A 102851-nucleotide genomic window follows, 5' to 3' on the forward strand; every position below is an offset into this window, starting at 1 on the left:
GCAACTGAGGCCCGCAACAGCCTTACGCAGATCTGTAGAGGCAGATGCAGGAAATTTTGTTCTGTCAGTGGCTTTTTCTAAAGACAGATTGCCCTAATGGCCAGTGTGCTGCTGCTTATAAACAAGAACACACCCGAGGGATGCAGCAGATTGACGAAATGGGTGTCAGAGCAGCTGTCAAGGAGAGACCAGTGTGTGTTAGTGCTGCTGTGACGGTCACGAGGGCAAGCGGGCTGCGAAGAGTTCACACACCATCAGATCAAAGCAACCCTTTCAGCCTGAGCTAACTGTGCCAGGAGGGCAGCTGTAGAATCCCAAGGGCTGTAAATGCATCAGCAGACTTCTGAAACTGTTAATTGTAGCTGTGTTTCCTAAAAGCTGCATGGCTGGGAAAAGATCACCCAGGAGGGAGATGGATGTTTCAGTGAGACTCAGACACCGCCTTCCACCCTCAGGAGCCCGTAGCTGCCATCCAGGGCTGAGCTGAGGGCCGAGCTGAGGGCCGCGCTGCCCAGCCGTGCCCTGGAGGAGCCCGTAGCTGCCATCCAGGGCTGAGCTGAGGGCCGAGCTGCCCAGCCGTGCCAGGGCTGAGCTGAGGGCCGCGCTGCCCAGCCGTGCCGCACACAGCCGGGGCCGTGCCGCCTGTCAGGCCGCGTTTGCTGCGCCGCTGCCGCGCTGTCAGCCTCGCTGGCGTCCCGCCGCTGCCAGGCCCTTCCTCTGCAAACGTGATGCCACAGCCCATCTCGTATCTTGGCCCGGTGATCTAGAGTAGGGGATAATGCTCGTGAGCAGCCAGGGCCCGCAAACACTGCCACGCTTTCGTTGTTGTTCTGTCTGTCGGTTCTCTGTCTCCATCACCCCTTGTCACGCACGTACAGAGCAGGTGAAGCAGGAGGTGCTTTTATTCCCTGCTGTGTTGTATAATTGTGATTGTCAGACAGTGGGGAAGGCTCGGCCATGAATTCAGCGTGACACGTGTTCTCCTAAGGCAGGGCAAGGGACGGATGTGGGGCCTCCTGACGAACGGCCTGCTCGGGGTCAGCTGCGCCATTTGCCTTAGTTGTGAAGCAGGTTGACCCCATTTATGTTTCCTGGGTGTGTGGAGGTTGTGACACTATCTAATATATATAACACAGCATGTAAATGTGTTATATATCATTATACAAGATTTTCCAGTATCATCTTGACTGTCTGCTAACAGGTTTATCTTTTTAAAAGCTTTCTAACGTAACAATCACATGAAAAGTGCACGTAAGTGCATTACAAATCCACTCATAAGCACTACTGACCCCCAATAATTAAGAGATTATACCACCAACTATCATAAACTGAGTTTCTAAAAGGCAGAACAAATAGTTTTCAGTGCAGGATCAGCCATTATTCTAAAAACAAGTAAAGCAGATAAATTCAAGTCGGAGTACAAAAGAACCGCATCATTTGTGCTGGAAGGAAACACCTTTTGAAAACCCTGCTGTTAGGCACCTAGGGACTGACAGTATTTCATCCGTGGCAGAAGCAGTTTGTGGTGTCTGTGCTGGATTTGCTCCTGTCTGCCCTGACCCGGTGGGTGACCCCACGGTGCTGCGGAATGTGGATTCCCCCTGCACAGGCTGCTCACGGCTAGAAACATGGGGAAAAGCAGACAGAAGTGGTTAACAGTCAAATGCCCTGGTTGTTTCTCTGGTTGGTGGATCCCACAGAGCCCAGTGATGCTGGGGGGAGGCTCCCTGCTCGCTCAGATCTAGGTCAGGGCTTGGCAGCAGCTCACTGCCCCGAGGCAATGCCTGAGATGCTCAACCCACCCCTGTCCAGCCCAGCCCAAGCACTCCAGGGTGCTGGAAACCTGGGAAGGGGGGTGGGCTGGGAACAGCCTTTCAGATTCCAGGCCTATGAATATTTATGAAGTGCTTTTATGCTCATTAATACTTCTCCTGCATCCATATGTTCACAAGGTTTACCAACATAAGTGGGTGATGTTGGGTAATTTTCCTTCAGTTGGTATATTTGAATATTTTAAAGGGGGAAAATATCGAGAGTTTTCCAAATCAGTCTGGTCAGGAACAAGATGTATCATAAACCTATTCACGGGGGTATCTTGCAAGAAAAGCATTTTCACTGGGTAGAGAATTGAACTAGAGAAACTGCACCAGTGGTCTTCAGCCACTCATCTGGCTCACACGGTCAGACACTGGCAAAAGATAATGGCTTAAAAAATGAGGTGCACTTCTTCCAGGCTGTGGCTGTGTAAGTATGCAAAGAGCCTTGGGGACCAGCCCAGGCTCCCCAACGTCGTTCAGCTGGGGGGAAATGGGGACTGAAGCCGCCAGCTCAGGTTCATTGTAATTCCTGGCAAGTTAGCCTAAGCAGAACATCTCCAGGGTGGAAAGGAGTGTTCTAGTCCCTGATTTCCCGATGCCTTTGGCTGTTTCAGCCAGCCAGCCGCGCAGGCTGCCGGCTGAGGCGTCAGGCACACCATGAGGCAAGCTCTGGTGACGCCTCACACTGCCTGGCTGCTCCAGCCCATACGGGTTCACATTTGCAGCCAATTTAAACTTGCACCCGTGCCTCAGCTGATCAGCAACTGTGCTTAACGCACACAGAGTGAGGCATCGTGAGGTACTCCCTTAGTGAGCTGAAGGGCTGCCTGTGTGTTTGCTGCCTTTGCTTTCTCCCCTGAACACTTCCCATCTTTTCCCCAGCAGCTGTAAGCGAGGCCTGTGCTGTGCTCAGGGGCTGCCTGCCCGGCCAGATGGCCACTGGTGCTGCGGGGCAGATGGCCATCAGCCTTAGCACAGCGCCAGCCTCTGCCCCTGCCGGCACATCCACAGGCAAGAGCGAGCCGGGGGGGTTGCAGCTCAGCCTGCTGTGTGCAGGCAAACTCACAGCAAATCCCGTAGTGCCATTATAAATAGCAAACACAGATCCGTGGATGGATGGATGGACAGACCGACAGACCGGCAGACAGATAGATGATACTCTCCGTTGGTAAGAGGCTGTGCCTGGGAACAAAGGCTGAGGAAGGCAATCATTCCTTTCCATGTGAAATGTTACCTGTAAGCTTTGTTGCAATTCTGAACAGCTCAGTGTCGGTGAAGCTGCAGTTTTTCCCAGTCAGTGAACACTCATGTGCACACACATTAGAGCTCCATCCATTACCAGTTCTGAAAAGCTTCTGTGGCCCCATTTATACAGCTTTCTGACAAACAAAACCAAACAGCAAAGCTGTGTGTCAGATCCTGCATGGTGAGAGACTGATGAACTGTGCTGCTTTTAGAAGCAGCATCAGCCCCGCAGCCAGTGCCCCAGACAGCGCTGCAGTGACATTGGCAGCGGCAGCAGGGGTGAGCAGCGAGCGGGGCCTTCACCCAAACACGTTGTGACACCGGCCCCCACCCGGCCCTGCGCCCAGGGACACGAGGCAGCCTCCTCACAGCTCCTTGGCTCCTGGTCTGGGTTAAGTTCTGGGTCTTTTTAGGAATTGCTTGTTGAAGTGCTTGAGGCTTTCCTTTGCCCGTGTGAGCAGTGGGCAGAGCTCGCTGCTGAAGGTCAGGCTTTGGAGAGAGAAGCCCGGCCAGTGTTAATCCTTGTGTTTGTTTTGTTCTGTAGGTACCTGCGCTGCTTCCAAAACTCCAGGTTAGAAAGCTGTGGAGAAAATCCCGTCACACCGAAACTCTGAAACCTCTCCAGGTACTTGTGCGTCCACCGTCTGCATGAGACCGGGCAGTGCAAACAGCAAAGGGAGAGTGCCAGCGTGTAAGGAGGGCAATTGTGCACAAGTGTTATATCCCTGCTGAAGATGGCGCTTTAAGTCAAAGGTTATGGGTCTTGATATGAGCATATGATGCTGTTGTAAGAGAAATGCTACCAAATCCCACTCTGCCAGCTGCAAATGCCAGCACTGGCATTACACTGACAGGCTACACAGAATCCTAAGGGTTGGAAGGGACCTTGAAAGATCATCTAGCCTTTCATGCTTAAAGCACGTGTCCATTTTGAGTCTAAATACCATTGGCAAGCATTTAATGTACTTGGAAGAGCCGCAGACAGCAGCTGGGGCAACTGCCTGCAGGCCGGGGCTGAGCCGTGCAGGGCGCTGCGATGGGTCCGAGTCGCCCCGGGCATGCTGTGGCCCTGGCTCCGGAATTTCAGCTCCATTTTCCCCTTAGTTAGTCTTTCTTAATAACATCATGGGTTTTTAAACGAAAAAGCTAAGTCTACAGGACAGGTACATGTGTAAATAAGGGACTGTGCTCATGTATATGTTATTATCTATATGTAAAAAGATCTGTACATAGGAAAGGAAAACGGCTCAAAGAATGTTTTCAAAACTGGTTCTTTGGTATAAATGCACAGACAGGAAATTGACATCAATGTGTTCCTTAATTTCAGCAGAAGGGTTCTGGCTCAGTTCTCAGTCCCTTTGTGTTTGATCCCGCTGGGGTTTCGTGCGATGAGTTTGTGCAGCGGGTCTGTGTCCGCGGCACGGAGCAACCCTGGAGATCAGCGGCAGCCCTCCTCCGGGGGTGGGCTGTGCCAGCCTCCCCTGGTGTCCCTCACCACTGGGGCACATGCCCTTCGAAAAACAGCCTCAGAGCCACAGGACCGGCTGGGGGGCTCTACCCTCAGCCGGGGCTTCTCCGTCCCCTAGTCCCTCTGTGCAGGGGTTTGCAGCCCGAGGGACCCTGGCTGTGCTGTGAGGGACCCTGTGGGTTTGCAGCCCGAGGGACCCTGGCTGTGCTGTGAGGGACCCTGTGGGCTTGCAGCCCGAGGGACTCTGGCTGTGCTGTGAGGGACCCTGTGGGCTTGCAGCCCGAGGGACTCTGGCTGTGCTGTGAGGGACCCTGTGGGCTTGCAGCCCGAGGGACTCTGGCTGTGCTGTGAGGGACCCTGTGGGCTTGCAGCCCGAGGGACTCTGGCTGTGCTGAGCTCCTCGGGCCAGCAGCCGTGAGCCAGGGCTGCCAACTGCTGCAGCTTCTCAGCAGCTCTCACAAATTCCCAGATGCCCTTCAGAGTGAGACGGGCCCCGATGACCCGCAGGTGTCTGTGTGCATCACTGACAGACCACAGGCCGTGGGCAGCGTGCGGGTGCGTGGCTCGGAGCCGTGGGCAGCGGTGGCTGGGGCTCAGAGCCGAAACCCGCTGGGGCCAGCGCTGGCCTCGCACCGCACCGTCACCGCTCGCAGGGCTGCGGCCGTGTCTGCAGTGCTCTGCTCCAGTACTCCCTGTCGCCTTCAGCGTACCCTCGAGTGCCTTACACAGCGTGTGAAGAAGTGCTGACCCTGAGGAGAAGCAGCCCCCGGGCCTCGCTCGGGCAGCGGGCACCCGCTGCCGCATGGATCTAGCTCAGACTCAGGAAATCGTGCTGTGAATAGTGTATTAACCCTGTACTCACACCCTGTACATTTTATACAAAGCAACCGTTGTAAACTTATGCAAAACAAAGCACCAGAGAAGCGTTCTCCCCGTGGCCTGTGCCCTGACTCGTGTCCCCGACGTGCTCCTGCCCCCGCAGCCTCGGTCCCAGCGCCCGGTGCCGTGCTGAAGCAGGCACTGACGGGCCTCAGAGGCTGGGCACCACTCACAGAATTTTACACATATTTTTGTATCGTGATTCATATGATATATATCGAGAGACTTTCTATTCATTTGTAAAATACATAAATTATTGTGAACTTTTAATAAAAAGGTCTGTTTTAAACCTTCAAACGGAGACGTTTTCTGGGCTCCTTTCCCCAGCTGCAAGCACTTACACTAACTTGGCTTATGTTTTGTTTATCATGCAGTGATTTTTTAAACACTTTTCTTGGAATCACAGAACGGTTTGTGTGGGAGACACAGTAATGATCAGCTGGTTCCACCCCCCTGCCACGGGCAGGGACACCTTCCAGCAGCCCAGGCTGCTCCCAGCCCCATCCAACCTGCCCTTGGACACTGCCAGGGATGGGGCAGCCACAGCCTCTCCGGGCAGCCCTGTGGCGGCGGAGCAGGGGCCGGCACTTGAAGCGCCCGGCGAAGCCCGGAGGTGGGCCGGTCGCTGTGCCCTCCCGCCCGGGAGCCCGCGGCCGTGCGGGGGCCGTGTCACGAGTGGGTGGTCACGGCCGGGCGGGGCGGGGGCTGGTCCCTGCGCGGCTCTTAACGCGCTCCGCTCCGCTCCCCGGGGACAGCGCTGTGGGAGCGCTCCGGCACCCGCACCCGCTCCGGCAGCGGGGTCCCCGGGCACATGTCGGGGCGGCGGGAGGAGCCGCTGCCCGCCTGCTTCGCGGGGCTGGGGGCGGGCAGCCCGCGGCCGCGGCAGAAGCGCGGGGGCATGTTCTGCAGCGTGGAGGACGCTTTCGACAACAAGACGCTGGATTTCCCCTCGCTCGGCGGCCCCAGCCCCGGGACCCCCGCCGGCGGCCACTGCCGCGACCCCGGCCCCGGCCCCTCCGCCGCGCAGGGAGAGCTGCCCGACGGCTGCCCGCAGGTAAGAGGCAGCCGTGCCGGGGCCTGGGCGGGCAGGGAGGCAGCCGGCAGCGGGGGAAGCCGCGGGGAGCGCGGAGTTGCCGTGGCCGAACCCCCGCCGGCTCCCGCTGTCTCGTCCCGTCCCAGCCCCGCGCCTGGGGAGGGGACCGGTGGCCAGGAAAAAGCCGGCGGACGGGCTGCTCGCAGGAGACGAGTTCGAGGGGGCGGCGAGCGGCCACTTTTCCTTCGGAGGACACGGCTTTCCCCGCCGCCCACCGTGCCCGACGCGGCCGCGGCACCGAGCGCGGCGGCTCCGCTCGTCTCCCCGCCGGGACGGCTTTGTGTGCGGCGCCGGCAGCGCGGCCCCGGCACGGCGGCGGGCGGCGGGACCCGGGGCGGCGGCGGGGGCGCGCACGCACGCGGGGACGCGCGCTCGCGGGCACGGAGACACGCGCGCACACACACGCAGCCACACGCAGCCACACACAGGCAGAGCCACGCACGGCCGCGCACAGCCACGCACAGCCGCGCACACACACAGAGCCACACGCAGCCACACACGCACAGGCAGAGCCACGCACGGCCGCGCACAGCCACGCACAGCCGCGCACACACACACAGCCACACGCAGCCACACGCGCACAGGCAGAGCCACGCACAGCCACGCACAGCCGCGCACACACACACAGCCACACGCAGCCACACGCGCACAGGCAGAGCCACGCACACACACGCACAGGCAGAGCGCGAAGATGTCGCACCCGGGCAAGAAGAGCGTTCCCCGCGTCACGGTGAGGGGCCGCGCGGGGCGGGCGGGACCCCGCGGGCTGCGGGGCCGGTGCGTCCCGCGCGGCCGGTGGAGCGGGGCCGGCCCCGGGGCGCGCTGCCGGGTGCTCTCGGCTGCGGGGGCTCGGCGGCCCCGGCGCTAACGGAGCGGCCGTCGCTGCCGGGCGGGGGCCGGGGGGTGCAGCCCCTCCCCGCGGGCTCCGCCGCTGCCTTTGTTGGCCGCGGCCCGGGCTGAGCCCGGCGGCCCCGGCGCTTTGTCTGGGGCGCAGCCGGGGTCCCGCTGACAAAGGCTGCCGGGGGACAAAGGCAGGCGCGACCCTCACCGCGGCCGCGGGGCCGCCCCGACGCCTCCCTAACTTTCCTTTGGGCGCTGGGGCCGAAAACGTGCTTCGGCAACGGTTTCTTGGCGGGACGCGCTTGGGAGAGGGCAGGGGAAGCACCTGCCAGCCTTGTTGCCTGCCCGGCATCAGCCGGCCCCGGCCGCCGCCCCGCTGTGGCTGCCCGGCTCCGCGGCGGGACGGGGGCCCCAGCGCCGCGGCTGCCCCTCTCCGCCGAGGGACGGGCCGACCGAGATCTCCGGACAGGCAGGCTCTGCTTCCCCCTGGTTTTGCTGCCTCACGGCTGAGTTCCCTTGAAAACATCCCGGGGGCTGCGGGAGCGGAGCTGGAGCGGGGTGGGATGGGATGGATGGGGATGGGGATGAGGGTGGGGACGGGGAGGGGATGAGGATGAGCCCGGGGAGGGGATGAGGATGAGCCCCACAAGGGGAGGGGCCGTCCGGCTGTCCCGTGGGGCAGCCCGCACTGAGGCTTCTTTTGATTGAGTTTTATGAGACACGGGAAGACAACAAAGATGCAATAAAAGCCTCGACAGATTCTTTTCCTTTAAACGGCAATTTAATAGGATTTTCTTGTTGTGAGTTGGGTTTTTTTAATATACCGGTGATGCTCTTAAAAGCGAGACCCCAAACTGTTTTGCAGGCTGTTGGGCAGCAGCACGTGAGGCTGTTGTGAGCCATCTCCACGGACTCTTGCTGCCTTGGGTTGTGTTTTTGTGGAGCCGCTGCTCTTTGTGTTGCCCGTTTTAGCCTCAGTAATAATTTTTCTAGCAACACAAGAGAGCAGGAAAGGAATCCTCTGAAACCGGGCTGCAGTCCCACATTGCATATGTGCTTTCTAATTCATCTGGTTAAAGACTCTGCAAATCTGACAGCTGTGCCACTGTCTTGCTTTGAAGCGAGGAAAGCCCTGGAGGCATTATCTGCCCCACAAGACTGTGAAAACGAAGGAATGTCGGTAAATTACTGGGTTAATGAGATGCACATAGAAGCTTCTGTAAGCAGGGCTGATGGAGGAGACAGGTACAGGGCTGAGCTGCAGGATTTTGACTTGCAACCCTTGGGTAACTGCTGAAATCTGGGGCCAGTCTCTGAGCTTGGCCCTGAGGAGCCCCTGTGGGGGGCTGCCCCTGGGGGGGCCGGTGGGAAGCGGCCCATGCTCCTCCGCTCACAGCTCTGAAATGGGGGTCAGTGTACCCGTTGCTGTGGGGCCCGGAGGTGCTGCCCACACCCCCCAGGAGGTGGCAGCGGCTCCCAAGGAGATCAGCCTTCCTCTCACATGAGAGTTTCCAGTGGCTTCCTATGCAAGGTGTGTTTGGGCTTTGGTGTAGAATGCTTTGGATAGTCACTAAACGTGTGTGACTGAAGGGCAAATGTTAAATCCACACAAACCTGAGTGCTCAGAATGAGTGAGCAGCGTCTCGATAAAGCAGCCTCTCAAAGAAGGGTGTTTTTTCTCCTTCAGAGTGACCAGCTTCTCATCAAAGGAGGAAAAATTGTCAACGATGATCAGTCGTTTTATGCAGACATTTATGTGGAAGACGGTTTAATAAAGTAAGTTCAAAGTCCATCCCTGGTAACAGCTTCCAAGCGTGATACAGCGCCGTGGAATTTGAACGAGCTGCTTTCCTGATGTTTTTGTCATGGAAACTTGTTCCCCCCGTGAAAAACAAGGACAGCTTTTTAGAACAGTGTCAGGAACAAACTGTGTCAGTGGACTTCTGTGGCTGGAAAGATGTGTCAAGTGCTGAGAGCCCGTGCTCTGCTGTGAGCTGTGCAGGGCACGAGGGGCAGCCGCGCGCTCTGAGCCCTGCCGCTCTGCTCGGCGGGTCCCGGTGTGCCGGGGCTGGGGTGGGACGGGCGCTGCAGGGCCACAGGCTCCCCAGCAGTGCCCGTGTGTGCAACCAGCAGCCTTTGTTCTTGCCAGCGGGCAGGAGATCTTGGTATCCCTTTCAGACAGATCGGAGAGAAGCTGGTTGTGCCTGGTGACGTGAGGACGATCGATGCCTATGGCCAGATGGTGCTGCCGGGGGGGATCGACGTCCACACCAGGCTGCAGATGCCCGTCATGGGAATGACCTCTGCCGACGGCTTCTACCAAGGCACGAGAGCAGCCCTGGCAGGAGGGACCACCATGATCAGTAAGACACAGCAGCACTCCAACACACTGCTAAGTAGAAGATGGTTTAGCAAAACCCATTGGGCCTTTTAGCATTGCAGAGGTTGTTCACCCTCATAGCAGAGGATGGTAATGTTTGAAATCCAAGCAACACAAAGCTTGTGAAAATGCATTATGGACCTTTCAGAGCTTCCTTCTGTTGCTACACACATACATATGTGTATAGCTGCTCCTGCTCACCTCACAAGAGAATAAAACAGAAGAAAACTTTAAACTCCTCTCGGTACACTTTTGACAGCTTTGCATTTTGGTTTGGTGAGAGTGTTTCATCTCTCTCAGCCTGGGTTCCGTTCTGGGGTCAATGTAAAATAATGGCGACTTCTGTTTTGTTCTTATCCTGGTCCCCAGGCCCACTGTAATGTGTGGCTGAAGGACCAGTCTGAACAAATGCTGTCAGGAAATAGGAACAGATACAGGGAGGGGCAGTACCTGCATTCCTGTGCCACTTGATCGAGGTGAACCTGCCTGGGCAAGAGACTGGACTAGGTGGTCTCTAGAGATCCCTTCCATCCGTCACCACGCTGGGGTTCAGCGATGGGCTGTGGGGCACTGCCCATGGACTGTGACTTGCCTGGCTTTGGTCACCATCCTCACGCTGCCCTGGGCAGGCTGTGCAAAACAACAGGGGCAGTAGTAGCTCTAACTTGGGAGTTGTTCTGTTCCTTCCCTTTATGTGGGAAATTGTTGTCCTCTGTCTGTCGTCAGCGCCACAAAAATGGGTCAGCATTAAAATGTCTCCTTTCCACAGCAGCAAAGCGTTGCACAGGAGTGTCGGTGGCTGCCACCCCCCGGGTGTGTCTGCAGCCCGTTCCCTGGCACGTGCTAACGCTGTGCAGTGTCTCCCCAGTTGACCACGTGTGCCCCGAGGCCGGGAGCAGCCTCCTGGCTGCCTACGAGCAGTGGCGGGCGCGAGCTGACAGCCAGGCCTGCTGCGACTACTCCCTGCACGTCGACGTCCCGCGCTGGCACGACAGCCTGGGCGAGGAGCTGGAGGCCCTGGTGAAGGACAAGGGTAAGGGCAGAAGGAGGGGTGCTCTGGCAATAGCCCACAGAACCCCCCGCATACCATAGTTATTGCAGCGAAGGCACGGTGAGGGTCAGCTGTGATGGTTGCTGCTGCTGAGCCACGCTCCTCTGACCCAGGGATGGATGGGACATAGGGAGGGGACACTGCTCCTCCCCATCGAGGTGCGAGTGACCCGTCCCTCACTGCCTGGGAGAAGCTTGTGGACAGAGGCCTTGGCACCAGATTTGTGCCGTACATCTTGTTCATATGCGCTCAGCTGCGGGCAGGGACCGGCCCAGCCGTGCAAATCGACTGTGGAAGCTACAGGAGTGGTGCTGGACATCTGACTCAGGCTGCATGGTGTGCTTAAGTGAACCCAAAGCCCGTGTTCCGAGGCTTTCCCTGGGGATTGCCTCCCTGCCTCCATTGCTGCGCAGCTGGAGCAGCTGCTGGAGGGGGCTTGCTGCCAGGAGGCCATCAGCAGGAACGCAGGCCTTTCATCACTGCTTGTTCCTGTGTTTGGAACCAGTTTTGCTTTCAGATATGCTAATGTAGAGCTAAATGACTTCAGTGTAATTTGCAGTGTTGGGAGCAAGGGCTTAATTGGTCCATTACCATAGAAATGTGCAGTCAATTCCCTGTGACAATGCAGAGTGGCTGCAGCTATGCCAGGCTTGGATGGGCATTTTTCACATGGCATGAAATACAGTTTATTTGTAGTTTGATCATTGTGTGGGATCAGTTGTTGCCTCTCTGGGTATGAACTATAGTAGCAGTTCTCTGGCTTTGACTCAGTGCTTTCATGAATCATTCCTGGTGTTAGAAGTGATGGAAATGGGGGTTGGGTGCAGTGCTGTGCAAAGCACCGCTCCTCTGTCCCTCCAGCTGAACAGCACTGCACTAACACTGCCCTGGTGATAGGGAGCCTCATCTGTGGCTGCAACTTAGCACCAATGCTCCAAAAGACCATCATCAGAAAGAAGTTGGGGATAAACTAAACGCCTCTGGAAGAAAAGGCAACCTGGGAGCAGCGTGTGTGGTCTGTGTGGTGGGAGCGAGTTACAGAGAGCACTTGAAACCAGGAGTAGAGCTCAGGGTTCTGGGGTTTGGTTCAGGGGCACCCAAAGGCAGAGGGTGTTGTTCTTCACAGCTCCCAAGCCTGGAGGTTTCGTTCCTGTGGGGACAGTTCCCGTTTCAGCCCTTGGCCTTGCTCTGTTGCCAGACTCCAGCTGCTCAGCCTGTACCCACTCGCTGAGTTCTGGGCTGGGACTATAACCACCCTTTCCTTTCCTCAAGGTGTGAACTCCTTCCTGGTTTTCATGGCGTACAAGGACAGGCTGCAGTGCACCGATGCCCAGGTAACGCAGCCCGTGCCCGGGGAGAGCGCGGCCCAGCTCTGAGCAGCCGCTGGCGTCTCCCTGAGGCCGGGCAACACGCGTCTCTCGGCAGATGTATGAGATATTCTGCGCCATCCGAGACCTGGGGGCCATCGCCCAGGTGCACGCGGAGAACGGAGACATCATCGATGAGGTACTGGCTCTGGGGTCTTTCCCGTTCGAGCTGGCCCGGGGCGAAGTGCTGCCCTGACCGCGGGGCTGGGGGAAGGGGGAGCAGTGCCGCAGGGTCGGCCAGGCTGGCTCCAGGGGAGAGGGGGGGAGTGCTGGGACAGGGGCTGCTGTGGGCTAAACAACAGGTACCCTGCAGGCAGCAGCATCCCCCCAGCTCCTCACATGCTCTTGAGTTTCCTCACAGAGGTTTACAGGGACTGCTCAGTGGTTCCCAAAAGTACGCTCTGGGGCTGTTCCAAGGATGACTGACTGCCTTCAGTGATGCTTTATCACATCATCCCTCTTGTTTAGAGGTCCTGAGTGCCTGAGAAAATAAGGAGGTTTGCACCTTTTGAAATCATGTGCGTTACAGTTGGCCGAATGGATCTCCACAGATGGCACTCAGGAGCTTCCCTGGTGCTGCAGACTTGGCCCCTGTTCAGTATGCTTCCTTTTTGCCCTTAGAAAAGAAAACCTTGGGTACTCCCCGCAGGCAGCTGGCACGAGGTAGGGCTGGACTTGCAGTTACTTTTAGCCTAGGGTCACACAAGTACTCAGTCTGGTGTGGGAGGAGAGTTTACAATGAAAGCAGGATCCCAGTCCTTCAAATGGGCTTATTGGAACAAACAAGATAAAGGCTAATTCCCACTTCCCTGGGATTTTATCTGAGAAACCTCTTCTTCAGCTGGCTGTGAAACATAATGTCATCCCAGCACTTCCATACCTCCTGAAGCGTTTGCAAGCTGCCAGCATCGTGATGCTCAGGCCCTGGGGACAAGCGCAGAGGATATCTGCAGCAGGAGTAAAGTGCAGGGAGACATAAACATTCTCTAAGAGCAGGATGCTTTAAAGCCAGCGACATGGCGTCGATAGTGTTGAGTAATGCCCTCGTATCTGATGGCAGCTAAGTGGGAGCATTGCAGAACGTCACAGGGAGCAGTGGGGTGAGGTGTGTGCTGGGCAGCTGCCTTCAAGCTCAGCCTGGACAACGTGGGTGCGAGCCAGAGTTCGCTGCAGTGCCTGTCACGGGGGTCCCAGCTAACGGGGGCCCTGCGGGGCAGTGGGTGCTGTGGGGCTGTGGCAGAGGGGCCAAGCGCTCGCTCCTTCGGGAGCTGCTGCCGCGGGAGCAGGGGCAGCGCTCGGGCCAGCCGGGCTGCGGGGCACGCTGCAGTGCCAGGGCCGGGCAGTCCCCCGTGCTGCCTCCCCCAGAGCACGAGGTGGGTGTGCTGGGGAGCAGCCCTGGTGCTCTGTGGTGTCACAGGCACCGATGGCATCGCCCCGTCATGCTCGTGCGTTTCCATCCCCCTGCAGCTACTCCTGGGGAGGATTCTGTGTCCCACCGTGCTCCAGATGGGCTGATCCCGTCACTCACTGCTCTTCCCTTCTCTTTGTCCACCCAGGAGCAAAAGAGGCTGCTGGAGCTGGGGATTACGGGGCCGGAAGGGCACGTCCTGAGCCGCCCCGAGGAGGTAAGAGCGGGGAGCCCTGGCAGAGCTGAGCGGGGGCACAGCCGCCATGGGCAGCCCCTGAGCAGCCTGTGCCGTGCCCGCAGGTGGAGGCCGAGGCCGTGTACCGCGCCATCACCATCGCCAAGCAGGCCAACTGCCCCCTGTACGTCACCAAGGTGATGAGCAGAGGCGCAGCCGATGTCTTGGCGCAGGCGAAGAGGAAAGGTAAAGCCCCGTTTCACATTTGCACGCTCTAAGCACGGGTAATGGTGTCCAGGAACAGCATTCCAGCTGCCAGAGTCAAGAGCTTGTTACCACACAAGTTCTCCCCCGTTGTAAGGGTGTGAAAACGTGGTGGTGGCCTTTCTTCAGTGTGACAGAGCCAACTGCCTGAGCTGGAGAGGTCTGAGGAGTTGTACGTGAGACTTTGACACCTGAACCTCGGTAGACACAGCTGGGAAAAAAGGGAAAGAATTCACTTGTGATTGCGTGTTGTGAAGTAAATGAGAACTGGATCCAAATTCAAACTGGGGAGAGGGTGGGAAGAGCTGGAAGCAATTCTGCAGGACGCAGGGCAGAGGGCCAGGAGCAGGCAGTCCCACAGCCACCTCTGCCCCCAGCCAGGAGACCGCTGAGGCTCTGCTTTGCTTTAGAGCAAGGTGTGGTGGTTTGTACATACGAATGTGTGTTTGATCTAAGGACAAAATAGATGGGTCTTGGCAGCAGTTCCCAGTTGTAGGAGATAATCAGGGGGTTTGACGTGAGTTTCAGAAGCCGAGATCCTGAGCACATGGAAGTGACATGATGTGGTGTCGTTGCCTGCAGTATTTGCCCTGCTGTGTGCCAAGAGGCTGCAGGAGCTGTGGAGCAGTGGCACGGGCTGACTAATGCATTGCTCCACAGGCACCGTGGTGTATGGGGAGCCCATCACTGCCAGCCTGGGCACCGACGGCTCGCACTACTGGAGCAAAAACTGGGCCAAAGCTGCAGCCTTTGTCACGTCCCCCCCCATCAGCCCAGACCCCACCACGCCAGAGCATCTCTCCTCGCTCCTGTCCTGGTGAGTTGTGCCCTGGCACGACTGCCCAGGCACAAGGGTGCTGGGGAGGGGCTGAGGGAATGGGGGTGTTCAGCCTGGAGAAGCAGAGGCTGAGGGCAGACAGGAGCTCTCTCTGACAGGGGGCTGCAGGGGGCTGGGAGTCAGTCTCTCCTTTCAAGCACTGAATTACAGGACAAAAGAAAATGGGCTCAAGTTGCCCCAGGGCAGGTTTAGATTGGAGCTGAGCCAGGCTGCCCAGGGAGCTGGGGCAGTGCCCAGCCCTGGAGGGATCCCAAAGCTGTGGAGCTGAGGTGCTGAGGGCTGTGGGTCAGTGCTGGGCTGGGCAGGGTGAGGGCAGGGCTGGGACTGCAGCAGCTTCAGGGGCTTTAACAACCAAAACGATTCTATGATTCAGTGAAGAGCAGCCTTCCTTGGAGAACTGTTTCCTATAGTAATCTGAGGTTCCAAAGGAAGGTACCAAGATTAAAATGTTAGCTTGAATAGTAAAAGTAGTGGCCAGTTTAGGAGACACCATAAGCAGTGCTTCTGAGGCTGCTGGCTACACCACTTCAGTGATCCCAGTGCCTGATTCCTGTTTAGAGGAGCGAGATGATTCTGTGTACCTGTAAAAATGCCTTTTACCTTGACCTCCAAAGCTGAACAGGCTCTACAGGCTGCTGGTGCAGCCAACCTGCACCGGGGCAGCCCAGGGGCCGGCAGCAGCCCCCCGGGCAAGGTGCTGAGGGGGCTGCGGGAGCTTTCCTGACCCCCTGTGCCGTCCTTTGCCCAGCGGGGACCTGCAGGTCACCGGCAGCGCCCACTGCACCTTCAGCACCGCGCAGAAGGCCGTGGGCAAGGACAACTTCACCCTCATCCCCGAGGGGACCAACGGCATCGAGGAGCGCCTGTCCATAATCTGGGAGAAGTGTGTGGTAGGTGCTGGGGTGGCAGAGTCCCTGCAGAGCTGGGGGTGCCGCTGCAGGCAGGGCTTGAGCAAGGCAGTGGCAGCATCCTCGTTAATGCAAATGAACCAGGAGGTGTGGCGAAGTCTAGACTGCTGCTTCAGAGATCCCTAATGAGAGATGACACTTGAATGCCCTCAAAGTGTCTTCAAAGGCTCAGGCACAAGCATCACCTGCCCCACTCTCATACAAGTCTGAAGCCTCCATCCTAGGTAGGCTTTGTGCAAAGATAAACAGAGCTTAGCTTAACAAGTAAAGATGATAAATAGCACTATTTAGACTCCCTCCCAGTCTTTCTTCATTGAAATATCCTTGGCCAGCTTTAGCAAACGTGAGATGCCTGCAGGGGGAGTTGGAGCCCACCAGTGAAGGGCTTTTCAGAGACCTTAAACTTCAGAGTCTGAGGAAAATAGACCCCATCTACTGCATTATTTAGCCCCCAGGGATGAGGCTCAGCCCCCACTTCTCCCTTTGCACCGGGCCTGTAGCCCTGTCAGTGTGGATCCTCACGCTGCAGGCTCAGCCAGGGGGAGCTGGAGCCTCCTTCAGGCCGGGGCTGGGGCTGGGGCTGGGCTCCTGTCCCCATCATGGCCCTTCAGCCCTTCTCCTTCCCAGGTGCCCGGGAAGATGGACGAGAACGACTTTGTAGCAGTGACCAGTACCAACGCTGCCAAGATCTTCAACTGCTACCCCAGGAAGGGGCGCGTGGCCGTGGGCGCCGACGCAGACCTCGTCGTGTGGAACCCCAAGGCCACCAAAATCATCTCAGCAAAAACCCACAATTCGGTAAAATGTGTCAAAATTCCTTTTATTGAGGTTGAGAGTGAGGAGAGAGCGGTGAAGCAGTGTGGTTGCTCAGGTAAGGATCAGAGCTTTCAGCGAGGGAGGAGCTGTTCATGCAGGACCTTGTGGGTGCTGTGCAGGGAGGGATTGACCGTGAGGGAGCAGCAGCCACCGAGACAGTCTGTTGGGATCAGTGTATTTGCTGCAGGCTGGACAAACGTACACGCTGAAGTCTCAAGTATTAAACCATGAATGTAGCTGAGCACATCAGCGCCCTTCCCAGAGAGCCAGAGCCTCTGTTCCCAGGCGGGCTCCCGGGCGCTGCCTGTCCGTGGGATCATGTTCCCTGGAGAGATCCAGCTGCATCTTCATGGCGTTTGAGCCATTTTTGGTCTGGAAAATTAACTTTTGCTAAACTTTGGGTAGTTTGTTAGTGACGGTCACGGGAGTGTTCGCAGGAAGCAGCACCACTCTGCATTTCCCACAAGACAGACCTGACCTTCCATTACTATCTTGGCAAGAACTTGTCCCCGAACAGAGAACTGCAGCAGTGCTCCTCTGGGGCTTGGAGAGAATTGGTTGTTCCAGGTAGTAAAAGTCTATTTGGCTCCAGGAGTGCCGTGTGTCTTCTGGGCAAGGTGGGAGGTTTGTGAGGACTCGGTTTCTTTGTTCCAGTTTGCTTTGTTTCACTCAGTTAGGAGAACCTTATTGTTTGAAATAGGAAAGGTTAGTGAAGTACAGCTGATTGTACAAGGGGAGCAGTGCAGTGCATGCAGCTGTGGGCAGGGGGCAGAGCTGGCTGGACTCACCTTCCCAGATCTTAACCGTAGTGCGTGTCTTGGTTTGTTCTTTGCAGAACGTGGAGTACAACATCTTTGAAGGCACAGAGTGCCACGGGGTTCCTACCATGGTCATAAGTCAGGGAAAAGTTGTTCTTGAAGATGGAAACCTGTGTGTCACCGAGGGGTCGGGTCGCTTCATCCCAAGAAAGACGTTCCCCGATTTCATTTATAAGAGGATAAAGGCAAGGAACAGGGTAAGGCGTCCCCCAGCGCCCGTGACGGGGCTGAGCAGGGACACAAGGAGCCATTACGCACGTGCTGGGCCGGGTCCTTGCCCGCGCGGTGCCCCAGCGCTGCGCTTGCTCCCCGCAGCTGGCCGAGGTGCACGGCGTGCCCCGCGGGCTGTACGACGGGCCGGTGCACGACGGCGTGGGCAGCGCCAGGGCCGTGGCGCCCGCGCCCGCCTCCCGGATCCCGCCCGGCACCGCCAAGGCTCAGGGACCCCCCGTGCGCAACCTGCACCGCTCCGGCTTCAGCCTCTCAGGTAGGGCCGGGGGGGGTCTGCGGGGGCACCTCCGAGGTCTGGGCTTGTGTATGTGCAGCAGGGCAAACCTGAGCAACAGCAGCTTCGTTCCTGCTCAGTGACAAGCAATTGTTCCTGCCACAGCAGCCTAGGGACTGAAGGCAGCACAGGAAGCTCTAGAATGTGTCTGCACCACTGTGACTGCGCTGCCAGGCGCGGATAACAGAGCCTGGCACGGGCTGCCAGGCGGCTGCAAGCAGTGGGGCTCCTTCCCCCCGGAACTGGGGGTTAGAGGTGGTTGGGTTTGTAGAGACTGGCCAAAGAGCTCCATTTTTAGGAACCAACGAGATCATTTCTTGAGTTTTCCTGTGTAAGCAGACGGAGGCTCAGTATCACTCAGCTCAGCATCCTGCAGAAATCTGCCTGGCAGCTTTAGGGACCTTGGAAAGCCAATACTCTGCCACAGAATGACTTCCATCACGTTGTTTTCATAGCTGGGTGGAATCAGATGGATCACATATTGCTTAGTAAATGTACAAGGTCTCACGTTTTATTACCTAGAAACTGCTCATTCACAGGAAAGCCACTTACCCTGTTTTCCAGAGACACACGTAAAAACTAAAGCCATTCCAAACTGCACCCCCACACCACCGTGTCCAGCGGGACAGCCCGTGTAGGCTCTGCACGTGAGAGCAGCGGGGCTGCCACGTCTGTCTCTCCCCAGGGTCTCAGGCAGACGACCACATTGCCCGGCGCACGGCGCAGAAGATCATGGCCCCGCCGGGCGGGCGCTCCAACATCACCTCGCTGTCCTGAGCGCTGTGCCGGCGTCCAGCAGCCGCCCCACACCCTCTTCCTGTAGGTAGGAACTAGAGTAGCTCGCAGAGGTAGCGCTCCCGCCCCACTCCTCCCGGCCCGCGTCCGTTCCCGGGACAGCCCCGGCCTCGTGCATGCACCCGGCGCTCAGCCGCGCGCTGCCGCTGCCCGGGGCCAAGGCGGGGCTGCGTTCGCTGCTGGGGCTCCTTCATACTCGCCTCGACGGCCCTTTCTAGCCCAAGGACTTGTAACCGATACACAGCTCCCTGAGCCGCATCCTGCCTGTCAGCAGCACCCAGCAGGTCCCTGCACGCCCCGCGCAGCCGTGGCCATGCCTGGGGCTGGTGCCACCGTGGCTGTGCCCGGGGGCAGAGCATCCGTCCCTGCTGTGCCTGTGGCCTGGTGGGGCTGCCCTGGGCCGTGCAGGGCCGGGCTGGCTGCCCCCACCCCCGGGACACAGGCAGCGTGCCCGTGGGCTGCAGCCTCGCTGCTAAGGCTTGGTTTTGAAGGACTATTTATACATTTTTTCAAGAGCCAAGTGCGTGTCTTACAACCAGTAACAGCTCGTTTGAAGGCCAGGTGCACATGACACTCTTTTATAAAGGTTACTCTAGCCCCTTTACTCTGTTTAAAGGTATGTACAGTGACTGTGAACCTCTGTGCCACAAAGCTATGCATGTACCTCTAAGGGAATGGCTCGCCATTCTGCTGCTGTTCCTCGCTCTGAATAAAGCCTGTTGGAAGTCAGTAAAAGATAGAAGAGGCTGAACCATCTGATGTTTATGTTTTCCTCCTGAGGGTCTGTAAAATCCACTTATGGGCTGTATCTTCCTGCAACAGCAAGGGGCCATTGTCAGCTGCGGGGGTACCCACCCGCTCCAGCCCAGCCGCCTGCCCAGGGGCCCCAGCAGCTGTGGGGCCACTCACAGCCCCCCAGCTGCCAGGAAAGATGAACAGCCGTGGGCAGGGCTGGGGTTTCCTGCTGGGTCAGCAGCACTGTGGTGCCTGTGAGACCCAGATGTGATGTGAGATGCTGTGGCCTGGCTGCGAGATGCAGATTTCCCTGGGGCGGTGTTGTGCGCTGGTTTCCAGCTCTGTCTGAAACAGGGAACAAGGGAACAAAAGGGTTGTGGGAACATGAGGAAGCTTCTGCTCTATGGGTGGGAGCTGAAACCACACTGCTGACAGCGGCCCAGGCCCAGCCACGACGGGCTGGAGGCTGCTGTGGGGCTTTGCGCCTGTCAGCTTTCTCACCTCCCGCAATTTAAGGGCTGTGAGCAGGGAAATGCCCTCACTATTACCTTCACCTCCTCTCCTCCACAAGGGGTGAGAAACCCAGCTCCTTGTGCACTCCGTGTGCTGCTGGCCCTTGGGGACAGCCGGGGCTGCGAGGGGCCTCCCCAGCAGCATCACGCCGGGGCTGGGGTTGGGGCATGGCACTGCCAAGGGCTCTGCACAGAGAGACAACTGAAGGCCCAGCTATTGATTTGTCTTGTTCCTTCACTACCTTTGAAGTCAGGAAGTGCCTTTGTAGATGCTTTCCACGCTGAGATAAAGTAAGACAGCACATAGCACCAAGAAATGCAATAAATCATGCCAAGTACTGATGAGGGATGAAAGAGAAAAACCAGAGACCTCCTCAAGTTGCCCTGGGCCTTTTTAATCGAGATTAAGGTACAGGATCCAGGACTGTGCAGAGAAACACTAAAATACTAATCCTAAATGAACTACTGAAGCCAGCTGTGGGTGCTGTGCAGAGGGACTGTGTGTGGGTGCCACTCACACACCTCCCAGGGACCAGCCCGTCAGAAGCGGCTCCGAACCGCGCAGCACAGCTCACCCGGGTAGGGACCACCCTGGCCATGCCCAGGTGCTCCTCATGCTCACCGAGCCCCCAAACTCACCACTGTGCAGAGAAAGTCCTCCTGGAGACCCGTGGGCACCCCTGCCTGGCAGCCGAGGCGGGAGCTGCGTGGTGTGGGGCACGCGGCCGCAGCTTGCTCAGGAGGAATGACAAGAACTTGGCAGTGTTAAAAATACACATTTATTACTCCACATACATAGTGGCTTCTGGCAGGACCTGCAAAAACCCAAACTGGTCATAACTTAAATATTCTGTGACATGGTAAAAGTTTCATGCACTAAAATTACAGAAATGTATTAACATAAAATACAAAGATTTACATTTATTTCCACTGAAAGAGCCTTCAAAAATACCCCGCCAAGGCACCAGGATTTCTGCACTCTCCAGTGTCGAGTTTACATCGTTGGCCTTTTGGCTAGTGTTTTGTTACTCTTACTCTCTTTTTGGCAAGGCATACAGGACTGGCAACAGCAGAACCATCGGGACCTGACCCGGCATCCGTGTCCTGCGCAAAGTTCCCAGCGAAGTCTGTGGAGTTCAATGGAAACGCTCAAAAATATGCAGATTGGCAAAACTTCGTAACACAACGGAGAGAATAAAAGTCATACGGCAGGGAATTTAAGGAGAATAATTTATAGGCGACGTAGACTCTTCACAGCAAGTAACAGCACGCCCCGTATAAATCTGTCATACAAAAAATACAGGTATCTCCCTATTTACACACGGAAAGGTGCCGTGTCCTGGCTGTGGTGGAGGCGCCACCCAGAGCTGCTGACGGCTTCTGGCCAGCTCTGCCTGACGGGGTCTGGAACCAGAGCACCTCACGCCGTCACGGCGAGCTCTGCTGAGGCCCGGGGCTGCGCCGGGCTGCAGCGAGCACAGGCAGCGCTGGCAGAGGAGCGGGACGGCGTCCCACGCCAGGCGCGTCCCACCGCAGCTGGCCCCGGCACAGGGCACCGCGGCTCGGCCCTCTGCGGGGGCAGGGGCAGGCAGGGCTGGCCGGCGCCCAGGGCTGGGGCAGGAGACCCCCCAGGACAGCTGGCGGGACGGCACCCACGGCTGCAGCTGGCACCCACGGCGGCCCCCTGCCCCGGGGCAGCCCCAGGGCAGCCGGGCTGTGCCGGCAGCCACAGCCCAGTGCCAGGGACGTCAATGACTGACACAGAGGTTTTGGGGTGAGAAACATCCATCCTGGAAGTGAGCCAGCTCCTCTCTGCACACACTGACCTCGACCTCGTTTGTCACTTGTCCTAAAGGAAGTGATGGACACCTCTGATGAGACACGTCCTCCCAGCTGCAGCCCCCGTCACGCCGTCGTTAACGCCGCTCCTAACGAGGTGCCGGTGCCAGGCCCCGCGGCTGAGCCTCGTCCCTCAGCAGGCACGGCCAGGGCTGCTCACCCACCAGGCTCTGCCCTCAAAACAAATGCAGCTGCTGCCAGAGCTCTGGCTCCCCTCCCCTGCCAGTCCTGACTGCATACCTCAACACTTTTACCCTCCGACAGAACCGCGGTTCTGCACCGTTTCAGCCACATCCCATTTCCACATAAAACTGTGGAATAAACGTGTCATTTTTCATATCAAACTGTTCTGGACCAGCAACACCTTTCCCATTACCAATGGAAATGAAAAATGCAACCAAGATTGTCCTGGAAGAGCCTGTCTCTGTTAAAAACTCCATCTACCTGCTTTTGTGCTGCAAATACACCGTAAGGATGGCACCAGTGACCTCCTGCTGCGTGGCAGCAGCCTGACGCTGGGAGCCTCGCTGTGCGTGGTCCTAACGACACCCGTGTGCCGCAACAGCCGGACGCTGCAGCAGGACACCAGGCTCACTTCTAGCAACAGCAACCACAAGCCACTCTACAGCAGGTTAAGCTACTAATACAGTGAAGGCTTGTGAAACAAGAAGAAAGGCGACATCCAAGGAACAAATGAAGGTCTTGCCCCCTTATTAAGAAGTTAAAACAGGTATTGGTAAATTATATACAGTACTTCTACTCTACACTGAAAATAAACTGAAGGGTGAAATAAGATACTGCCCTCTTCCATGAACGAGCAGCACTGAAAGGCCACCCACTTTGCCTCCAATGAAACCTGAACCCGTGATAAACTGCATCGCCCAAACCCGCGCAGACAAGCCAACGCTCGGGTCCGTGGCACAGCTCCTCAGCACCCGCAGCGGCCACGCGAGCCAAGCAAAGGTTCTGACATAGCTTCTGCATCTCCACCGCGTGTTCAATCACTACCCAGCCTCAGATGAATTCATGGAGTGCACAAAAAACATTTATTTGCCACAAGTCAGGAAAGAAACTCTGACAGGTGACGAGAGAACAAGGATGTGCCTGGGGTGTCCTTACGCTGCAGGGCCCAGACAGCCCGAGGCTCTAGAGGCTGCTGCCCCCAGGGCTGTGCCGGTGCACAGGAGACGGCTGGTCCCCACCGCAGCCTTCGCCAGCAGAGAACACCAAAGCCCAGCCCAGCCTGCCTGCTCAGCCTCCCCCTCACCTCGAGCCTTCCCTTGCCCTACCCACGGACGTAACCTCTGGTTTGTCATCGTATCAAAAACGTGTGCAGGTCAGCAATCTGACATTAAAAGGAAAGGGTAAAGACGTCGCTGTCCCTCCTCTGACAAGTTGCATAGCAAGTGCCTGTACGCAGGGCAGGCGCCGGCGCGCCGAGCTGGCCGCCCGCACGCCCCGAGCGCGGTGCGGCAGGAACTCTCTTTGCTACAGCTTTGCAGGAGCAGTGTGGGTGCTGCCCGGCCATGCCGGTGCCGGTGCCGGTGTGGAGGAGCGCCCGCGGTGCCCGGCGCAGCCTGAGCGGTTGCTGTGCCGTGCCGTGCCGCAGCCTAGCCGCTGCCCGCCGAGGAGCACACTGGGCTGCACATGGACAGCTTGGACGGCTCGGACTCCGCCTCCGCCTCCTCGGTGGTCTCGGGCGGGGACGTGGACTCGCCTGTCTGCTCTTGGCCCCTCTTTAGCCTGTGTGGAGCAGAGGGAGCGGCGTTACTCCACAGCCACAGCCAGCAGCCCCGGGCTGCCCACACGCCGCTCCAGAGGGGCCTGCGGCAGACCCACGGCGAGCAGAGGAGTCTTTCCAGAGCACACACAGCGTACACCAAGGCCATGACAGGGACCAACGTACCAGCAAAGCACACTGAGATGCTCTCAAACATCCAGCCGTGACCTGCAAGGCCTCAGCTTTCAGGAAGGCTGCCCACCCAGACCTGTGCCACAAGCACCCCGTGCCACAGCCAGGGTAGCAGGCTCCCTGCCGCCCCCCATCTCCTCCATGGAGGTCACCTCCTGCTTCAGGTACAAATCAAACATCCCAGAGCACATTCCTGGCCTTTGTTTTCCAAAACATCACCCCCTAAAAGCAGGATGGGTCAGAAGATGCGAGGGGGAACTGAATCAGTGTCACATACTTATGTGAAATCTCAGAAGCCTCTCTGCAGCATATTTTATTTAATGGCAGTGCTTAATAATCCCTGATCTGATCTTCCCTCTTTGGTCAGGACTGCCTTTGATACAGAGGCAGCACCTGAGCTCCTTGGCTGACGTCAGTCACCCAGAGCTAAGCCGGCAGCAAGGCGCTCACAGCTGCCAGGCACTGCCATGCTGATCCCTCAGGGAACACAGAAAAAGGAGCATCTTTTCCCTTAAACAAAATACCCCACACACTCACTTCTCTCTGTTAAAGATGACAAAGTCTTGCTGGATAGCTTCAAGGCATTCTTGGAGATAGTCATTTTCCTGTTGAAGAAAAACAGCACATGCACAAGCAGCCCCACTTGCATCTCATTGGTGCCTCCAGCATGGCAGCACCTCCAGCCCTGTGCCTGAGCCTCCCCAGACCTCAGCCCAGCTGCTGACAGGAACAGCACAGCAGGTTTCCCACACAGCCCCAGCACAGCTCAGCTCACCTGCGGCGTGGGGCTCTCCATACAACACAGCACACCGTCCTCCAGACACACACCATATGTCTACCTGAGTGCTCTGCTCCTGGGAGCTTGGAGGGATTTGTAAATCTCTTATTCGACTGCTGTGCCCAGACCTCTGTTTCTCATTCCATTTTCCAAAGTACAGATTATTGTGAAGATTGTTGGTAAAACTTAGGTAAGTGGAACATTTGGCTGTCAGGAAGACTCCATCAGTTGAATGTTTGCATCAAAACAGATCTGCAGTTACTGTACTGTCACAGTAGCTGCTGCTATACACCCCTCAAATTGAGCAGCTCAGCCTTTTTCCTCGGATGCCCGTTACCCCAGAAAGCACTTACAGACTGTGAGCTGTCTTTGCTGTTGTCCCTCGACTTGTTCTTTGCCAGCCTCTTCTTCTTCTTGTGCAAAGGCCTCGACTCCAGAATCATCTCCTCCAGCTCGAAGGTGGGGTCGCAGTGCAGGCGGCCCTTCTGCCGGACACACAGCACGACAGCGGCACGTTAGCACAGCAAAGACTCTTGCAGCAAATACACCCAGAAACTCCTTGTCTGCCAGAAAACCTCCGCTGAGGCTCCCGTAACAACGGGCCGGGACACAGATGGGGCTACTCACATTGGGGACAAAGCCCGGCTCCAGGCGCTTGTGGCAGACGTCGCTCCAGGCCACGCCGGACAGGTAGGTGGAGGCCTGGACGTCGGCCAGGCAGCAGAAGCGGTGCTCGGGGTTCACTGTCAGCAGCTGCAGGGCAAAGCACCCGTCAGAGCAGAGGCAGGGCACCAGCAGCACCCTGCCTCTGGGGCCACTCAGGTGGTTCAGCCACACAGCAGCCTTTCTGTCAGCGGAAACACGTAACCTACTGCAGGGAAAACAATGGCAGAAGCTTTCTGGAGGTTGTGAAGCCAGACAGAAAAAATTCCAGTGCTGTGAGCTCTTGGATCAGTGTGGGTTTGCTCCTGTGCATGCAGGAGCCTTCTGCACAGCCCTCGGGCACTGCCACCCCAGCACACACCTCTCCATGTCTGGACAGTGCCTTGCTCTTCTGTAAAGATGTCTATTTCCCCAGAGGCTCCTCATCTCAATTCCAACCTCCATACCTCCCATGTGCACACCACTTCCATGACACCAGGGCCTGTGACTCTGTTTATCACACACACAGATTGCTAAGCACAGAGAAACCCAGTTCAGCCAGACTGCCTGATCTGCTGAGAACCCAGCACAGCACTCAGCACTGTCTGCCACGCTGCTCACTCAGCTGACCCGAGTGCCACAGCCCCCAGGGCTGCTGGAGGTCTGACATGCAGGTGTGTCTAACACAGGGTCTGGGTAGGGCTTCCAGAAAATTCAGTGCCTAGTCTCACCCTGTGAAAACCCCCACCAAAGCTCAGCTGATGCCACCTTCGCATCCCCAGAGATGGGGTGTCCCTCACCCATGTCCCTCCCCCCTATCCCACATCCATGTCTCAAGCCCAGGATGCTTGGGGTAGGTGAGCTATGCCCACCCTCACCCCTCCCCAGGCCTCCTGCCAGGGGTCCCACCTCTGGACCAGCACTTCCCATTTTCCTAGAGCACTTAGAGTCTGAGCCCTGACCTGCAGCTGCCCCAGCTTTGTTTTGGGCATCCACCGAGAGCATCAGGTCACCCACTGAAGGGATACTTACGGCAGGACCTCCACAAAATGCCCACCTAGGACTGTCTCCTTTAAAAAGAATGTGACAAAATTCTAGGCACACTAATTATAGTGGTTACAGCCTTTGTGCAGAAAATAGTTGGCACTGGGTGTTGTTCCAATGCCAGAGGTGACCAGGAGAGAAGCAGGTGAGGGTGGGCTCATGGCCCAGCACTGGGACACCTGTGAAGGGCATGGGGAGAGAGCCCCCCTTAACCAGTCCCTGCTGCCTGGGGAACCCTTCAGGCACTTTTTCATAAAACTATTTTCTAAAAAGCAAAAGGGGGAATTCCCAAAACAACTCAGAAAAAGAGACATCAGCAACTAACAAGATCTGAGTGAAAACACCTGCAACTACTAAGGTCTTTGGAGAATACACCTGCAGCTAATAAGGTGTTGGTGAAAAACAACTCCTTTTAAGGCAAACCATATGGACCAACTACCTCAGGCTCAAACAGCAAACACCCCAAAACGACCACTAGAGACCAGCAGAGACCACCAAAAGACGGCCCCGACCGCTCACGGAGCACGTGCAGAGGGGTGGGGGTGTGTAAACAATTACCGGTAACTAACAGGAACATGCACGTGTTTTCCGAGGAACAGGATGACTATGTACCTCAGCACCAGAGAGCTGTCTTCGTGTGATACAGCAGACACACTGCTGAGCAAATACACCCGTGTGTCCGCAGTGCTGCAGCTCTGAATAGAATGGCTGCTGTCTCAGCTCCAAGAGAGTCCCGGAGAGTTCCCCCGGCTGGGGCGGGGTGGCCCTGCAGCGTGGGCTCCCCCAGCCTCGTCGGTGACCAGCAGCCCTGTGGCCAGCAGCTCAGTGTCCAGCAGCCCTGTCAGTAGCCAGTAGCCCTGTGGCCAGCAGCCCTGTGGCCAGCAGCCCGGTCGGTGACCAGCAGCCCTGTGGCCAGCAGCTCAGTGTCCAGCATCCCTGTCAGTAGCCAGCAGCCCTGTGGCCAGCAGCCCTGTGACCAGCAGCCCTGTGACCAGCAGCCCGGTCGGTGACCAGCAGCCCTGTGGCCAGCAGCCCTGTGACCAGCAGCCCGGTCGGTGACCAGCAGCCCTGTGACCAGCAGCCCTGTGACCAGCAGCCCGGTCGGTGGCCAGCAGCCCTGTGGCCAGCAGCCCAGTCGGTAGCCAGCAGCCCTGTGGCCAGCAGCCCTGTGGCCAGCAGCCCGGTCGGTGGCCAGCAGCCCTGTGACCAGCAGCCCGGTCGGTGACCAGCAGCCCTGTGGCCAGCAGCCCTGTGACCAGCAGCCCGGTCGGTGACCAGCAGCCCTGTGACCAGCAGCCCTGTGGCCAGCAGCCCGGTCGGTGGCCAGCAGCCCTGTGGCCAGCAGCCCAGTCGGTAGCCAGCAGCCCTGTGGCCAGCAGCCCTGTGACCAGCAGCCCAGTCGGTGGCCAGCAGCCCTGTGACCAGCAGCCCGGTTGGTGACCAGCAGCCCAGTCGGTAGCCAGCAGCCCTGTGGCCAGCAGCCCAGTCGGTGACCAGCAGCCCTGTGACCAGCAGCCCAGTCGGTGACCAGCAGCCCTGTGGCCAGCAGCCCAGCAGATGGCAACGCGATCCCGCTGCACGCACAGCCACGGCCTCTCTGGGAACACCTAATCCTGTCAATTGTCCTGTGCCGTGTCTGTGCTAGAGCACACGCAGCAGCTACTTGTCTGAGTTCTCAGGCAAGCAGAAGCTGAAGCACAGCCGGGAGCCCACATCAGCCCCTGTCACACCCAGCACATGGCAAGCGGCGCCCTGTCTCACAGACACAGGAACCCCTGACAGGTCTCAGCCAAACACGCCGAGTTAGACCTGTTGGCCTGGCAGAACGGGCCAGGAGGAGCAGCCAAAGCACGGGGGGAGCAGACACTCCATCTCACACTGCCCTTCTGGGTTACCAGCACCACAGAGGGGATGCTGGAAGGGCACAGCTCCAGTCCGGATGGGAACTGGAGTGTCACACCAAAATCAGCCTTCTGCCTTCCCTTGCTATCAAATGCAATGAATCGTACGTATTGCAAGGACAACAAACTGCTGAGGCTGCAGCTCCAGGGCTGTGTCAGTGCTGGGCCCCTCACTCACTGCCACAGGGACACTGAGGGGCTGCAGCTCCAGGGCTGTGTCAGTGCTGGGCCCCTCACTCCCTGCCACAGGGACACTGAGGGGCTGCAGCGTGGCCAGAGCCGGGCACAGAGCTGGGGAAGGGGCTGGAGCACAAGGGGCTGGGGAGGGGCTGGGGGAATGGGGGTGTTGAGGCTGGAGGAGGCTGAGGGGAGACAGCAGCACTCTCTGACACTCCCTGACAGGAGGCTGTGGCCAGCAGGGTCGGTTTCTGTTCCCAAGTCACAAGCAACAGGAGGAAACAGCCTCAAGTTGTGCTGGGGAAGGTTTAAACTGAATATCAGGAAAAAGACCTTCCCTGATTGCTGTCCCTGTGCCAGGCTGCCCAGGGCTGTGGGGCAGTCCCCTCCCCTGGAGGGATCCCAGAACCACGTAGCTGTGGGGCTGAGGGCCATGGGTTAGTGGTGGCCGTGGCAGTGCTGGGGGAATGGTGGGACTCAATGAGCTTAAAGGGCTTTTCCAGCCAAAACCTTTCTGTGGTTCTGCGGTTTGAGAAACAAAACACAGGATGAATCCGTGCTTAAGCCTGAACAAAGTCATCAAAACTGGTCCTGTTTCAATTTTATGTATGAACACGCAGAACACTGTGCAGCCAGTCCCACGCCCTGCAGCCCAGCACAAACCAGGCTGCAGCACTGCTCACCTTCCTCAACAGAGCCACCATCTCTTTCGACCATGCAGACGAGTACTGGACGCTCACAGTACTGAAGAGCTGAACTAAGGACTCCACGGGGTTGTTGGAGTGGATGTCATACGGTCTCTGGGGGAAAAAGTCAGCAAGATGAGAAGCAATTCCCTCTCCTCCCAGCAGTCAACCAGAAAGCAGGTTCTTAGGCCTCACTCAGGCCGGCCGGGAGCCCTACCCAGCCCCGCAGCAGCTCGTAGGCCATGACTCCCAGTGACCACCAATCCACCTCGAAGGAGTAGCCCGTCCCACCGTTCAGGAAGGAATGGAAAATCTCCGGCGCTGAACAGAGAGAGCAAGATGCAACAGGTCATGTGTTGAGTTCAGGTTCTTTTTCAGTATGTCATCATAACCTTATGGTTATTCTTACACCCTGCTGCCCGAGGAGAGGCTTTGCAGCACAGAGTGAGCAGGCAGCGTGCAGGGACTGCTCGAAATGGAAAATACAGATGGGACAGATGCTATTCCTTACCCATGTATGGCTTTGTTCCAGCTAATGCAGTTGCTCTTTCACCATCTCTAATTATTGTTGCAATATTAAAATCTGTTAGATGTGCGTGACCTTAAATAAAGACACATTTTAAGAAGGAATTAATCTCGGCACAGAACAGCGGCAATGCAGAGTCACAATACATTTGTTTCACAAGCCCCTGCCCTCTGAGAGCATCACAGGGGTGCAGGCAGGTCAGAGTCAGATCCCACCAAAGGGCCACAACAGGCCCTGAGGATTTCCCCTGCTCTCCGGCCACCCAGGTGATTAAGTGGTAGCTCGTTTTGGGTCTTGACTTTAAATCACACTCAAAGCAAACTAATAACCTACACCGGCCCCAGCACTCAGTCAAACTGCTCCAGACAGAACCTACAGTCAGGGAAGATGACAAGAGGGAAATGCTATACGAAGATATTGGCTTGGTCACATTGATTAAATCCCTAGAACTGGTTTTGATGAAAGCCATTGAACCATGACTACCCCAAAGTCTCAGAGCTAAGACTGAGCTGCCACTCTGTGCAGACCACAGCAAACTTGGACATGCCAGTTGAATGAAATCAAAACAATGCTTCCCAAACCCCAAGGCTGTGTGAAGAAATCATTAAGGTATTACAAAAAGCCCTGTAACACCTTCTCCCTGTTTCTAACTTCTCTGTCATCAGGACTGAGTTAAAACCCAGATAAGCAGGCACACAGTGTTAGTACAGTAAGGAGTCTGTCCCTCGAATGGAGGAGGTGGGCAAAGCGGGGCAGAGAGATCCTACCTTGCTCATCGAGGAGGATGTTATCTGGTTTTACGTCTCTGGGAAAAGAAGCAACGTTACAGTGAGATGAAATCTCAGTCAGATAAAGGATGCAACTCAACAACAAAAAACCCTTGGAATTTTTATCTATCAGAAATTAGGAACAAATAAAGCAAAAAATCCCCTAACATGAGACAAGCCCCTTTATGATGGACTAGAAATATGCTTTTCCTGGGCAGCAGGGAAAAGAAGTGGGAGCATCTGACTTGTTCAAGCAGCAGCTCCAAGGAAAGTTAATAGCACCGTATCAAACTTGTTTCCGCGAAGGCCTCGATCACTTTGAACCCTGCCCTGGAAGGTGCCTTCAGCCCCCAGTAAAGTGTCAGGCTTCCCCCAAGTGACGGGGGAGCAGGACCAGCACTGCCCACGTGGTTTAGCGCCACCCTTCCTGACCCAGTGAGCAAAGGCAGCCCCAGCAGCCCGCAGCACGCTGCAGCAGCAGCCCCGCCAGCTGCCGACAGGAGGATGAGCCTGCTTACCTGTGGATGATGTGCTGACTTCGCAGGTAGTCCAGAGCCAGTGCCATCTCACAGATGTACAGTTTGACTGTTTCTTCTGTAAACTGAACATTTTGCTGCAGGTGGTAGCGCAAGTCGCCACCGAGAAGCAAGTCCACCACCATGAACATGTCCTCCTCGTCCTGGAAGGAGTACCTGCAGGGCCACAGCCAGGTGAGTGGGCAGGCTGACCCTCGCAGGACCCACACTGCTGAGCCAAGTTTGCTCCCTCTCCTCATCACACAGGTCCTGTGGATCCTACAAACAGTCCCAGTGCGTGTATATGCTGGCTCTGCTGTCTGCACCTTCCTCATTAAACAAGTGGAACTCAGGACGCTGCCTTGCGTTTCACCCTACTGCTACACAAAGACACACTACCTTTGAAGGGGTAAGGATCCCATTAACTTCACAGTCCTCTGCTCACCTGCCACTGTCACTGTCACCTCCTGAGTGCTGCCATGTAATCCCAGCAGCAGGCAGAGCTGCAGGCAGAGCTGTAGGCAGGGCTGCAGGCAGGGCTCTGCTAGCCAGACACTCCAGAGAAACTTCACATCTCCAATTGTGAGCAATCTGATAAACCTACCCAAAATATCTCTGCCTATCCTGAAAATGGAAACCTCAACTGCTAATTTAACCATAAAGCCTATAAAGAGATATTTATATTTACTGTAGAGTAAAACGCCTCTCTGAATCTGCGGTGGATCCCACGGGAGACTGGCAGCAGCCAGGATACACCACCAAACAACATTCCATTGTTATATTTGGCAACGGTATTTCTGAGGCAAGAGTATGGGGGATTGTATAATACTTATGAATCACACCCTCCTGCTCCCATCTTCAACATGCGTTCATCTAAAAGGATGAGCTGAAGGGGAAACCTCTGCTACAGGGGCCAGGTTTGCTCAGGAATTTCAGTACTTGTCGGGAAAAAACATTTGCAATTGCTAAAATGCTGAAAAAGGAATACTAACTTATTTGACTATTCTGGAGTAACAGATGAACAAAAAGGATGTAAAGTGTTACCAACTTTCCCCAACTCCCTGAATTTTTGCTACTCTTCCTGCTGTGCACCCTGCACTGCTGGGGAGCGGGGGCTGCCCCAGCCAGGCCTGCCCAGCCCACCGAGATGTGCAGCTCCTGGGAAAGCCTGCTGCCCTGCCCTCTCCTGCATCTGTACAGCCAGGGAGCTGCTCACCAGGCACTGCTTCTTGCCTTAAACCCACGTTTCAATGGCATGATAAGCCCTGCAGCCTCTGCAGGCGATTACCGCGCGCTGTCTGCTGCAGAAGCTTTTTTAACGTATCATTTTTGCTAACTCATTATTTTCCAAGCACGGCCTTTATTTTACATTTACTAGTTTCCCTTGTGGTTGTGGCTGCAGAGGTTTGCAGGCCACCTCCAGCAGCCTGGAGCTGGCAGCAGTGCCTGCCCACCGCAGCGCTGCCGCTGCCTCTACAAACTCCTGCAGGAATGTGCCAGGGCAGGGCAAGATGCTCGGGGAATAAATCCCAGGCAACATTTAGAGCAACTCAGGTCACACACACAGTAAGAGAAGGGACCACTCTTCCCCTCAGTCTGTCATTCTCTACTGAATGGCTTTTCAAGGGTTTTCCATCCTCTCTCACAAACATGGTCAGCACAGCCCTAAACCCCCGCTGACACCTCTCACCTGGGCACGGACCTGCTGAACACACCAGCCACGGCCCAGAGCAGGGCTGCCTTTTAACCTATTACCTGATCTCTGCAAGACCGAGCCCTTCAGAGAGACCAAACACTTCCTGTGTAAAACACTGTATATTTTATATCATTTCTGTATTAATAAGTTATAATCTTCTCCAAAATGCTGGTTTGACTGTTCAAGCTGTTATCTGCTACAAAAATTGTCCCCACACAGCATCTGATTCACCACAGACTGTGACAGCCCTCAGTACCTCCATGCAGATGAGATGGGCCACTCCTTTCACAGCAATCCCTGTGAGCACTGCACGCCCCGAGACACTTTAGTCCAACTGCACACCAACGCACCAGGGTACAAAAATATGCTGTGGGTAAATTGGCAGGGGGTCCCTTAGGAGGGGCCTGACAGTGGTATTTGCAATAAAGCTGTGAAAAACACCCAACAAACATGCACGGGTGTTTGACAGAAGAAGAGAAGCTCAGCTATTCTCAAATGCTTGGTGCTGTAACATCTGTGTGTCTTCCATGGCACGTCTCCTGAATGCCTTTTGCACTACCACAGGCTTCCACGGAAGCAGCGCAGTGGGATCTTCCCACGATGTCTGTGACCCGGGGAGGACAGGGAGAAGGTGGCTTTGTGAGCACCAGAGGGGAAGTGGCCCCAGGAGGCAGAGGGAAAGGAGCTGCTCACCAGAGATTCACCAGGAACACGTGCTCGATCTCCTGCAGGATTTCCAGCTCCCTGAACACATTGCGGACCTCATCTCTTTCGATGCACTGCTGTTTGTTCATGTACTTCATGGCATACATCTTCTCAGTGTCTCTCTTCTGCACAATACACACCTAAAGTACCACAGAAGGGGAAGGAAAAAAGAGATTTAGTAAAACCTTCTGTATCCTCATCTGCTGCTCTGCCACTCAGCACTTCTATCTGGCTATCAAACACTCCTCATCCCTGGTCTGTGCCTCGGGATCTGCAGAGGCATTCTGTCATCCCTGCTCCGAGCACCATGCCCACACTGCCCTGTCTCGGGCTGTCTGCAACCCCATGGCCACAGGGCAGCTTCCCCCAGGAGGTGCTGGCTCAGGGAGCACCATGCCCACACTGCCCTGTCCTGGGCTGTCTGCAACCCCATGGCCACAGGGCAGCTTCCCCCAGGAGGTGCTGGCTCAGGGAGCACCGTGCCCACGCTGCCCTGTCCTGGGCTGTCTGCAACCCCATGGCCACAGGGCAGCTTCCCCCAGGAGGTGCTGGCTCAGGGAGCACCATGCCCACACTGCCCTGTCCTGGGCTGTCTGCAACCCCATGGCCACAGGGCAGCTTCCCCCAGGAGGTGCTGGCTCAGGGAGCACCGTGCCCACGCTGCCCTGTCCTGGGCTGTCTGCAACCCCATGGCCACAGGGCAGCTTCCCCCAGGAGGTGCTGGCTCAGGGAGCACCATGCCCACACTGCCCTGTCCTGGGCTGTCTGCAACCCCATGGCCACAGGGCAGCTTCCCCCAGGAGGTGCTGGCTCAGGGAGCACCGTGCCCACGCTGCCCTGTCCTGGGCTGTCTGCAACCCCATGGCCACAGGGCAGCTTCCCCCAGGAGGTGCTGGCTCAGGGAGCACTGTGAGGGCTGTGGCACAGACCTCTGTGCTTGCTGACTCCAAATGAAGGCTGGCTTTGGGCAACTGTGGGGCTTCCCTCCCAGCCCCCACTCCCTCCTGCTCACAGCCCTTGGCTGCCATCCTCCAGCAGACTGGGTTTAATCTACTGCATAAGTAGCTGTGCTGGGAAAGGTCACAATAATCCCCTCTGTTTTAGCAGAAAGCAATTAAAATGTAAATTTGTTAACAACAACAAACAACAAATTGCCTTTGGTGTGCCTCCCTTGGTTCTGATCCTAATGACTCCTTAATTACCAAGGTAACTATTTTTGAAAGAGCTAATTAGTTATCAAGGTAACTATTTTTAAACGAGCCAGTGAAATTTCTACATCTGGTGTAATTACATCTGTCCTCTTTCAATTATCAGACATGCTCACGGTTACAATGCGCTGGATATGTTTCCTTTGAAAAAGAAATGGCTCGTCACTTTGGTGACAGAGCCTTCATGTGGAGCGAGGGAGGCCGACCCAGGGGGACAGCTCCTCAGGGAGCAGGTCACGTTTACACAGCACGGGAGTGAGGAAAAGGAGTTTCTGTGGGCACAGACAGATGCAAGACCCGAACTCTCCCACAGTTCTGAAATACTGCCATTAATAGCCATCTGCAAGTGCTAATAGCCCACAGTATCATACCATCGAGGACACGTGGAAGCAAAGGGTGACAGTATAATAGGGGGTTATCGTTAGCTGATAGAAGACACAATTAGCCATGCACACTGAAACCGTGGGGACCGCCTGGAAATCGTCAGTACAATCACGGCAAGAACAGAAAATCCCATGCTGAAGTGACTCCAGGCACTGCTCAGGCCTCCTGCTGCAGGAATCCTGCCCGGCTCCGCCGCAGCCTGCACTGCCCGCGGTCTGGCCCGTGCCTGGCCCAGAGCACAGGCCCTGCCCCAGACAGGGCTGGCAGGGCTGACTGCAGCCAGGAGGCCATGGGCTCAGACATCCCCCGTGCCCCTGGGGCCAGCCCCCTGTGCACACCAGCAGCCCCGATGCCGCACACGCTGCTCGCCCACCGGAGCTGCGTGGCCATGGGGAGCACGGGCGGCTGCAGCCCCGTGCCCTGGGGTGTGGGGTGCTACAGCTCCCTGCAGGGTACGGAGCCAACCCGCAGGGTCAGCCCCTGCCCACAGCAAACCTCCTCACCATCACAACGAACGGGCGGCTGCAGCACAAAGCACCCGCAGGGCCCAGCCCCTGCCCACAGCAGGCTAAACCGGTCGCACATTTCATAAAGCAGGCAAAAAGAGCTTTGTATTTTGTAAATTCTTTAAGCAGAAAACACCAAACAATGTCCCTTTAAAACACGGTCACTGCTATGTAACTTCTCCCAAGACAAACCCGTGAAAAACAGCAACCCGTCCTGATGTCAGCTCCTTTCACAGTTTGGCAAGAAGCTCATTAATTGCTAAATTGTTTTGGTTTTAGGCTGTGACTTGTAATATCTTAACAGGCATTGCATTTTATATTTATGTTCACTTGATTCTTGTTTCTCTGCAGGGAAAATGGAAACCCAGCGTAACAAATGAGCAAACGATGACAACTTCGTGTGCTCTGTAATCATCAGAAACAGTTTTCTGAGACGGAACAGCATCACCTACATACAAACCAGTGCCAGCCCCAAGCGCTCTGGCCATTTTTGTTCTCTCCCTTGTGGAAAAGGGCACCAACACAGGCCTCGATGGAAATGTCCCTCTTCCAGCCAAGCCTCGCAGGCAGCCAGGGCAGGAGCGGGGAGCAGCGGGCGGCGGGTGGCCTGGGCTCCCACTGCAGTGCTGCCCACCGGCCCATGGCCAGCCAGGACAGAGAGCCCTTCTCTGGGCCTCCAGATACTGCTGTGGATTGAACACAAGTCAAACCAACATCAGGGCTGGTGTCGGTGCTGCCACTGCTGGACTTGGCCCCTCAGGCCCCCTGCCACCATCAGGAACCTTTCCCAAAACACTGCTGGCTACAGAAATGCGTCCCCCATCCCTCCCCAGACACCACTGCCCCAACATGCATCTTTTCTTTCTTCTGCTTCCCATTTGTGCCTCTGTTCCTGGAGAAGGAATAAACATCTACTGCATAACAAGTCAGAGCACATCGTAAAATTAATCCACTTCCAAGCAGATCTACAACACGAGGCGAGGCAAGAAAGCAGAAAGAGGAGGCTACTTTGTCCTCATCCTGCATAATGTGGTCCCTTGTGCACAAAGGAAATTTTCAGTGGTTAAATACAGCCATTAGAAAAAATTGCATGTAATGCTGCCAGATTTGCGAAGCAGAAGGCAGGCATCAGCTGGTACTATATTGCTCAAGACATGGCACATAAAAGATTTAATAGAGTCCCAGATAGCCCGAACACTCAACTGCTGCCAAATGGTTTGTATACAGCTGCCTTTGCTTTAATGCATTAACGGCAGAAAGGGCTTGGAGCTTCATCTGCGAGGCAGGACATGAGAGGGGCAGCTAACAGCTCCCAGGAGGCCTCACTTTATGGGGCCCCAGACCACGACAACGCCTGTACTGTCACCAAAGCTGGCAGCTTCTCACCTGAACCCGGGAAAATCTCAGTCTCCCTTCAACAGCCCCACGTATCTCATTAATTTAGAGAGGACTAACGAGGGCCACTGACACAGGCGATATTAAAAAGGTAAAAACAGGCAGAGAAAACTGACTCTTGGATTTTAAATACTCACCTTTCTTTTAAGGTGCCATTAAATGCCACAGCGCATGAACAGGAGTGTTCAGAGCTGCCTCTCTGCTTCGTGCACAACGGTTGCTTTTAGCAGCAAGAGCAGTCCAGGAGCTTGCCTGACTTTGCTCCACTTCCATCAGCACCCAGATGCTCTTCCAGGGCAGAGCCCCTGCCTGCCAATCCCAGAGCACATCCCTGCCCCCATCTGCTGCAAAGGCATCCCTGCAGCTTCCCACTGCAAAACATTTCTCACTGTGCTGAGCTGACGGTGCATCCGGCCGTTTGCACTGTCCTGAGAACTGCTGAGAGGTGTGAGAACAGCTGGAGAGTGCGGGGATGGGAAGCTGAGAGGAGCCCCCTCGGCCACGCTGCGTCCCTCTGCTGCGGCAGCGCTGCGGCCTGCAGAGCCCTGTGCAACACGGCACTGCACCCAGAGCTCACCCCATTGCCTCGTAGCACCTGAAAATCTAAGAGGAGGACAAAGGGACCAGCTTTAACTTGAGAGGAACAAGCACACGGCAGCCTGAGGAGCAGGAGCAGCTGAGTTCAGGCCGGCTCCGAACCGCTGCCCCCGAGTCAGCCTGGGGGGCTGTTTGCAGCTTCCAACTTACCCAGCGCAAACATTAAGAATTTCAAATATCAGACCACAATTTAAGGTTTATAAACCAAAGCAAACAAACAAACAAAATCACACTGGGACTAAATAAGCAGAACATATCTGATGGACTTAGAATCTGGAGCAGTTCATCTTCTGCCCCACCCACAGGACTGTCAGTGGCAGGGATGAACCTCGCCCCTTGCAGGAGGCACATGCCTTGTTTAGTCCCTCACACAAACCCGACTTTAGGATCAAGCCTCGGGATAAACCTTATTCTGTGGGATCAAAGCACTCTCTGCCACACCAGGGACTACACACCAAACGCAGAAACAGTCCTTAACCTGCCAGGAATTGTTTGGCTTCTCAATCCCCTGAGCTGTTGCTCACTAGTTACTCCTGTGATATAACCTGGCATGGAAACCCACGACCACAGCATAGCTTCCCCCAGGAGGGGAATTCAGGTGTTTTCTTGTGTCATGGGGCCTCATATATTGTGTCTTATCTGGAAATGTTTTTTGTCCTTGTCAATTTAGGAGACTTCCTCCAATCATCTACGTTTTTGCTGCTCTGTACATTTTTCAGTCCAACTTGCTCTCTCTTAGGCAGGCTTTGCCTTTTCTCCTTTAGAAATCCAATAACTTTTTGCCTGCTGATTCTGAAGGAATCCAATGGGTTGAAATCCCCACTCAGACGAAAGGTCATTTAATCATTTAATAGCATGTCCTGACTTATCTCAAGCTAATTATGAAAGGGCAGCACGATTTGCTTGGTCTCAAACAAAAGCAAGTAGTTTGCATTCTGAGCAGGCTCTGCAGAGCTGATAAATACTTGAGATTGCTTGATCTCAGCTGCATGGAGATTATTTTTTCCTTCTGCAAATGCAGATGTCATCTTAAAGCAAAGCCCCTGCCTGTGATCCCATCCTCTGTGACATCAGATGCCAACACCCACAGCTGGGTTCAAGAAACCTTCCTTTTGCTTCCAAACCATGAGCAGTAACTTTACTTCTTGAATCCCTCAGTGGCTTCTGCCTTTGAAAGAGGAGCCGACATAACAGACACGTTGCTGACTTGGGCCAAAAGCCCTCAGGAAGTTTCAGCACACAAAGCTGGATTTCGCTTAGTTTGCTTTTAGAGTCAAGGCTTATATTAGCAAGCATTGCTCACCAACATCAAACACTTTAATCCTATACAATAGTGAGTTGCAGCTGAACACTGCTCTAGCTTATCAACATGCTTACTTGGAGCTGCCTGCTGGCTTCCTTTGGGAATTTACTTCTGGACTCCCAATGTGGAAAACCTAAACATTCCAGTTAGATACTTCAATGGTTAAAAAAGTTTCCCCATTTCCCTTTCTCCAGAGGTGAAAAGCACTGAAGATGTAAGTGGTCATTCTGGAAAAGCCTGTGACTCTGGGATGATGCATCAACCCCTCCAGCAGACCTGATTTCATCCCAGCAGTGCTCTCCAACCATTAATCACCCAGAGCAGCAGTTTTCAGCTCTCAAAAACAAGGCAGCCCCGATGAGGTCAGGAGGAATTATCATGAGCAAAAGCACAACCAGAATCTGGCCCTGAGCTTTTGCCCAGCAAAGGAAATACCAGTCACCTTTGACACCAGTGACTAGAAGTGGCCTGTGCCAAAACCATCCCCTGCCTTCCCCTGGGGACATTTCCTTGATCAAAAAATGCCTTTGACTCCTGTAATTACTGTGCTGGGTCCCTTGTGACAGCCCAAGGAAAACAGCACCTCCTGCAAAGCTACAAAAACACCTGAGGTATGGGTAGTACCAGGTGTGAACCGCTGACAATGTCCACCAAAACTCACCTCAAACTTACCAAATCAGATTTATCTAATCACTAGCATTCTCAAAAAGGCAACGGTCATGTCGACTCTGAGCTGGCGGCTAACACCACTGCCAGGCTCTGCAGAAGTTCTCCTCTCCCAGAAATGAGAGAACAGGAAGGACAGACAGAGAGACAGCTGTGCTCTCACAGCTGGAAGTGCAGCAGGAAGCTCTGGGCCACGGGCAGCATGAATCATGAACAGAAAGTAAATTTACCTGACATGCTGGACAGTAAAATCAGCTGATCTAAGGGGAAAGGGTTGGGGCTGAGGCCAATGACAGGATCAGCTCTCCAACAAGAACAGGCCCAGAAGAGGCACCTAGCATCTCAACGAGATGCTTGGCTCAGTGAGCGCAAGAGGCTGGAAATGCTAAAGGCAGCTGGCACTGCAGGAGCCTGTGCAGCCCCTCACCATCCCTTCAGGGCTGGTCCTGGTGGAGGTTGATCCAGTCAAGACAAAGTTTCAGACCTGTCCCTAGAAGAGCTCCTCTGATGACACCACTGGCCCCGTGGGCAATGGGTCTGGAGCAATTCAGAAGGACCTCTCAGCACCCCGCTGTATGCCCGCAGCCCCACAGCCCTGCAGCCGAGACGCCCTGGGGAGGCAAAGTCCTTGGAGCAGCACTGCAGCTGCACACAGCTTACCCGTGACGCTCACCCCACGCTCAGCAGGGACATGTTACTATAATGCTGTCTGATCCTGAATAAAAACATTCTTTGAAACAATCAAAAACCTTCATTGCTTGATTATGCAGCTTATTTAACCAGAATTTTGTTCTGGGAACAGTTTTGACAGCAGTGCCTCTGGCAGAGCTTTTCCCAACTATTATCCCAGCACACAAAGACCTGTTTAAGAGAATGGGACATCTGCAGCCCTGGTCTCAGTGCCAATCTGCACTGTGACCTTCTGTACGATGGCCTGTTGACGAACCAGGCTGGGTGACACAAACATGCCGTGGCCACAGCTCCTCTGCCTCTCCACGTGTCTCCAGCTTTCGGCTGTGCCTCCGGATGGGACCTGGGCCTGCAGGGCAGAGCCTGCCTACGTTGGGATGCTCACCTGTGCAGCTGTGGGCCTCAAAGCAACGGGCACTGGAGGTGTAACGCTCGCACCGCTGCTCCTACTGCTCCCACAGCCGGCCCGGTGAGATGCCCAGTGCTCAAAGACCGGGGCACGTGCTGCAAACAGACACCCACTGCTGATCTCTGCTTCATGCAAGTACCCTCCATCTCTGGGCTGCTGATGGGCACAGCAGTGGGCACAGCAGCTCTGCATGGCCTCACAGAGAGGTCCGTGCTGCACGCAGCTGCAGAGCTGCACTCAGCCACAGACACTTGGCCTGCGGAGACACGGGCTGCTGCAGCAGATCTTCTGCAATTCCTGCTCTCAGCTGGCTAGAGCCACTTTATAGCAAAACCTCTAATAACAAAAACAAGTGTTTTAATAACAGTCTCCCCTCAGAGGTAAAGGTCAAAACCAGCTGCAGTGAATGGAAAACAACTGTAATGGTCAGGAGTCACGCTCTCAGTACAAATCCACCCTCACATCTTCAAGAAACAATTTTGTTTTCTATTCCAAACAGCTCAACACGTTTCATTCCTTAAGATATTTTTGAGAGTCTTATGACTTTACTTTTTCCCTGCTGAAAAGTTGTGCTTTATCACAAGACTGATGAAGGGCTGGTTTGTCAGAACAGCATAAATCATTAAATCTCTTTAATTCAGTAGTGCTGTTTGCTACAGCCAAGTTGTAACAGCAGCTGATAAAACTTTTATTCATAGCAAGCCTGTTGGTGTTTTCAGGTCATGTCAACACTTCCATTAAAAAACACTTTCTCAGTTGCTTATGCTGGAGGCGAAAACCTCTCCTGACCCAAAATAAAACCTGCTGTTAGAGATCGCACCTCAGCACGCCGTACATCAATAACTCCAACTGTGTGGTCTTAAGGATGTGTACACACTCTCAACTCGTGCAAATCTGCAGACCTCCTCAAAGCTCAGCAGGCCTGCACGGATTTATATCATCTACAAACGTGGGCAGCCCTCTGCGCGCCGGGAAAAGAAAAACACATGCAAAACTACTCTTGCCCGTATTTGTTTGTTTGGATTAAGGTTATTTCTGTCTTGCTGCTGACATAAATGGCACAGAACCTGCAACAAGGGTATGCAGAGGCTATGCAGAATGCTATCTACATGGTCTGAGTCCCGTGATTTAAAGCCACTTTGGCTGGTTCAGATCCCACACTTCCTTTTAACGTGGCGCTGAGGAAACCATGTCTCGTCAGACATTAAGCAGATGTCTCTATAATCGAGTCTTGGATACGGGTGACTGACGGGCAGCTCCAAAAGCCACGTACACTTCTTCATCTCACGAGAGACGTTACTCCAAACAGACACGGGAAAACTAAAGAAATGACAGTATATAAACCTAAGAAACAAACCCAAAAATGGAGCAATTTCCCTTACTGTTGTTTGTCCTCGCTCTCCACCCTCCTCCTTGCACATCAGCTATCAAGTTTCGACACAGCCAGTCAGATACCTCAAATCTGATGTCTTCACTACATTTCAAACCAAGAAATGTAGGTGATTTACGTCACCCTTTGGTCACAGCCTTAAGCAAATGTCTCCGGTGTGGCATGGCCCAGATTTGCTGACCTTAAGGAAGCAGAGTGGCAGAACCTGCTGGGGAGGATCCCAAGTGACTGGGAACTTTGTTTCCCACCATACGGATGGCTCTGCCCAGAGCTGGGGGAAGGATGAAGGGGAGGGTGTGCTCTGGAGCTTCCTACGGAGAGGCTCTCAGGCATCTGCACTTCTGTGTACTTCTAACTACATGCTCCTACCTCTGCTGAGCTTTTCTGCCTTTAATATTATTTAAAGCAGAACGACGAAAAATCAGACCAGTCTGCAGAAATCCCTGTAGACACCCTGACCCATCTTCTTTCTGCCTTTGAGATGGATCCAAACCTGCATCCACCATTTACTCCAGCTCAGTGGCCCTCCACAGATCTACACGAGGATCTGGACCCCTGTACACAACTCTAGTGAACAAGTCTTCTCTGAATAAAGTGTGCAAAGCAAGTCTTCCTATGGCTGACACACGTTTTGAGGTAAGTGTTGTATCTGGAGCCATCTTTCATTGCAGCCACGATTACACTCTGTGATGCTCTATACACTGGTCACAGAGGAACAAATGATTTCTTTTAGTTACATACTTGACAAAACTTGGGAACAGAGAGATCTAATTATTTCCAAGACAGAATGGAGGGCTTTATTTAATCTCTGAATGTAAATTAATGTTGAAGCTTTTCCTGGTCCCAAGGCAAGAACACTCACTGTGCTATTTCAAAAGCCTCATCACTCATCTTGCAGTGGCGCTGCCGGGCAGCACTGGGCAAGTGAGAGTGACGCGGCCCAACATCTCCCTTTGTGTCGCCGACACAAAGTGCCTCCCAGGCACCAAAGTCTCTATTCCAGCTGAAGTAAATAAATACAGGTACAACTTTTCAACTGAGAAAGAAAGGGATACTCATGTTTCACAGTGCAATTTGAAGAAAATCACCTTCAGGAGGAATTAATGCCGCTTGCAGCCAAATGCTTAATCTTCCATTGTCAGAAGCTCATCTCATCGCGCTGATGTGTTCACCACCAGCTTGCTACAACAGGATCTGCCCTGGGAGACACCCCTGGCGAAGGTCCTCTGTACTCAAAGAGCTTGTTTCTCAGCACCAAGTGCAAAGTGTCGCAAAGAACCCGTCAGAGCTGTCACACCGCAGACACCAGTGCCTGAGATGCCAGCAAATCGTGAACCTGGCAGAAAGGTGAGTAAAGCTGACTTCAGCTCATTAGAAACTGCCAATATGCCAGGGCTATGAAAACCTACCCAACTTTAATTGCAGCTGTTGGGTCTGCCAGCTGGCAGACAGAAACCATAATAACTATAAACAATTGTTACTTGACAACAAATACCTCTGTGCACATACTGTGCACTAATTTCCCCATCAACCACAGCACTGGTCTCCAGGTTTAAAACCAGTAACTTGGCTAGATGAAAGTTTGGCCAGATTATAGTCCTACCTCTTCACATTTGCTTTTCAGTATTGCAATTAAATCCTTAGTATGGCAGTTCAAACCTAGGCCTTGTAGGATCTGACAAAACATAGCTTTATTCTCCCTTTGTCCTACATGCCCAACACAAAGCATTTGGAGGGCCACCAACAGAGACCATAGCAAGAAACTACCACAGTATACAAACTCCTTCTGGCTGGCCTCCTTCCTCCATCACTGTGGCCAGTCCACCGTCTAAGCCTGAGCAGATGCATGACCAGCAAGGGGCTGCCTCCACCCTGTTCCCAAGGAGCCACAGCATTGCTTCTCAAGTCTTTCTGTCAAACCCACCAAACAATAGTAATTTATTTCATATTACCAAAACTAAGAAATATGCTTCAAGCATCCAACAGCAGAGAAGAGCATCTATCTACTGCAGCTCTCCTATTAGACATCTACAGAGCTTTGATGCTTCCACTCATGAATGCTGCTGAGCTAATTTACCATCCCTCAAGTGGTCTGTGCATTTCTCCATGACCATCAGACAGACGTCACTGAGTGATGGCTGTGACTTCAGCCCGGCTGCCCAGAGCTGCCAGCAGCTACCCAACCCAGCCCTGCACGACCCATGGCCAGGAGATCCATCTTGTAGCAAACTGCTCGCTGGATTAATGGCAAAGGGCATTGGGAGGTGGAAGGTCAATACTTGAGCTCATTGCTCGCACCAAGCAAGCGCTTGATCACGCTTAAACTCTCCCTGATCATGAGGCCTTGCCCAGGAGAGAGGCAGCTGCCAAGAGAGGTCTCCAACGGAGCCCTCTGCTCAGGAACAACCCTGTGTATCTCACTCTCTGGTGAGCCAAAGGGTTTTAGCAGGGGGCTAAAATCTATATTCTGTGTCTTACGCAAACATTCTCCGCTAAGCTTGCATTTGCATATATTTCCCCGGTGAGGAAATAAGGTAGAGCAGTGCTGAGAGCCCCGGGGACCTCTGGGCCAAGCAGACCTAGGGCACTGTTTTGTACCGGGATGAGTGGCGGCCACACAAAGCTCCAAGATCCCTGTGCTAAGTGGCACTCGTCAGGCAGCTGGGAATGGCTTGTTTGTTATTTAACCTTCAGCATGGTTTGGTTTAACTGCACCATTTGCTGGATATGAGCAGATATATATTTTCTGCTGCATTGACCTTTATTTAGAGGAATTTTTAGCACTTACTTTTAAAAAGAATTTTTAGATCAAAAGTAATAACAGAGCACAAGAATCTTACTGCAACTCTGCAACTGAACAGCAGAAGGATTCTTGATGGATCTTGCACATAAATAGTAACTAAACAGGAGGTGCGAGTGAAAATCAGACACAAAAGACTTTTGCCTAATACCATTCCTTTCCTTTCTTTTCTTTTTTAAAAAAGTGCCCTGTGTTTAGAGCTGAGAATATTTTCCTGGGGGAGGCAGAATTCCTGATCATACAGAAAAAATACAGTTTATTGCAACTGCGATGAATTTTAAAAGTATGAAACATTACAAAAGCATCTTTCCAACAGCCAAAGCAACACTACAGTTACAGTTTTCTTTCAGAAAACAAATTCTCCAGTTTGAATGAAATGAACACATATGCACATAGCTATCTATCTTGCCACCCATCACTGCTCTCTCAGTAGAATCCAGTTCCACAGGCCAGGGTAACATAACAATCCTGGTTTGCTTTTCAGACTTGGTTTCATGCCAGTGAAGCAGCATCTCTTGTCTGCAGAGCTCCTGAATCATAAAATCATTATGGTTGGAAAAGACCTTTAAGATCGACTCCACCACTAACCTAACAGTGAGTTACCACCTGGGACGTGCTCACCAGTGTGACGACGGGGACCAAGGGCCAAGGTGCACAGGACCTGATGCACCAAACTCCCAAGCCATGCGAAACAGAGATGGTACGTCATTAGAAATGAAATAGAAATGTTGCCTACAACCAACAGAGAGGTCTCTGCAGACTCAGCTGGTTGGTGTGCAGCCAGACACCAGGCAATACAGCGGCCAGGGGAGGGAGGAGGCTCCATCCCAAGCAGAAGTAATAAGAAATGCACTCTCACGGTCTCCCCAACCTTGTCACATGAAATACCCAACCCTCCACAGAACCTTTCTGATCTACCTCTACAGAAGTAACAACAACAACTTTTTCCACATCCCTCTCCTCTGCCTTTCTCCAGAACCCAGCATTGTGGTTCATCTCAGACACAAGGAAAACCACTACCTAATTAATAAAAGACTGGAAAAGAGGTCATTTCAAAAGAAAGGCAGGCCAGAAAGCTGGGAACAACAAAAAGCATGTGACGTGCTTACCAATGTCAAAGACACTGCCTGTAAGTCTGGCTCACGAGGCATTTGTGTCCCATGGCAGCCCAGGTGCTGCAGCTGCCTGCTGGTGCCCAGCCCAGGTGGCCAGGCTCTCCGACTGTGGCACAAATATGTCAATTCTATCATTACAGTCATAGCTTCTGCTGTTAACTGTATACCAGTTGCATCAGTTTCTGTTTCTATTTCTCATGCTCCATCTCACTGCTGAGACATAGAAAATCTCAATCGACTTTTACTGGCTTGTGGGCAGCTCCTGTATCCACCACACTAAAACCAGAACAGGACTGTACCTAGGACAGCTTTATCCATTCGTGTCTGTACAATGACCGTCAGATCCAGACTTGGTTTCAGGCAGCACACAAACACTTCAATAAGAAGTGATGCAGAAAAAATACATCATGTGAGGAAAAGGAGAAAGTCTCCCTCTGCAAACACCACTGAATTATGGTGCTACACCCCATAATGCTCTGGCTAAACCCAGGCAATATTCACTGTCATAAACTGCTATAAATGTGCTTAGGGAACATTTGCTGTATCACGCTGACACATTCATATTTTCCTAACAGAGGACACTACTCCTTATCATTTATGACATTAAGTGGTTTGTAATTGGATTGTCCAGCCATGAGCATTAACAGAACATCCCAAACTCATAAGCCACAGCTTCTAAGGACCTGTAGATGAGTCTACACCCCATGCTCTCGGTTCAGCAAACAAGCTCGTGTGGGTGTGAGGTACGATGGCTTGTTAGTACAATAAAGAGATCACAGTGCTGGTCACATTTAAGCCACTGAGAAATTTACAATTAACATTAGCAAAGCAGGACACTTTTTTTTTTTTTTTACTTTAAAAATAAGACTTTCTAGTGTTGTCCACATTAGAGCAGCAGCCTGGGGTCAGCTGCATGGCTGGTGGGTAAAGCCACCACAGGCAGGGCATGGCCCTTGGTAGGAAAACTGGGCACAGAATGTGGCAGAGACGTGTCCCTGAGGGTCCAGCCTGGGGTCCTAAATTGTCAGCTTGGGTTAGTAACAGTAACTAAACCTATTGTATTTGCAAGAGTCACAAGAAAATGGAAAACCATCTTGTTTTTAGAAGGGCACATGAGAACACGCTGGACATTCCCACCCATAGCAACATCTCTGCAACTCTTGTTTTAAGCATCCAGACACAAGTGTGCAAGGATTTTGTGACTGTGGCTCAGACAGGCGGCTTGTAGAGGAGAGAGATGTCCCTAAGAAAGCTTGGCTTCGTGCCTCCAGCCTGAGGTCTGAGCTGTACCCTCTGGGGATTTGTTTCTTTTGCCTACACTGTAACAAACTGCATCATTTTACTCTTTATAGCAAACAAGAACTTCATAGTCTTTACACAAACATGTCAAGCTGAAGATGTGTTATGGATTTGCTGTCTAGGCTTCCTCCCACTAATGACCTTTTTGCAAACTGCAGCAGAGAAGCAGCATGGATGCCTATCACATGGTGACTTCAGGGCTCAGGAAGCCCTGCAAGAGCATCCAGGGCCCGTGGGAGGCTGGGCTGCCTCAGAACCAGCAGCATCTTTGTCTCCTTTACCATTTTCAGGACCTGATCCACAGGTCCTTGATTGGCAGAGCAGAGCAAGTGACAAGCAGACTCTTCAAGCGGCAGTGCCACGACATGCACCACGCAGCTCCTCTGGCAGGGGTAGCTGGGGCTCTAAAGGCAGCTTGTTTGGAAGTGGATACCAGAGGCAGTGCCAGCCCCAAAGACAACAAAGTATGAGTGATATATTGGTAAAAAACAATCAGACAAGATAAAACACAGAGATCCAGGAGGGAGGAAAGGCTCCATCGTTAATTAAACCACATTATTAGACACCAGGAAATCCTCACAAATCCATCACAACAAATCAGGTTCTACCGCCATGCAAGAGTTAGCAGAACCAAGCTTTGTTCTGGCAACAAGGTATAGACTCTCTCCATGCTGGTGCACTTTGAGGGCAAAAGATGACAAGAGAGAATGGCAAAACTTCAGGCAAGGAGTAGAGAGGCGCTTTCCCCAACAGCTCCAAAAGCACGCGGTGGAACACGTCTACAAGGTGTGGGGGAGCAAACCAAATGGAAATGTCTTCTGGGTTGTTCTGTGGTGAATAAATGAGAGATTGGCTCATGCACAAATTTTATCCTTGATTGTGCATAAAGCCTGCAGCGCATTTCTGAGCTCCCAAGGTGCAGCTGGCACAACCAGCGTGCTCTGCCTGTCTGCACAGCCCTGGAACGGAAGCGTCTGAGGAAGGAGCTATATGAACAGGGACGTGTGCTTGTGACTCAAGACTGGGTGTCACGTACTGACCAGAAAAGCTGTCGTTATCCCCTGAAGAGGCTTCAGCAAAATACACAGGAGGCTTCCTGTGACACAAGATGCAATGAATCAGTGGACAGATCCCAGTGAGCTCAGGGTTAGTGCCTGTTTGAGAATAAGCATCGCACTCAAATGCCACAATTCACACCCAGTACCCTGCTTTCCTCCAAGTCTCCTGATGACTAGGAACCAGCAGGTTTCAGGACTTGGGAGTGACAGAGGCCATCTGAGCTGTTCCATGAGAAACTGCAGGAGTGAGGAGCAAGCCCGGCACACGACGCAAAGCCATCCCTCAGGAGGCAGCTGCGAGGAGCTGCCACTCATGCCTGCCCCTCTGCAGCCACAAAGGCTCTGCCTGAGACGGGGGCTGTGGCAGCCGTGCAGCCCCAGGGCAGGACATGGGGCCCACCACAACTCCATCTGCACAGGGAGATCTGCAAGGCTGGCCCAGGGGCCACCTGCGGGTTTTTGGGTGGAGGAGGCCACTTCTACCCTCTGCTCTCTTACGCCGCTTTCCTGTCCACAGCCTCCCAGCTGCTGGTGCAGTCCCACTCCCATCCCACCTCCCGGCCCACCACGGCATGACTCATCCACAGGGAATGACGGGGGCTGAAATAAACCCCAGGCAATTTCTAATGCAAATGTTAATAAGACATTGGATGTATAATAATAACTAAAGTGGGCAGCTTTTACTATAAATCACTATCTTATGAAGTCTGATCCTCCAGAAGCCCCAAACAGGTCCCCAGCAGGGGTGCACAGTATCATGTCCCAGGCCTCCTTGCAGCTGAAGTCACTGCTCACTCTGTCACTCGAGATCATTTGGCAGAACTCTCTGCTCTGTAATTGTACTGCTACCGCTCCCCTGACTCTCAATGTGGACAATAAGGTACTGTTGAACCACATCGTCACTTGGATCTTCATTCTTCACCATTCTCCCTCCTGTGGCTTTTTCTGATGACACACTTAGCAATGTCCAAGAAAGAACAAAGAGTCACTGAATACTACCTAGGAGGCTGTATCCAAGGGAGATCACCCACAGTGAGCTCTGTGCTTTCTCACGTACCCACTCGTGGTCACTGCCAGATGAGAGATTTGGGCTCCCCAGGCAGGGGAGCTGCTCCTATGCGGGATGCTACGGGGAAGCACGTCCTTCACATCACTACTCCTGCAATTGCCTGTCTCCTGCCTGGAGGACCTCCTACACGCTGCACGACACGCTGCGGGGGGCCACGCAGGATGGTGCTGGGCAGCAAGTAAGGCCCTTCTCTCCTCCAGGGCTGGGGCTGCCCAGCTAACACTCACCCAGGCAGGGCCGAGTGGTCAAACACCGGAGGCTCTTTGCCACCCTGGGACTCAGAGATACCTCTCACCTGGCTGCCCCCTCTCAGTTAAGCACACTGCCCTTTTAAAAAGCAAACACAATCTCAGCCCTAGAGTGTCCTGGAAACACGGCAGGTGTCCCACTGCCCTCCGCTGCCAGCGCCAGGGCCGTGGCCAGCGTGCGCCAGGGCCGGCATCCGGCAGGGACGTGTGTCTCGAGACCTTCCCTGCGGCTCTGACAAACCCTGAGCCTCGCAGGAAATCCAGTACAGCACAGGGAAAAACAAGGGCAAAGACATCCATGGCATTTTAATATCAAAGGATTATGTTTCTAGCCTTTCTTTTGGGGGAAAAATACAACATTTATAAGAGCTGGAAAAAAACCCAAAGGATCAAACTTGTGTTGGTATCAAAGAGGATTCAGTTGACAATAGGCTTTAAGGGAGTTTTATTTACGGTCTATCTACTGGGTGGGCAGTTATGACCTTTAAAAAATGGATTAAAGCTTTTCTATACCCAGCTTGAGGCTGTGTGAATTATTAAAGTAACAAAATAACGAAGTCAAAGTACTTCTGCAAAGCAAACCAGGTTACAAGCCAGCTTCCTTCGAAGGGCTGGGGAGAAGCAGGGCCCAGGGCCTGCCAGCACCCTTCCGAGCAGGGACGGCAGCCTGCAACCCCAGCCCGAGGACGTGCTGGGACCCTTCCTGCTGCCGTGCTGGGGCTGCCGTGGCTCCCGCCAGCCCCTCCATGGCCACACACACCTCCTGCTGCCGTGCTGGGGCTGCCGTGCCCGCCATGGCTCCCATCGGCCTCTCCATGGCCACACACACCTCCTGCTGCCGTGCTGGGGCTGCCGTGGCTCCCGCCAGCCCCTCCATGGCCACACACACCTCCTGCTGCCGTGCTGGGGCTGCCGTGCTGGGGCTGCCGTGGCTCCCGCCAGCCCCTCCATGGCCACACACACCTCCTGCTGCCGTGCTGGGGCTGCCGTGCCCGCCATGGCTCCCATCGGCCTCTCCATGGCCACACACACCTCCTGCTGCCGTGCTGGGGCTGCCGTGGCTCCCGCCAGCCCCTCCATGGCCACACACACCTCCTGCTGCCGTGCTGGGGCTGCCGTGCTGGGGCTGCCGTGGCTCCCGCCAGCCCCTCCATGGCCACACACACCTCCTGCTGCCGTGCTGGGGCTGCCGTGCCCGCCATGGCTCCCATCGGCCTCTCCATGGCCACACACACCTCCTGCTGCCGTGCTGGGGCTGCCGTGGCTCCCGCCAGCCCCTCCATGGCCACACACACCTCCTGCTGCCGTGCTGGGGCTGCCGTGCTGGGGCTGCCGTGGCTCCCGCCAGCCCCTCCATGGCCACACACACCTCCTGCTGCCGTGCTGGGGCTGCCGTGCCCGCCATGGCTCCCATCGGCCTCTCCATGGCCACACACACCTCCTGCTGCCGTGCTGGGGCTGCCGTGGCTCCCGCCAGCCCCTCCATGGCCACACACACCTCCTGCTGCCGTGCTGGGGCTGCCGTGGCTCCCGCCAGCCCCACCATGGCCACACACACCTCGCACCCCCACGTCAGTGGCACCAGCCGGCCAGTGTGTCGAGGTCCCTGTTCCCCAGATCCTCACCGCAGGAGAGGTGAATTTTTAAGAAGGGGAATAGCAGGATACTTGTAATGCGGCCAACGCCTTCTCAGATTCCCAGGTCTCATCATGCCTCTCATGAAGCATTATGAAACTCTGAGTGTGTTCCCCATTAAAACAGGGGGTCACAAAACGTATCATACTCTGGAAATCCTCTCCTGGTTACTGCTCCTTGGGTAACAGCTGAAACCTGAGCAACTACTGGTGCTCCAGAAAGGAGCCTGTGCTACAGGAGAAACACAGTGCTCCTATTAAAACACTGGAAATTAGCTCTTATATGTATGGAGAATGTTCTACAATTGCTAATTGGAGTAAACATGGAATTGTGCATGACCTTCAATTGATTCACAGTGTCTTAAAGGTGATTCCATCCGTCTCTAGCAAACAAAAACTGTCCGGGTTTTGCAGAAATGCCACAGCCACAAGGGCCCTCTAGTCTCCTCAAACACGATTTCTGAGTTCCTTTTTCCTTAATTTGGTACAGTTCTTGCACCAAGGACTACACAGTCTGTGCTGAGAGGTGCACAAAATGAGAGTGGAAAGCAAATGCCTTGCCCAAAGCTGCCCATCACTACAAGCTCACACGGCCTCACAGGTCACTCACTGCACACTGAGCGGCTGCACTCCCACTTTGAGATGGACAGGACACTGGCTTCTTAATATCTTCCCAAATGTGGGCAGATAGTGCTTAAATCAACCAAAGCAAATAAATTACTCATAAACCTCAAGTAACAGTTTTCAGGTAGGTAGTTCTACATGTTCTGTAATTAAACACAAGTTGTAAATGGCCTCGTAAATTTAACAGGCTTTCCTCGGTATCAAAGGCATTTCAGCATATTGACACAACCACCCAGAAAGACAACAGATGAATCATTTCAGCATTTTTGCAAAAGGGATATACAGTTCTGACGCCTGATAGACTGCTATATACTGGACTTAACCTTCCTTTAACATAAACAGGAAAGGAAGCTGCCATGAGGAACAGCTCTCTTCAAAGCCAAAAAGGTCCTGCCCTGGGACCTCCTTTCAGGTTCTGAGCAGAATTCCTTTTCCAGCACCAAGTCCTGCTGCTCAACAGAATAGAATCTCCAGAATGTTCACATTTAGAAGTATCAGTTGTCTCATATAAGCTCGAAAAAGGTGTTAGCTGCTATTTTTTAGTGAGTTTTTCAGTTAAGTTTCAGTCTTTGGTGATGAGCAGAAGTCACAAGACACTGAGAGTTCCCATTCTCAACAGGAGCATCCGGGGAGACTTTCCTCTGCCGTTTACTTCTCCTTTACAGGGCTACCATAAGGAGGGACTTCAGCTCGTGTTTAGTCACTGGGCCAGATTCAGATTTTCTTACCCTGTGAGTATGAGCTTTCAATCAAAGTAAGATGGGAGGAACTTGCCAAGATGACCACAGCAGGAGGAAACAACAGAGTGTACAGCTTTCCTTTGCTGGCTCAGCCTGCCCTGTTTTTGTTAGCAGTGCTTGGAGACGCAGAGGCACTGGCACCGGCTTCTCAACTTCTCTGTGCTATTGCAGAAGTTTGACAAAGCGCGTTTGGCACAATCTCAAAGGCCATTTCCCTGCCCTGAGCTAACACCCAGTCCTGGCACAAAGCCCCACGCCACACAACCCTCCGTGAGAAGATCACGCAACCAAATCCAGCAGTCTTCATGAATCATCACCAGCACTATCCCTCCTACAGCTCCCGTCCTTCGGGTGCAGAGAGGGGCACAGTTGCTGCTGGGGCACAGTGGAGCACAGGCAGACAAGTACGGCTGCAGCAGCAGTGACACGAGGACACAAGGACACCGCACATGCAAGGACACGGCACTTGCTCACCCCCACCCCTGAACGTCACGCTGGCAGTGCAAACAAATGGTGTAAATGCCACAACCGAAGCAGCAAACAGCTATCTACACAGGGACTGAGTGAGAGTCAGTGAAAAAGGGAATGGAAAAGGAATAGAACCATCCAGCTTTCTGTTCATCACCTCCCACCCTCTCCCACATGCTTGGCAAAAAGCTTGTTAAAAATAAACAACAAAAACTCTTCAGCATAATTCATTTCTGAGTGGGAAAGAGCCCAAGGCTTCAGAAAACCCTCTTGACCACACTGTGCCAGGCCAGTCAACCACCCAGAACAACTTCCAGCACTTCCCAACTCCCCCCTCACAGCCTATAAATCCTCTCAGAGAACATCAAGAGCATTTGCCATGAAACGGTCGCAATTGTGCCTGTAGTTTAAAACACACCTGCTTCACCAAGATGCCAAGAATTAAAGGGATGCCAAATGGCAACAACATATTTTCCCAAACACATTTTTCCTGTGTTTACTTAGCAGCCATCATCTGACAATAAAAATAGCCTCTTTCAGCACTGTTACTGTTTCGATAAACCCTCAGCACGTAACAGCAGGCACTTGATAACACAAGACCGAGCGCTCAAGCCTACCTTGCCAAAGCTTCCCTTGCCAATGGCCCGGAGAATCTGGAAGTGGTCAAAGTTCACTACAAGGCAAAGAAAAAAGGAATTAAATTTGCGAATGCTTCACTGCAAAGATGTTGTACCTGAAAAGAAGACAAGGGGACAACTGGAGGGCACTGGCCAAGCTTTTAGTGAAAGCCACTCCCTTCCAGGGAAGATGCAGGACAGCAGTTGTTTTTCTTTCAACGGTCTCTTTTACCCACTTGGAGTTGCCAGCGAACAGGTCGATGAGGTTACTGAACGAATGGCACAGTGGGTGCAGGAGTGTGACGGAGATGCTGCAGCACATGAGCAGCGGCAGCGCGGCACAGCCCCACGGCACGGGCAGCCGCTGCTCCCAGCTCCTGCTGCTCCTGCACTCACCAGCCAGGAAGCCTGGCACTCTGTCTTCAAAGGCCACCACTTCGAGGACACGACTGACTTCCACTCTCTTCATGTGCATACCCTTCTGCACCAGACCTGTTGTGCCCAGAAAGGACAGCACAGCTCTAACACCTCAGCTGCTGCCCTCATCGGCAGCCAATGCACACAAAATGATTTTTACCAAACTACTGCTGGGACCTAATCTAACATCAGTCTTAAACAACTAGCAAAGACTGGTCTACTTATACCAATAATGAGATAATCCCCATTGACATAGAGTTGCAGTGCCTCACAGGTAACTAAACAAATACTGCCCCAAAAGCCAAAGGACGCAGCATCACTCTCATTTAAAAACTGCCTCTTTATACCTCATCACTCGCTGTGCTCACAGCTCAGTCAGGGACAGGGCTGCAGATGAAGCTCATGGTGCACACACACTCTGCACACCAGTGCTTTAGCTTCTGCTCAGTCCTGCAGTGGTCAGCCCGCTGGACTAGATGATCATTGCAGGTCCCTTCCAACTGAACTACTCTATTCCTAGCCCACTGTGCTCTCAAGGAGGCCAGACGTGTGCAGGAGTTGCTCGGCAGTGGACTGAGCTGCACCCTGATCAGCTCCACTCATCAGCCCTCAACATTTCTACCATGAGACCCTGACAGTGCAAGCAGAACCTCAGGATTCCCTCCCAGAAAGCTGTGAAGGCTGGATGAAGAGAAATGCTTGGCATGGGCTTGGGAATGTGCAGCATGAACAGTGCATGAGATGGTCAGAAGGCAGCACTGAACCCGTGTTTGACTGACAGTGGAGACCAAAATCACACAGGAAGAGTGGGAGCAAAGAATACACTATAAATGTTCCAAATCCCACTCCCAGATCTTAAATAAATGCACGTCTGCTACCTCTGAAGATGAGCTGAAACCCCACGCATGCCCATAGAGTTCCTCTTACCCTTTTGGGCAAGGCTTATATCCAAAACACTGTTTTTGTCACTTTCATGGGAAATTTTCTGCAGGAGAACTCAGAAAACTTTGCCAAATGAAGCTGAAAACAAGTCTGGGCCAGCTCCTACCACATATCTCGCCACACTCCCAGCCCAGTCCGCAGGTGATGCCGAAGGGCAGATGCACTGTCTGCTCCCCAGGAAGCTCCACCAGACTCCAGGAAACACCAGATGGGGAACCAGTGCTGTCCCGTCCCTCTGATGGGCCCCTGCACCTCAGCTACATGAGTGGTGGGGCATCTCCTCATCGCTCCCCTTCTCTGTGGGTGAACAGCTTGCATTCTTGATGGGCCTTGGGCTGAGAAGCCACGAGGTATAGGCAAGGACGGGGCAACGCCTGGAGCCAGCAGCCAGCTCACCTGAGACACAGCAGAAGCTGCCAACTGGCTGCCTGCTCCATCCCATCTGATAAAACCCAGCCCTGGAAGGAGCATCTGCAGACACAGGCTGCATTTTATTGAGGCTTCTCCTACCACCTCTATTCGAGACTGCAGTGAGCAATGTGTAACTGCAGTTATATGTCTTGTCCATAAATATTCTTGCTGAAGCGCAAAATGTCAGCACACACAATGCCAAAGTATTTGGGGCCCGAGATCTGATTTTCTTCATGTGCAAGCATATCCATTAATTGAAATTCTGTCACTAAGAAATACTCAAAGAGGCAACCTAGCTACAGAGAGCACCTTCAAAGCACAGCATTTCCTTGGCAATTAAGCCATCTGCCTGTGTTCATGATCTGCTATTACTCCAGGAGGGCAGTTTTTGACAATTCTTTGTTATAGTGTTTGGAATAGTGTGTAAAGAAGCATTGCTGCTGAGAAAACAAACCCCAAAGTGTCATTGCCATGTATCCATGACTACAGCTGCTCTAGAAAGCACGCTCTAGTCAGCAGTCAAGAAACAAATCTAGATATGAATATTCACCAGGCCCTTGAACCTACCAGCAAAGATGTCACTGTTAATAAATTAAGACACAGTCCTGCTGGTGTGAAGTTCAGATGTTGTTAGATGAACAGGCACAGACTCTTTTTGTTGTTTGCATTATTTTCTTCAGGAATCAGTAAGCAATCCCACTAAAGAAAAAGCAAATCTCAACATTTGAGGGAAAAAAAAAGCCATAGTAGCAGCATGTTGCTTTCTGTGCACAACACACTGGGGTTCTAAAAACGACAACATATCACTACAGAATATGTGATCGGCCCTAAAATAGCAACCCTGAACCTGCCTGGAACAATTACGTATGCTCCAGAGACTCCACTTTCTGTGAGCTGACAGGAGAAAGCTGTCTTTCACCCGCAACGAGAAGAGATGATTATTTGGGGGTGACTGGTAGGAGCCTGAGTCACAGGCGCCAGCGGAGGGTTTCATGCCACGCGCTCCCAGCGAGCGGGAGATGGCAGCTGCTGCTGTTCACAGGACCAGACTCACCCACTGCTGTGCCTTCAGCACGGCACAGCTCTGACAGACACAGCCTCTAGGTACAGAAATGGTTCTGGCTTGAGCCTGGACTGGGGGAACCAAGAGAGGGAGAGAGGGACCTGAGAACCACCTCCCACGTCCGAACACGAGGGCACGCGGCACTGCGGCACACGGCCCCTGGCGTGCTGGGCTGCCACAGCCCAGTGCCATCTGCTGTGCTGGAACGTCCCGACGGGTGTTTCGGCAGCTCCTCGCGACACGCTACGCTAATCATGCCCGTTGACTCCTCTGACAGCTCATTCTCAACATAGCACCTTCGCAGGTAAGCGGAAGTGGGGGCCACATCGTGTTGGTGTTCGCCAAGAGAGATGGGCTTCCTCCCGACTCTGCCTGGCACCAAGTGACAAACCCTGACTCACACGCAAAGATGAGCACCGTGTCCTGGACTGCCTGAGTTCAGCGCGCTTTTGTTCCCCGGCTCCAGTGGCGCGTGAGAAGGAGGATGGCAGGGATTCACACGGCTGCTGGACCTCACCAAACCTCACGCAGCCCAGTCCGGCCCACTGCACAACAGAGTGCCAGGTGCTGCACTGACATCTCTATAATTAAGATCTCATTGTAGTCACGAAATGTACTGTGTGATAAAGCAGACTGGATGCACAGCCTCTATTTTCCAGTGAAATAAAGAGAATGAAGAGTATCTTTCTCTGCGAAATTTCTTTACACAAAAGGATGAGTTTGCCTCAGTGTGAAAGGCAAGAAAAAACAGGCTTTTGTCTTTATGGTCGGAAAATTATGAATGTTCTCATCATTTTTGCCATTTAATCTGCATTTGTTTCCAAGATATCTGAGAGTATGGCAAGATAAAAGTACCACAGAGCTTCAGACACACGTGGACACCCAGAGAGGCTTCAACATCAGGAGCTGGTATTAATGTCCAATAGGACAACAAGGGATGAAAATAGAGGAAATGGAGAAAAACAAAGGATGCAGTTAGTAAACCTGGAATCCAAGATCCTCACATCTAGGGAAAACAGAAAATTTAAAGTCACGTTTTAAGGATCAAGTCAATCTTTTACTTATCTGCATGTTTCTCAGCTTCATCAACAAAACCAGGGAACTTTTCACTCCAAGAATGGCTCCCTAAGACCTAAAGACCTATAAAATTCTTTTTGAGTCTTTTAACAGCAAATTTGTAGGGCTATTATGGCATGAACAACTTTCTATCAATGTCTGTCGACATGTTGGCATAATTAATAGCATTTGTCTACCTATTATATTACTGCAATACAGCTTAGGAAGGAAGCAGCACGGCAATTGATGTAGAAACATTAATGTGTGGCCACAGTAACCACAAGTTTGCTGCCACAAAATACCGAGAGTTTCATCTCACAGAAAAGAGAGTTACAGCTTAGATTTAAAAGTCACGGTACAGATGGACCCCAGCCCGAGAGGGAAGGTGACTTCTGCTGAGCCCCAGGCAGTGGGCCAACATTGAGGGCAGCCACCACCACTGCTCAGGGAGTGGGATAGCCCCAGGGGAACACAGGCACAGGGGTCCTGCCATGGGGCAGAACGGTCATGAAAGGAACCACAGCAGGATTAAGAGAAACTGGGATTAGCAAGAGCTTTCAGAGGGTCTGAGCAAGAGGACTGGGCAGAGCCAGGAAGTACTGCAGGAAGCCTCTAAGGGAATCGTAGTCATTGCTGCAAATGGAAACCTCAGAACGCTTCCAAAGCAGCAGTGAGCCTAAAAACGTCAGCAGAGAGACAGAGGCAGGACAACAGGAGGACAGGGAAGACTTGGCATGAAAGGGTTTCCAACTGGAGGATGAAACTAGCAAATTGGGAAGATTGGTTACATCAGGGAGATCAAAGGCAAGATCTGAGATCAGAGATGAGGTAAAGTGACCTAGGGATGAAATCAGAGGTGTTTGATAGAGAGAGGGAGCAAAGGGCAACAGGGATGATCTCAGCAGTCCTCCCCAAGCCTGAAACCTTTTGGACACAAGGCATCCTTTTTTCTATAACTGGAAGGCTCCATATGGTATAAGAAACCACTGCTTTTCTTTCCATCCCTGGAAAAAGCACAAGCAATATGTTCAGTCTCCAGCATCTCGGGCAGATCTGTTTTGCCTATTCACATCCACAGAGAAGATTACATGGGTGAGAAAAATGGAAATACAGTATAGCATGACTGACAGGAGACTCAAGTAAGCATTAACTACCCAGGGATTCAGGGAATGCTGCTAGATAATGAAAGAAATTAAAGGTATAATACAAGCCCAGTGCTGTGAATGAACCCCTTTAGAAACTAATGATTCAAACACACTATTAGGAAGCAACTCTAAATCCATGTTAAAACAGAGAGTTATTGCATGATTAAAAATGAATCTCTGCGACTCTGCGAGGAATCAAATATACCATGCAAAGCAACTGCAAAGTCATTTTAGGAAGACTGGGTTATTGATACTGGGTACAAAAATGTTTGCATTGGCCAGAAAGCATTCCTAATTAGTACAAAAATACTGCTTGCATTGTCCAGGAACGCTTCCAAACGAGTGCAAGCATATTACATTAATCTGCTTCTCCATCAAGGAGCTCAGGAGGCACCAGACGCTGCAGAGGAAAACGCAGCACCTTGTCCCTTGTGTTCTGCATGCTTTACAAATGCTATTGCTGCTGGGAAAAAATATGTTACTTTGCAGTAACAACCCAGGGAGGCAAAGGGGTTATTCATTAACCACTCAGCTGAGCTCTCTGCCAGAGCTCTCAGTGGTCTTGGCCAAAAGCACAGGAGACACACACCTGCTTTACACACGCAGGCTGACGAACCAATGCCGCACAGCTCTCACACACATCAGCCTCCCTGAGCTCCGGGGTCAGATGTGATTTCAGAGACCGGTCGCAGGAAGGCAAGGAACGTGCACCAGAGCCCCATGGACCACCCAAACAGGTACCTGATATCCCAAGGCCAATCCAGAACACAGTTTTGTTTCACCATGCTCCCACACAGATGCGTAGTATTTCTAGAAGAGTCCTGCCTCTCGGCAAAAACTCTGGTAAATGGTCGGTTTTATGGTGTTACGGCTTGTTAAACAGCTTCCAAGCAAATCACAGAGTGGTGGTATTGAAAAAGCAATGTTCATCAGCCCATGGCAGACAGGGCACTGGTGGCTCCTGGGCCTGGGACCCCCAGCACTGAACAGCAGCCAGGCTGGGGCATGATGGCCCGGCAAGGGGCACTCTATGGAGGTGGCCGTGCGGCTCTGCTGAGGCCAAAGCTCATGGACCACTGTGTCCCCTTCCAGAGCCACTCAGGCTGGCAAGTGGCAGAGACTCCCACCAAACACAAACCTTCCTGCAGCAGGCAGCTCTGTCTGCAGAACCACCCGAGGAGCTGCTGCCCAAATACACGCAGCCATACTCCACCTTGGACAAAGTTCTTCTGTTCCCATGATGAGCAATGGCAGGCTTGCTGGGGCAGAACCACCATGTTACATTTGTAATGGAAAACTTTATATGCAGCTGGAATAAAATCTGCCTGGCAAATAATCAAACTCTTTCGGCACACTGAGCCTAAAGTAGAGCAAAGCTGAAGGCGTTTGATCACAGTATCATCTTATCTGGGCTGAAAGGACTGCTAATTAGAGCCTTACCAGCAATGACAGAAACACACCGTTTGTATCCCAGCTCCTTGGATGTGCCGTCGTAACAAACCCGAGATCTGCTTCCTGGGCAGACACATATATAAGGAGCTAACACTGAGGTGCAGGTTTTGATACAGGAGGACCCTGCAAACAAAGGCTGACGTGGCAGAGTCTCTTCCTCACAGCAGCAATGCTTCTGCCTCTCCCACCTGCCAGGCAAAAACCTCCTTTCATGAGGAAGGACAAGTGCTCTTGTAGGGCCCCCTCGTTGCCTGACCTCGGACCAAGGCCCTCGAAGCAGAAGGCTGACAGGTCCAGTAGGTATTTGAGCATTACTGAGAGCCTAGATCAGCTTTGCTGAGTGAAGGCAAGCCAAGATTTTTCCAGTTTTCGTATCTTCTATTAGTATTTTCAACTACAGACAGAAAAAAAACAAGGCAAAAAGCAACTTTGGGTGGGCCCACGCACAGCACCAGGGCCCATGCACAGCACCAGGCTCCACACACAGCATGGGGGCCATGCACAGCACCAGGCTCCACGCACAGCACCAGGCTCCACACACAGCACCGGGGCCCATGCACAGCACCAGGGCCCATGCACAGCACCAGGCTCCACGCACAGCACGGGGGCCATGCACAACACCAGGCCCCACAGGCGGCCCCAGTCCTGGGCCCCACGACTGCCCACGGGTCACGCTCTGCTCCCTCACACCAGTGCTGCAGCCCCGGGCCGAGGGATTCCCTGCACACTGCACTGCAGAGAGGAGACAGCAGAGTGCAGGTTGGAGCCCAAAGGGACGTGGGCAGCATGGGGCAGGCAGGTGGCCAGTGTGGGAGAGCTGTGGGTGGCTCTGGGGACGGCTAAGGTGCCAGCAGTGCGGGCAGATAGAGCAGGCACGGCATCCTGCTTTTCAGTGGCAGTCCTCTTCCCTGGGAATACAAAACCAGACAGCCAGCTCCCAGTGGGCCAACAGGTAAACATTTCAGACAGATGGCAATAATCACCATTGAAACGTGCATGACATTCCTTCTTGAAGGCATGGCATTTGCACTAGAAAATAAACCTAATTAAACACCAGATTCAGCTGCCATCTTTTATGGAGATGACAGATTGGATGTGTTCTCTAGCCTTTAGTTGTTTTGTTGCTTTTTTCTCCCCACTTCTACAGCACAGGAGATTTTGTTTCAAGTAACTAAAATTGATTTACAAAAAAAAAATCCTCTTCACAGCACATGTTTCTAGTAGCATAACATTAGCAATAAACATTTGCTAAATGTTACTTTACGGTATCCCAACACGTGTTAGAAATGATAAATGGGTGACTTTAGGTGCCTTATAATATTGAGGTTGTATTGTGTTCGGGGCTGGACTGTGAATGCTAAAAACTATAAAGTGAACAGACAGCATGTTAGTAAAGCTCAACAGTTTGTGACAAACTTTTTCCAACAAGTATTATAAAGCTGGCTGTACCAAAACTAATTCACTTCCTCCATTTATTTTCATTTTTTGCAGTACACAGGGAGGTGGGAAAGTCTCTCTTCTGAAATGTTCTCAAAACTGACCTTGACAGTGCCTCTGTGCACAATGAGGCCTCCTGTGCATTTTAAAAGGTAAATAAACAGTTGCACAAAATGAGATGTTTGACCCAAAATCAAGTTTTGTGATCTCTACTGAAAAATGTGGATTTTGGGCTGCTGAAGCCCTGTCATCTGCACAGCTCGTGCTGGCCGCAGCGGAGGCGAAGCCCCCAGCCCTGCAGGGTGCAGCACAACGGGAGCGTCTGGGCTTTGTCAGCCTCGCTTCACTTCCGTCCATGGGAGAGTGTTGATGCTGTATGTTTTGTCTCTGCAGCAGTAAGGTTTGCTGAGCAATGCCAGTTTAAATACCATTATGGAATTCTCACAGGAGGATGCAGAGACCTCTAGTAAACAGAAATATAACCCAGCCCGTAAAGAAACAGCCTGTTTCCAGGAAGACATTGCTACTAGACTAAGCCAGTCCCCATTATCCAAGTTTTCTGAGAAGGCAGCTACTAACTTCAGATGAGCTGGGAGTCCTCAGAGACTCCTGTGGTGAAGCAGAAAGCAAGAAGAAGAAGGAAATATTTTAAGTCTATAATAAAATTGGGGATGGAACAGTTCAGGAACCATCTCCAAAATTAAACTGAAAGCACTTTAATCAGGAATTCCTTTGCTAGAGGACGTTTTGCTCCTTTATGGGGTTGCATGCCCAGCCTCACAGAATCCTGTTCATCATTTCATGTCCTTAAACATAACTCCAGATAAATGTTTTTTACACAGCTGGCAAGAGAGTTTTTATGTTATCACAGCCCATCCTGAACTATTTGCTTCTAAAAGTCACCTTAGTCTGGCAGCCACAGCAGCCACCCACTGTAAATGGTACAGGCACCGTGTGGAGATGCTGCTGCCTGGGACACAGCCCGCCCCTGCTCTCAGCCCCAGTGCCACCAACAGCGCGTGTGAGCCCAGGGCCCAGGACTGCCCGGAGCACTGCTGCTGAGAGGCATGTGTGGGGGCATGGGCAACCCCCAGAGCCCACCCGCAGCACCCAGCACCACGCTGGGCTCTCCTGGGTACAGAGCCCTCATCACCGCTACCACAGCGAGGAAAAGAATCCAGCTTTTGTTACTCAGGGACATCTTTGGATTTTAGTATTATAACACCAGCCACACATACCATGGGGAAATGAAAAATGCCCCAGTGCTCGGCTATCCCTGGAAGGGCTGGGGTGCTGAGGCAGGCAGGGAAGGGCTGGCTCTCTGCAGGAGGCAAGGGCTGGGGTGCTGAGGCAGGCAGGGAAGGGTCAGCTCTCTGCAGGAGGCAAGGGCTGGGGTGCTGAGGCAGGCAGGGAAGGGCCAGCTCTCTGCAGGAGGCAAGGGCTGGGGTGCTGAGGCGGGCAGGGAAGGGCTGGCTCTGCATGGGAGGCTGCAGCACAGCAGCAGAGTTGGTCACACTCTGCAGAACCCGTCACCCGCTGCAGATGTTGAACCAGCATGGTTCCTTCCTTCATTACAACCCTCCTCATCAGACCTGCCACCTCATAAAAACTGAATGCTGCAGCATTCCTCAGCCTCCGCACCCGTGACAGAAACCTGCGCTGCACCCTCGAGCTGTATCCAAACTCTAAAATATTTAAGCCTATCCAGCAGTGCTTGGTTCTGAGAACACACGCACACCAGTAAGGGTTGCAGCTAAGCTTATGCAAAACCGCGTTCAAGTGGAAGGAGGATGTGTCCTAGCAGTTGCCAGAGTGCAGGTGTTTGCGACTTTTGTCCTCAACCACTGTTGCCCTTCTGCTGCTGCCACACAAGAGCTTGTACCCACCAAAAAGACCAGGTTCTTATGGGAACCTCTTCAACAACAACTTCCTTGTGTGTTTTTTTCCTTGGCAGCCAGGCCAGCACGAGCTGGGGTGGATAAAGCTCCAAGAGAGAGAGAAAAGACTGATTCACAGGGACCCACAAGCTGCTGTGTCTTACCTTGCTCCTGGGTACATACAGCAGGAAGCTTTTCTGAGATTTTCTTATAAAAACAGCTAGGAAAATAATTAATGCCAGTTTTTACTGCTCTGCAGGGAAGCAATTCTGTCAACCAACCTTAATTGCCTTGTTTGAAGTTTCTAGAAAGCACAGCAATCAAAGGCAGCAGTGCCAGCCCCACAATCTGCACTGAACTGTTAGGCTCCGTGGTGCACAGGGCTAGTGCTCTGTGCACCAATAAAACACACAGTGAATGGATTAGGAACAGGAGGAGCTGTGGCTTTCTGGCACAGCTTTTAAAGCAGTCACTATCTTTCAGTCCTGTCTAATGTAACAAGGATAGAATTTTTTGCATTTGTGCCATAGTAAGAGTTTCATTTGGTGTCCCAAACTTGCAGTGTAAAAAATACATGTTTTGGTACCCGAAATAAACTCAGGTTTTGTCATGAACTCAGTTCACTTTGTGGTTCTCGTTGTACAGGGGAAACCATGAAATAAGAAGTTAATTCTTTAAATGATTTCAGTTGACAATTTAAACAAAAGCTGAACAGCAGTAAAGCCACCTCTGAGGGTTTGATAATACAAACTTCTTCCTCTGTCCTGAGGATGAGCACAAGCCTAAACCTCATTATCTTCTTTTGGTAGCAACCTTCTCTGAGCAACTTCACAGAGCTGAGGAGAATGCGAAGGATTCCTGCTGTCCTCCTGCACAGGAACGTATTTTGCTCTACCTTTCGTGTTATAGCGTCTCCTCTATGTTAATCACTTTAAGGTTGCTAAATTATTCACCGTTCAGAAAATACATTTTCATTGCACAGAGTCGGCAATCAACAATGACTTCCAGAAATAGGTCACCCTCATCCCATAGAATTAACATAGACTTCATGTGCTTCCCCCCCGGTTTCCATTTTTAAGCTCTGCTCCACGTGAGGCTGGGCCAAATTTAAACTGTCTGCATTTTTCATGCAGCTCCATCAGACACCACAGTCTTCACAGTGTGTCCTGACTTTACATTTTTAATAAACGCACTCAGCACCACAACCAGCCGGCTGCCTTTCTCCTGGTGCTCCCACAGCCCACGAGCACAGCCATCACCCAGCACCACAACCAGCCAGCTGCCTTTCTCCTGGTGCTCCCACAGCCCACGAGCACAGCCATCACCCAGCACCACAACGAGCCGGCTGCCTTTCTCCTGGTGCTCCCACAGCCCACGAGCACAGCCATCACCCAGCACCACAACCAGCCGGCTGCCTTTCTCCTGGTGCTCCCGCAGCCCATGAGCACAGCCATCACCCAGCACCACAACCAGCCGGCTGCCTTTCTCCTGGTGCTCCCACAGCCCATGAGCACAGCCATCACCCAGCACCACAACGAGCTGGCTGCCTTTCTCCTGGTGCTCCCGCAGCCCATGAGCACAGCCATCACCCAGCACCACAACGAGCTGGCTGCCTTTCTCCTGGTGCTCCCGCAGCCCATGAGCACAGCCTTCACCATCGCCAGGAGACGACCTGTTTTCCACAGCCACCACCTCAGCTTGAGAAGACTCCCTCTCACCTGAGGCCTAACCATCACCACCCCCACCAGCAGTTTCTTTCACCTGCCTTAGAGGGGGGAGCAGTTTGTGGTTCTCCTTTACCTACATACCCTCAAAATGAGCATATTTGAACACGACATTTAAATAAAAGCAGATATTTTTTTTCTGGCACATTGAATTTTCTGTTTTTACACATTTCCACATTAAATGCAATTTGCTGAGGACTGTTCCCCAGCAAGCTGTTAGCCATAATAAGCCCAGGCTGCTGTCTATTGGGTGCACGTCAATTTCTCCTTGCCGGGAAGCACAGAAGAAGGACCCTGTTCAAGCGTTCTGTTCCTGCCATGCTCTGCACAGGCGGAGGTAGCACTTGCCAGCATTTGGTTACATGGAATCATACTGGTATGTATCTCCAGCCTCCAGGAGAGGGGATTAAACTCAGAGGAAACAAACAGCACACGCAAACAAAGTATAAAGCACAAAATCTTTAATGTACCATCATCGGAACTGATGATGAAAAGCAAAATCAAGACCTAAGCCCAGCTTGAAGTCAGGACAGCAAAGGAAACCTAGTTTGGGAGGTTGAGCAAAGGATGGAGGAGGACCACAGCATCACACAGGTGCTGCTGAGGACATGGACAGCCACCAGCCCTGGACCCTATTCCTGGCTCCGTCTCTGATACAATGTGAGCTGAACCAACTCTCTCTTTGTGCTGCTTGTCAAAAAGCCTGTTCTGCAGCACAGAGCACACCTTGCACTGTCACATACACACAAGGGTCTGATTCCCAACAGAAACTGTGCAAAGATGTCAGAGCAGAGTTATGCACAGACTGGACAGCTTGCTGGTAAAGCTCTGGAAGCTGCTCCTCTCAGTGCACCCAACAGCACAGGCTGTACATTCAGCCTCGTGAAGCATCAGGAGCCTGCCTCGAGGCAGACTCACACAACTGCACACCAGCCGCTCCCGCAGGTCCACAGCCTGGCACTGGCAGAGGCTCTGGGGCAGAGCCGGGTCCCTCGGGCAGAACGCTGTGCAGGGGAATCCTCTCTGTTTGTGATTCACACGATGAATTGATGCTGATCATGAGTAAAACCTGCCCTGCCATATGGGGCGGATTAATTACCGCATCCTGTTGTTCCCGTCGTAGGTCGAGGCGATCGTTACCAGCTCAGGAGAAGGAGTGCTAATAATAGTGTTGCCCACAACCTTACTGCAGCATTCAATGCAAACCAACATCAAACAGATTACTCTAATTCCTACTAACTTTTATCACTTGTATATGGAGAAACAGAGTTCACTGAAATGGCACAAATGCTAATATATGGCAGGATCAACTCTTCGTGCTTTAGACTTAATTATGTGCCGTCAGGTGGCACTTGCTATTTCTTCTTCCCTAGCTAAACCCAACAACACACGTTTAATGATTCCAGTGCACATACGCTGATGGAGCTAATTAAGACTCCCGTAGGGCCAAGCTCAACTTTTTCAGTGTTGTCTAAACTGAAAACAAAATGTTCTAGAAGCCATACTGCACAGCATAGACTCTCTGCAGACAACTTGCTCCTGTGAATCTGCAACAACCCAGTAATGTTTGCTTGGAAAAGTGAAAATACCTCAAAAGATAAAATACTGAACATCCTGTGTCCTAAGCTTTTGAAGTGTTTCACCATTGACTTCGGTTTTAAGAGGATCAGACTGGGAAGCAAACTGAAACCTTGTCTATATATTTTGAAATTGATTATGTAAACGCTAAATAAGGTAAAAGCTTAATTTAAAAATAAAAGCAATAAAATAAATACCTCCATCCATGACTTGGTATTGAATGTGAGAAGAGCACACTGCTCAAAAGGGTTAGAAGTGAACTGATCTATCATTAACCTAATCATGCCGAGGGCTCTGCCGGGACACACTGCCCAGGGCACTGCCGGGACACACTGCCCAGGGCACTGCCGGGACACACTGCCGAGGGCACTGCCGGGGGCTCTGCCGGGACACACTGCCGAGGGCACTGCCGGGACACACTGCCGAGGGCACTGCCGGGGGCTCTGCCGGGACACACTGCCGAGGGCACTGCCGGGACACACTGCCAAGGGCACTGCCGGGACACACTGCCCAGGGCACTGCCGGGACACACTGCCGAGGGCACTGCTGGGACACACTGCCAAGGGCACTGCCGGGACACACTGACCAGGGCACTGCCGGGACACACTGCCGAGGGCTCTGCCGGGACACACTGCCGAGGGCACCGCTGGGACACACTGCCCAGGGCACTGCCGGGACACACTGCCCAGGGCACTGCCGGGACACACTGCCGAGGGCACTGCCGGGACACACTGCCGGGGGCACTGCCGGGACACACTGCCGAGGGCACTGCCAGGACACACTGCCGGGGGCACTGCCGGGACACACTGCCCAGGGCACTGCCAGGACACACTGCCGGGGGCACTGCCGGGACACACTGCCAAGGGCACTGCCGGGACACACTGCCCGGGGCACTGCCGGGACACACTGCCGAGGGCACTGCCGGGACACACTGCCCAGGGCACTGCCGAGGGCACTGCCGGGACACACTGCCCAGGGCACTGCTGGGACACACTGCCCAGGGCACTGCCGGGACACACTGCCGAGGGCACTGCTGGGACACACTGCCGAGGGCACTGCTGGGCCAGGAGCGGCTGAGCAGTGGCACACATCAGCACTGCCAGGCTGGGAGCTGCAGGGACCACTGAGCTTCAGAGAGCTCGCCAGACACTTCTGCATAATGGGCCTTCCCGACCAGGGAACTGCAGCTCACGTGACCAAACATCTGCAAGGCTGAAGCCACAAAGAAGAGCAGGGCAGTTCTCAAGAGCTGATGAAGTTATCTGGTACGACACTGGGCTGCATGATGATGGTGCTAAAAATGCACATTTGGGAATGACGTTAGGAAATCCTGCTTTCTGAGAAACTGCTGACCAGTCTAGTCCTGAATTAGAGTGCTTTCTCCAGGCCTGGATGAATGCTGCAAGCCTGAAGAGAGCTAGCACCTGGGAAGTTCTGGGGCAGAGAGCCCATCATGTACAGAACTGCTGCACACACACAGGGAGCATGTGGTGTTTAAGGCTCATCACTGCTGCACAGTGGTGACAGAGGCAGAGCCAGTAATGGGCTTTCCAGCAGTAAACTCACAGCTCTGTTTCTAAAGAGCTTTGCTTGCACGCATTGCAGATGCACTGACCACCACCAGGACAAGGCCCAGCAACGAACTGCAGGCAGACGGCGCAGTGAGGGGCTCCTGTGGCAGCTGCAGCAGCTGAACAGCCATCTGGATCCTGCCACAGCTCCAGACCCCTCTTCTTGTGCAGGGGGCAAGAAGAGCAGCAGACTTCTCTGCTGTTCCTCAGCCAGCCACACCTGCTTCTCCTTCTGGCATCTGACCTGCTTTCCTAGCACGTGTGCCAACAGGATTTTCATTTCTTCCCCAAAATGTTATTGTCTACAAAATAATCTCTTTTGATAGCACTTAATAGAAAGGAAAAAAAAACCATCCAGGGCTGCTCCCCAGACACCCCCACAGCCCCAGGGCTGCTCCCCAGACCTCCTGTGAGGCTGGGGACCCCAGGAGGGGTGACGGTGCTGCCCCACTCGCATTCGATGGCAGCTCCTCTCCGTTCACAAAACACAGACACTATTTTTGGAGCTCCAGACTTGCACTTCACATGTCAGCAAATCTACATCTCAAAAATACATCCATTCTTTGCCTTGCACGCATCAAGTGCTCTGGGCAGCTGGGAAGGAAATTGTGCTTACTCACTGCAGCACTCAGCCAGCAGTCTGCTAATGGCACGGCTGTAACTTGTGCAGAGGCTGCACAGCCCCGCTGCCCAGGCTGAGCACTGGGGACACCCCATGTCTCCCCAGAAGTAGGTCACCACAGACCTCCTTCTGCCCCACCACCAGCCCTGAGTCCCCTGGCTGCCTTCTGCTCCAGCTAAAGGCTTTGCTGCTTGGATAAAGGCACTGAGTGCCAAACGTGAATCGGGTTCCCCAAAAGATGGTGGCTCCTGCCAGTACAGAGGCACTTCCATCATCTCCCACACAGCCATAAAAGCAGCTTCAGAACCAAATCAATTTGCCAAGCAACTCATTTGTTATTTTTTCTACGTTATTGTTCAAGGACTGATTGCAAATCCTCTAGGTCAGCCTTGTTAGGTATTGCCCAGAACATGACTTCAGACTGCAATAATTCATGCACCTTAAGAAGACACCAGCCTTCTCTTTCTGGAAAACCTAAATTCTGTGTTCCTGTCATTTCTCGAAGCAGAGAATTCACGTCACGTGAAATCATTGGGTGACATGACCACAGATTCACACACAAAAGGAAAATACAGGTTTAGCCAGTTCCTGACATTCACTCATCCTCTCTTGTCTTCCTGAATCCTCTACCTGTACTTTATTCTCCCTCTCCTGTTTTATTTCACTTAGAAATGCACATTTCTTTCCTCCCACTCAGATACTGTAACAAACTGGTACTCAGCTCCTGCTGGAAGCACAGGGATCAAGATGTGTTAACTCCTGTAAAACCCTTTCCACTTTTCCACACCAGCAAGAGACAGTTAGAAAAGATTGTTTTGAAGTTTGAGGTAAGTAACTCTGGTGCTCTTACAGAAATGGCTCTCCATCACAGTAGGTGACACTTATTTCCAACATAACTGCCAGGAGAGCTAGTCAAACTATTCATTATTAAATCAGCCCCTTTCCTGCCCAATAATTAAGACACACTCCTGTTTCCCTCGAAGGCACTCACCCTGCTCCTGATGGCTGGTCTGGTACTGAACATGCCTAAAGCTATTGCAAGGAAAGCTCAGTGAGTTGCAGGAGGCTAAAGCAGACCTTGGAGTGTGGAAGAATGCCCTTTTCCTGGAGAAAAAGGCTCAGTGTGGGTCCTTTGTGACAGAAACCAGCTCCACATGGCAGATACTATTCCATCTCATTACAGCACACCGACCCATGAGCAATCCCACACAAGACGTACCAGAGCAATGGAGAGCTACAGCAATGCTGACCAGCCTCGAGTCCCTCTCTGGACCAGGCACAGGCAGACACAAAGCCCATGGCATGTCTGCTACCCTGTGCAGTGCCTGCTAGCAAAAGCAGGAGAGCTGTCACCACTATCTGATACAGCTGAAAACAAGTCTGGGGCATTCAGGCATCTCCAGACAAGTCTGGCATAATGAAGTCCCGTGAATACCAATCCACTGCTCTTAATGCTCAGGATGGATATGTGACTATCTAGCATTACTTAATACAGATATGAATATTAACATTAAAGTGTCATTGGGTATTCTGAAACTGTGGCTCCAACAAACATAAAGATACTCACTATAGTCTACAGATTCTATATCTAACTTATACCACACATGGCAGAACAAAAAATCCCAATATTCAATACAGCTTCTCAGCCACATAAATCCTGGTGTGGTAATGCTGGACCATTTTTGAGGCCTAAGGAAACATACCTATCCAACAGTGGACATTTGTATGTTCTCGACTACAATTGATCCAGCAAATTTCACTAAATACAGTCTTTGGTTTGTTTGGTTTCTTTTTTCCAAGGAAAATTCTGATAAAAATTATACAGTCAACTGAATAAAATAATCAAAACCTTTCCTCTCTCTCAGATTCTGTTAATATCTGACATCTTGAGCACTTTTCAGTTAGATTTAATGAAGAGAAAGTGTTTTCTCCTAATTCCCTAAAGGCAAATACTACTTTCCTACCTTCTGGGGAAAAGAAATTGCTCTAAATCTGGTTCCTTTCAACGAAGAAATAGAGAAAGACTAAATGTTTCCTAAATTAGCTCAATAGTATCCAGAAATATTCAAAAAGACATTATAATGGAGATATATATATATATATATATCATCTCGATATAATGACAGTACATATATTCACAGCATAGTTGATTACCAGGAAGAAAGGATTTGTTGCCAGAGGAGGGGCCAAGTCTCCTGCTCATGGTATGAATGGAGTGCCAGTGTCTGACAGAGCCTACATCTGTATCTACCCTTACTGGAAAGGCTGTGAGAACACAATCTGCTCTGTTCCTTCCAGCTTTAAAACCCCTGCCTCATCACAGTCTCACTTCAGCGCAACAGGTACCCAGTGAGGCCATGGGAGGAAATATGTTCTGCATTTCTACAATTCCCTATTTTTCTTGCCTTTTACCTTTTCTCAGTGTGCTGCTTTTCCATGAGGTATTTTAAGATGTTAGCTCTCGAGCTAGCACTGCGCTTATCCAAGCACAGAATGAAACCTGTCATGCAACTGACGCTGGTGATCACAACAAAGTGAAAGGCCTGAATGAGTCGTGCTGCTCCCTGCTCCTCACCGCTCGCTACGCTTTGCCATTCACCACCCAGCTGCATACAGAAATCAAAGAAGCAACAAGAAATTCTAAAAGAAACAGAAACATCTATTAAATCAGGCTGCCATGAAGGTCTTCTCCCCTTTTATGCTGCGACAAAACACCGCACCTAGACACACAGCCTGTTTGGTCATGCTGAGATTGCACACATTTGCTCTCAAATGCACATCTAAGAGTCTGTGTCAACAGACCTGAGAAGTATAAATGCCAGCAAAATCATATAATCATAACATTGTTTGGGTTGGAAAAGTCCTTGAAGCTGCTGCAGTCCCAGCCCTCCCCTCACCCTGCCAAGCCCACCACTAACCCACGGCCCTCAGCACCTCAGCCCCACGGCTCTGGGATCCCTCCAGGGCTGGGCACTCCCCCAGCTCCCTGGGCAGCCTGGCACAGGGGCTGACAACCCTCTCAGGGAAACAGTTCTGCCTCAGCTCCAACCTCAACCTCCCCTGTGGCAACCTGAGGCCATTTCCTCTTGTCCTGCCACTCTTTACTTGGGAGAAGAGACTGACCCCCACCTCACTACAACCTCCCTTCAAAGCAACGCTTCAGCCTTTTTTTAATAACAATACAAATGTCCTAGTTACCTGCTCAGAATTTATATAAAGCATCTCTAAAGGTAACTGAATCACCTCCAGACAGGAAACTCTCCCCAAAAAAGCATATCCTGGTCACCTCACTAAGTACATGAAGGCTGACTTTGCCTACACCTGGACATTTTATTTTTCATTTTCAAACTGCCAAGTTAGTTGCTGGTGACTGCAGGGAGCTCAGTAAGGGTGGAGGAGCCAGTGCCTGGGAGAAGCAGCACCCAGCTGCCTCCACCAGCGCCCCACCTCAGCATGGCCTATCTGCAGTGCATCCTCAGGGCAGCCCTGCTCACTTGCCTTTAGAGAAGGGCTGTGCCCCCACCTTTGCAGACAAGGACCCAAGCTCCCGGGACCCCGGTTTAGAAGCTTTATGCAGCTCTGTATCTGCCTGCTTTATTTTTCAAGTAAGTATGTAATTTACAATATTGAACAAAATATTGAATAAATATCACTTGTCACCATCCAGTGCTACAGCTTCCCTTAAGCCTGTAATTACTTACAAAAGCCTTTTACTGCTCTACAGATCTCCCACAGATTTTTCCCTAAGTAAGTTCAGGCTGCATCTGAAGACTGTCATCTGAGAAGACATGAATTTATTTCAATCCATTTATCCCTCCAGTTTGATCTATCCCAAGGATGAGGAGAAGAGAAGAAATACATGCTACTGATGCTCATTGAAAGTTCTCAAGAAGTTCCAGACCAGACTCTGTGTGGCTGTGCAGGCCTCGGCTCCATGCTGCTCACCCATGCCTCGCTGACATGTGCAGTCTCCTCCAGAAACACATTCTGGAAGAGATGCCAGAGGCTAACCAAGGTGGAGGGGGTGGTAGAGGTACGGTTAATTCAGACTCTTCTCCTTGTGGAGCAGCACAAGTGAAAAATTGGGAATGGTACCTGAGTCGGGCACAATGCCTGCAGTGTTCCTCATTCCCCTCCTGCCCAAGCCTCCCAGGACACCCCCGGAGTCCCTGGGGCAGTCTGTCCTCCAGGGTCCTCAGTCAAACACACCCTACAGTGTTAGGGAATCTGCACGTTGGCAGCCCAGTTGGATGACTGTCTAAGTACAAAACATACATTTCTCAAGATTTCTGTCCAACAAGGTGTGCCAAGTGTGGACACTGGTCTGTGCAGCCCTGCGTCCTGCCGAGCCGCAGGACCCTGTCTGCAGCCAAGCAAGCTGTGCCCACTTCTCACAGGTCTGACTTTGTATCTTTAAACATAAGGTGTTTTTTCATGTCTTTTGGGCAAGAAGGACTCAAAATGCATTAATGTCTTGCTCTATTAACAGAGAAACTATGGCAACACACACACACACAGTTGCCAAGAGAATTACTGAAATGAGGTTTAATAGTTAATAAGCAGCCAGATGATGTCAGGCTCATCTATTAAGACCAGTTTATATCTGCCTATTAGAACTTAATGTTCCAGAAAGTTGGGTTGGCCAGAATTAAATAGTCTTCCTTTTAGCCCAATTACCAGTAATAAAACCAATTTTCTAAAGAATAGGGTAGAGTTATCCAAAATGTGGCCAGACCATGCCTATATTTCATGGCACAACTATTACACTGCTTTTGTGAAGGGACAATTTTCTAGATGTCAGAGACGTGAATCAAAATTTAATGTAATGTGTGTGTATGTGTGTGTGTTACACAAATGGAAATTGCAGAAGTTGCTCTCTGAACACCCTGACTGCCAGGCAGCCTCCAGCACACAGTATGGTCACACCTCCAGCACACCTCCATGGGTCAGAGGTCCTGGTCACTGGCTATGGCACACCTTTAATTCCTCCCCAAGCAGCTGCAATGTGAAAGCTTCACTATTGACCAAGCCCCCACCAGTTGCAAGCACAACTTCTTTTCTTGAGGAGCTGCTCTCTAACCAGTTTCCTCCAAACTGCTCATCACACCACCACTGCTGTCATGATCAGAGGCATTGCATCTGCACAAGCATCCCATCAGATGACCTGACACCTCACTTTCTCTGGCGTGCTCTATTCTTAGCAACTCTCAGCTCACTGATCCTTTAAATGATCTCATCTTTGACCTACTGCATCTTCCACAACTTTCTTTCATTGTAGTCTCTAGTGCTGCTTCCCATGAAATCAATCACAGAACTCTTAATGCTTTCAGGGGAAAAGATGGGATGTTATCTCTGGGCAACTTCTAACTCTTGATTTCAGCTGACTCCACTCCCCTTATGCTCAATGCAAAATTAAAGTGCTCTGGCAACAAACTCCTCCTCCACTTCTTAAAGCTTTTTGTAACATCCACCTCTAATCAGGTAATAAGCCAGAAACCCTCGTTCATTAAGTGAGCAGAAACCAAGTGGCTGTGGATGGGGAGCAGAACAAGAGAGCACATCTTCAGCAAGAACAGGATGACACTGAGAACAGTTTTGCAAGGGCCTCACATCATCCACGCACATGGAAATCAAACAGGGTCCTGCAAACCCTCCTGGAGCAAAGACATGTTCTCCTGTGAGTAGTGTCATTGAACGGAGTAACACTGTTCACATAATTCACTGCTCAAAGAAAGGGCTGTAATTTAGGAAAGGTTGCTTTTCCCCTACATATTTTGCTACACAAACCCCAAAACAGCTACAAAAATAAGCAATAATTAAATTGCAACCTAATCTCTTGTCATTATTTATGATAAATCATGAATTACTGTATTATAGACTCTCATTAAACTCAGAAAGCTGCTAAATAAAATATATCAATATTCATAACTCCCTGATCCAATGCCCACATAATTTAATAACAACAGCCTTGCATGACTTCAGCAAGGCCAGCAGCAGTCTGCACTCAGTGGAATCAGGTCCTGTTGGGAGTAGGCGCAGAAAGGAGTATAAATCTAAACTAGGAATGGGATGACTCAGATGAGCCCGTTAGAATGAGGCAGATGATAAAAATACCCAAAAGATGTAAGGCAAATCTTAAAAACACTCATTCGGTCCTAAACCAGCAAGACTGGGCCTGCTTTTTCTCTTCTGTTGCCTGACCAACCTCTGGCAGGAGAGGTGAATAAGGTTGGGGCGAGCTGTGGAGTGGCTATCAGAGCCAGAGCCCAGGGCTCCTCGAGCACAGGGGCTCCTCATGGCAGCTCCCCCACTCGAGGGGCGGCTGCAGCACTGCAGGAGGACAGAGGGACAGCGTTCCATCGGCTCTGCATCCTGCCACCGTCACCCTCATCTGCCCCTCTGGGAACACAGCTTATTTTGAGGCTGACTGGAAAATGTTGGGAAATCTTCTGCATGGTAGGAGAAGAACTGCAAACCCAGAGAAAGGTCTGGCACATTGGTCCCCTTGAAATCACAGGCTGATTAATCAGCTCCGCACCACACTGGGAACAAGCGGCTACAGCTCCGTGGCTGTGACTTCTCCCACGGCAGATGCGTGCAGAAAGCTAATGCAGATGTTTTTCCCTTTCCAAATGAAATCCCTTCAAGGATGGACATTAATTTCCTTTAGGCCTCGGTTCTGCAGCAGAATAAGCTATTTCTATCTTATAACTTTAAAAGCAAATTTTTGTTCGGAAACTGGAGATCTGCCTTTTTCAGAAGAAAGAGTTTTCTCTCTGTAACTGCCATTAAGTTATGGGCACTCATTTAACTAAAGACTCTCTGTAATTTAACAAGAACCTATAGAAATAATTTCTCCCTCAAACCTCCTCCCTGAGAGGTTTTCTGACAAGAAGTAATTGAGAGCAACCTTCATGGGGAACAGGGGGAGCTCACAGAGCCCCGGCCAGGAGCCCAGGGGAGAAGGGCTGCTCACCTCGCTGCCACCCAAGGGTATCTGAGATGCAGTCACTGGGCTGTTAACCCCCTGCCTTCATCACCCTGGAGTCCCAAAGTCTTTTTCAGAATGAAATTCAAACCCTTGGTTTAATTCATCCTCATCTCTGTCAATGGCCCGACTGAGTGAGGGGAAGTGGGAATTGTCACCTGAGAGCTGCTGAAAATCCTATTCTTAATTAGTGGTGTGTCAAACGTGTGCTGCACATTTCAATGATATTTTGAAAGACGTGTACATTGTAAGTGATTCCTTGTTAACTAATTATGAAATGCAAAGTCATTGCCAATTTACCATCACAAGACAATGTTACCGCTGCTTTCATATCGACACAATAGGCTCAGAGTTTAAAACAGATCCTTCAAAGGCAGTAAGTGATGAGCAGGAAAATCAGGCCCTTTTCATGGTACGTGACAACTGAAGATACCCACTCTTTTGAACAGAGAACCCACTCCACGATTAAATACTGTATTCCTGCTACAGTATCTGAAGCACCTAACTCAAAATAAATGAGGACACGGAACTGGTCTTCTCTCTTTCTGCTCTTATTTTTCAGTTTCTCTAGCCCACTTCCCAGAGATTCGTGCAGTCACTCTCAGGGGCATCTCTGCACGGCATCTGCTTCTTCCTTGCACACAGGCTGTAAGAAATGAACACGAAATGCACATGCTGGAAGTTCAGCTCCAGCTGACTCGGGTTGCAGTAACCAGGCTTCAGCGTGACAGTGTATATTTAATAACCATATCTCACATTAGCAGAACATCTTTGTTTATGCCAAACATACCGCATAACATTCAGCAGTATATGAGGAAGAGGACTGTAATTAAATCTGTACTGTTATTGTCAAAACAAACAAGCAACATTCATTTTGCTCATTTGCTGATAAAGATTTGCAATGGAAACAGAAAAATGAACACGTCAGGTGGTGGATGGAAGTGGCTGGTGGAAAGGGTGCCAGGGCTGGGCACTGGGCAGGGGCCGGGTCCAGGCCGCCGGTGCTGGCACAGGGGGCGAGTGGGGCTGCTGGCTGCAGGAAGCGCCTCTGCCAAGGTGGGACTTACACCAGAGCCCCAGCACAGAGTCGTGTGTGGTTACAGTCAGAAAACACAGGGACAACATCCTCGCTCCAGTCCCTCAAAGAGCTTTCCTCTTGCTTTTTCATTAACTGCCGGTAATTAGCATCACCCAAGCAGCCTCAGCAGAATGCCCCTCGGTGGGATCTCACTACCCTCCGAATGCAGTGTGTGTTAATTACAGGCTGGTCCCAGCCAGCAGGCTGTGCATCTCCAGCACCGAGCCCACCTCCCCAGCACCGAGCCCACCTCCTCAGCACCGAGCCCACCTCCTCAGCACCGAGCCCACCTCCCCGGCACCTAGTCCACCTCCTCAGCACCGAGCCCACCTCCCCAGCACCGAGCCCACCTCCTCAGCACCGAGCCCACCTCCCCGGCACCGAGTCCACCTCCCCAGCACCAAGCCCACCTCCCCGGCACCGAGTCCACCTCCCCGGCACCAAGTCCACCTCCCCAGCACCGAGCCCACCTCCCCAGCACCGAGCCCACCTCCCTGGCACCGAGCCCACCTCCTCAGCACCGAGCCCACCTTCTCAGCACCGAGCCCACCTCCCTGGTACCAAGCCCATCTCCCCAGCACTGAGCCCACCTCCCCAGCACTGACCCACTGTTGAGACGCCGCATCCACTGCATCAGCGCAGCCATGGGATACACAGGGAAAGAAGTTGTGTATGTCATCCTGCTTGGGACACACCGATTCCCATAATGTCACCCAAGAGAACTCAAACCAAAAGAGCTGAGCACAAATAGGCTGCAGGTCTGATGCCACTCACTGCACTGGGGAGACAGCCTTGGTGCCAGAGTAACTAACAGGGAGAGATGAGTGTAAATAATATTAAGCAGTAAGTCTAAAAGATACAGAAGCTCCAGACAGCAGAAGAATTAGTCTCATTTTCCTGTTCCATCTATTTCTTTCCCACTTTATCTCCCACAACACCAGCCATGCAGTCCTGTTGTGTGCCCACCATGATGTTGCTTCATGCTCCTGGCGCTGAGGGCAAGGAGGACAAGTCTAGCACAGGCCAAAGCCCAGTTGGAGGACAATTTATCAGGAACTTCCTGTGTGATCTAACGGGTAACTACTTCTTGGACCCCCTCTAATCCAGCCAAACTGGCCGACTACCATGTGGACACACACACCAACAGAGAGGGAAGCTGTGACCCAAAGGGGCATTTGCAACTAAGGGCAAACTGGCACAGCCTGAACAAGGGGCTCATCCTGCAGAGCACTGCTGCAGCCCTGGCTGGGATGCAGCTGCTGCTGTCACCAGGGCAAACATTCCTGTTCAAACATTCCTGATCAGAGCCAACAAAAGTAGCTAGAGTTCATCTGCAGGTAGGTGCATCCCCACATCCCGATGCATCAAATATCAGCTCTCTGAAGCACTTGTAGGAAGGAATTTATGTATTTGGGACATATGATTCACAATACTGTAAAGGCTCTACTTGAGCTCAAAGCCTGTCCAAGGTTGTTATGTACTTTTGCAATAAACCTTATCCAAAATTTGCAACATGGTAGCACACAAAGAACTTGCAAGCATGTCCCAGAAAAGCTTCAAACACCAGTGGCAGCTCCGTTGCCTCACTTTATACTAGACATGGGAAATTGGATCTTATATCTATTGGAACAACCTCAATCACACTTCCAAGAGCGGGTCACGAGGAACACCAGAGTAAGACAAGTTGAGAGACATTGGAGGTCCAGAAGGAGATGTTGTCCAGATAGGTTACATCCATAGCCTAGTGAGAAGAATTGCTTTCTTTTGAATGTGCCTCTATTTATGGCAACGTAAGTAATTTCTTATATTTCATGATTTTTCATGACTGCAGTTCCAGATCTGACTTTTCCACTGTTCAGTGGGAAGGTTACTGCTGGCAGCAGCGGCAAGAGCACTCTGACAGCGCTGGTCAGATGGGCAACTCTGGGCGGTACGACACGCAGATCAGATTTTGGGGCACGGCTCTGCTCACTCTGCCCAGGAAAGGCAGCAGCCCCACAACCGTTCCAGGACTGGCTGCAAACTCAGTGTGCAGCCCGGCTCCCCCTTTTGTATCTCTAAAAATGTTGACAATGACTGGATTTCCCTGAAAATCAAGAGTGACTCGCACAGCACACAGAGGAGTGGCGTCTGAAATGCAAAAAGCCATACGTGCAGATGACTTTCCAGGGGTACATAATGAAACGGGAAGAGGAGCTAACATCTGCAGAGCATCCAGCCAGACGGCGTGGCCATGACCGGCCTGCTCCCTGGATCACTCCCTGACTAAATGTCAACTTACTCTTGCTATTTTTCTTTACACTCTGTGACATTAACAGAGTAAATTTAGAAACAGCAGACTGTTTCTTTATATAGCACCAGTCCACCTGTGGAAAGCAGCGCCCCAAGCCTGCAGGACAGATTCTCCAGTCATATTTTTGTAAGGATTGTCAGGTTGTATTACCACTAATCGGCTGACAAGCTGAGAGAGAAACAGGGACGTTCACATGTCTTTGTCGAGACGTACACTGAAGGGCAGGAGACACTCCTGCCTGGCTGCCCCAGACTGTCTGGCTGCCCTGGTCAGCTGCTGGTACGGCCATGCAGGGAGGCGGGGTGTAGGCACGGCTCAGAGCCCTGGTTTGGAGTAGGAGCCACACAGAAAGTTACAGAGTCATGCTGTCTGGTTAACAAAAATGAGAAAAAAAAATGTTTCAGTAGCTCTTTACAAGATGCAAAGAATTTTGATAGAGCCCTGCTGGGCGACGAGACAAAGCCCTGCTTACAGCCCAACAGCAAGGAGCACGGGGGATGCTGCCTTCAGCTCCCATGCTTCTCCAGCACCACACACAGCAACCCGGGGTCCATGGCCAGACCTTCCAGTTGCTATGGAAATACAGATAATAATGAGCAGCAAGAATAATTGTAGAGATGTACCAGTTGCTAGCGTGGAAGCCAGTGAACTTTATCATGCTGTAACAACATCCCAACTCCCAACATGCAATCTCACAGATGCACCTCGGAGAGATGGAGCCATTTTGGAGAAAGCAAACAACCCGATGCTTTGTATTAAAAGATGAGGGAAATGGCTTACAAGAACATCCAAAGCAGACAAGCCGTTGCTGATCGTAGTGCCTTACCACTTGGAAAGGCCCTAACGTTGTATTTAGAAGACGCTAAACACTAATCAATAGGAAAATTAACAATATTAATAATTAACAATGCTTTTGCAAGAAAGAGTAAGCCACATTAAATCCAATAACCATGGGTAACTGAAGTGATCTGACTATGCATACTTTTCCTGTGTAGCTACAGAAGGCAACAAAGGCTGCTCAAAGTAGAAAAGAAAAGGAGCTACCTACTTCTTGTTTAACTTCATGTTTTATGCAGAAACAAACACTGAGGTATTGTGAAAAAATGATTAGGCTCACAGCGACAATTGGTGTGTGATTGATCACAGGCAAGCAGGAAAAGTCCTCTGTATTTTTAGGATGAATAGCCCTACAGCTGTTTGTCCCGTGGGAGTTGCTCCTCCCTGAAAGTCCTGTGGTATGAGCAGGAGAACCCCGGCTCCCCACCGCGCATCCCACAGCTTCATGCTCCAAGCCAGCGCTGGCCAACATCACCACAACACAGCTCCATTAGAACTGGTACTGGTGGCTCCACAGTCACCCTTTGGGTCTTTCAGCCAGCACTCCCTCATTTTCCCACCTTTCATTAGACCCCTGATGTGGGCACAGAGCATTTGGGTTTCAAGTTTACCTTTTAAAAAAACATTACAAGGGAGCCTTTCAGAACAACCTTCATTATCCAGTACCACACGTTCAATCATTTATTATATGTTTCTGATTATCATTGCTTCTTCCCAAAAACCCCAGAAACTGTTGAGTTTCCCGTGGACTCCATGTGTAACTGCCCTGAGACAAGAACTCTTTGTAACAACAAATCCACAAGAATATTTTCTACAATCAGTGCTTCTGGTTTTTAATCAAAAGAGGCTTTTACTGCTTGCCACACCAGCACATTCAGTGAGGGATGTGAAAGACAGCCTTGTTCCCCCTGTTCTCTCACTGTGGCTGGTAACACCTACCAGAACACTGGGAAAAAAAATGAAAATAAAGGTGTTTATGCCCAGGCCAGATCAGTCTGTCAGCTCTCCTACTGCAGCAGTGAATCTGTGGGGTTAAGAGCACAAACCATTTGGCCTTTGCATGAAGGTAAGCAGGCAGTAACTCAGCAGCAGCTCCACTAGCAGATTTACTTCTGTCACTGCTTAGCATCTGTGGGTGTCTAAGCAGCATTTCATCTGCAAGAGCTGTGATGGAGAATATGCTTAAAGATGAAATGCAGTTTTCTTGCTTTTTAACACCTGTATACTGTAAGTCACACTCTGCACATACCACAATTACAGCATTTAAAGGTGGTCCCAGCTATAGCATTTCATTGCACTTGAGTACCATAAATAAAACTGGAAGGAAAAAATAACTCACGGAAAAGGGCTGGAGTTGTCAGCTGTATTTATTTCTTAGCTACTGGATGGATCAGCACGATGGGAATACAGCTGATGTCTGGTTTGGGGTTGTGGGGGTTTTTTACGTATGCATATTGATGAATGTACTGGCACCAACCATGGATTTCTCCATGGCCCAGGAGCAGATTGGTGATGCTGTGCTTCAGAGGAGGGTCACCCCAGCATGGCCCCGCTCGCTGCCGCAGCAGCAGGAGCAGGTCTGCTGCCCACGGTGCCCTCAGGGCACACGGGTCCAAGGGAGCTTCTCAACAGACAGCTCTGAAAGAGCATGTTCTAAACTACAACAGAAAGCTTTTCTTCTTCAACAGGCAGGCAATTATATACATATATGTGTATCTTCAAAAAGCTAACAAGTCCTTTACTTACATTGCAATGTGAGCAGTGTGAGATATCTGCATGTGTGTACTTCGTACTTGGAGCTAATTCATAGATTCCAAGTTCAGATGGCTTTCCCTGCGACAGCCCTGTCAACACAGTGATGATGACTTGAAAACAAACTCTGGGTTTTCTTCCCAAGAGCAGCCACCAGTGGGGTTTGCACCACGCGTGTGGCTCCGGGCCTCTATTTTGGGAGCATGGTCCTATCTTTGTCCCAGAGGCTCCTGAGCAGCAGACACACTCCCAAAATACCTTCCACTGGGATCAATGGATGTGCTGCTCATCAGAGCTGTGGCAGCATTTTAATGCCTATGGAGATGCTGCTACAAAACTGACCTACACTCTTCTGACAAATACAGCTGAAGGGAAGATATGTGCCTTGGGCCAGCAGCACCAGTCCCTCACCAAGTGTCTGGAAGGAAACCAAACCATCCTGAGCTGGCTGGCAACAAGCCTGGCAGTAGTGCCCAGCACCAGGAGCCGTCGGCTGGCCAACACCAACACCAAGGCACCGACACTGGGGCAGTCACCAACACCAGGGCAGGGCAGAGTGTGCTCCTGAGGACAGGGGCTCAGTTTTGCTGGCAATGCAAAACTCTCACTTCATGGCAAGGAGGAGGAGGACAGAGGCCTCCCAGAGAGAGGAGGGGATGAGGCAGGGGTTCTTTGAAGATGCTGAACTAAGTGCATGAAAAAATGCAAACCAAGGGAGAGGAAACACTAATAAAAAGCAGTACTGAGGGGCAATCAGCAATTGAAAGGTTTGCGGATGTTACTCAGCATTTTGCTAAACAGAAGCAATTTGTTCCAGTTAAAAGAAACCTGGTGTTTTTAAATAGTTTTACACACTGATCTTTACACCAGAAAGTCATGTACAAAATATTCAAATTGCTGAAAACATTCATTAATCAATCCCTAAGCTGTCCTCGTCACAACTGTGCTTGTTTTGACACCTGCTTGCAATTCTCCTGCTGTAGCATTTAACGGGGAGGAAGCGCACAGCGGCTGCCAGCGCGGGGTCAGCCGGCGCCCGCCCGTGCTGCACACACCGTGACACCGCAGCCCAGGACACGCCTGCCTTGCCCTCGATGGCTTTTAAGGGGTTACTGAGGGACTCCCACAACTCTCCAAGATGCTGGTGCCTCAGAAGTAACTGACAACTCAAGACAGCTTCCAGAGCAGCAGTGTGCCCAGCACCTGCTCAGCAGCTCCCCAACACAGCCTGTCTGCTGCTTTATCTGCTTTCCTTCCCAGGACACGGGTTCATTTCTTCAACAGGCATTACTCGCCATTTGGGAAACTCGAAGCCTTGTGCTGAACCCACAGCAACAGCTCAAACCCACGCTGACTTTCCTGGTAGGGTTTGCTGCTGATTTCAGGTGCAATGACATATGAAAGTAAAAACATGTCAGGGTCAGACCCAGGAGGGGGAAGTGGCCAAGCTCTGGATGCTGTGGGAGCAAGTGGCCAGTCTGCCCAGCGGGGACTGTGGGGAAGGCTGCTGGCCCGGACGGAGACGTGCGGCTGACTCTGCCTGGAGTTCCATCCCTGTGCTGCAGGTCCCACCAAGCTGCCTCCTGTGCTGGAGGAGCCATTCATCAGCAGCACTTCAGAGTCTTGTGCAAATCTAGAATCAGGCTTGAATATGAAATTATGGGGACTGCTTGGACGAGTACGAATTATTCATGTGATTACCACATGCGGCATTGAGACTTTAAAGTGCCAATTATTTGGGACCAAGCTTTAGCCATATTTTCTGTAAAGCATAAAGCATGTTTTCCAACGGTGCAAACAATCCAGGTCTAATGTATATAATTTACTGTGTTTCCTACTTTCTGGTCTTACCTACCAGTTTCCATTAAGTCTGGGGAACCAGAAAAATATAAAGCAAATGTGCAGTATACAGGTTTCCAGTGGATTAGATGACATTTGTTTTACAAGGTATTTTAGCACATTACACACCACAGTTTAAAAAAAGGTCTTTCACAAGAGATGCAATATCATTCTGACACCAAAAACACACCGAGTCATGGAGGCAATGCTATGTCCAGGCAACACCAGGGCAGTGATGGCAAGAGGTTTACCCACCAACAGTCTGACCTGGGAGCTGCCTGTGCCTCCCCAAGTGCCACAGTCACGAGTGCCACAGCCCAGCTTGCCACAGCCATGGGTGTACTTGGGTAGTTTTCATTTCTCATGGCAGTGTCTTACGGGTGTCTGAAGCTTGCAGATGTGATGGGGAGCATCACACCTCAGCAGCACACTTATCATCCAATGCTTAAAAAGTGGTATTTCTATGCCTGAAATAGCATGGCAATTGTGGTAGCAATGAAAAGCTATTTGCAAGGAAAAGAAGAATGTGTTTCACTCAACATCCACACACTCCTGAGCTGTGTATGTGTATCGTGCTACTTGTGCAGTTGGTAGAAAACAGATTTGGAAGGATCTTGTCCTCGATGATTAACAGACATATAATGCACAGGACTTTCCAACTCACTTAGACAGCAAGGCTGTAATGAAACAAAAATCTTGGACAATAAGGTATTTTTTTATCTTGGAATAGCCTTATGTAGGTTAACATGAAAGCTACTTAGAGCATCATCAGCCTCAGAAGCCCATCAGTTCTCTGCCAGTGCCACTAGAGACAAATAAGTGTATTTTTTAATAATACATTAAAATTACTAGATTCCAGAACTGTTGGCTGAGCTGTAAATACATTATATTACTGTTTAACTTAATTACACAGCATGGCTAACCATCAGCCTATAAGGATTCGGTGTGCAAAGTCAAATCAGCAAGCTGACGAATTCAGAACATCATTCAGTGCCTGCACCTCTTTACTAGTCCTGGGTACTGGAGAAGACCCTGAACAAGAGACTAGATGTAAATGAGCACATCAGCATTCACACCCTGCCATATCTCATCGCTTAGCAGTATTCAGAGCCGTCTGTTCCCACACAGCCTAAGCGCTTTTAATTTTCCGTAACTGTCACCTAAAGCAAATTAATTCCTGAAGAACAGTGGGAGAGGGAAAGAGGACACTGACATTTATCTTCTCTTGTGAGGAGAAGCTAAGCCGCTCACGAGTTATCCTGCCTCTCTTTACTTCAGGAGACAAAGGCCAAAGCAGAGCCGAGCCAGCACTGCTGCTGGTGCCGCACAGCTCTGCACGGGCACGCGGGGCACCGCAGCCCCGCACACCATCCCCACCCCGCTGTCACCGCAGCTCAACACCGCCCCAAGACCTGCAGCCACCTCACACGCAGGAAGCTATTATTCATGACTAACGTAGGTGCCTCCTTACAGAATCTGAGGATAAGGCGGTAGAAACTGCACATTAACAGAACTACAACTTTACAATGTTTCACAGGCTCTGGTGAATGACAAAGCGTTTGAAACAGTGGCTGCAGAGCAGCTGCCTACAAAAGCAGTGGGGAAACTCGTACCTCTTTTTACGCCTCTCAGGCTGACTGTGAGAGGCCCCTGGCCAAGTATCTCCAGTCAGGATACACTCACTAGGACTGAAGTTATGACCACAAGGAGGGGACAGCCTGAGCCCTGACCTCAGGGCAGGGAAACACTGTCGCAAGTATCTTTGTTCTGTGCAAGTGTTAGCTGCCGCTTTACTGTGCTACCCACCAATTTCAGGCAAGAAATAAAAGCACATTTAAAAGGAAACACGGGTTGCCATCTACCTGCATGGACTGGTGAGCACACACCATGCTACGCAGCCCTCCTCCAGCTGACACACTGCCCATAACCCCCGCAGCCAAGCGCTGAACCAGCCGTGGGCATTTTGACCTGCTTACCACTTCAGAAACTGAGTTGCACAGGATGAAAGCACCAAACTGCAGAGAGAGCAACTTTTGTCATTTCCAGGAAGCTTTTGCTTGTCAAGTGATGAACGCTGACCTTCTGCTAGTCACAGCACGAGATGATCTTGTGAGTGCCTTCACAGCTGGGTACTGACAATGCAGGCTCCTCTATCTACAAGTGAACCAACACCATCAGCCCCATTTCCTTGAACTTGTGTCCCAGGAAAGCACAGAGGGAGGCACTGGTGGGAATGCCAGCAGAGCTGTGAAGGTCACCATGCCAGCCCCTGGAACAGGTCAGTAAGGTGTTTAGATGCCTAGCAGCATGCTCCAGCATGTTATTCTGAACTCACAGAAACCCTGCTTCAAGCTAATTGTGAGGACTGTGGCCTTTACAGAACAGACCAAGTATTAATTTGGTCTAGTACTTCACTTGAACTGTACCTCTGATAACTTTTTCTTGATTGACCTTTTCCTTCCCTCTCAGCCAAGCGTCCCGTGAATCGCAGTTGGGGTTGTTAATTTTTTCTCACTTTAGCTTCCTGCGAAAAGCCTCAGTCACACTGTTTTACTCCAGTCTCACTGCTCTACACCTTCCAAAGACACGAGCCCCTCAAGGCCTCGCAGGACCTCCCCTGCCTCACCTCCAGAAGATGCCTGGCCTTGGCACGGAGGGGCACGCCACGCTCAGTGGGTCCTGCAGGACGCAGCACGTCCTGCAGCTGCACGTTGGCCAGGCCAGGCTCCAGTGCATGACTTACAGTTGCTGAGTTCTCTGGATTTAACCTATTTCTGCATTATACGGCACACTGAAAAGCTTCACGCGTAGAAAACTTCTCAGTCCTTAGACTGAACAAGGAACATGGGTTCAGCTGGAGCGGTTGGGTGGCAGAGGGCATGTGGCAAGAGCTTGTCTCTGGGCAAAAGTACTCACAAAAGGCCAGGGATCTGGGGGAAGCAAGATCTAAAGCAAAAACAAAGCACTACTAACAATACTAAACAGAGCTTTTCTGACACCTCCTTGTAATTCCCACTCCCTCCTCCCCCTATTTACTTACTTAGCTACCATTTTGATAGTACATAAAGGCTTTTTTCTCTTGTTTTTTAATAACAGGGAAAGGCATCTGTGCTCCCAACCCACAACCACATTATAGTCAAGCTATAAAAAAAGTTTGCTATGCAATCTGATCATTGACTACTTCAGTAAGTAATTTGTAGAGCATGAAATCTTAACATATCTGTATCTGACCCTAAATACATAGCATTTGGGATTTTATGAATGCCTTACTGGGCACTAGCCCACAGTTTTCCAATGCAATGGGCAGTGTTTACTGCCCAGAGCTTGAACTCCCTGCCCAGCTAAGATGATGCAACCAGGAGAAGCAGTGCTGCTGGGCACCAGGTGGTGAGAGGAGACAGGCAGGGAGGAAGAAAGCCACCAGCAGCAGCCAAGCATGGATGAAGCTGCATGACAGCTCCAGCCCCCAGGGACCAGGGGACCTGGCCAGGCCATGCTGGCTGACCCACGAAAGAGAAGCATGTGGTTTATGCCACTTATCACCTCAGGAGAGGGAGAGAAACTTCTGTCCTTGGGTCAGGGGATGGACTTTCCTATCTCCCACAGTCTTTCTCCTGGCAGCCCCCAGACCTGGGGCAAATCTGGCAGCAGAGGTTTGGGTCCCCACAGGAAAAGGTCAGACTTCGCTCCCCATTTGCATAATCTCTGTCACTCCGACACCTCCAACAGTCTAGTGGCATGCCCAAGTTTCACTAAAGGTCCAAGACCCTGGAACAAACAACTATGGGGAGGAATCTTGATCTGAAAACCTAACACCTAGCACTGTGGAGAACGCTGGGCATCTTGCTCCCACCAGATCTGCAAACAGGAAGTAAAAGGAGGAATGTAAACAGCTGCCAGTCTGCCAGGACTAAACTCAACTTCCAGGTGATGATATAAGATGACAATGACACATGGGTCTGAGAGTCCACCCCAAAGATGCAGATGGAGGCATCCAGCAGCAGCCAGCACCCAGGCAGTGCAGGCTCAGTAGAAAGTGGCTGTAGGATGACAGGTCAGAGTAAGAGGCAGGTTTGGCTCTGGCAGGCATGGCTCACTCTCTGCACATCAAACAGCTCCACAAAGGAAGCACTCCAGTTTTCACTCACCAGATCACCAGGGTGAGGCAGGAGGGATGGATACTCCTGTGTGTGTGTGTAACCCTACAGCCTGCCAACACAGGGTTTGAAATTAAAATGGGGATTATTTTCAGCACATTCCCCCAGGTTTTGCAGCTTCTCGCCCGTTTCCATGGGGACAGGCGCTGTGCCGCGCAGCTGCCAAGGCTCTCCAGCCTTCTGCAGCCCGTCAGGATGAGGCTGCTGGGGAGGCAGAGTGGGACCCTTCCCCAGCGCTGCCCAGGCTTCAGGAGCCCCCCAGGTACAGCCCTGAAGCTGAAGCGCTTCAGCAAACCTCACAGTGAGAGAAGCACCATCAGCACATGGAACAGTTTTCCTGTTTTACCACAGACACACGTTTCTACAGAATAGTATTTCTCAGCCTGAAATCTGGCAGCAGACACTTGCGGAGCAGCTCTCAGATAAGTTTTACAGCCACATCTACCAACGCATGCAGGCGATGGGACAGACCACCCTGGGTGGGCACAGGGCATTGCTGGCCCACGGGAAAGACAGTGCCCACGGTGGCATGGCAGCCCAGAGCTGCACAACAGCCTGGGCCTGGCACGGAGGGGCATTCACCCACCCCAGCAGGAAACCCCAATATCCAAAACCCCACAGCCCAAAAAGACATGCTCACCCAGGACAGGGCTTCCTCTCCTCCCCAGAGCCCCTCACCCTGCATGTCCTCCTAAACTCCAGTCTGATGCTTCCTCTCATTACTACCTGAGCCAAAGAATTTCAGACAGAAATTGTTCCATGACAGGGAAAACAAAACCATCCACAGTCATTTCACCTGACCCAAAGACTAACTCCATGTGCACACTTTGTTGGGTCACACTGGTTTACTGGAAGAGCTGTAACTCTGGGCTGTGAAACTGGGAACTTGTTTGAACAAGATTTTGATGCAAGTAGGATAAACTCGGGAGACTGCACTTGATCCCCTTACAAAAAACCATCTGCACTCTGGCAGGGAGAGTCAAATAAGGGATGAGTAAAGAAACGGTCAAGACAAAATATTAATCACGATTAAAGTAATTTGGCTGCAGCATCAGAACCTTGTAAATCAGCTGGAAATATAATTCAGTGTCAAGAAACAGGCAAAAACCCTCAGACCACTCACCCCTGTGTAAGCAAAGGAAGGAATAGCTCAGCAGAAAGCAGCAGATGGCTTTACATATTCTCATGTATATTTACATACACTTTTTTAGTAAGCCACTTTGATTCAGGAGAAGCTACAATGAAAACGCACTCTTGAAATTCCTCTATAGACATAACTGCACGTAAAGACACATCATGCTGTGGTTTTCCCCCTCTCTCACACAACGCAACTGTGGGCAACGCTAATAGCAGTCAGTGTGCCTCGTATTTCCTACCACTCAGCCCTGCTTCCCAGCTACTAGAGACTCTGCTGCATGGTTTTTTTAAATATTTGGGTTGAAACCTTCCTGTTGGCTTCACAAGGATGGGTATCCTCCACTTAGTATAAAAAATGAAATTAAAACAAGAGAGGAGTGTCAATAAAACTCGCTTGGCCACTCCCGAGAGTGAGAACCCAAACCTCTCTGTGCCATATGAGCCAGCCCTGTGCCCACCTCCAGTGACGGGCAACAAACTCACTGACCAAGTCAGAAGCTTTGTAAAGGTTCTTACAGGTGTAAATAAGAAATGAGAGGGTTGAGAGGAGATGCAGAGGACTGAGTCCCACAGACACTTCTCCAGTTCACTAAGGTGAAATCCAGCATCAGTAAGCCATGGTTGGGCAGACACAGACTGGAGAGAAAGGACAACTTCTAACTGTGAGGTTAACGTGAATAATCCCCCAGTGCCAGGAATTTTACACTGGGAGCAAACACATTGCTGCCCACCCCCAGGAAACCCCACCACGCTCTGGCTTAGCCACACCAGTTTGACTTGAGGCAGTAGTTCAGTAAAGTCCTGAAACCTCCCACAAAGGTCAGGCAAAAGGACTGTGCGGGGTTTCCTGCCTCAAAAACCTACACATTTGGAGCTTGATTTATCCAAGAGTAAATACTGGCCCTTGTGTTACTACACACTAGAATAAATGTTAACCCTGTCTTTACATACGCCCCACCATCATTAAAAAGGAACAGTCACTGGATTTAGACAATCAGGCTCTTGTTCTTGCACATCCATTGCTGGGAACCACCTATGGGTAACATTTCATATGCTAAGCTATCTTTTTTTTTAAGATTTATTTCACTTTCAATTGTTATCACTAGCAATTCTTTCACATTATGTCACACACAAGCCCAAAGTATTAATTGGTTTCTTTATGTAAGGAAGTTATGGGAATGTCTAAAGAGATCTCCATAGCAACCATGCTGTGCCAGTAAATATGAGTTCACCACAACAACACTGTAATTGTTCAGAGCACACACTGACAAGCCATGATGAAAAAGCAGGCAATATTAAGAAAGTAATGTCCTAGTAAGACTCTGTTACTGCAAAAGCACCGCTTGAAATATCTTATGAGGTGTTATCAGGTTTTTGTCAGTGGCCATCCACCTGCTAAGCTAAATTTCCTTACATTGTTTGTATATGGGCTCAGTTCAGAATGAAGTGCTTTCTGAATTATGTAGCAAAGTCTTCAATTTAAGCATTTTTACTTGGCTGGCTTCCTATTCCTGCCGACCCACCACATCCAAGATGAAAAACATTTTCAAGTACAAACTCTCGTCCGAGCCCACCGGAGCTGCCTCATCAACCTGGCCTCAGGCACAGCGTCAGTACAACAGGCCGGGGAGTGCAATGGATTTTACAGTTCCTTCCAACAGCAATTTCAATGTGCACTTCAGCCCCCACCACAGCACATCCCCTGTGCAGTCCTGTGCTATCCTAACAGAAGTCTTCTTTACACCTTCATAGTAAGAGCTGCAAGGGTTAAAACACAATGTTATACTCTCAATTGCTAATAAATACCTGTTAGTGGTATCAATGAGCTACTTCTCCAGTAAAAGTTTACCTGATTTAAGGCCCTTTTGGCTGGCAGGCACAGCACAGAGAAGTTCAGCTGTAATCACCCTCACCAAGAGGATGCCAGCAGATCCAGTGCTGATGTAAACTAGACCATCATGACATCTGACTTGAAGACTCAAATTAACAAACATACCTAACTCCAAGTTTATATAGGGAAAAATTCCAGCACCTTGAGCACCTGGAGACTTTTCCCCGTGCTTGGTTGGTGTCCTGGGGACAGCAGCACTCTCTACACCGGGACTGCTCCCTGCAATCAATACCTGGTCTGCGGAGCTTTCCCTCACTCACAGTCAAACTTTCCTTCCTATGGTCCTCTGAAATTTCACCCTGCATCTGAAAAGCCTCATGCAACTGTGGTATTTTATCGTGTACTTCTACAAAAAAAAACCCCTCGTATTTGGAAAGAAAAAAAACAAGTAGGATTTTCCAGTGTTTTTAGAAGTTTGATGGCCAGCTGCACTCGAACTTTCTATGTTAAAACCAGAGATTTCCTCGCACAGACCCAAACTGCCAGCGTCGCCGATACGGTCACTCCGGCGACGGGTGCGGCTGCCGCGGGGCTACCCGCTGGGCTGGAGGACTCCCGGCCGGGATGGGGGCTGCCCGCTGGGCTGGAGGATTCCTGCTGGGATGGGGGCTGCGGGGGTTCTCGGTCCCGGGTAGACGACCCTCCCCCGGCAAACCCGCGCCAAACGCGCGGTCCCCCGGGCACGCATCGCGCGGGGGCTGCGCGGGACCGACGGGACGGGACCGCGAGCGGATCGGGGCTCAACAGGTAGAGCACAGGTCACTCCGGGCAGGGCAGGGCAGGGCAGGGCATCCCGGGCCGCACTCACCGTCCTCTCGCTCGTCGAAGACGGGTCTCTTGGAGGAGGAGGCGCTCGCTCCCATCCTCTTCTTCCACTTGCCCCAGTGAAACATCGGGGCGAGGCGGATGGCATGCCCCGCGCGCCGCTCCCCGCCGGCCTGGCGGCTCCCGCGGGCGGGACCAGGCGCTGTCAGCCGCCGCCAGCCCCCACCACCGCCCTCACCCGCCCCGCGCCTCGGCGCCGTCCGCCCGCATGGCAGCGCCCGGCGCCGCCGACTCCCGACCTCCCGCCCGCGGCGCCTGCCGCAGCGCAGCGGAGCAGAGCGGAGCGGAGGAGAGACGATCGGGCGGAGCGGCGGGAGGCGGCTGGCCTCAGCGCCGGGAGGCGGGAGAGGAGCGGAGCGGAGCGGAGCGGAGCCGATCGGGCGGAGCGGCGGGGGCCGGCCGGCCTCAGCGCCAGGAGGCGGGAGCGGGGCGGAGGGGAGGGGGGCGGAGCGGAGCCGATCGGGCGGAGCGGCGGGGGCCGGCCGGCCTCAGCACCGGGACGCAGGAGGGGAGGGGAGCGGAGCCGATCGGGCGGAGCGGCGGGGGCCGGCCGGCCTCAGCACCGGGACGCAGGAGGGGAGCGGAGCGGAGCCGATCGGGCTGAGCGGCGGGGGCCGGCCGGCCTCAGCGCCGGGAGGCGGGAGCGGAGCGGAGCGGCGGGGCGGGACGGGCCGCGCCGCCCACAGCGCAGCGCCCCCGGCGGTGGCGGGAGGGCAGCGGCACCGCCCACAGGTGCGGCCGGGCCGGGCCAGGGCCACCTCTCCCCGTCCTGCGCCCGCCACAGGGGCTGCATCGCCGGACGGGCCGCGGCTAGGACGGGTCGTGCCCCCGCCGGCTCCGTTGTCCGGGCCCAGGGCTCCGGCAGCGGCCGCGCCGGCGCCACAGGACAGGCCGGCGGGGGGCGGGCACGGCAGCTCCCGGGAGCTCAGCCCCGACCTGGCCCGGCCCGCCGCCGCGCCCGCTCCCTCAGGGCAGCAGCTCTCCCTCGCTCGGGTCGGTTCTTTCGACATTCGTACATACACTGAGCAAGCGGTACGAAAGGCGATCGGATGGCACGACGGCCGACACTTTTACGGGCTATTACCTACGAAAACGCGAGCAGTTCGGCTTAAATCAACCACCGATCCTCACTACGGCTTTTTACTCTTAGTCATGTTTTTATCCAACTATGTTAATAAAACTAGGACTCGATTTAAATGAGTGGGTAGCTCGGAAGATAAACATGTTTGTTATGTAGAGATTTCAAAGCTCCCTGGCCACAAGGCTGCTTATTGCACTGTGTTTGAAGCTGTTGCATAGGAAGTTCTGACACAGACGAAAAGCAAGCCTTCAGCTTGGTAGTTTGGGCCTGAAATAATGGTTCTCACTGACCACCACAGCAGGTGCAATGCCAGAAAACAGAAGCTAGAAAAATAACCACTGCCCAGACCTCCATCTTTTTGCAGGTAGAACATGAGCCCAGAGGCTGCCATCCCCAGTGCCATCGGTGTGCTGTTGCCCAGCCCTGCTGCCCAGGCCAGCACGTCCCATGGGCAGGCAATGCTTGCGGCGTGCCACGGCTCACTCTGCTGCAGGAACTGCTACACACACGGAGGGTGAGTGAGCTCTGGTGAGGAGCCCTCTGCCACACTTTTGTTTCACATAGTGCTACGTCATGGAAAAGCGGCACTGCCTAAATAATCACCATTTGCATCTCACTAACTGCGGAGTGTTCCTGCTCTTTTGTTGGTGATAAAGCTCTGGGTTGCTGCAGCTCCTCAATAAGAGAACTGACCTTAGGTCAACACAGACGTTGCAGAATGCTGAGCTGGAACGTGCTCATGACACCATTTTTTAATGGCTTGTGGAACTGCAGCATCTCATGAAATGTGCTGAAATGTATTTCTCAGCAATAACATACCAATGTTAGCAGACCCCATCAGAAATGCAAGTGACAGCTCTTTAGCCATTAGATTGCATCTGTACGTCACCAGTAAGTACTTCCATCATATCTGAGATGCTGCTCCCTAAGTTTTAATGTAAAATTGATGCTGTTTTCTTTTATAGCATGTTTTGAAATAGATATGTTAGTTATTGTACTCTTCACAGAACATTTGCAAGGAGTTAGTCATTATTTAAAAGAGCCTGAAAGTTGTAAAAGGATTACAATTGAAGGGTGTAATTTAAGAACAGTTTTCCAAAGGCAAAGAATAGTTCTTAAAGAATATTTCTGTGAGAAATCAGAAAGAATCGCTCTCAAATAAAAAGATAGAGTTCTTTTATACAAGATAGTAATTTTTGCTTTGTTTAGGGATAGGTTTGTTTTAAAATATGCTGCAAATTTCTGTGCTATCAGCTTTCACTCCTTCCTTCCTCTTGCCTCTAGATATTGTAGGAAAAGCATGAAAGGTGCCACTGAATAACTGGCTGCCATTCAGTTGTCATTTCTCTCTTTCTCCACTAATATCTGGACAATCAAATCCATAGTGTAGAACCACAGTCTTTTACCCAAGACATTTGCAAGATGTAGCGTAGGAAAAAAGAGCAGGCAATAAGGATATGAGTGTCCTAATGCCAAAGCAGGGTTTCATCCCACCACATCTCTTGGTTCCTTCATATGTGAAATGACAGTAGGCACTTGTGTCTGATACCACGGCTCAAAACCAGTGCAGTAACGTGCAGTGAAAGCTGTTGATCCCTCAGTGAACAACTGCATGTCGAGAGCATCAACACAGACTACCCAGCACAGTGGCACAATTACAGGCAGCCTATGAAAACGTCCTTTCAATAATGGATACTGATCCTGCAGGAGGGAAAAAGTAACATACAAAAACTGCTCCACAGTGGACCAATATCAGAAAGGGAAATGGAGAGGAAGTTCTGCCTTCTTACATATCCTGGTCTCCAGGCAAACTGAGATCCACTTTGATTTTGAAACACGTAAGTTTAATTAAAAGCTGATTTTTACAAGAGTTTATTCTTCAGGACATCTTTGGATGTACCTCTAACCACACCTCTAAGGGGTAAATGCATAAGGTGGGTCACCCAAGCAGTTATTAGGAACAGATTGTTCTTGAAACCATCAAGAATTCATTACTCCTCTGTTTTGAAGGGTTTTTTCCCTCTTCCATTTTCTGTTCTTTTTGTGTTTTGTATTTTACTGAGACAATTAGACACTTTACTAGTGAATGCCTTGGGGATACTATATGCATGTCTGTTTGTCCTTGGAAACTGTTAATATATGACAGATCTGACGCTTTACTTGAATCAGAAAGAGAAGCTGTGAGAAGGTTCTCTTCTTTCTGGGAGAAGCAGAAGAGAAACTTTTGCAAACCAGAGCTGTTGTGGTCAGCAGTGTACATACTCTCCATCGAGACCACCCCCCCACCTGATGACTGCTGGTTCATGACAGCTGTTGTGGGGAGGGGATAGTACAAGACCTGCAAAGCAGACAGAGCTACAGTGCTCCAAACTGCGCATCATCCCACTCTGTTATTGTGGAAATGGATTCAGACCAGAAGCGCATCCTACATACTGCACTTCAAGGTGTATGACGGCGGAAAATCGGCTGATGGAAGCATAAGAGACTACTGAGCAGGCCACAGGTAAGATGATACATAACAGCCCTGCTGCAGCCTTAGAAAGATGAGGCTCGCATGATGGTGCTTCACCCAGGAGTAAGCGACCTGATCTAGGTGAACCTGCTTCTGCAGGGGGTTGGACTAGATGATCTCTAAAGGTCCCTTCAACCCCTACCATTCTGTGATTCTATGAAAAGGCAGAGCAACCACTCATACGTTTGGAAGAGTTTCTCTTTTCCCATCTGTGTTTACTTTTGCATATTCTCTTTTCTCACGGATTCCAAAAGACTGGAGTTTTCTTTCATTTCACCAGCCATAAAATCCCAGAATGACATAAGTCCCACAATTGTGGGGGCTGGAAGGGCCCTGCAGAGCTCATCCAGCCCAACCCCCTGCTAAAGCACATTCACCTCTATCAGGGGGCACAGGAACATGTCAAGGCAGGTGTGGAAACCTCCTGAGAAGCAGCCTCCACACCTTCTCTAGCTATGGAATTACAAATGCTGAACCAAACTCATCAGGTTTTCGTATAGTCAGTACCACCTATCTGATCAAAATCTCACTGGCATTCAAGAGGAAAACTCAACGTGTGTTCATTTAACTGTGAGACCTGTTCTAACCTAGGAGAGGCCAAATAAATTCGCTATGAAATTCTAGGATTGTTTTTTTTAAAGAAAGGATTTGTCTCAGGAATTACTTCATCCAGTTGTTCTCAAATGTCTCCTTTCTGCAAGTGAATGAGCACCCTTTGAGGAACGACTGATCATTCTCATTCCCAAGCACCATCAGCTGTATGTTTTATATCATGTGAAAACTACTATGAGGGAAACTGAAGATAAATTTCAAATTTTGTTTCTTAACCTCACATTTCAGTTAAGCTAAGCTATACTCTACTGGTAGCTATTACTTACAGTTCCCTTTCTGTCTGTCTCCTGGCCACGTGAAGTGTGATCCTCTCCTTCTTTCATCTCTGTAAATCACAACCACATTCCCTGGTACCCATGAAGTTATCCGGAGTAAAACAGGGAAAATAAAACCAGAACTGCCTGAAGTGGCATTACATTCTTTATGGTTATCTGTTCTCAGTCAGCCCATGAAAGTGGTTTCTAAACAAAAGTGCTACCAATTATCATAAAATCAGGAAGGAGGCAAACATTGTGAGACATTCCTAATTCAGGCAGAGAAACGAGGCGGCCAGTGTACCGTGATATTACATTCCTGTTAAAAGCCCTTTGCTGAATATAATGGCTATAATTGCAACATGTTTAAGCCGATGAAAGGAATATTACTGTGATCCTTCAAACTCATATGCCTTCTTCATCAAGAAGAAAGCTGACAGAGAAAAGCCTACGTTTATGTTTAAAAGTTCTCCTAAAAGAACACATAATTCTTTCAACAAACACCATATAAGGGGGAAATTTCACACATTTTCCTATCATTAATGTTTCTGTAAATAGTGCCAATTCTATTTTTAAAGACGCTAACAGTAATTAGCCTGATCCAGCTGTTTCAAACCTTCGAACACTGCCACAGTTAGCTCACGGCCTTCTCTTGTGAGGATCACCTGCAGGGGTGGCAGTGGGCATGAGCAGGCAGGGAACAGCTCTCATGCAACCTTCAAACTAAAAGGTCTGCCAGACTGGCAGAAAAAGGGTGACACTCTGCTGACTTCCCAGGGTCCAGCCACGGTGCAGAGGGATTATGTGTCCATGCCTATTACATGCAGATGCTCAAACTCACTGACGGATGGCAGTGCCTCCCTTCCTGCCAAACTTCTTCCTTTAAAGCTGTTTAAGCAAGTGTACACTAGTTCAGTCACTTGTTTCAGTTTAGGATTTTACAGTGTGAAATATGTAACCTTCTTCTTTGTACCATAACGCTTTCTCTTGCTGAATCCTCTGAAAGAGTCATTTCATTTCTGGTACTATTTGAGTGATTCAGACCCTATACATTTTCAGTGACTACTGCCTCCTTTCATGTTCTTGTGGTTTTTTCATTTGTGTGTCTGCTCGCTTTCCTGCTTATGTTATCTATTTACTTGGGTTAACCAAATGTTTCGCTGAGAAATTATGAACATATGTTATGTACTCACTCTTAGAATTCACTCAGCGAGTTCCTTCACTAATGAGACTATTACAAAAAAAGTCCTGACAAGAGATCAGTGCCCAAGCTTGATCTTCTCAGAGACTGGCTGAGGTCAGAACTAGCTGAAGCATTTCCCTCTTTTAATTAATGGCACAATGCCACTGGTTTCAATCCTAACATATTTTTTTATGTAATCTTAAATAAAACTATCCTGATCCTATTTTTTGGTTCACATAAACACGAAGCAACACTCCTTTCTGCACAGCTCTGCCATTGATCCGGTTTTTAACTTTCATACATTTTGCCCTCTGGTTTATAAATATTTCTCATAATTAGGATTTAATCGCCTAAGTAGCCCCAAACAAAATCTATTCCAGGAAAAGCATAATCAAATTACTAGTAATACCTGCTTTTTCTTAAAGTCAGCAGTCATAGCTTTAGTAGTAGAATCTGTATTTTCAGGGTGGAGATGCATCCCAGCTGAGGAATACATCCTTTGTCTTACTCCAGTAATGGTGTATTTTTCAGAAGCCTGTGGCCCTGCAACAAAACAAAGGTAGAGATTTAGGCCTGTTTAGTCATGTGTTTAAGCCTACTGTTCCCATTAAAAGAGTAGGATTGTAGGTGACTGCAGGCCAACAACGTTTTATTTCTGAATTCAGATTTCCTATAAAGTGAAAGTTTTCAGGTTCCACACGCACTACCTGTCAGGGATTTGCAGAGTGCTCCTGTTTCCCCTCAGCCACCTCCAAGCTGAAACCGCCATTCCCTCAGCTGCTCCACTGCCCGGCTCCGGCCACGCTGCAGCCCCTCCGTGTCCCTCTGGCAGTGGGTTGGGGCCCAACACGGAACACAGCCCTCGAGCTGCCGCCTCACCGGGGTCCACCACAGGGGACAGTCCCTGCCCTGGTGCTGCTTCTTGCCGTTGCCGATGGATTGGGGGCTTCCACTCCACAGAGGCCGCTGCGGCCCGTGCTGCCTCTGCAGGGCCGGAGCTCGCGGTGCCCGTTGGCCTGGCAGGGTCCCGCGCCGCTGACCCCGCACCGGTACCGGGTGTTGGTGCGGCGCCGGCAGCGGCGGAGGCGCGGGCCCGGCCAGGCGGCGGCCGACCGGCGCCTCATCCGCCCGGCTGAGCGATCGCGGCCCGGCCGCGGGCGGGCGGCGGCGCGGGGCCAGCGGAGGCCGTGCGGGGCCGGGGCCGGGGCCGGGGCCGGGCAGTACCCGCCGTGCCAGGAGAGAGTCTGGGAGCAGCGCGCGCCAGGCAGGGAGGCCCTGGGCCTCGAGGTAACAGGAATACTGCGAAGCACCTTGTTAGGTGCCCAGCACCCGCTAAAACAAGTACAAACAGAAAGACGGCAACAAAGGGAACATTTTGCTCGCGTAGGTTTGCAGCATGGATGGATCTCACACGGGCTCTCGGGCCGTGAGGCCACGGAGACCCTCCCAGGAGCATGGGTGGTGCGGGATGAGGAGCTGCAGGGTTGCCTCTCCCTGGAGAAGAGCCGAGCGCTGAGGAAAGGAGGGCCTGTAACATGGCAGTGCCTGGGCACCCGTGTGCTCCCACATGGGCCAAGCCGCCGAGGCCCTTTGGCTCCAGGGACTTTGGAGCAGGCTGGGGAGCTGTGCTGCTGGGGCAGCCGGGGGCTGGGGGCCCCATTCTGCCAGGGAACCCGTGCTGCTGGGCTCGCCACGCTGCGTCTCGCATGAGGCACCATGGAGAGGGGCGGGTGCCCCTGCGAGAGGTTGTAGAAAGTGGAGGAGACACAAGGCGAGTTGGAGAGGGCTGCTGGGAGACTTAGCTGGACAGCCTGCTGTCAGGAGGGAGGTTGTTTAATGCAGATATGTATGTCAGTGTTTCTGCCAAGCCTACGTGTGACACGGAGTGGGGGAAACCTACATGGGCCAATTGGGGGTTTTTCTCATTTACTATGCCTTCAAAGATGTGCTGTGATAAGCTGTGTCATTATTAACATCTGTAAGTAACAATTTGACAGTTTTGTGTCTTACAAAGATTACAGAGCACTGGGGGTAATACGCAATTAATATTACAAAAAATAAACTTGCTATATGTATTTTCTCTTTGCAGAATACGTCGTTGTTTTCCTCAGCTGATGACTTGCCTTCAGCTGATCAGTTTGAATTCCTGAGTGGGTATTCCAGGCTTGCTGAAAAATGAATGACATCTGTTCTGAAGAGTTTAACAGCAGCGGCGATAATTTTGGATCTGAACATCTTAAAAAGAGAGATTCGTCTGGTTTTAATTCATCAAAAGAGATCAGGGAAGCTGTCAAACAGTGTCTGTCATCATCTTTAAGTACTCTTGATGTCAGCAGAAAAAATATTGAGCATCTTACTGAGGCAATATATGGAGTCCCCAACATAAAGGTGCATAATTTGTTATGACTAGTTCTGATACCTTACAAATTCTTAGCTATGATCTTTAATCCCCATTTTTTTGAGAGAAAAACCTTAACTAAGTCACTTTGGTGTGTAATCTATAGCGTTGTGTATCCTTTAATCTCCTTTAGCAGTGTTCTTTCCACAAAAACATGGAGCTGTTTACAGCTTTTGCATTCAACACCGTGCCAAGGCATGCCCCTCTCTTTCTGGATTTAAAACATGTTTGTGTTTTTCTCTCTTAGTACTTTCATCTGGAAGGAAATGTCATATCGACGATTCCTGAGGATTTGTTTCAAAAGCTGCCACATCTTGTTTGGCTGGATCTTCGGTATAATAAGATTAAAGCTCTTCCCCCTGGAATCGGTTACCACAGGTAAGATCATTGGTCAGACAGATAATTTAATAGCAATTGTATTTGTCCTTTTTTGCCTCACTCTAATTTCATTGTCACAGACAGACTTTTATACGGTTTTGTTTGGCGTTGACCTCAGTGCTTTTGTATTCTGAAGCTCAGGTGAACTGAAAGGGTCAGTGACTGTTATGTAGTGAGTTTCTGAATTCTTTCAACATTAGAAATGTAAGGCCGGTTAGTCTTTTCACTTAAGTTTTGCGCCATTTTCATGTTACTAATTGTGTCTATTTTAACAGTGTGTTAGGTGAGGTGGAAACAGGGACCCGCAGTCACAAACCGCATCACTCTTAAGTGACAGTGGAGGACAGTTTAGTCAAAGAGGGTTGCCCATTAACCTGGTTTTGATGGCTGGCTGTTGGAAGGATTAATTTGCTTTTCCTGATTCAGATGGAGAGTGTGGGGAAGAAAGTACACTGTGTTGCTGTGACCCTGAAATGTGCACTTGTTCTCACGTTTCTGTGACCACCACAACTAACTTGTCACCAGTGTTTTTTTAATGTAAGGTCCATGGACAATTTCTTCCTCCTCACTCCAGAAGTGGAAGGCCACAAATCACAATATATGGTAATTAACAGGAACAAAGAGATTCTTGTGTTACCGTGTCCCAGCATCCCACAGCACTGTGAGCTGCAGGGGCAGTTGGGCTTCCGCCTCTGGAACCTCCTGTGGCTTTGCCTTGGCCTTTTGCTTTAAGTGTAACCAAATAATCCAAAAATACGAACATGAATATGGTGCTTCCATTTTTTTACTGAATTGAAGTGTCTTAAAGTATTGCCACAAATGTTAATCCGGTGTTGAGCAGCTGCCAAAAGCTTTGATTTGTTTTTCTTTCCTAGAGGTAAAGATTTTGACAGAAACTACCGAGCTTCCTTCTTGTTTGTTTTGTTGAATTTTAGGAGTAAACAAGTCAAATTGCAACACTACTAAATAAAAACAGCCCCTTCTCTATAGAATGTCATTTGATCTGACACATTGCTGGATATTAAAAGCTGTTTAAGAGAATGCTACTAAAATAGCAAAATGAAGCAGTAAAAAATTAGGAAATGGATAAGGTATGGTTTCTGTAGAGTCTCAATTTCATAGCTGCTGGGATGTCAGCAGCTGTGTGCTACAAGGGGAGAAAGAGACAACCTCTCTCCATCTGTGTGAAATGTCCCCATGTCTGGAACACACGGCAGCCCAGCGGTTCCCAGCAGAGATGCTCCAAGCAGCAGCAGACACAGCGGCTCTGGGCATTTTACTGCCTAAGCAATACCAATTGTTTTTGGAGTGTGGGCATAATGACATTCTCTCAGAAGCTTAGGATTTGTCTAAATGTTAACAGATTTTCAGATAGATGAAAGAAATACTGTCTTATCTGTGATATGAATGTCATATGTGACCCATGCCATGCTTCTGGCTGCTTCCAAGAATGGGAACGCGAGAGCTTTAAAAAAAAAAAGAGCTGATGAAATTAAATACTAGTAGGACATATTTCTTTCTAATCTCATTAGCAAAAATGGCTGAGCAATTGCAGCTCAAATGTAGCCCGAGGAACACACTCAACAACCCAAACCATTGAAGCTCTGCAAAATTATAAACAACTGAAAGTGATGTGTTTATAATTGGAACAGTAAGTATCAGACTTTAGAGTGATAAGCAGGCTTCACAAAGAAAGATCAAATACTAAACATTGACGTGATATGTAATAATGGGCATAAATGCAAACTTCAGATTGTCATACCAGAAAGCTTCGGGGTGTTATATTTTCCAGCACTGATATTAGCAATAGAGAAAGATGGATTTGCCTCTTGGAGTCCTTTCTGTAGGAGGAAACAAAAGCAAGAAAAAAAAATAAGGAGGAAAAATATTCTTGAGTTTCTATTTAATTAAATGAACTTTTCTCTTACAATTGCTACTCTTTTCTGTTTTATTGAAAAAGGCAATTGAAAACTCTGCTTTTAGAAAGGAATCCTATAAAAGAGCTACCTGCAGAGCTTGGTAAGTACTCCCTTCTGTTTTTGAAGATATCATTGACATTTTTTGGCTCTTAGTGTTTAATTCTGTGGTCAGACTTTAAAATACTTGATATTTAATTTACGACAGACGTGTGCTAAGGGAGGGGGAAAATGAGTTACATAATTTATACTGAGTGCTTTCATTGATAGGCAGGGGAAGTTTTGTTAACTTGTCCGCAGTATTCTGGGCAGAAATGTGCAATCTTGTTCCTCTGAGTAAGGCTGAAGTAACAAACGTGGCTCAGATAGATGTGAGACAACTCGAGCATCCTTATAGTAAGACCAAAATAGCTAAATGTGATTGGATCTGAGAACTGCAGCCATTTCTCACACTTAAGGTGGTCTTTATAAACTTCATTTTACCCACTTTTTTTTGCATTAGCAATTATTGCTTCAAAATTACAAACATTTCCAAATCAGATGTTCCTGAGGAAAACAGAGCAGGTTGGACTACTGTGATGGTCCAGTCAGGACTCCTTGGGCTCTCAGTGTCCTCAGAGCATAAGTGTTGGGGGATTTCATCCCTGTTTGATGTTGTCTGAGCTGTAAGGCTCCTTGCTCTAGGACTGGGAGACTAACCTGCACAGCTGCCTCTGAAGCTGTCACAAATGGCTTGAACTGAAGCTGGCCGTGCAATTAGGCCCACCTTCCTTCTGCTTACGTTCAGCCTGTGCTTCAGCATACATTTTTGCAGCTGCTTAAGGTAGACTATGACGGCTCCTGTGTTTCACAGGCCTCTGTTAGTTGTTTTTAGTTTCCAGTACTGTCTACGTGAAGTATTGACACTATTTCTTTCCACTTAGCAGTTATTTGGGGGCAGTCTGGACTGGTCTCTGGCTGCCTGTGTGCCAGCACCAGGGTCTCCCATGCAGACCTGGCACTCTTGGGCTTTCTAGGGCCCTGCTTTCTTCACACCTGCTACCCATGGGCTCTCTGCCAGCTCATCCTCCTGGGTCAGGCCTGAATTCCCTCTGGCCTTCCCG

The 102851-nt window shown here is 51.5% G+C and overlaps 2 protein-coding genes across 4 annotated transcripts; one reads left to right on the plus strand and one right to left on the minus strand.

Annotated features, from left to right (window-relative positions):
* The first annotated feature begins 6220 nt into the window (after positions 1-6220).
* On the plus strand, positions 6221-19229 carry DPYSL4 (dihydropyrimidinase like 4). 3 transcript variants are annotated; one of them, XM_062000952.1, is made up of 15 exons: positions 6221-6463; positions 9030-9118; positions 9521-9705; positions 10591-10755; positions 12046-12107; positions 12199-12279; positions 13697-13765; positions 13849-13969; positions 14648-14804; positions 15574-15715; positions 16361-16531; positions 17385-17564; positions 17683-17854; positions 18558-18691; positions 18886-19229. In XM_062000952.1, the coding sequence occupies exons 1-14, from the start codon at positions 6221-6223 to the stop codon at positions 18647-18649; spliced, it is 1929 nt and encodes a 642-aa protein (XP_061856936.1). In that variant the 3' UTR covers positions 18650-18691; positions 18886-19229. The 3 variants fall into 3 exon arrangements, with proteins under 3 accessions (XP_061856936.1, XP_061856935.1, XP_061856937.1); XM_062000951.1 differs by having other exon boundaries at positions 18558-19229; XM_062000953.1 differs by lacking the exon at positions 6221-6463 and adding an exon at positions 6919-7232 and having other exon boundaries at positions 18558-19229.
* Positions 19230-21559: 2330 nt separating this feature from the next.
* Positions 21560-91553, minus strand: STK32C (serine/threonine kinase 32C). The gene is made up of 12 exons (XM_062001219.1): positions 91398-91553; positions 53323-53378; positions 33091-33242; positions 30705-30878; positions 30187-30224; positions 29405-29494; positions 29111-29214; positions 28891-29007; positions 25071-25196; positions 24797-24928; positions 24203-24270; positions 21560-23496 (listed from the first exon to the last, which is right to left on the minus strand). Exons 1-12 carry the CDS (start codon positions 91480-91482, stop codon positions 23364-23366), a joined length of 1275 nt encoding a protein of 424 aa, XP_061857203.1. The 5' UTR covers positions 91483-91553; the 3' UTR covers positions 21560-23363.
* Positions 91554-102851: the final 11298 nt, after the last annotated feature.

This window comes from Colius striatus, chromosome 8 (genome assembly GCF_028858725.1).
Source record: "Colius striatus isolate bColStr4 chromosome 8, bColStr4.1.hap1, whole genome shotgun sequence".
Lineage (NCBI taxonomy): Eukaryota > Metazoa > Chordata > Aves > Coliiformes > Coliidae > Colius > Colius striatus.

Excerpts from the sequence above, each read along its gene's own strand:
- DPYSL4 (XM_062000951.1), top strand. The coding sequence starts at position 6,221 with ATGTCGGGGCGGCGGGAGGAGCCGCTGCCCGCCTGCTTCGCGGGGCTG. Across the intron at positions 12,280-13,696 it reads ACGGAGACATCATCGATGAG|GAGCAAAAGAGGCTGCTGGA; the intron begins GTACTGGCTCTG and ends TTGTCCACCCAG. Across the intron at positions 16,532-17,384 it reads CAGCAAAAACCCACAATTCG|AACGTGGAGTACAACATCTT; the intron begins GTAAAATGTGTC and ends TGTTCTTTGCAG.
- STK32C (XM_062001219.1), bottom strand. The coding sequence starts at position 91,482 with ATGTTTCACTGGGGCAAGTGGAAGAAGAGGATGGGAGCGAGCGCCTCC. Across the intron at positions 30,879-33,090 it reads GTGTTCCTGGTGAATCTCTG|GTACTCCTTCCAGGACGAGG; the intron begins GTGAGCAGCTCC and ends GTGGCCCTGCAG. Across the intron at positions 29,008-29,110 it reads ACGAGCTGCTGCGGGGCTGG|AGACCGTATGACATCCACTC; the intron begins GTAGGGCTCCCG and ends TTTTTCCCCCAG.